The 142,733-nt window shown below is 46.7% G+C and overlaps 1 protein-coding gene, 1 long non-coding RNA gene and 1 other non-coding gene across 3 annotated transcripts; 1 reads left to right on the forward strand and 2 right to left on the reverse strand.

Annotated features, from left to right (window-relative positions):
• Positions 1–4,356: 4,356 nt before the first annotated feature.
• On the reverse strand, positions 4,357–115,281 carry LOC142790713 (uncharacterized). Its single transcript, XM_075885332.1, has 12 exons — positions 115,200–115,281; positions 112,549–112,827; positions 99,143–99,187; positions 85,246–85,314; positions 80,366–80,410; positions 70,219–70,287; positions 57,559–58,214; positions 54,649–54,743; positions 31,970–32,106; positions 22,000–23,053; positions 14,377–14,519; positions 4,357–5,020 (listed from the first exon to the last, which is right to left on the reverse strand). The coding sequence occupies exons 1-7, from the start codon at positions 115,279–115,281 to the stop codon at positions 58,120–58,122; spliced, it is 684 nt and encodes a 227-aa protein (XP_075741447.1). The 3' UTR covers positions 4,357–5,020; positions 14,377–14,519; positions 22,000–23,053; positions 31,970–32,106; positions 54,649–54,743; positions 57,559–58,119.
• Positions 27,419–27,555, reverse strand: LOC142790714 (U4 spliceosomal RNA). Its single transcript, XR_012889721.1, has one exon. It is a non-coding gene; the product is annotated as a U4 spliceosomal RNA (small nuclear RNA).
• On the forward strand, positions 96,108–97,560 carry LOC142790708 (uncharacterized). The gene is made up of 2 exons (XR_012889720.1): positions 96,108–96,521; positions 96,902–97,560. It is a non-coding gene; the product is annotated as an uncharacterized LOC142790708 (long non-coding RNA).
• Positions 115,282–142,733: the final 27,452 nt, after the last annotated feature.

Below are 142,733 nucleotides of genomic sequence, written 5' to 3' on the forward strand. Positions count from 1 at the left end.
CACAAGGCCTGGATGACGAGAGAGATCTTTGCACAATGGCTGCGTGAGTGGGACGAGCGGCTGGGCAAGCAGAACCGCAAGATATGCCTCGTCCTGGATAACTGCGCGGCCCACCACACTACCGTTGTATTAAAAAACATTGAGCTGTGCTTTTTGCCGGCTAACACTACTGCGGTTGTGCAACCCCTCGATCAAGGGGTGATCATGAACTTTAAGTCGGGCTACCGCAAGCGTGTCATCGACCGCATTTTGCTCAATATGAGCATGAAGCGCGAGACAACGATCGACCTGTACATGGCGATCGAGATGTTACAAGCTGCCTGGATTGCCGTCACGGCAAGCACGATCGCCAACTGCTTCCGGCATGCCTCATTTGGCGTCAGCAGCGGAGAGCCCAGCGAAGATCTCGGTGATGTCGCCAGTGAGGGTGCCGCGGGCGACCAGGCCCAGACATCGTGGGACGCTCTCCTTGACGCCGGCGTTGTGCCGTTGTGCCTGACTGCGACACTTTCTGCACGTACGTCGGTGCCGATGCTGACGCGGTGACAACCGAAGAGTTGTCAGATGCGGAAATTGTGCGCGCGGTGACGGGGGTGCATAATGATGACAGTGACGAATGTGTTGACACCCCGGAGCCTAACGAACCCGACGTACCGACGCCCGCGCAAGCGCTGGATGCGACAGACCTGCTGCGCCGCTTCTTTGGTGCTCATGATGACGGTGAGGACGGACTTGAAATAGCGGCTGCCGCTGAAAGAGCAGTCACCCGCTTGACGAAGAGTCGGCAAAAGTCTATCAAGGACTATTTTTCTTCGAAGTGATCTGCCAGCTGGTGTGCTGAACTTGGCGGAAATAAAGTGCATTGTTCTTTATTATTTTGCTAGTTTTTTGCCTTCCGACGGCCGTTTTTCTCTGCGCGGCGGGCTGCTGTGATATTCGGTGGTGAGTACATTCTCTCTTGCTGGCTAATTGTCGGTAGAAATGGATATTGGCTATAACAAACTAATGGTTATAACGAAGTAATTACGACTCCCCCTTCAACTTCGTTATAACTAGGTTTGACTGTATACGGTACCTGTAGTCCTTGTCGAACACCTTCAAGGCTGCTCAGCAGTTCTGAGAAGACGCAAAGAAGTTTATCAAAAGAGACCTTTTTGTGATTGACGCCCTGAAGTCGCTTCCAATGATAGAGGACGCCACTGGTTTGCTAAAGACGACATAATATATGCATGAAACTGCTGATATTCAGCTGCATAAAATAGCGTTTAACTGGCAAAACGTTTGACTCTCACTCTTGCCTTAGGACCACGCGAGATGTTTCCAACACCCCAACTTCAGAGCTGACCCATTGCCCACACAGAGAAGCCATGGCTTGCTTTGGGACGTATGTGACGTATGAACGTATGTCTATTTTTTCAAGCACCACTTCTACACAGACCGTATACTCGCAGAGTAGTGTTGTCAATGGTCAATAGCCCCTGCGACCTGATGGTTCTTTAGCTACAGTCACAGTGCAAGGAAAGCACTAACGTCTCAAGATGACTACAGAAGGCTATGAATGAGACACTCCTCTCTCAGAGGACAAGTGGTGACAGTGGAAGGGCTCGAAAACCTTACTCCATGCATTACACAACCTTCGAATCGCATGATTGTATGCATTGCAATAGACGCAGAGTGCTTTGTGAGCATGCAAGCGCCACTTTACATCAAGCATATAGCGTGGGAAGCAAAGACAAATAAAGGGCTTCTTGAAGTTACAAGCCATACTCATGTCTTTACTCGGCGTCTCTGAACATTCACCAATGCTGTACACGAAGCACAACTTCATGTCTTTTCGCATGTGTTTATGAAAGTCATAGAACCCTGCATGTGTTAAACAAAGATGAAAGCAAACACATTAGATTTGTTATCGGAAAGGCTAAACTGACCCCTAGCCACATCACACCATATTAAGGTTTGAGTTGTGTGCTGTAATGTTCGCAGTTGCAATGGCTGATTTCATCCTACAAGAGTTATTAAGACTTTCAGCTGGACTCTGTTGTATTCTACACAGACAGCAAGGTGGTATTAGAATATATATATTGAATAAGGCCAGGTGGCTTCTTGTGTATGTAGATAACAGTGTCCAAGGCATTTGAAAGAGCATGGAGCTGGAACAGTGAAAGAGCGCCTGAGCTGACGAAAACCCAGCAAGCAATGTCATGAGAATGGTCGCAGCGACACAGCTTATGGGCACAAACTGGTTCATGCCACCAGATTTTTTGGGGCATAACACAGATCCCACAAAGGATTTTGTCCTCGTGGATCTTGATCATGAAAAAAACTGAGGACTGGGACCAGCACATAGTTACCAATGGGCACGTAACAAACGTCCAGGATAAAATTACTTTACTGGGTTTTTAAGCTGGCAATCACTACATAGCACTGTCGCCAGTCCTCAGCAGGAAAACGAGCCCCAGCTGGAGGCAGGTGGTTTGCAGGTGCTATTGAGGTCCAAGACTGTCACAACTAAAACAGTGCACCAAGGTGCTTTCATTCAAAAGACACACTGTATTCATGAGAAGTCACTTCCTAGTCAAAATGGCTCCCTTCGAAAGCTTGACCCCTTTCTCTGCACATGCGGTTTGTTTCCTGTCGGCGGCTGCTTGTACAAAGGAGACATTCCAGTTGACAGAAGGAACTCTCTGATAATCCCAGGCTGGCACCATGTCTCGACACACCTTGTGGATCACTGTCGTGATTGCGTGCGACACTAAGGTAGACACTTTAATGGGGCGCAATTCGTATGACTAGTTTTTGGGTAATTGGAGGAGACAGGTGCATCTGCTCGGTCATGATGTTGCGTTTTACAAACGGCAGACCTTCCAAAAGACCGGCTGGGGTAGTCGGTCTTTTGGAAGGTCTGCCGGTCATGTCCCAACTGTGAAAATTTTGTCAGAGCTTGCAGAGAACTAAGAATTATTGCCAAGCGCCACGATCGTTCAGACACTGGCAACTTCTTTAGAGAAAGCGGCTGCACTTGGGGAGTTAACTCACCACATGCTTCTCATATGAGTCAGGAAGCGGATACTTGGCATCACACGCTACATTTTTGGCTCCATGCTCATTCAGAACTAGTACAATCACCTAATGCATGACTGGCTTGCTACCTTCATTACATAAGCGCTCTCCATCAGCAATGCCAGGCCCTCAGCCCTCCTATCATATGACCCAAAAGATACCCATATTCTCACTCCAGCAGCTTTTCATACAGAAAAACAATTCATCAGTTCACGTAGAAGCGAATGCTAGTAACCTGTACAAGTAGCGCTGGCAACAAGTGAACAGCCTTGCTAACAAGAAACACTGGCACATCACCTTCCTCTCAACTTAGCAGCAATGGCAAAGCCTCACCTACAGAAAGGGGACGTCTTTTTGTTTAGAGGTTAACCAGACTGCCCGCAGTGACTCGCCAGTAGGAGTTGTGACAGAAGTTCGCCCAGTCAAGATGGAATGGTGCGAAAGATAGTGGTCAAGGCAGTCACAAATGAGACTATGAAGACGTTCTCATATCTATGATCTGCAGTGGTGTTCAACTGGAGCCGACACCTCACATGGCAGCAACGGAAGCTGACACTAGTTCTACACACAGAGTGCACAGCTTATAGAAGCGCTGCCCGCTTTGCCACACTGAACAGTGCCGGGGCTCTGTGTGTGTGTGCATGAGAGTGCCTGTGAGCATTTAGTTTTCTGCGTGGCATCATTGTTGAGCAGCGGGGTGCCTTTGGTTGCTAATGGTTCCGGGAACTCCTCGCCATGTGTGGAGTGTCAGCATGGGTGAAGTCGCTGCTCCTCCTCCCCCACCTCCCAGTGCCAGAGTGCGAAGAAGACCCGGAGTTCTCGCTTCAGTTTACCTTTATCTGCCCAAGAATTAGCAACACTTTTTCACGGTAACAAGTGCTCTTTCAACTTGTTTACCTATTGCTGTTTATTCTTATAACCCAGTAACTTGTCAAAAGTTTTGATTTAAAGAAGTTGACAGCATTCAACTTGTTATCTGGCTGACAAGTCGCTCAACTTTTCTGATTACATTAGAATATGTCACAATGAGGCAAGCATGATTAATGATGAGTGAAAAATACTGTCTCACTGATTTTTTAGTCTGCGGTCCAATGTTCAAAAAAGTTTCGCTTGGATGTAATTATCAGCTTTATTTTGATAATTACTTTAACTCTGCGTCTTTTTTACACCACTTCCGAGAAGAATCAGTATCAGTAATGAAAAGGAAGTTAGAAATAGTCTGGGAAATCTAAGCGCCTGGATTCCCTGTGAAAGAACCGGAAGTAGTTGCAAAATACGGTAAAAATATGGGCAGTGTTCACAAAAAAAACTTTCTTCTCAACTTCTAAGAGATTAAAATGAAGTCAAAGAAGTGAACTTAAGGCACTTCCGACTTGAGATCGAAGAAGCACACTCATAACATCTACACTAAATGCAAGAAAGCGAAGAAGGCCATCACAAGAACTTCAGAATATACAGTCTCCAACGCCTTGAGAAAAGAAGGCATGCTGTTGAAGGGCCTGTGCTAAACCCACAATATAGCCTTAGGAACGAGAACAAGCCGAACCGTCCAGATGCAAGCTTGAAGGATGCAATGGTCATTCAAGGATATTATATATAGAATGTGAGATTCCACTATGCCTCCTCAAAGCAAGAAACTTTTTTTTAGATTTTATAACAGCAAACTGCTTGGCAGAAAGTGTTACCTTTGTGACGCATTATTTGTAGATGCTTTTTTTTGCAGACAACAGTAAAAAAGCTGCAAATAAAAAAAAAAGTGGAAACCACGTGACACAAATGCATCTGAGTGTCACCCACAGTTCTTGTGGCAAAAACAAATAAAAAAGTATTAAAAACCATACATTTTGCTCGCAGGCCCATGAACAAATTCATGCCTCTGAATCAGCCTCGCGTTATTCTCTGGGAACATGCTGGAGCTTTGATGGCGTCCGGCCACAATTTCTCTGCATAAACTGCAAGCCTGCACAGAAAAATAAGAAAAGAAAGTTTCTCTTTCACTTGATAATAAAACAGAAGGCTTGGCAACTGCCACATAAGATGTTGGAAGAACGGAAAAATTCATACAAAAGAATGCAATATCTTTCAGTGAGGACAGTACAGGGTACTCGCAGTAATCACGAAGAATGACACAAATCAAACATAACAGCATGTCATGTTTAGCAGAAAACTCATACAAGAGTCATTATGCAGTGTATTAGGCAATACCTGCTGCTATATTTGATGCAAGTGAACTGCCTTGTGCAACAGATTTGTAGAACAATCTATTCCCTTTCGAATCTACTTAAGCCTATCTGCGGTAGTGGCTGTAATATCTTGTCTTGAACTATCCCTTGGGCTTGACGAGAAAACACACCCTGCAAAAAGCAGACACTATTTTGTAGAACAATCTATTCCCTTTCGAATCTACTTAAGCCTATCTGCGGTAGTGGCTGTAATATCTTGTCTTGAACTATCCCTTGGGCTTGACGAGAAAACACACCCTGCAAAAAGCAGACACTATAATATTTCAACCAAATCTTGCAGTCGTGTGTGGTAGAGAGCATCCCAAAATGGAGCAAAAATACAAAGGCCTGCGCCCACTTTCTTCAGAGCTATCGGTGCCATATGCTTGACGTCAAACAGCAGATAGGACGCTCTTTGCAACTTTCACGACCTATAGGTGGCGCGGCTGTTCATCCAACATGGCAGTCATTGAGATGATCGCCCTAAGAGGAACGGTACCAGAAAGTACACCGTTGGCAAAGAGTGCAAAATCTCCGTGTTTCGGTGGCCCTTCGATTTATGTTTTTGAGAAAGTAGAGGAGCACTAACTTAAGGTATGTCCCCACCTTTTTGTAATTTTTTTTTAATTTTGACCATTACGATATTATTTTAAAATGGGCTTATAAAGGATCTTTTTAAATGATGTTCATATGCAGAAAAGGGTGAAAAAAATCAGAATTGGATTTGTTATTGACAAAACATTGCCCAAACTTGGCTTTTACGCGAACAGTCATAACTTGAGAACGGAGCGCCGGAATTATAAAGTTTTTGGCACAAAGGTAGCCAACTCATGGTACTGTGCAATGAACTAGGATCTTTGCCATTTGACTATTGGGAATCAAGTTACAGTAAAAATACCAAGGAAAACAAAAAAATGGTGTTTTTTCCCTGCAATGCTTCAACTAAAGCATTTTTACATAAAAACGTACCAATCGTTTTTATTGATCCTAGTTCATTGCACAGTTTAGTAATAAAGGAACGAACATACAAAGTTTCATTGAAAAAGATTTATTGGTCATGAAGTTACAACTGCTGGTGTAACAAAAGCTGGTGTAACAAAAAAGTGCAAAAAATCAAGTTTTGAGCAACACGAGTTTAAAGTTTTTCAATGCTTGTACAACAGGATGATGGCGCCCTACACAGTTAAAATTCACCAGGCACATAGGTAGGGCCCTCCTTAGATGCCATGAGCTCTTTTTTAGCTTTTTGTTGCTGCCAGTCTTTTCTTCCGGTGTTGTCTTGCTTCGCCAGTCGACCGACGCTGGGCCTTCCTTACACGGTGCTGGTCCCTAGTGTAGCATGCTACGATAGTGTAGTGGCCAGGTTCGATGCCTGCTTCTTTCAAAATAGCCAGTACCCTTCTGTTACCATCATTGAAGTGGCACACAGCATCGTATAAATCAAAAAGTAGGATGGGCAGGCTCACGTGAACGTCTTTGGGAACCCGTAGCCAAATCATACCGTTGAAGCACTCGTTGGCGTTTTGGGTTTTCCCGTGCAGGCACTTCTTCAAAAGCTCATCCGTGCAAAGGTCAGCGTACATAGGCTTCACTTTGTTAAGTACCTCATTAGATAGGCCTCCCTTGTGCTTGTAGTATCCACTTCCCAGTGCGTTCCGTCGGTTAAAACCACACCGACTCTCAGGGCCAAGAGGGCACAAACCATGCCTTGGAGTTTCATCTGTGGAACTGCAATGGAACAGGCTCGCTAATGTGGCTTGCTTCATTGCCTGCAAGTCTCCCACATTTGTTCTGATGGCAATACCATGATAGTTCTGCAGCCTGTCAATTAGAACATCTGTTAATTTTCCTTTCCCTCCAAGTCCGCGAACAGTCTTTTTGAGCTTTCGTAGGCGGCATCCTACACGCTTCTGCACGTGCCCGATACACTCAAGTCTGCGCACACTATTTGGCCCATATATGTCCTTTATGGCCGCATGGCTCTTGGAGTCGCCATCTTCATAGAAGTCTACATATTTCAAACCACGACTTCTTTCTGCACGCTCAAACATCCGGTGGAGACCTACTGCCTCCATACCACCAGCACTACCGGTATAGTTGGCTTGGCACTGAGTATGGTTTGCCTTCCACTCCAGAAATTCAGCACTTGTGGGGCTCAACTTGCTTTTCGAATGACATGCCCTGCATTTGCTTGACATGCCTTCTACATCAATAATTTTCCCAGTATCAATCGATATCAAAGACACGCAGCCATTCAATGAGGAATGCCCTCGCCTTTGCCACGTACCGTCACCTGGCACACCACATTCAGCACTTCGCACAACACAACGCACTTCAGTAGCGGCATTCATCATTGATTTAGATGCAAAATTCTCCGCAGCTTTACAAAGCTTTGCAGATATCTTTTGGTAGGCAGAATGCCAGACGGCGGCATGTTCATGACTTTCGCAAGTGTCACAGCTCCAGAATACCCCTTGCCTAGCTGACGCATTGCGTATACCAGACGCAGGTTGTTCTCAATAGAACTTCCTGTCTTCTTTGATGATTCAAACGAGCGTACATATACGCATGCACCACGCACAACAGCATATGAGAAGGATATTCCATGCTGGGAGCACTCCTCCAGGCTCAGCGAGGTGTTCTTGCATTCCGGGCAGGCGAGCATTGCAAAAACAGATGAAAGAATCTCCATAACAATAATCCTATTACCCTGCAGTAAAGGGTCTGGCATCGGCACTTCACAGTTGTCGTCCAAGTTCGCAAGCTTCGCAGCACTCGCGGATACATCCCCGTCCACATGGCCGACGGTCGGAGCATTCACAGTGTGTCGATTGCCAATGAACTTTTGTTTCAGCCGTCTTTTTACCCTGAACTTCACCATACCTGCTTACAAAAACGTTCAGCCTATATTTGTACTACTGCTACTAAAGATATCACGAGTAAAAAATACAAACTACGCAGAATTAACAGCAGCAGCATGAAGCGCGCGCAAAGTAAACAACAGAGACTCTCGTAGCTTGACGCGTCCCCCTTACGGATATTTAGTGCAATGTTTGAAAAAACAAAGACTTCTAGGTTGTCTTTAAACAAGTTTATAGTTATCAAACCAATACATAACAGAAAAATTACAACATTTGCCACTGATGTTCGCTAACTTATCAGTTTCTGTTAGCACACAACACTAGTTTCGGTTTCGCAACCGTTCACCACATGTTCGAAAATTGGCTATAACTTCGGAACTAAATAAGATAGAAACATAATTCTTTCGGCAAAATATTTTTGAATGATTGGGGATTCTTGGAATATAAAAATTAAAAAATGCGTTTAAAAAAAAAATTCGTATTCAAAGGTGGTGACATACCTTAAGTAAATAAATGCAGTGTAGCACGTTGGGCAAGCAAACATGCACAAAATTGTAAATAAGGCAGTCTACGATCTTAACATTGCTAGCTGTACGTAATCGCGTGCAATGCCTGGTGTCATGTCGGAAAAATATTATCATGGGAGCCTCAGTACAAATTTCTCAGTAATGCCAGCAACATTTTCCGAGATGCGCTTTATCTTACAGTATTGCTTGCATTGCATTCTGTGCGAAGTTTGTACAGCTCAACTAAAATCTCCAATTAGAATAAGCAGACGAAAAAAAAAATTTTTTTAATACCGAAGCACAAGCACCAACTGAGGTATGTCATATTACCGGCAATATTAATTCAGAGTGTTTTCATGAATGAAAGAACAACAAAAGAATATCAAGAGAATGAATTCGGCAAGCAACGAATTCGAAACTAGTGGTAATATGCACTGTGTTTAAGAAGTAACGTGCCTGTTACTACTACTTTATGTTTCGGTGTTTGAGAAGTACAAAAGATAGCATGGTGCGGGGCAGTCCTACAAAAAAAAAAAAAAAACACCATCAGCATGTAAGACCGAACACGAATTGCTGCAGATGTGAAGGTCATGGAGGCACTTCGCCAACTCTTCAGATGTGTAATGATGTGACAGACGTTTTAAAACCAGTCCATTCATTCTATTATAGAGGTGGAAGGCATTCCTAGTTTATTTCTGGTACTCTTTGCCCAGCAACTATGTTGAGCAAAAGAACTAAGCGCTAGAATAGCAAACCTGGAAATTGTTGCACTCGTACACAAAATGGGTGCTGCATACATACACGGGCCTTAGTTATTGCCTGCTACATTTAATTGACTTATATTTGAGGTTTAAGGTCCCAAAACCACCATATGATTGAGAGATGCCGTAGTGGAGGGCTTTGGAAATTTCGACCACTTGGGGTTCTTTAACGTGCACCCAAATCTGAGCACATGGGCCTAGAGCATTTTCACCTCCACTGAAAATCTAGCTGCTGCAGCCGGGATTCAATCCCGTGACCTGAGGGTGCCTGCTAAAATTAACCCTCTTAACCAGTCATAGCTATTTGGGATGCCAATTTGAACAGGTGGCTAACTTTTCCTCACGGTGTACATAGGCTGGGAGCATTGAGGCTCGCAGTGAAATCGGTTGGCTTTTTCTTTTTTTGCAAACTTTTCCTTTAACTTGAGAAACTCAAAGGCTCACAGTAATATTAAGGCCGTTGACAACGTTGCAAAACGATTACAAACGCGGGAAAACAAGCAGCAACATATGCTGTTTGAAGCAGGTCCAAAACTTCAATCATCTCATCAGAACTTCCAGCTGCCACAGCTCAGCGGCACCACGGTACCTGGAAGTTGCAAATCAGTTAAGCCGAAAGGAACTAAGAGCAGTTTTTGAAGCAACCTTGCCAGGTTTAAACATGTGCAACAATTTGGCTATCATTTTTAGGCCGGTAGCACAAAACATACCTCCTGGCTATCTTTTGACTTCACTCCCCCCATTTTCGCGAAACTATAAATATGTGCCGTCAACCTAGTCATGAGGAGGTGCTACAAAAAAAAAAAAAAATGGCAGCCATGGTGCGTTTCTAGCTTAGAAAATTTGATTCTGAACTTTTATAGCACAATCGGTACTGCACTCGACTGAAGAATTGAAGGTGCTCCACACCAAAAGAGCTCCAAACTCGATTGATTGATTGATTGATTCGTGGGGTTTAACGCCCCAAAACCACCATATGATTATGAGAGACGCTCTAGTGGAGGGCTCCGGAAATTTCGACCACCTGGGGTTCTTTAACGTGCACCCAAATCTGAGCACACTAAAGAGCTCCCAACTCAAAAGCACTAAACATCAGTAGGGTCTGGTGATGAGATTTTCTGAATTCTGATAATTCAGCTAAAACTGCTAGTCAGAAAATTGAACTGCCCGTACTCCATCAACCTGAAAAGAACAAGATTGTGCAAGTAGGTGCTATTTTTTTCCTTAAATATCCACAATGGCAATTTTCAGCCGAACGACACCATATTCTTGTTACTGAAACGCTGTTACTGTACTTATTATCGTCATGAACACACCCCCCAACTTGGTCCTCAAAAAAAGAAAAAAATTTTAATCCACCTACTTATTTTATTTGGGTATGATAACTAATGCCATTGACGATCAAAACTATATATATCTATACATTAAATCAAGCCATTATATTACAAAATAATGATGCAATAGAAGTCAAAACATAGTTTAGCAATCATGCTAAACAGTTGCGAGCAGCACGAGCTCGGACGACGTCAATCAAAATTTAAAAATCGTGCCTTTTGCAGCAGAGCGCCATCTGTCAAATGCAGAAGAAACTTCTTTGCTTATAGCGCCATGCAAGCACAGTGGCAAGAAAACAAAGCGCATGGCCTCCGCAATAGCGGGCGTGCGGTGTAGAAACATGCCACCATAAAGTGCATGCCATGCACTCATCATCTCGGAGGCCATGCAACGCGCAACCGCACCGATGGTGTGTTGTGCTCCTGCAATATTTATGCGCCGCCATCCAACACTGTATTTTTGTTGTCAGGTTTGTCATAGCGAACTTAGTTGGATACCTGCTGCGCAGGGCACATTCGGCTGGTCACAGAGGTAACATTAATATTTTGTTTTATTTATTTATTTATTTACTTTACCTTCAAGGCCAAGGGCATTACAGAGGGGAGTATGGGTTCATGTAGGGGGAGCAATACAACAAAGAAATAAAGTACAGCAGCAACAACAACTAAATATATACACTTAAAATCTGTTACATTGTTAATAATGCAGTGCAGAAGCGATCATTATCTTGAATGCCAGCAATTGGTCCGGGAACCTGGTTCCATTGGTTCAATGTACAAGGAATGAATGACTGAAAACAAGTATTAGTGAGGCACGTCATAATGCCTCCTTTGTGAGGGTGGTCAGTGCGGGACGAAACATACGGCGGTGGGGAATTGAGAGCTGGGCGTAGAATAGAGTTGTGGTAATAAATTTTATGGAACAAGGAAAGCCTACTGTGTTTGCGATGGGTAGCCAGATGAGGTAACTGCAAGAAATTTTTCATGAATGTAACACCATCTGTTCTGCTGTAATTGTGAAGAATGAAACGAGCGGCATTGTTCTAGACTAGTTCTAATGATTTAATGAAAGTTTCAGAGCTGGGATCCTAAATTAAAGCTGCATATACCAGTTTTGACCTAACTAATGTTTTGTATAAAAGTGTTTTCAGTGAGACCGGTGCGGAACGAAAGTTGCGGCATAAGTAGCCTAACATGCGATTAGCGCTGTTAAGTAAATTCTCAACATGCAAAGACCAGGTTAGATTATCACAAATATTGACACCTAAGTAACGATAAGTTGTAACGTTTTCGAGCGGCGTGTTATTTAGATAGTAAGCAGGGGAAGAAAGCGTGGACCGCGAAACATGCAAAACCTTGCATTTAGTAGTGTTAAGTTACATTTGCCATTTCAAGCACCCATTGGATATGGCAGCGATATCATTTTCCAATATGTTAGTATCATTAACATTTTTTATTTCACGAGAAATAACACAGTCATCAGCAAATAGGCGGATGTTAGAGGAAACACAATATGGCAAATCATTAATACAAATAAGAAAAAGAAGAGGACCAAGAACGAAACCTTAGGGCACACCAGGTAAAACAGGACTAAGTGAAGATTCATGGTCATTGTACAATACAAACTGTGAAGGGTTAAGAAGAAACTGCTCTAACCAGGCGAAAAGATTGTGATCAAGGTTTAGTTTGCTAAGCTTGAAAAGTGGGAGTTTATGGCTTACCTTATCGAAAGCTTTAGCGAAGTCTAGAAAAATGCAATCGACACGTGAACGACGATCCAAAATGACATGAAGTTGATAGGTAAAGGTTAGCAACTGTCTCACATGAAAATGTTTTGCGAAAACCATGTTATGCACACGAAAAAAAATGAGTTAGAATCAAGAAACCTTGCAAGATGAGAAAACAATACATGTTCTAGAATTTCACATGGGACACTTGTCAATGAGATGGAGCGATAATTATAAGGAGACTCTTTGCTTCCAGATTTGTGCAGAGGAACCACCTTCACGACCTTCCAGTCGAACGGTAATTCACGAGTATCCAGTAACTATTGATAAAGTTTAGACAATATTATTGATGAGTAAGTAAGAGTGCTTTTAAAAAACTTTGTAGTGATTAGATCGCATCCGGGACTACAAGAAGGTTTTAATTATTCAATTATTTTAGCAATGCCGGTTGAATAAATCATAATGGGATCCATTGGTAAATAGTTAGAGGAGGCTTCTCTGGGCAATAAAAATAAAAAAACCGACAAAGTTCCGGTTGAAAATGTCATTTAACACATGAGGACACTCGGCATCAGGGACAACACAACCACTACAATCAACTAGGCGAATAGAATTATCTTTGGTAGGTCTGACAACATGCCGAAATTTCTTTGGGCAAGTGATAAGCATAGAAGGTAAAGTGTGCTGAAGGAATTTAAATTTAGCGCTTTTTAGTGCGCTTATACGAGAGTTAGCAACTTTATGTGAAGTAATATGATTTTCGGAGGGAAACTGCTTCGTTGCCCAATAGAGCCATTTTTTGCGATTGGACAGTTTCTTAAGGTTAATGTTAAACCACGGCGGGTTAAGGTTTGAAGACAGCTTGCGTAAAGGAACGTATTTGTTTATCAGTTCATGAATTTTTAATTTGAACAAATTCCAATTTACATCGGCCGTGCAGTTATCGAATTTGTTCAAGAAAAGGCTAAGAAATCTGGACAGTTCTTTGTTAATGGCATCGAAGTTAGCTTTATTGTAATCCTGAATCAGCTTAGTGATATGAGCCGATTTTGATACCGTAATGTTAATATCTAACGAAAGTAGCAAAGGGTCACCTATGCCAGGTAGGTAAAAAGCATATAACACAAGCTCCGGATGAGTAGTTAGAAAAAGATCAAGAGTATTAGCTCTTTCATGAGTAATTCTTGTTGGTTGAGTTACCATCTGCGACAAGGAAAATATATAACAAAGATCGAGAAATTCCTTGCCCTCGGAAGAATAAGCGAGAGATAAAGGAGGGTCATGAGACCAGCATATACTCGGGAAATTGAAATCGCCTGAGAGCAAAATAGGTGTGGATGGGTGTTGCGTAAAGACATGGTGAAGTGCATCATGTAGCTCGAATACAAAGCTAGACGGATAGGAGGATAGGAGGGCGTACAGTAACACACACCAAATACAAATTTGTGATGGCCAATCTCTACGCATGACCACACGGCTTCTAGTTCTTTTTGAAAATGAGTAGCAGTTCTTAATTGAATATGGAGTTCTTAATTGCAAGCATGACACTACCCCCTTAGTGTTGGGTACGATTCGTCGTGTACAAACTATGGGGGTAAATACAGTATTCAGCGGAATAATCCTTGGTGCATGGTAGTGATAGTGACTATGGCGGCCTCAGGGTCAAGCTGCACATGCTTTGACACGCTGGCGGTGTGATTGCCGGTGATAGACACCCCAGGACCCAAGAATTGCGAAGTTTGGCGCAATATAAGAGGATTTTGTCAAGTACGTGTAAATTCAATTCTGTGAACTCTGACAGAAGGATATATATGTACTAGGATCTGTATGTACAGGAAAGTGAATTAAGGAACAGAATGTTAAAAAAAGTCCAATCACATAAAACAACACAAAATTCCTCCTCACCCAGTATATCTCCTCGTGGGGCGTCAGTGAGCAAGGCCAAGGAATAACAGTCAAGGCCACTGCAGGCATCACCGGATCCAGGTACAAAAGAAGATTTCGCACGTGACACACACGGATGCATGCGTCCCGCACAGTGTCTGGCTCTGCACAGGGACAAACCAAGTGCCACTTCATTGAGTGACACTAATACTACAGCCACTGCACTCAGCTAATAACAGTGCGCAGTTTGTTCCCCAACACCTACACACCACTACTTTCTTTACCTTTCACTCATCAAAAAATTAGAAAACCAAATTAATATGCCTGCAACAAATACTGTGCATTCACAGTTGTGCTCCCGGCAGCGATGATTTCATGACATTGCTTCACCAAATCTCGGAGGAGTGCATGCCGATGCGGCACGTAAAATGCGTTTTCGAGCTACTCCTGCAGCAATAGCCCCTGTGTGAATGATGTGGAAACAGACAAGCACCACATCTGACGGCTTCTAAAAGGAAGGCAGCTGAAAGCATTAACGTTCTTGGAAGACAGCCCTGCGGAAGGGCCAAAACACTTTGCCGCAGTACGACAAAGCTATGTGATGAAGCATAACGAGAGTGCAAAGGAGCCCTGGGGTACATGGGAGTTGTGGGAAGGAGGTTTAGCAGCTTCAATTTCTCATTCTGTTCTTTCTCTTCAACCCGTTCAGGTTCCATTACCTTTCGGCACGGACACCCAGGAGCCAGAATTGATTGTTATACTGAGAATATGGCATGCGGGCAGTGCTGTAAGCTGGTTTATTTCCACATGAAAACATACGGAAGTTGACAATAAAGCAGCTTCTCATTGTTATAACAGATATATTGTTAAACATAGCATCCTTATAAGCGGGTTCAACAGTTATACAATTTTATGCGGCACAGAATAATTTACACTGTTGCTTCTCATCAATTGGTGAAATATGTAGCATAATGACAATATCTTCGAGAGGGGGCAATCCTAAAAAGATCCATAAACTCTACCTTTCCTAAAGTAACAGTGGAACTGTTCAATTCACACGTAACCAGCATAGGGCTCAGACAAGAGATAGGTGACAAAACACTGCAGTACTAGCATAATTTTTCGCCATAGATGGTTTTGGAATGCAAAGCATCTCTCTGTGTAGTGCAGGCACTTTCAGCCGCCCTCTATGTGTCTCTGCATATCTACCCATCTAAGTATCTATCTTGCCACCTACGTCTAGATGCTCTTGTGATCACCCCCTTAACTTGGGGCAAACCAAAATCAGTGTGCAAGGGTCCGATGCTTTGATGAATATGGTATGCTTGTGCAAATGATGGATTTCAGGTTCGAAGCGAATATTTCGAATCGAAATCGAATGGTATGTATCGCATATAAAAACAAAATGAGAATATTTATCATCAGTATTTTTTTAAACTGAAATAGGGGCTCTATGCAAATGCCTTTTTTTTTTTATTCACAGGAAGTCGAAAGAATTTTGAATAGTAGTGAGATTTGAGTTTCAATACGATGTGAGTGATAACCTGTAAAATGTGTAGCATTTTAATATTTATTATAGTTAGAGCACAGAAGTTGTCATAAGAAGCTTCTAAGCCTAATAAAATGATGAATGAATTTGGGGGTAATACGTTCATGCAAAGGGGCCCTGCAACACTTTTTCAAGTAGCCAAAAAATGAATTTCCTAAAAAAGTTTTTGCCTCACTAATTCACCTGCAACAAAAAATTTTTAGAATACATCCAGTATGAGCAGAGGTTTAAAAATTTGTCACACACTGCGATCGCATTCTTTCTACTCTCAACTCGACGAAAAAGCTGGACTCAAGCAGGGAGGGACGGCACGGGGAAAAAAGTACGTCACATGGGCCACATGATCTTGAGTACTTTTTCTCGCTTTTTTTTTTTTTTTTCGATTCACAGCCCACGTACGCGTGGAGAAGTGGATGTCTCCCGCGGCGGCCCCAGTAAGGACCAAGCGCACCATTCTTAAAACAGCCAATGGCTGTTACAAGTGATTTTTGAGCTTGTAGTGTGATTTGCTGAGAGAAGGGAGCAATTTTTAGCTGCTTTGAGAATTTATTGTGAATTGCAGGCCGCGTGCTTCGCTATAATATTTAGCTCGCGTGTTCTCGGTAGCCTCGACTACCGATCGGCACAGTTTTCCGACCATGCTCAATAAGTGTTGCAGGGCCCCTTCAAGTTTGAAGGGAGGCTTCGCGGCAAAGCAGATTCTTCTAGACCTGTGCCTTCACGGCCTATATTGCAGTGAAACCACCTTTACAAACGGTTACATGCAGAATAATTATTATTCACTTGTGCGTTCATAGCAAATACTTAGAAATTTTCAATGTGAGGAAGAAAATGGACACATGCGAAAGCACATTGCCATCCCCAGGCTCGCTCGACTGTTCGTTCCCTGGCTATGCTTTGACTGCTGCTGCTGCTATCTTCCCGGTCGCTGTGAACCTCAATAAACACCCGTAACAAGGCTGGAGAGGTGCTGTGGAGAGATGCAAGACTGGTTTGCGTCGTTGGCAGGCGAGGCATGAGCGGACGTATTTGCAGACGAAGCTGTACATTCCGCGCCAATAATAGCGTAGGCGAAGGCGCGTGTACGTCTTGAACATGCCATCGTGGCCACACTCAGCGTCACTGTGGAAAGCGAAGCAGAGATCGCGACGGAGATGGCGGGGCATGACCAATAGCCATGTGCGGCCATCGGTGTGGTCGTTACGGCGGTATAAAAGACAATCGGGGATAGCGTAATGCTGCACTTGGCGGCGTAGCGCTCGTGGAGCCGGTGTGGTCAGAGGGCTCGACAAAAAGTTTAGAATTGCGGCGATCCAAGGGTCATTTCGTTGCTCCGAGGCCATGTCCAAGATGTCGAGTGGCAAAATATTGTGATTGTGACTAGATGCGTGCGTCTGAAATAAGCTGGAAGCGTGACGAGGGCGTCAGCATCAGAGTGTTGTGCGCCAGAACGGTATACGACCCGGACGTCGTATTCCTGAAGTCGGAGGGCCCACCGAGCAAGGCGGCCTGACGGGCTCTTGAGGTTTGACAACCAACACAGAGCGTGGTGGTCTGTTACGACGTCGAAAGGACGACCGTAAAGATAGGGGCGAAACTTCTGTAGAGCCCATATGATGGCCAGGCACTCTTTTTCGGTTACCATATAATTGGTCTCAGGTTTTGTGAGTGCACGACTGTCATATGCAACCACGTATTCGGCGTTGGCATCGTCACGTTGTGCGAGCACAGCACCAAGGCCGACACCACTAGCATCAGTACAAATTTATGTGCGTGCCCTCGGAGCGAAGCGATGCAAAATTGGTGGAGACTTAAGCAGGCGTCGAAGTGTCTTAAACGCATCGTCACAAGCTTCTGACCAGGTAGTTAATTCATTGTCGCCTTGGAGGAGTGCATTGAGAGGTGCGATGACAGTAGCAAAATTACAAACGAAGCGCCGAAAATATGAGCATGGGCCAATAAAGGTGCGCAGAGCTTTCAGGTTATTAGGCTTCGGGAACTCGGATACGGCACGAAGTTTAGCAGGACCGGGAAGAATGCCTTCTTTGGAGACGACGTGGCCTAGTATAGTTAGTTTTCTAGCGGCGAATAAGCACTTTTTCAAGTTAAGCTGGAGACCGGCATTTTGGACACAGGTCAAAGCTTGATGCAACCATTGTAGATGGGTCGGAAAATCTGGCGCAAAGACGACAATATCATCCAAATAGCAGAGGCAAGTGTGCCACTTCAAGCCGCGCAAGATGCCGTCTATCATGCGTTCAAAGGTGGCGGGCGCGTTACAGAGACCGAATGACATTACAGTGAATTCGTATATTCCATCTGGTGGTACAAACGCGGTTTTAGAGCAGTCAGTCTCAGCCATGGGCACTTGCCAGTAGCCTGAGTGGAGATCCAAGGAAGAAAAAAACTCTGCTCCTTGCAAGCAGTCGAGTGCGTCATCAATTCGTGACAACAGGTACACATCCTTGCGGGTAATCTTGTTAGGCCGGCGATAATCGACGCAAAATCTATTGTGCCATCTTTCTTTCGAACAAGGACCACAGGTGGTGCCCAAGGACTGTTGGAAGGTTGAATGACACCGCGTTTAAGCATGTCATTCACCTGGTCATCGATAAGGCGCCTCTCACTCGCCGATACTCGGTAAGGACGCTTACGAATGGGCGCGTGGCTTCCGGTGTCGATAGTATTTAAAACAGTCCTTGTGTGGCCGAGTGCTCTTGCTTGGCAGTCGAAAGACAAAGAGAAACCGTCGAGCAAGCGAAGAAGTTGGTCTCGTTGTGTCGTCATAAGGTCGCTGGCTATAGCTGGTGTGAAAGATCGCGGTAGTGGCTGAGGAGTTGATGTCTCAAGGGTGGCCATATCAGTGTGGTCGTCCATGGTCTCGAATACCGAAGATGACGCCAGCAGCTCGGCTTTGTCGAGTGTTTCCCGGCGTCCCAAAGTGATTGGCTCGGGCGATGGATTGGTAATGTACATCACAGAGACACCTGAATGAAACTCGAGAACGGCAAATGGCAATGGCAGTGATCGGCAGCGAACTAGAAGTGCAGACGGTGCGAAAAGCAATGAGCCACCGTCTTCAGAGTCGCAAGAGATGGAGACAAGAACAGTAGACTGCGCAGGCAGAATGGTGTAGTCACAAACTGTGATTTTGCGACATGTGTCCTTGTCATCGATGACATCTGTCGAAAATGGGAACAACTCGAGGTCAGCGCGGGCGCAATTGATGATCGCACGTTGTGTAGAGAGGAAATCCCACCCCAATATGATGTCGTGAGAACAAGATGGCAGCACAATAAATTCGACCACATAAAGAGCATCCTGGATGACGACACGAGCTGTGCAGGCACCGGATGGCTCAACGTGCTGCGCGTTGGCTGTACGAAGGGATAGTCCAGAAACAGGCATCGTGACTTTTCCGATATGACGGCAAATGCGGGCATCAATCTCTGAAAGGGCAGCGCCGGTGTCGACAAGGGCTAGCGTCCATGTTCCTACTAAAGCGACTTCAATAACGTTTCTGGGAGAAATTCGAGGCCTTGTGCATTTCGCCGGAACCGCAGTTCTCGCCTCCTGAACTGCGCCACTTAGTTTTCCTGGAGCACAGGGCTTTACCGTCGGTGCATAGGGGAAAGGGAGCGGTGGCGAGGAGAAGACGAGCGGCGAGAGGAGGGTGGGGTCCGGGAGGTAGCATCAGATTCGTAGTCGCCTGAGTAACTGCGGCGGGGTTGACGCTGTGCATACATGACTCATGGTAGACGCACACAGTTGAAGATAGGTGGTGCCTGAAAGCGACAGTAACGGGCCACATGGCCAACTAGACCACAATGAAAACAAATGGGACGGCTGTCTGGAGTGCGCCAAGGGTCCTCGGCTCGTGCGTACTGTACGACTTGGCGAGCGGGCGGTGATACTGGCGGGCGAATAGGCGGACTACGAGGGCTGTAACCTTGCATCACAGGCCTGGAAGCGACCGCGGCTTACGTCAGGGGAGCAGCAGTCGGAGCCTGATGGAGCGAAAGCGAGACCTCTTCGGCGACCTGGTCCCAGATGATGTTTTGGAGAGGGGGCGCCAACGGGGAATTCGACTGGTCGTGAACAAGCTGCATCAGCGAAAGCTTGCGAGCGACCTCTTCACGAACGAAATCCTTAATCTGTAGCAGCAGCGATAAGTTGTCAGGAGCAACAGTCAATCCCAACATTGAAGTCGCCTGTGGATGGCAACGGCGCGTGGCTGTGCGTTGTTTGCGCAGCTCATCAAAACTTTGGCAAAGACTCACAAGTTCAGACACTGTGGACGGGTTCTTTGCCAGCAGCATCTAAAAGGCGTCGTCTTCAATCCCTTTCAAAATATGCCTGATTTTGTCGGCATTGGCCATTGCGACATCAATGCGGCTACACAGGTCGGCAACGTCTTCAATGTAGCTGGTGAGTGTTTCACCATTCGCGGCCACGCAACCGTTGCTCGGCTCGAAGCTTGCGAACAGCGGGGCGCCAGAATACTTCCGTCACATGCGTTATGAAAGCAAGTCACGTCGGGAAGTCGCGTTGGTGGTTTCGATGCCACACGCTGGCCACGCCACTCAAATAAAATGACACGTACCTGAGCTTCGCAGCGTCATCCCAGCGGTTGATCACGCTTACCCATTCGTATTCCGCGAGCCAGTCTTCAACATCCTCCTCTTCTGTACCGCTGAAGATTGGTGGGTCGCGTTGACGCGATGGGCCCGGGCAGACCAATGTGGGCACCCGGACAGCAGGTTGTAGCTGCGGTTAATTTGGTGCTTCATCCGGCATTGCAGGTTGTTGCTGCGGTTGATTTGGTGCTTCATCCGGCAATGCAGAGGCTGGCTTGAGTTTCCGGCTGCGAAGTTCCAGGTTGGCCCGACCCAGCAGCTCCAACACTTGTTACGGGGGTTCACTGAGGTTCACAGCGAACGGGAAGATAGCAGTAGCAGCAGGCAAAGCGTAGCCAGGGAACGAACAGTCGAGCAAGCCTGGCGATGGCAATGTGCTTTTGCAAGTGTCCATCTTCTTCCTCACAATATCAATAATTTAAATTTGAAGCGAAGCGAATTCTAATACTGTACTATTCACAGGAATATTCTAAGCATTCGAATATTTGCACAGGTTAGAATATTGCCTGCTGATCATGACACGATTATTGTTAAAATACTGTTGCATAATACTCTCTGCCAAACAGTGGCACATACCCACAGGCGGGTATGTGCCGCAGGTGACTGATGGTAATTGTCTACTCAGGACAGCGAGAACACACACGGGTAATAATATGAAAATAAAAATATTAAAAGAAAAAATAGAGGTGTGTAAACATTTCAAACGCCAAGTATTTTATGAACAGTATTTGCTATTTGATTGGCTATGAAATTTTTACTATTCGAACTTCTCGAAGACAAATACAGTCAACATCGAATAAACAGTTTGCCTTTCAAACTGTCTATTAGTGTCAGCCAAGCACACTCTAGAATTGTGGCAAAGCTGCCTATCAGGCTCTTCTGCAGTCGCAACTGTATTGAATCAAGATAACACTGGTCCCAACCTTGAGGTAGGAAAGATAGGGGCCCAATTATTGCTGTTTAAGACCCCAAATTTGGGCAACCCTTGGGTGGTGCCAAATATTGTACATAAATACAATTCGTCCTTTGTATTGCCTCCTTTTTCATCAATTTCGTCACAAGAAACACTTTCAAAATATGCCCCAGGGAGGCTCGGCCTTTCAAACTACTTTGGATGCTTAGTATCACCTGTAGGCACTTTGCAAACAGGGAGGCAGGCTTCCAAAACAAAACTGCCTATTAAAAAAAAGGCAAAGTGAGATCGGATCAACATACATAACTCCTCGGTCATTATAAGAATGTACTTAGGAATCATGTCCAACTTTTTCTTGAAATTCCATTTCAAGGTATTTGAAAAATATTTTAAAACATTGTATTGCATTGGCACACATGCTTCACTACTGAAATTCACTTTGCACTTTGGATTTTGCTATTCACATAGCTAAAAAAAAGCATGTGCTTTCAATGCTAAGATACTGAGGAATAAAACAAAGTTGTAAATAACTTTTGCCAACAAACCTTTGCACTTGTAGAACGTCGATCCTTTTAAAGAAACATCCAAATGCCTCTCGATGTAGTACCTTTTGTAGACAACCTTCAAAGCATAGTTCGCAACTGAAACTGTTCGTCACCAGCCAATGAAAAACGTTTTGATATGTCAGGTTCTCGCCCTCAGACAATCTGTGCCTCATTCCAAGCCTCTCCCTCGACAACACTTGTGCAATGAAGACTCCACGAAGATGCTCGTGCAATGAAGACTCCTTGAAGACGCCCAAGTGCTGCAATCAGCATATGTTACTCATCGCTTGACAATCGTCGATGGCAGCACAAATGCACACAGTGACTTCATGTATACCCAGGCAACACTCGGCTTCACATCGACACTGCAGTGGCTCGGAGCTGAGAGTATGTTGAAGTGAATAGGTGCACTCTCGCCTTCAATGTGTACTCAAGAGCAGGTTCATTATTGCTGTGTGCCATACTTCTTCAGAACTGGCCATCAGAGGATCGCCAACCAGTTGCGTACACTGCTCGTGCACAGACATAAACAGAACGAAGGCCAGCCCATACTGAACACTTAAAAATTCACCTCCTCCAGCATCACTTCAAGATCGAGTGCGCCCAAAAAACAACTGACTACCGCACAGGCACTTCCATGCTACCTAATGCTCTCTACCCACCAGCAACTGTTGTCCAAAAGGTAGAGCTGTATGTCCAACACGCATTCTGTGCTATCCCCCCCACGTGTGTAAGAATTTAGCAGGACCTTGCTTTTGGAACTTCATTTGCAAACCAACGACTTCCGTGCCCATGAAGATGCAGATACTGCGATCAAAGGTGTCCTCAAAAGGAGCGTCTGCCAGTGAGCATGGCTCAGTTTTGCGCTTCTCTTGCTGAAGGCCTTCTTAGCAGGCGATGCCAACCGATACTTGCTTCTATGCGGAAGCACACCGTGTGCCTTATCCCTTATGGGCACTAGGGGGTGAAGAATAGCCGCTGTCACTTTCTCCTCTGATGGGCACTAGGGGGTGAAGAATAGCCGCTGTCACTTTCTCCTCTTCAACAACAAATCCTGCACAAAATAAAAAAGGAGTAGAACCGAGCTTCAGTTTTTTGCAGCAGCTTTGGGAACAGAAATTATGCAGTTTTGTAGCAGCTTTGGAGCAGTAAAAGCGAGTTTCGGAGCAGCTCTGGAGCAACAAAAGGTGAGTTTTGGAGCAGATTCCTTGGACCACAACACTGTTAATTCAAATTTATGCTTTCTGGTTAACACATAACATTTCATTGGGTTTTACTAGGCGCTGATCAAGCTACCAGACTTACTCGAAATTCATATATATTAAAGCTTACATCAAAGGTGAAAGTGCAGCAATTCAAAGAAAAAACATGAACAGCGTTCCGGACAGCTGCTAGAACTCAAAGGAAGAAAAAATTAGTGTTAAAATGTTGCAATGTACAAAATGTGATTAAAACACCACATACAACATGAACAGCAACTCAAGACTAGACATGAGCTACTATGTATTAAAACTCGTCTTCATACTAAAGCCATGAGGCTCTATAAAATTGAATGTAAAACACTTATCTTCTGGTCATTGAAATGCCACTACCGACATGAGAACCACGGGTAAATTTAGATGCACTCGATGCGCCATTGCTAGGCAATTAAATGAAAATTTTTTATTACGATAGGAATTATATGGACACTCAATGGGTTCTCGCCGTCGCCACCACGCTTCGCACTACAAGCTGGTACCATTCCCCGCACATTGTACGTTTGACCCGCACTTTAAATTGCACAAGCTGGAGTGATGAGCGCTGCTCAAGCCGAGATTAATGGAGACAGCCAATCTTTGTCGCTCAGAGGGCACACATCCCACCGCGTATTGGAACTGCCGTCGAATACTCAAGCAGGAAGGAGACACAGCACCCATCTTGAACGAGCATGAAAAGAAGCTGGGGAAAAAAAAGGTCGCTCAAGCAGCAGCCATGAGCTTTGATTCTAATGAAGAGTGAGGTTACGATAGCTGGCGCACGCAATGTCAGCAAGCATCATCGCACATTGACTCGTACACCGTGTTGTTATGTGGTGCGGTCTTAACAGGAATGAATTGCGTGATAAGAGCATTTCTCCCTGGAGTGAACGTACTTATTCTAATACACCAGCATTTTGTATAGTTGTGAGTGTCGTGATGTCAGATTCAAGAGAGTTAGCTGTCAGCCTTCGTATAACCATAGGGTCATGAAGTGGACGAAGGCAGCAGTCGCTGTTTTCATGAGTGAACTTTTTATTTGGGCTAACCTGTGCCAGTAGAGTGAAACGTCACTCTACAAGCTATACATGCTGCAGACTGATATCACCGACATAGAGCGTCGCCGTCGATAATCTGCCACCAAATAAAGTGCGGCAGCATTTATACATGTGTTATCGAAAATTCCAGCATTATTGCTAGCCTCCATGTAAGTTCCAGAACAAGCTGTAGTGTACCCATCGTGCGTGTAATCTCATCGGATAATTCTATTGATTATCTAGAAAGTCCCAAGTCATTCGGGCGCGGTTTGCGCAAGGCAGCGTTAGACGCGTAATGGTAAGAAAGGAGTGTGTGCGGCATCACCATTACAACATTACAAATTGTTGCTGTTGCAGTCATCAGTGAGACTGATTTTTAATTTTTCTTTCAGTTTATATGGTAAAAAGCTACCCCACTGTCGCCGAGCAACCACCAAGCACAGCACGCGCTCGGTAGTTGTCTCGGCATTAGTACGGCGAGTATTTTTTATAGCTTGTAAAACACTTTCGCTGTTAAAACATACATAGAGTCGCATAGTGAGGTACGCACACAAATGCCACCTTAACAAGAATCATGAATTGCTTTCACGTGGTGCAAGGCTCATGCATTATCCGAAATACGATGCTTGATATGAATGCGGAATTTTTTATAGACATGATTACGCTCTTTGTGTAGCACACACGTGAACTCAGTGAATGATGGAGCTCTCAAGTAAATTTGAAGTTGCATGTGCAAATTTCTGTTTAGGCGCCGCTTGGCGCAGCACATCAGATTGGCGCAGCATGGGACAATCGGCGCAGCACTTCTATTCCTGGAGCTGCACTCACATATCCAAGGGAAAAGAAAGCTCACAAAAGAAAACGGTGGTAGCTGTTGCAGTTATTCACCAGTTAAACAGTGCATTTCACACCATTCAGAAGAGCTAGACAGAAGTGGCAGGTGCATACGTGCTACAATTGCTACACGAGTGCAGAGTGGGACGTTGTCACTAAGGCATACCATTACCAGGTTTTCTTAGCCGATGACAGAAAAAGCACTTGCAACGATTTTCACTGAAGCCAAGTCTAGAGTTCGCTACTGTATGGTGTTGGTTAGTGGCGCCCCCATCTAACAGTGAAGGGTTTGTGTGAAGTTGGATCGAGGACCATTGTTGCTTTGGTTGAGCAGCAGCTGACTGTGTTGCTGCGCTGCGGACTCCTCTAGAACTAGGGCTATGGCTTGGTTGCCATCTACGAGAACTAACAATACTTCCTTCAGTATGATTCAGTATGAAGCTGTAAGCCTTGGTTAAAGTTGAGACCTGTTGTCTTTGTGCCTTACTTATGATTATCAGGAAAATGTGATGAAAAATTATTTAGACACAAATTCTAACCTCTAATGCGCGACACCGCGTCCAGTCATCAATCAAGTCAATACTAAAGTCAAAGTACAAATCTCCGCAACGACGCCTACAGAGACGTAGACACTACCAGGGAATGACCACATATACCCATATAGTGAATGGGGGGGGGGGGTATCGTCACTGTAGCTCAGTAGATAGACCATCGGACACGTTATTCGAAGGTCCCAGCTTCAGATCCTGCTAGCGGCAAGTTATCTGTTCACCCACTTTTTTTGTTCACATTTACATTACAATTATTGCTAACAGCAGCTATACTTTGGTTGGCATTGTCTGTTAGTCCTGATAAATATTCTGCATAGCAAACACTAGCCCTTATAATTTCCACTTTTTTTTTCATCCATAGCAAAGGTCTCGTTCTGGCAGACTTGATACCTTCAGGTGGTATGGGAGGAAATATTGGTCAGCTGCCATCTCGTAATACAGTCGACGACCGATTCCCTGGATGCCCAAAATTCCGGACATGGCCAAGCCCGATTTCCTGGACTCATTCCCGACACCATTATGTTCCTCATAAAGTCAATGTATTGAAATGTCCGAAATTCTGGACACTTAAACCCTTTGCCATCCGATTTTCCAGACTTTTCACCGCTAGCCGCGGACTACAAATCGCCACCAAACGCCACCAATTTCATTGTATTAGCCTAACACTTTACTCGGCATTGCAGGTGTGGCCAAGTGCGGCCAGCAGCACCGCGCCTACAGCCCCGTGGCTGCCGCACTCTTGAAACCGCACTTTGCTGCAACCTAGCGCATACCAATCTGTTGCCAGCCATAGCCCAGTCAAACCACTGTGTTCGTTCACGTGTTTTTCTGTCAGCTATACGGTAGATTGTGTGCTGCAGCGTGGTATCTTCAGCGTTCACGTTTCCCGAGCGTTCGCATTTGCCTTGAGTTTTTAGCGGTTTGGTGCTGCCTTTTTTCAAGCGAATTCGCCGTTAAAAGCGACCGCACCAACTGCTCCTTCATCTTTGGTCACGTCTTCAAAGCGCACAAATCTACCTCATAGGATTACAATGAAAAAGAAAGCCGCCATCATCAAACAAATTCAAAACGGCCAAGTCACAGGCAGAGGTGGGTAAGGAGTGCAGAATTTCTAAGCAAACTGTTTCGGACTTTATGCAGAACAAGGCAAAGATTTTGGAACTGAGTGCCAAGTCAACCAGGGCTGCAAAGAAGAATCCAGGTCAGGGTGTTTACCCGAAGCTCGAGGAAGTGCTCCTTGTGTGGCTCAATATCACAATCGGCAAGAAAATCCCGGTGTCACGTGACATCCTGAAGCAAACGGCGGAGGTTTTTGGGCGCCAGACGATCGAGAAGGATTTCAAGTTCAGTGATGGATGGCTTTGCAATTGAGGGAGTCACAATGACTTGAAATTCAAGATCTGTAGGGAAAGCGGTACCGTCAACGATTCCGTAGTCTCCAAATATCGGAATGGTAGGCTGCGGTTCTTGCTCCAGTAGTTTTTATCAGACTTTATTTTCAACTGCCACGCAACAGGACTGTTTTAGAAGCTCCTGTCAAAGAAAATGCTTGCATTTGCTGGTGACGCCTGCTACGGCGGAAACAAGAGCAAGAAGTGGCTCCCTGTCTTCGTTCGCAGGAACATGTCAGGCAGCGAGAAGCTTCCGTAGCTTGCGATAGGGAAGTTGGAGCATCAAAGATGTTTCAAGAAGGCAGCAACTCTGCCTGTTCTCTACGAAGCCAACAAGAAGGCAGGGTGACCCAGCAGCTATTCCAAGCGTATGCCCGCAAGCTGGACAGAAGGTTCGAGCAGTAACACCCAAAAGTGCTGCTTTTTGTGAATAAAAAAGTTGTCAACTAAAAATAGTCACTCCTCAGTTGCCACTTCATTGGATGCGACACTGCCTCTGCGCACAACTGCGCGTGGTCACATCAACAACCTAAAGGCTATAAAGATTGAATTTATGCCACCAAGCACCACATCAATCCTGCAGCCGATGGACCAAGGCATGATTTGCAACTTGAAGCATTTTTATAAATCACACATGCTCAGCTGCTTGTTGCTGTGCTCCGACAGTGGGAAAAGCTACGCTGTTGACCTCAGGTCTGAGCATGACATGCTTGCAGACTCATAAAAGGCGGTTACGTAAGAGACTCTTCGTAACTGTTTTCGCCATGCAGGCTTCACATTCTACGCTCGGTGCTAAGAAAGCTGTCTCACCTAAAAAAGACAGCGTGTGCGATGAACTTCTGTTTGGGGACATTGCCTTCGATGATCTGCATGCTGCTGGCGTTTCAATTCTAGCCGGCATAACCTTTGAGGGCTTCGCCGACACTCAGTAGGACTTCGAACTGAGTGGGGGATTGACGGCTGACGAAATCATTTGTCAAGTAACGGGGGATTCTGATGACTCTGACACCGAGTTTGAAGAGGCAGCACCTACACAGCCAACGAGCTCGGAGTGGACGCTAGCACTGATGACGCTGTCATCGTTGTACAGTGGCAGCATGACGTTAACCGAAATCGAGGCAGACATGATTGCGGGCCAGCAGATTGCCCTGCAAAAGATAATCAGAAACGTTTTGGGGGCCAAAGTGTTGACCAATGAGATTACGTGGGCCACATCGAGTTATTTTCACATATCTTTTTTTAACACAAATGGCATTTTTCAAAGCCACCTAAACAACACATTCGCTGGATTGCAATGAAAATCTTGTACCCCTACCATTGCCTTCTCTGTCAGCGAAAAATACCTGTGAAAAAATAGGCAGATACCACGTACAGAAGGAATCTATGATATGCGAAGAACAAATGAGAAATGTTGATATGTCACTTTAATATCAGCACAACGTTACAAGAAGGAGGTAAATAATGCCGTACATGACTTCCGTGTCATAATTGTGATGTTTGATTGTGTTATTGACCTTTGTCATCTATTCACGTCACGCGATACCAAATTTAGTATATTTGGAGCTAGCAAAACGGTCGCGAGCACGCTATGAGCGTGGTATGTTGTCATGTTCTTACATGACACGCGTGTCAGGATAATTATGTTTGAGCCAGTCTTATATTTCGTCATCCATTGAGGTCACGTAACGCCGAATTCGGTATATGTGGAGCTAGCAAAACGGCCGCAAGCATATCATGAAGGGCCAGACATACTCCAATGTAGCGTTCATGCACGTGAACGCTGAGCACAGCGACGCAATGTTAGCAGAACTCAAGCACTCTATAGTCTGACGCTAGGCGCGACCAGCGTCCGTCGGCGCTTCCTGACGACAAATGGCGCGAAATGCGACATGCTCCATCTCGCGCCAATGCGCTTTCTTTTTTTGTGACGGGGGGATGCTGAATGCGCTGAAACGCGCATGGGTCAAATAAATGCAATGCCGCGTGCGCCTGCGAGTATATGGCAGGACCGGCGCCTGGCGTGGCAGGACCGGCGCCTGGCGTGGCAATGCCGTCGTGACAATGCCGTCGTGACGCGACGAATTGAACGCCGGCAAGAACGCGCACTGCGTCACGCCGAAATGTATTGGCGCCTTGACTGTGGCATGTACTCGTGTTTTCACATGACACGCATCTCATGATTATCATCTTTGCACAAGTCACATACCGTCGTCATCCATTGGGGTCACATGATACCAAATTTGGCATATGTGAAGCTAGCGAAACGACTGCGAGCGCATTATCAATGTGGCATGCAGTCATGTTGCTACATGACACGCATGTCGTGATTATCCTGTTTACATGAGTCATTTACCTATGTCGTCCGTTCGCATCACGTAATACTGAGTTTGGTAGTTGTGCAGCTAGCGAACTGGCCGCGAGCGCATCATGAGCGTAGCACGTAATCATGTTGTTACATGACACGCATCTCATGTTTATCATGTTTGCACCAGTATCATACCTTCGTCATCTGTTCCCGTCCCGTAATACCAAATTTGGTTTAAGTGATTCTAGCGAAGCGGCTCCCAGCGCGTCATGAGCGTGGCATGTAGTCATGTTGTTACATGACACGCATCTCATGATTATCATGTTTGCATCAGTGACATACCTTCGTCATCCATTTACGAAATGTAATACCAAATTTGGTATATGTGACCCTATCGAAACGGCCATGAGCGCATCATGAGCGTGGCATGTAGTCATGTTGTTACATGACCTGCATGTCATGATTTTCTTGTTAGGGTCTGTCACTTGTGTTCCCCATGCAATCATGCCATACCATACCGCGGGCGAGCGGGCTGGCGGGCAGTCTGGCGGGCAGGCAGGCAGGCAGAGAAACAGACAGAGAGACAGATGCAGACAGAGAGACAGATGCAGACAGATGCAGACAGAGAGACAGATGCAGACAGATGCAGACAGAGAGACAGATAGACAGATGCAGACAGAGAGACAGATAGACAGATGCAGACAGATAGACAGATAGACAGATGCAGACAGATAGACAGATGCAGACAGATAGACAGATGCAGACAGATGCAGACAGGGAGACAGATGCAGACAGATAGACAGATGCAGACAGACAGATGCAGACAGACAGATGCAGACAGACAGATGCAGACAGACAGACAGATGCAGACAGACAGACAGATGCAGACAGACAGACAGATGCAGACAGATACAGACAGATACAGACAGACAGACAGACACAGACAGACAGACAGATACGCTCAAAGTCGCCGAAGTTCGCTAAGAAATGCTTCGCATTTAAAAGGTGCACTTTTTTGTGCATTCGTTTTCCCGGACTGCCACATTTTTTGGATGTCCTCGCAATCCTTTGAGGGTCGGGCAAATCAGTCGTCTACTGTAAGATCTTAAGCTACCTGATGCAAACAGGCAGAAAGAAAAAAATTGGCCCCGTATCTGCATTAAATCTGCAAATGTCGTCGAAAGAAAATAGTCTTGCGTGTGAAGAGAGTGAACAAGACATTTATTTTATGTTCCGCGTAAGAAAATCGCGTGGACGGTATTCTGGAGGCACTGCGTTAGAATGCCTCGAGCGTGCAGCGGAGGCGAACGAGCGCATCAAAGTACGTCACACGTGAGATAAAAGCGCCATCTGGCAGTTGTCTTAGAAAACAAAACGCGTGGCTTTGAGATAGGTGTGTGCGCCCAACTCAGAGGTTATGAGGTGTAGAACGCAAGGCAACGGGTAGATGCAATCACAATTTCGTTTTAGCAAAGCGCTGGCAATAATCACCTTTCCGTGGAAGCGTTGCATGGTCAGTGCAGCGTGATAAGCGCTACGGTCTTTAAAATTACTTATGTATGCCTTTTCTAGTAAGAGACGCACATGCAGAATGTATACGTGTTGTTATGGGACCCCAGACATGCGCAATAATTGCTTTTTAATGGACAATTGCACAAGCATGAACGGTCAACCTTGAGCAACATAGGTGGGCGCTGCGGACGGGGTCGGCAGTTTCAAGTACCCGATGTCGTTAAGAGTGGATAAACAGACAAATGTACAGACATAGAGACAGGCAGGCAGACAGGCCAAAATTTTTGCATCAAAGGTCCTTAAGAAAGACTATCATATTTAAAAGAACCGTAGCACATCCACGAAGTGAATGATGATTGATGGTGCAAAGCTTCACAGGCTCGCAGCTCAGTCGTCCATCCGTGTGTCAGTCCACTCTCCTATCAATCTAAACCACATGCAATGTGCGCGTGTAGTTGAGATTGCTTCAGCCACCTAGTGATCACTTCATGTACTGCAACAGTGCAGTGCCATTTAATAAACATTGTGAAAGTAAGAGGTGGCTACAATAATGCAGTACGGAGGAGAACTGAGCCACAGTGCAAGAAGCTTCTACATTCGCAGTCATCAACTACTAGTGGCAATAACCCTACTGGGTATAAGTCTACACACACACCCCATAATGTGGACTAGAGAGCATTACTGCCCCTGTAGCTCGCTAGCTATTAAAGCATCCAACCCATTATTCAAAAACCGCAGGCTGGTTGCCTGCCCATGGCAAGTTATCTTTTCGTAACTTGTCTTCCTTCCCATTTGCATTACATATACTACGTCCTCTATACTTTCCTTGCTATCACTGCCTCTTAGTTCTCAATATTGGTGTGTCTAACAAAGAAAATAAAGCCTTGAATTTTACCAATGTACATGGTATGCAATTTAAATATTATTACACTTAGCTCGTGCCAAGGGTAAGGAAAACCTATTTTTTACGTACCAGTTTGTCAATGCTGAAAATTAAAAATGAAAAATTTTGCAACATCAAAAAACTAGTGCACATGAAAGTTGCCCACATTTTTTTCCTCAGAGAAAAATCGCAGAAGTTAGCAAAAAAGAAAACAACACTCACTCTTTTGCAAGCAGAGTCAAGTTGTCAATATCTTGGCCATAAGAATATGTTCCGTCTAATCAGAGGGTAGGCTCAAGTGAGGACATACAGGACTTTCGACGTCATCCGACTCATATTTCGAAGCTGATAAGGCATTTCTGAAAGGAAAGAAAAAGAATGTTTCTTTTTCATTTCAACTAAATGAAAGGCTTCGTAGAGAAGAACTCCACTCCAATCACAACCACACATCGTATCCAGGCTAAAATTTGCCTTTGATGAAATAAACTAAAGAAGGTTCGCTATGGTACAAGGCAGGCAGGTCAAGACTAACTCCTAACAGCACTGAACCGCTAGAAACAAAGCACGCTTTAATGGTCCAGAGTTTATAGTGAGCATATATTAATGTGTCACACATATGCCGAGGAATTACATAAAGTGTTAAGACAAGTGAATTAGTCATGACTATTGCACCCTTCATAATAAGGCAGCGATAACAGACAATAATTCAATTTACAGGAACATGTCACAATTTGAAGGAAGCAACAATCTAGCAATCATGCACCCACATCCAACGGATCCTCAAAAACCTTTGTTTCACATTGCCTCACATTGTTTCACTAGCTAAAGTACATCAGAGATATATGATGAAACAAGCGCCAATAAGTACAAAGACGCAAAAAGGACACAGGATGAGCGCTTTTTGTGGGCGTAAATTCATCATGAACTTACCAACATGCCCAAGTGGCAGTCATTCTAGATACAACTGGATGAACCAGAAAAGTTTTGACAAGTGCCAGTACAGTCAACATCCGATTTCATGGACGCTCGAAATTCTGGACATGCTTGACTTCTTGGACGCATCTGTGGCACCGTCAAGTTCCCCATAAAGCCAGTGTATTTGTCCGAAATTTTGGGTGTTTATAGCTTTTGCCATCTGATTTTCTGGACTTTTTATTGCTAATCGCAGAGTCGCAGTCACTATCGATGCGACCATTTTGGTTTTCGTACTCTCGAAACCGAAAATGCCGCAATCCAGCGTACGCCAATACGTTGCAAGCCGTAGGTTAGTCAAACCTGTGGCCACAGCCACATGGTCAGCATGGTGCTGTGCCTGTGCTCCGAGTGGGAAAAGCTATGCTGTTGAGCTATGGTCTTCTGTAGGCATGTGTGCGGACTCATGGAAGGCTATTATGCATAGAAGGCCGTTACGCAATAGACCTTCTTTAACTGTTTTCACATGAAATACTTGACGCCTATACGGCTGTCTCACATGGAGTAGACAATGTGTGTGAAGAACTTCAACCAGCAGACGTTGCCTTCGACCTACTACATGCTGCCGGTGTTTCTATTCCAGCCAGGATAACCCTAAAGGGCTTTGCCAACGCTGACAAAGACCTCGAGCTGTGTGCGAATTGACCAATAACTAAGCCATTCATCAAGTTATGCAGGAGTCTGACAACCCTGCCATCGGGATCGAAGAGGCACTGTCTACACAGCCAACAAGCTTGGAGTTTCGAGTAATGACACCAAGTACAGGGACAGCACGACTTTAGCTGAAATTGAGGCAGACATCATCGCGGGCAAGTGGAATGCCGTGCAAACAAAAATAAGCTACTTTTTTTCGCCTAAGAGATTACTAATGCAGTGATGAGGCCACATAAATTTTTTTCTTTCTTACATTATACATATAGTTCTTAAATATTTGTATAATGGAAGAAAGAAGTATAAACGATTCTTTTCAGAGCCACCTAAACAATGCATTTGCTGAATTGCAATGAGAATCCTGTACTTCTGCCATGACCGCCTCTGCCAGCAAAACATACCCATTAAAAAAGTGTTTATACTTGCATTCGTTTTTGCGAACTGCCTGATTTTTTTCACGTTCTCGCGATCTTTTGAGGGTCCGGGAAATCGGACATCCACTGTATTATCCTAATTTTCATTGTTATGATGAGGAGAACAAAAGGCTGGAAGGTGCATCATTGACAAAGCTAAGAAAACTGCATAAAGCTGAAGAATATAGTGGTGTGTAAATTGCTTATGGTCCGCCTTCCAAGGCTCTGAACCCAAGTTAACTAAGGCAAAAAAGTGCTGCGCTTGCTCTGAAGATATTTAACCCCTTCTTGTCGTCAGCTTTGATAACTGAAGATGAAACTTTGCATTTGGTCTTTGGCAATGAAACAGCAAATTTCACTGACTTTAATTGTAAATTAGTCGATCAATGTGAATGTGATAACTCCTAGCACAGGCTGCAGGCTGAAAAATGAGTGGCGAGAGCCAGAGTGCAATAATATCAGCTGCAATGTCTGAACGAGTTTGTTAGCTGGCTTCTTTACTGGAGGGACCAAAATGCGCAAACAGGTGCTCTCACAAAGACACCCACATAGTTTTATGGCAATACTACGTATGTCCTGATTGAAGCGCCTCGATACTCCTCGCAAGAACTCGACTTTGGATGCATCCTCTCAAGTGGCATTCTAATCGACTCACTAGAGGCTCGCTTTAGAAGATACAGGTGAGTGGGTGATTGACACGATTTATCATGTTGATAACTCAAGTGTTCGAAGTTTAGGCTAAGATACGCCTACAAAATGCGTCCAATCCTCAGGAGACACTCGAGGGCAAATGCTGAATTGAACAAGCTACGACAGGACACGGCTGCGCTGGTTTCAAGCAACAACAATGATTATCGATATTGTTACGGGAGGGCACACAGAGAAACGAGGTTACAGCTAAGATATATTTGCACGACGCCAAGCCTAAGCCAAGATGACAAGGCAGAGCGTGCCCCACATCCCAGAATCATGTCGTCTTTCTCACTGTGTCTTGATTCTTCAGTGTGATGTAGTCTTGTAACATGACCCCCGGATGCAGAAGCACCGTCTCGGTGCTTTCTATGATATTTCGGAGTGGTAGAGCTTAAGTCGGGAGCCATGAATAAATTCTGTAGACATTAGAGATGACGACTTCAGCGGGGCTATCTCATAGGTAACGTCGGTCACCTGGCGCAAGACGCGGTAGGGTCCCGAGTACTGGGAAAGCAGCTTCTCAGAGAGACCAACATGCCGAGTCGGTGTCCACAGCAATTCAAGGGAACCCGGGGCAAAGGAGACGTCACGATGATGTGTGTCGTAACGTTCCTTCTATTGCACTTGCGATGCTAAGAGGCGCTTCAGAGCAACTTCTCGTGCTTTGTGAGCTCTGGTGATAGTGTCACGGGCGTATTCAGTCGGCGAATCGACAGCTGTAAGAAAAATGGTGTCGAAAGGTGGAGTTGGGTCGCAACCACATAAGAGATGGTGAAAACCCAGCCGTATCGTGGCGCGAGGAATTGTATGCAAATGTGATAAATGGCAATGCAACGTCCCAGTCTAGGTGGTCAGAGGAGACGTACATGGAGAGCATGTCAGTTAAAGTCCGGTTGAATAGTTCAGTAAGCCCATTAGTTTGTGGATGGTAGGCCGTCGTAAATTAATGTTTCGTTTCGCAAGAGCGAAGCAGGTCGTCAATAACTCGGGAGAGGAAATAGCGTCCACGATCTGTGAGGAGTTGGCATGGAGCACAATGATGGAGGATGACATCCTACAGAAGAAAATCAGGCACATTTGTGGCACAGCTGGTTGGCAAAGCTTGCGTGATGGCGTACCAGGTTGTATGATTTGTAGCGACAGCTATCCATTTGTTTCCGGAGGTAGACTGATGGAACGGGCCTAGGAGATCAAGACCAACTCGAGAGAAGGGGTCAGTAGGAATATTAAGTGGCTGGAGGAGTCCGGCAGGACTCATAGGGTTTTTTTTTTTTTTTTTTCGATGTTGGCACTGGTCGCATGGGACGACGTAGCGGTACACGGAGCAATGAAGCCTGTGCCAGTAAAATCGACGCTGCACGTGGTCGTAAGTCCGAGAGAGACCAAGGTGACCGGCGGTGGGGGCGTCATGGAGCTGGGCGATAACACTCGAACGTAGGTGGGAAGGCACCACAAGGAGCAGTTTGCGCCCATTTATGTTGACATTGTAGCGGTACAAGGTGCCCTCTTTAAATACAAACAGTCGAGTAGACGGATGGGGCGTTGGAGAGTTCAGTTTCTCAATAATATCACACAAGACGGGATCTCGGCGCTGTTCATCATGGATGTTGCTCAAAGCAGAGAGAGAGAGCACACATGGCGGCGCTTCATCTAAAGTCTCAGGAGGGTCCACTGGATGGTGGGACAAGCAGTCAGCGTCATGGTGAAAACGGCCAGATTGGTAAGACACTGAGTAGTCATATTCTTGGAGCCGTAGTGCCCAGCGACCAAGATGCCCAGTGGGATCCTTTAACGACGAGAGCCAGCAGAGGGCGTGGTGATCAGTTGTGACAGCAGCCAGGTGCAGGTTTCAGAAAAAATGTCTGAACAGGTCATCATCGCCGGTGACTCAAATTTAGTCCGATGCGCAGCGGCAATCAAAGAAAGGGTGAAAGGCGACAAGAGAGTTGCGATAGGGACGTTCCCAGGACAAACGCTGGGGACAGTAATGAGTCAAGCGGGTGAACAACTCGCAGCTAAAGCTAACAATCGTAACCTCGTTGTAATTGCGGGAGGGTTAAATGACGTCCTGAAAAAAGAATCGTCAGGACTAGCGACGACCTTGGCGAAAGGGGTGGATGACATGCGCACCGTGTCCCCCCAGGTGCAAATTGTAGTATGCACAGTACCGGAAGTACCAGTACGCAACGTCAACCTGCAAAGAGCGGTTGTCGACGCAAACATAGAGATATGGCGAATTAGTCGAGAGAAGGGTTTCGAGGTAGTGGATTTAAACAGGGAAGTGCACAGGTGGGGTGGATTCCAAAGAGACAAGATTCATTTCGATAAGAGGCTTGGACACGAGGTGGGCTGGCGACTGGAAGGACGCGCAGTAGCTTTTTTGGGGGGCTCACGGGCCCTTCGGAGTCCGGGGTAGCTCGTAACAGGGAAAACAACCAGGAGGACGCTTTGACAGGTAGAATTGCGAAAAACCAGAAAAAAGGTAAAAGAAAAAGGAAAAAGGCGCGTGTTGCAATTAGTTACATAAACATGCAGGGTGGCAGAAAGAAGGCAAAATGGTTAGAGATTGAGGAGCAGTTAAACAAAGAACAGATAGGCGTGTATGCGGTTACAGAAACACACCTTAGAGACTTGGAAGAGCCACCACACATTAAAAATTATGTTTGGGAAGGGTGTAACAGGACCATATCGGAAAGGAAAGGTGGGGGTGTAGGAATGCTAATTCACCGCGGAGCCAAATGGGTTAGAGTGAAACAGACGTGTTCAGAGCACCTCTGGGTTCTGGGCACAGTAGGTGGAAAGGAAACGTGGCTAGGGGTAGCCTACTTGTGGACGGGGAATAACTGCAGAGAAAAGAATCAGGAGATAGTGGATTGCATGAGTGCGGATATTAAGGAATTTGGTAATGGGGCCGAAATCATCCTTCTAGGGGACATGAATGCCCACATACATGACCTTGACGGATATTCAGACACCAATGGGAAGTTATTACTAGATCTCTGCGAGCAACAGAGTCTGGAGATAGTTAACACGGGGCCTAAATGTGACGGCCAGATCACATGGGAAGTCGGAAACAAGCAATCAAGTATTGATTATTGTCTCATGACTGAAGGAATTTACCACAAACTGACAGAAATGAGGATAGACGAGGAAGGCATTAACAGCTTGGGTAGTGATCATAAACGAATAACATTACAAATGGGATACGAAACTGAAAATATGAGCATGGAATCAAAGTCTGGCAGCTCGTATTTAAATGACAAACAAATAATAAATATAGCCGCAAGAGTCGAGGAAGAAGTAGGCGAAATACCAGGCAAGGACTGGGAGTATAGTGAGCTGTTACATCTAATGACGAAGGAGATAGGGAAAGAGAAGAAAACTGTTTGCTGGAAAGGAAAAAGGAAGCCAAAAAGTTGGTGGAACAAGGAAATCCGGGAGGCGATCGAGAAGCGACGCGAAGCATCACGGGAGCATAGAAAGGCAAAAAAGGAGAAGCGGCCGCAGGACGAAGTAAAAAAAATATGGGAAATATATTTAGAAAAAAAATCCCATGTACAGAAATTGGTAGAGGCAAAAATTAAAGGTGAAAGTGAACGCTGGATGACAGAGATACTCGAAAAAAAGGAGGCCGCGCCTAGGATTTTTTGGAGCCACATAAAGGCGCTAGGTAGGAAGTCTGTCACAATGCAACAACATATTCTAGATGAAGGAGGAAATCAATTGGAAGGGTACGAAGCGCTAGGTTACATCCAAAAGGTAACAGCCGATTCGTTTCAAAAGAGCGTCCAGGGGATCTCCCCGGTGAGTAAAAGTGTGGCGGAAAAAGCAACAGAGGAAGAGCTAGTACTTGATAATTTCAACTGGAAAAAGGCCGAAGGAAAAATTCCAAAGCGCACTGCCGCGGGTTTAGATGGGATTCCCGTTAGCCTCATTAACGAACTAGGACATAACACTAAAGAAGCATTGTTAAAAGCAGTAGAAAAAGCTTAAAGGACGGACAAATACCGGACAGTTGGCGACAAAGTAGAATGAACTTAATCTATAAAGGCAAGGGAGAAAAGGACAAGATTCGCTCGTATAGACCACTAACCATTACATCGGTACTATACAGGTTGGCGATGCAAGCAGTAAAAATGAAAATAGAAACATGGGCCGAACATAACGATATTTTGGGAGAACTTCAGAACGGATTTCGAGTCGACAGGCAGTTAGACGATAACCTGTTTGTTCTCACTCAGTGTATAGAAATATCTAAAATAGAGAATAGGCCCTTGTACGTGGCTTTTCTAGACATCACTGGGGCATACGACAACGTTAATCAGGAAATTTTGTGGGATATATTGAAAGGAATGGGCATGGGCGACGACTGTATACAGCTTTTGAGGGAGATATACCGAGAAAATACAGTTTGCATAGAGTGGGAAGGAATGCGTAGCAAAGAGAACGTTGAGGTTAGCAGGGGTCTGAGACAGGGATGTCATTGGTCCCCGCTGTTATTCATACTGTACATGGTGAGTATGGAAAAAGCGCTAGAAGGTAGCAACATTGGTTTTAATCTGTCACACAAACAGGGCGGCATGATGATTGAGCAGAAGCTTCCAGGTTTATTTTATGCGGACGATATCGTCTTATTTGCGGACAGTCGAGATGATATACAGCAGCTGGCGAATATATGCGGAAGGGAAGGTGAAGCTCTTGGACTAGGATTCAGTGTAACGAAGTGTGGATTGATGGTATTCAATGATCCCTGTGATCAGACGGTGTCCATACAAGGCCAAGAAATACCGAGGGTAAGTGAATACAAGTACCTTGGAGTATGGGTAAATGAGAGTGATAGATACATGGAGGTACAGGAAAAAGCCTCGGCAGCAAAAGGAAAGAGGAATGCGGCAATAATGAAGCACAGAGCGTTGTGGGGATACAATAGGTATGAGGTGCTTCTGTATGAGGTGCTTCGAGGCTTACTTTTGGGAACTCAGTGGTGTGCATGAGGGCAGAGGTGCAATCGGGAATGGATGTAAATCAAAGGACCGTGGGACACCTCCCGTTGGGTGCTCACGGGAAGACGACAAACGAGGCTGTAAAGGGCGATATGGGGTGGGCAGGTTTTGAGGCGAGGGAAGCGCAGAGCAAAATAAGGTTCGAAGAAAGGCTAAGAAATATGAAGGAGAGTAGATGGGCAGAGAAGGTGTTCCGTTATTTGTATAGGAAGAGCGTGGACACACAGTGGAGAAAAAGAACTAGAAGACTCACTAGTAAATATACGGCTGGTATTGTGAGCCATATGTCAACAAAGAGCGTTAAGGGAAAAGTCAGGGAGGCGGAGAGGATTTACTGGATGGCAGCTATGGAGAAAAAACCGGCTTTGAGTAACTACCGAAAGGGCAAAAATGAAATAAGGAGGGAGGCATTTTACGATAATTCAAGGGGAAGCGCTTTACTGTTTGAAGCGAGATCGGGCTGCCTTAGAACGCGTAGTTATAAAGCAAGATTCAGTAAAGAAGAAGAACAATGCACATGCTGCGGGAAAGATAAGGAAACGGCGAAGCATGTTCTGATTGAATGTGGAGATATCCACCCAGGTGTACGTTTGGGCACGAGCCTACAGGAAGCCTTGGGTTTTAGGGACAACAATGGAAAGCTGAACACACCCGCGATTGAAATAAGTAAGAGACGGTTAGAGTATTGGTGGCAGAAAATTAAAGAGAAAGGACAAAAATAAATATTGGAAAAATAAAATATGGACAGTGTGCCGTAAATGGCAGAGAACTTAAGCTGAAAATTTACCTTTTTTTCCATTAAGATAGAATTTATCGAAGTAGAGGCATTAGGCCAACATAAAAAAAAAGAAAAAAAGATTTTTTTTTTTTTTTTTTTTTTTTTTTTTTTTTTTTTTTTTTTGTCGAGCCTGGTGGCATACTTGTCACCACCCCGTTATAAAGGGGACGCTCATAGCATCCATCCATCCACAGTGAAACGATGACCATGTAAGTAGAACCGAAATTTGCCAACCGCCCAAACTAGAGCAAGGCATTCCCGTTCAGTGATAGAGTAGCTCCGCTCGGCCGCAGAGAGCAGACGGCTGGCATATGAGATAACAAGGGCGCAGCCGCATTGATGCTAGACCAAAACAGCACCGATTCCATGGCTGATGGCATCAGTGCGGACTTCTGTTGGAAAGACATGTCAAAATGGGCCAGAATAGGTGGTGTTGTGAGCAACGCAATGAGATTGGAGAACGCCGAAGCTTGCACAGTGCCCCAAGAGAATGAAACATCCTTCTTCAGCAAGTTCGTAAGAGGTCGGGCCACGTCCGCAAAATTGTTTATAAAATGTCGGAAGTAAGAGCATAGACCTAAAAAGCTTCAGACTTCCTTAGTGCTGGTCAGGACGGGGAAGTTTTGCACAGCTTGAACTTTATCAGGATCAGGGGAAATGCCAGAGGAGTCCACAAGATGGCCTAACATGGTTATTTGCTGGCGTCCGAAGTGGCACTTCGATGAGTTCAGTTGCAGTCCTGCGTTACGAAAAACAGAAAGGATGGAGGAAAGGCGGTCAAGGTATGCTTTAAAGGTCGAGAAAAACAAAATGACGCCGTCGAGGTAACAGACAAATTGACCACTTGAACCCGTGCAAGAGAGTGTCCATCATTCGTTCGAAGGTGGCTGGAGCATTGCATATTCCGAACGGCATGACCTTAAACTAGTAAAGACCATCAGGGGTCACAAAAGCAGTCTTCTTACGATCCATGTCATCGACAGCAATTTGCCAGTACCCTGAGCGAAGGTCGATGGAGGAAAAATACTCAGCACCATGAAGGCAATCCAGGGCGTCGTCAATGCGCGGTAGCAGGTAGACGTCTTTCTTAGTGATCCGGTTCAGATGTCTGTAGCTGACGCAAAATCGCCAGCTGTTGTCCTTTTTCTTTACAAGAACAACCGGGGAAGCCCATGGACTGGAAGATGGCTCAACTATGTCTTTGGTGAGCATCTTCTCGACTTTTTTTTTAATGATCTGACGCTCCGCAGGAGAAACGCGGTACGGTCGTCGATGTACCGGAGATGCATCGCCAATGTTAATACGGTGCTTCACAATGCTGGTTAGACCGAGGGGCAGTCACAGAAGTCGAATACGTCAAAGTACGATTCCAAGACGTGACGGAGCACGTCACTTTGCTGTGGCAAAAGGTCCACCGCGATCATTTTTTCCACATTAGAAGATGGACTCTCTATCGAAGAACAGGCTTGCGTGCAGTTGCGGCGACGCACATCACTGGGGTATAAAGCTGAGGACGCAATCCTCAGAGGGTGTCGGCATGGCGAGCGCTATTCCATACGAAGCACTTGCGGACACAGAGCAAAGTTCAGCAAAGAGATGCAAGCACGGTTTTCCCGTAACGTAATAATAATGTGCGGGAAAGTAACACTGCGAGTCAGAAGGACGAATGTAATGGGCGTGAGCATGTAGTCTCCATCAGGTACAGGTGGCGACGCTGTTACGGCAATGCAGGTAACTGTGTGCGGTGACACAAACGGACACGTTCAGGAGAGTTGAAACGAACTTGGGGCAGACTGGGCGTATCAGGCATACAGGGCAGGTCAAGTTGCACCGTGCTAGCTGAACAGTCAACGAGGGCCGAATGGGCGCACAAAATGTCTAGACCGAAGATAACATCATTGGTGCAGTTGATAACAACAGTGAATAGTGGCAGCGATTAGTGGCAGTGCGTCGTTGACTCCGACCTGGGTGAGCGGGTGGAGACATCTGCTGCGATGGTTTAATTATGGTCGATGATGCCGACACCGCGAGACCGTGCACGGATTAGGGCATTGTGAATGAAGTAAGCGGCAAGAGTGATTTGGAGAAATCGAATCGCATGTTTGGAGGAATCGAATCGGAGGAATCATATAGAATCGCACAAGCACCGCATGAAAGGGGGGTCCAATAGACAACTTCCCGGGAGCATGCCGCATACCTGTTTCTATGCTTAACTCTGCATTGAGTTGATGACTGCATTTTTAGGGGGTTTGTAGATTTGGTGAGGCTGATTAATTTGAACAGTGCAGAAAACAGTAGACGAACTCCAACACATTTTCCGTTGAAGCCTGCTCCCGGGAAATTGTCTATAGGACCCTTCTTTCATGCGGTGCTTGTTATGTCGGAACGACCGGAAGGTGTCTGAACAACCGACTGAGAGAACACACTAACAATGTTCGAAACGGGAAAGATGGTTTTCTTGCTCAGCCCTGCACTGAGTGCAACTGTGTGCCCCTTTTCAAAGACACAGCGACGCTGTACAAGCACAAGGATGAGCGCACCCGAGTCATCGTCGAGGCCGTGCAGATGGCACAACAGGTGTCGTGCATTAGCAAGCCCTCCGTGTCTCTGTCCAAGAAGGAACTATGGTTCCTCAAAGGTTTTGGTGCGCGCAAGTAGTTATATTACCTTTACTTTTCTGTTTTGTTTCCTTATAGACTTTTCTCTGCCTTTTTCTGTCCGAGAAGGAACTAAGGTTTCTTGAAGGTTTTGGTGCGCGCAAGTAGTTACATTACCTTTACTTTTCTGTTTTGTTTCCTTATAGACTTTTCTCTGCCTTTTTCTGTGCTTTCGTTTTTTTGTTGTTTTTTCTCTTACTGATGTTTTGCTCTTTGTGCCATATGGTTTTTGTCACATGGTTACCGTCTCCTCTATATATTTTCGCGCTCTGCGCAATAAAAATTCAGTTGGAAGTTAGCGCTCTTGTCCTTTGTATTCTTCTTGTCTCTGTGTCATCGTTATGGTATCGTGCTAGCTATCGTTATGCCACGATCCTCGGTGAAGAGCACGCTGCCATTTGAATTAAACTCAAGACCACCCATATCGCTCCTGATCTTCGAAACACGTGCATCACAGACTTTTTAGGGCAAAAAATTTTGTGTTTTTACTCGCAACTTTTTAAAAGCTGTGCTTCATTTACTATGAACTACTGGATACAGCGAATGGATGCCGCGTCAGGCTGAGGTTCGTTATAAGCAGGCTAGACTGTAGTTGAATTTGTTGCGTTTTCCCCATGTTCACATTGCATCATCTTGGGCTGGGACTTCCTCTGAACTCATCCTACCGTCATTTACTGTGCGCGTGCTGAACTAGAGTTGACGATGTGTGAACTACTTCTGTGTGATGCACCGTCTGAAAGACCCTGTTTTTAGCCGTTATCATCTCGAGTCATCGTAGCCATGGACACTCACATCCCTCCTCTATCTTGTGATCTTGTGCCACTCATCTGTGAAGGTGTGCCCTCTGTCGACGCCCTTTTTATCCCCTCAGACGCCTTCAGCTTTCTCAAAAGCTTCCTTCTCCCATTCGCAGTTGTCACCATAGAAAACTCACATGGCTCCATCTACATAACGAACTCGCTTCCTCACCTAGACATCTAATTCTGTGGCGAAGTCATCGGACACCTTGAGGATATTGATTCTGTTTCCTCCAGTCACCTACCTGATAGCTTGCTATCATCTCACATAAACACCATTACTACTGCCATCATTCCCACTTCATCTCCCGAGGCTTTTTTAGCATCGATTGACCCTGAATTTCCTGCTGCTCAGTGTTCCCGACTTCTGGCTCTACACGATCGCTTGAACATGTAATTTGACCACAGCCAACCTTCTTTGGGTCGCACGTCTACCATCGTTCACCACATCGACACCGGTAGCCATGCACCTTTGCGCAAGCCCCCGTATCGAGTTTCTCATCCTGAACGCTATGTCACTGATGATCAGGTGGTCGATATGCTTCAACGTGGTGTAATAGAACCCTCAAACAGCCCTTGGGCTTCTCCAGTTTATAGGAGTCTCAATAAGACCACACGAAAGGACGTTTATCCGCTGCCCAGAATTGATGACGCCTTCGATTGCCTGCAAGAAGCAGAGTTTTTTTCTTCTTTAGATTTTCGATATGGCTACTGGCAGGTCCCTACGAATGATGCCGACAGCTCAAAAACTGCGTTTGTAATGCCTGACAGATTGTAGAAGTTCAATGATTGATTTGTGGGGTTTAACGTCCCAAAACCACCATTTGATTATGAGAGACGCCGTAGTGGAGGGCTCCGGAAATTTTGACCACCTGGGGTTCTTTGACGTGCACCCAAATCTGAGTACACGGGCCTACAACATTTCCGCCTCCATCGGAAATGCAGCCGCCGCAGCCGGGAATCGAACCCACGACCTGCGGGTCAGCAGCCGAGTACCTTAGCCACTAGACCACCGCGGCGGGGCTTGTAGAAGTTCAACGTGATGCCGTTCGGCCTGTGTAATGTGCCTGTCAGCTTCGATCGTTTCATGGACAACATCCTCAGAAGCTTTAAATGGAACACATGCTTATGCTATTTGGGTGACGTCATCCTTTTCTCGAATGACAATGACTCCCACCTCAGCTGCCTCGCAAACGTCCTAGCTTGTACAGTAAAACCTCGTTAACTCGGATCTCACAAGACCGGAGAGAATGTTCGAGTTAACTGAATTCGGAATTATCTAACAGACCATGAAAACAAAAAGAAAACGTACACAGCACAGACAAACCTTTATTTCTTAAAAAAGTGCGTTATTTTTGCCTTCCTCGCCGTCGAAATTTCTGACAGAACGATCTTATTTAATCCCATCAGGTGGTGGTGTGCACGTTCACTGTCGCTAGAACAAACTCAGAACTCCTCGAGGATAGCGAGAGCTTCGGGGGACTCCTGCACGGTGAGGCGACGTCGCGTCGGCTCATCACATCTTTTAATATCATAACCTTTCTTTCAACATCATTTGCTGGCTGCTTTGGCCACTTAACTTCTGTGACGGTTGCCATGAAGCGCGACGGCGGCGAGAACGCGCACAAACACAGCCGCAACACGCGAAGTCACAACACAAAGAACCAAGACACTAAGTAGTACACTGCTGTGTCATGGCGCCACCTGTGAGTGGCGCGCGCACTGAGTGCGCTCTAGTGTGTACTCTGTTCAACAGATGTCTGTAACGGCACACACCTGATTGCATGCAGCCAATCGCGTGTGTTCGCGTGTCCGCTGTGTGTCGTTCAATAAACGGCCGCTGGCCGGCTCAGTCTTTGTTGGGTTCCCGCAAGCTCCGGTCAACTCACTTCTACTGCGCGTGTCGAGGGCGTGTGCCGGCGCACGTTGCGCCTCGCGTTCAGTCCTCGGGCCCTCGCTGTCGGACGCCGCTCGCCGACACAACAGAATGGAGACGAGGATGTTCTTCGCCTCGGTTCCTACCACAGCAGAAAGAACCCGTGTCTGACGCGTCTGGCGTCCGCGAGGCCCAGCGCTTTTTGTGTGCAGACTCTGGCAAGCTTTCACCTAGGCCTTCGTCCTTGCTCCGCTTCACACCTCTCTGTACCACCTCTCCTGTCGGCATGGCTCTCTTCGAGCACCTTCTTGTCTTCCTCCAGCTGCCGGGGCCGCACCCGGTTCCGTGGACTCATTGGAAAAAAATGTTTCAGGCCCACCTCGAGGCGGCCGGCGACAGCGACTGGAACGACGCGCGTCGTGCGTCGGCGCTCGTCAGCCTGCTGGGACGGGAAGGACAGCCGAGGTATTTCACGGCAGCCGAACAGGAAGAAGCCCGACACGAAACGAGCAATGCGGCGTCTACTCCAAGCAACGCGGCGCCAACTACGCCGGCGTCTGACCCAAATTCTTCGGCTCCGACCGTTACAAAGTATGACAGTCTCGTCAAGCAGCTCGACCGGCTTTTCGCCGCGTCCACTAATCCGCTAGTTGAACGTCACGAGTTTACTAGTCATCGTCAACTCCCCGGAGAGAGTTTCCTCGACTACGTGACAGTTTTGAAGGAGAAAGCCGTACGATGCAAGTTTGGGCTCACGTACACGGAACGCATCGGCGATCAGATTGTTCACGCCTCGTCCAACTTGCGAGTGAGAGAGAAGCTGCTGGCATACGGCGAAGAGTTGTCCTTGGAGAAAGCGGAAGAAGTCGGTCAGACGCTCGAAGCATTGTCCTTGGCGAACCAAGCATTTGCTCCCAGTCAACCTGAACATGTCGAAGCCGTTGGGCAAGGCACCCAATGTGGCGGTGCGAAGGGAAGGAATGGCCGCGCCAGTCAGGGAGGCCGTGACGTCACGTCACCAGGTCCGGGAGGCCAAGATGGCGATTTTCAGCCGCAGTCGTCGCCTGGGTACCGCGCTCCAGTCCCAAATTGGAAGTCTCCAGGCGACTTCCAACCTCAATTGTGCGACCGCTGCGAAAGCAGACGACACCACTCAAATTTTCGAAATTGTCCAGCCCGAAGTCAATGTTGCAATACATGCAACGCTTGGGGACATTTCGTGTCGATGTGCCGCAAGACTGCCCCTGTACAGCACGTCTCTTCGAGGGGAGCTGTCGACATCGTACCGGAGCAGCAGGCCTCCACTCAGTTGAACTGAACTTCAAGCTCATCAGTGTTATCTTCGGATCGTCCTTTGTTGTCCGTGCTCACAGTTAGCACCTCATCCAGAAAAGACTTAGTCGTCCACGCTGTGGTCGATAATGTTACCCTGAGACTACTGGTGGATACAGGAGCATCTGTATCCTTGATGACTGCAGAAGACTTCCAGCGTCATTTCAGCAAACAACACAGCCTGTCCAAAGCTGTAGTCGACTTGCGAAACTTCTCCAAGCAGCGCATCGGGGTCCTTGGCTCCTTCCAAGCTCCAGTCAAAGTGTTGCAGCGGTCTTGCTCCGTGGTCTTCTATGTCACCGATAAGGGCACATCGCTTTTGGGCCTTGACGCGATTAAGCGACTGGGCAACCAGATTGACGGCGCGTGGTTGACTTGTCGACACGCATCATGTGAAGTGCAGTGTCCCTCCAATGTGCCTTCGGGCTTCGAGCAGCTCTTCAGCGACGAGTTGGGTCTCGTCAAGGTTTTCATTCATCGTATTCAGCGGCGGCCAGGTGTGACTCCAGTTACACCCAATCTGAGACGTCTCCCTCTGGCTCTTCGCGATCAGGTGGCGACCGAGTTGCGACAACTCGATGACTCGGATGTCATCGAACGCTTCCGAGTATCTCGCGGCTCGTCGTCGTCCGCAAGAAAAATGGAAGCATCCGGCTATGTGTAGATCTCAGGGAACCGAATAAGGCAATTATCATCGATGGGTATCCTTTGCCGCGCGTTGAAGAGTTGTTGCAGATGTTTCATGGAGCCACTTGTTTTTCTAAGCTAGACTTAGCGTCAGCTTATCACCAGCTTTTGTTAGAGGAGAGCAGTAGGGACTTAACGACGTTCATCACTCATGATGGCTTGTTCAAGTTTAAGCGTGTCTGTTTCTGTCTGGCGTCCGCGCCTGCAGTTCTTCAAAAAATGATGTCCCAGATTTCAAAAGATTGCAAGAATGTAATTTTCTATCTGGATGATGTCCTTGTGTGGGGTAAGACTCAGTCTGAGCATGACGCGAGCCTAATTGAAGTCTTGACTTGCATAGCCAACAGTGGCATGAAGTTGAATGATAAATGTCTTTTTTCTGTGAAAGAACTTAGCTTCTTGGGACACCGGATTTCAGCTGATGGCATATCGCCGTTAGAAAGTAAAGTAAAGGCTATAGTAAATGCCCCAGCTCCTACAGACATTAAGTCTTTACAGTCATTTTTAAATCTGGCAGGATACTATGCCAAGTTCATTGATCACTATGCACACCTAGTTGAACCGCTTTGTCTCATGCTCAGGCAGGACCAAAAGTTTTGCTGGTCGGAGGATGCCCAACGCAGTTTTAACCAGTTGAAAACGCGCCTGACTTGTTCGCCTGTCATTAAGATGTTTAATCCTGAGCTACCTGCGGTGGTTACAACCGATGGATCTGATGTGGGCATCGGGGCTGTGTTACAGCAGCGGTATGGTCCTAAGCTTGAAACAGTAGCCTTTGCGTCGAGAACCTTGTCAGATACTGAAAGAAAGTACTCTGTGGGTGAACGCAAAGCGCTTGGCTGTCTATTCGCGTGTGAAAGGTGGCATATTTACCTCTGGGGTAGACGTTTCACCCTTAGAACCGACCATCAGGCTGTAGTTGCTTTGTTAGCCGCAGGTGATGCAGGCTGACGGCCTTTAAGGATTTTGCGGTGGTCAGCTAGACTTTTGTATTACAACTTTGACATAGAATATTGCAAGGGCTCAGAAAATGTGGTCGCCGATGCCCTGTCTAGGCTGCCAATTCAGACCTGCCCAGAACTTAGCAAGGATGAAGAAATAGTGTCATTAGTGACATCTGTAGTTGACAAAGAAACCGTCCAACTTGCAACGAATGCAGATGTGACGTTGCAAAAAATCTGTGAATGTTTATCCAAGAGCTGGCCTTTTAAGAAGCATATAAACAATGAGTTAATGGCTTGCTTTCATGTTAGGAATGAACTCTCTTGTGTTGACGGATTACTCAGGCGTGACCGTGTAGTCATTCCTAGTGTTCTGGTACCTACTTTCCTCCAATTAGCACATGAAAATCATCAAGGGATAGTACGTACTAAGCAACTTCTGCGTGAAAGATATTGGTGGCCCCAAATGGATCGTTCTGTAGAAGAACATGTCAAGCATTGTCACATCTGTCAGCTGACAGACAAGTCGGCCAAGTCGCGTGTAGCCCCATTGCAGCCCGTTGAATGACCTGAAGGGCCGTGGCAAAAGTTGGGTATGGACATTGTCGGCCCATTAAATGCATCTTTTCCCAGGTATCTTGTTACCTTAGTCGACTACTATTCAAAATGGCCTGAAGTTCTTGGCACGAATTTTATCTCCACAGAGGATGTCATTAAGCTGTTCAAATCGTCGTTTAGCCGGGAAGGGCTACCAGAGTTCTTAGTAACTGACAATGGTCCACAATTTGTCTGTACAATTTCAGGAATATCTAAAGGACAGAGTTTTTAGTAACTGACAATGGTTCACAATTTCTCTCTGTACAATTTCAGGAATATCTAAAGGAACAGGGCATCCATCATATATTTTCGTCCAATTATTCAAATAGAACGCCTTAACAGGGTTCTAAAGGAACATTTGCAGGTAGCCAGACTTGAAGCTAAAGATGCCTCGAGGAGCATCACACAATTTTTGAGTTTGTATAGGGTCACACCACATGCGGTGACTGGCCTGTCTCCAGCTTTTTTGCTGCACGGTCGACAACCTCGTTCCAAAGTAGACATTAGCAACTTTAGGATTCGTCCTAAAGTATCGGAGTCGCCAAATGGGTTGCCTCATGTCCGGAATCAGGTTGCAGCGAAACAGAATAAGAGCAAAGGATATTTTGACAAAAGGAAAGGTGCGCAGCAAACCCGCATAATGGTCGGCGATTTGGTTAAGGTAAGACTCCATAGGAAAGGCTTTTTCAAGTATAGTAGGCCTCTTACAGTGAAGGCTCAGTTTGCGCCGTCCACTTTTCTCCTCAGTGACGGAAAAGTGTGGAATGCATCCAAGTTAACAGTAATTCCTAGGGATTCTTTCCAGAATGCCGCCCTTTCTACTACACCCAAAAAACTTGTTTACTCTTATTCCAGTTTAGATCTTTGTGGCAGTCAGTCCCCTGGTGCACCTACGTTGCAGGGCTCCACCCCGTTTCTCCATCCATAGGAGTGCTAGTGGAGTAGCCCTCTGCGCTATTCTTGCGCAGCGTAATTCTGGTTTCGATGAGTATGTTGTATCCTATGCTAGTCGCACCCTCACTATAGTGGAAAAGAACTACTCAGTCATGGAAAAAGAATGGCTTGCCATAGTTTGGGCAATCACGAAATTCTGACCTTATGTATATGGCCGCCCATTCGACGTTGTGACTGATCACCACGCATTGTGCTGATTGTCGTTATTAAAAGATCCATGCGGTCACCTAGCTCGCAGGATGCTACATCTTAAGATTACGACATCCGTGTAGTCTATTGGTCAGGCTGCAAGCATTTGGACACCAACGCTTTTTCTCGTTCACCACTTCCCCACAATTATGTTGCAGCAAATGTTTCCAGCTGCAAAGCTTTTCACTTCAGCATGCAGACATGTCCTCTGAGCAACATGAGGATCCACGGATAGCGTCTCTCCTAGAGTACCTGTCTCAGATGTCTCCACGTACTAACAATCACTCACTTCGACGACTTGCCGGCCATTTCACTATCCGTGATGGCCTTCTGCACCGAGCAAACTACTTATCTGATGAGCGCAAATGGTTGCTAGTAATTCTTCACCGCCTATGTTCTGACGTCTGTGCTTCCTTCCACGCGGATCCGCAATGCGCCCACGCTAGTGTGGTGAAGACGTATGCTCACCTAAGAATTCAATACTACTGGCTCGAAATGTACCGCTTACATTCTCTCCATGTATGTTTCCGATGACCACACGAATTGGAACCACATACTGCCATTCGTCACCTACGCTTACAACAGTGCCATTCAATCTTCAACTGGATTCTCCCCGTTCTTCCTTCTTTATGGTCGGGAGCCTTCCCTGTTCTTTGACACTATCCTTCTGTACAACCCAGACCCTTCAGAAACTACGACTTTGGAGAAAGCCGCCACTAATGACAAAGAATGTCGGCAGCTGGCACGTTCGCTTACTACGCACGATCAGGCTCGCCACAAGCACACTCCTGAATGACGCTCATCCCCATCGTCATACGCCCCTGGAACAATCGTGTGACTTTGTGTGCTATTGTCTGGAACTGACCTTTCCTCTAAGTTCATAGCCAAGTACAACGGACCATACTAGGCCTGCGCCAGACATCGCCAGTAAACTAAATTGTTGAGCCTATTCAGCCAACTACAGTTAAACCTGCTTATAACGAACCTCCATATAAAAGATTCCTGGATATAACGAAGTTTTCATATTCCCTGCGGTCGCTTCATAGGAGCACATGTATTTGCGACCTCTATGTAACAAAGTAACTGTGCGAGACAACCTTGATATAATGAATTTTCCCCATGGACAATCTTAGAATTTTGATGCGCATTGTGGCATTTGGGTACGAGCATACATCTTCCGCTGCTGCCCCGCTGCCGTCAAAGCGCGAAGCGGTGGTGGCAGGCACGCGTAAGACGGGCAGGAGGGCCTGCACCTTACGAGCCGTCGGTGCCCCCTTTTCGCCACCGCGGTCGCATGCGCGAGTGTGCCCCCCCCCCCCCCTTTTCAAACCAAAATAAAAAAAACTACTTTTCGCGCATTGCCAGTGCCACGCTTTCATTTAGCGTCACATATGTGGGGCTGCGCTGCATATGAAGGGCGCTTTTTTTTTTTAATAGCGATAGGCAGTTTCGGCTGGGTTTCTGCCGCCTACAACACACACACACACACACACACACACACACACACACACACACACACACACACACACACATGGTGGTTTAAACAACCAAAATACAAGGCAGTGCATCGCTACTGTCATCAGTAACGAGCAATCTACAGATGCTTGTGCACGAGCAGTTATCCTTCGATGGGGAGAATCGCGAGCCTTCCACTTTGACTGGAACGATTGCGTTTGCTCTTTTCACACAGTCCCTTCGCATTGAAACCGCACTGATACTCGGCAAGATAGCAAGCGCATCAGCGATTGTGACCGCCCTTAAAATCCAAGTTCATTACTCGAGCGATTTTCCCCCCTCCCAACGTTGTTTCATGCTCGTTCAAGACAGGTAGTTTACTTTCTGTTTAAGCATTCGATCGCAGTTCTAACACACGGGCGATGTTATGCACTTTCCAGGCGAAAGTGATGGGCTAACTCATGTGATCTCTGCTTTAGCAGCGTTCGCACGCTTTTACCCGCTTGTCAAAGTTACAATGTGCGGAGGCATGTTGTCGATTTGGACTTGTTGCCAATTAGGACTTGTTGCCGAACATGGCGGCCACAGCAAGAACCTGCCGAGAGTGTCCATATAATTGCTATAACAATCGTAATGCAGTTTTTTACTGTAAATGAGTGTTTGGGGTTATTAGCTCTGCCTTCAGTCCCCTTTTTGTTTATATTTTCCCAATTATTTTACAAATTTTTGTACCGAACTTACATATAACGAATTTTTCTGGGAATTTATCAATTTTGTTATATGCAGGTTTACCTGTATAGATTAACAGCACCACAGGCGTGAAGCTGTGCACGAAACTGTGCTGTCCTGCTTGTGCCAGGATGGCTCGTTTTCTGGCAAAACTGTACCTGGATGGCTCCTTTTTCACTGGGGAGTCATTGTAGTGACAAATATTGGCATAGCTAGAGCAACGACGAAGAGGACATTTGTTGTGGCTGGGGCTCGTGCTGCTACTGATGCTAAAACGACTGGCTGCTGTCTCGCTGCTGTTCGGCACATTAAACGGTTGCCTTACCTGGGCCTCTAAATGTATTCTTATACTTCATTGTTCATTAGATAACTATGAAACAACATCCTGCTAGCGCTTCATCAACCTAGCCAAAATAAAGGCTTTCATAATGTGACGTACCTCAGAATATGCTTTGAACGTTTTTTTTTTCTGCAGTTTTCACCATTAAAGTAATGAAAAAAAAATATCTCAGGAAAATTTGAAAAACAAGATTCTCAGTTTGCGTTCACACTTTTCTATTAGATTTTGCTTCACACCCGAAATTTCCGTATTCACACATCTCTGTTTATTACAAAATGTGGTAGGTAATACACGTCGCTATATTTACCGCAAGTCGACTGCCTTGTGCAACACATTTATACAATCAATGCCTCCTACAAAAACTATGCTGGAACATCAGCCGCAAACGTGCTGCCCTACCCTTAAACTTTACCCTCTTCCTTGGGTACGTAAGCGAGCATCTCCGACGGTCACCCCCTGCGAACTCATCAATGCTCTTACAGTCGCCTTTGAGCAGCCGTGATGTCACGTGACAGAGCAGTACGGCAATGTCACGTGACAGAGCAGTACGGTAATGTCACGTGACAGAGCAGTACGGTAATGTCACGTGACTGAGCAGTACGGTAATGTCACGTGACTGAGCAGTACGGTAATGTCACGTGACTGAGCAGTACGGTAATGTCACGTGACTGAGCAGTACGGTAATGTCACGTGACTGAGCAGTACGGTAATGTCACGTGACTGAGCAGTACGGTAATGTCACGTGACTGAGCAGTACGGTAATGTCACGTGACTGAGCAGTACGGTAATGTCACGTGACTGAGCAGTACGGAGGTGAGCGGTCTCGCGCGACGGCAGGTCGCAACAAGCGGCAGAAAGCATGGCCTCCGAGGTTAGGTGCTGACAGGAGGCTCCCAATTGTAAAGAGAGACACGTTCCAGGCATAGTTCTTTTAGGAGGCGTTGATACAATATTCCATTCCCTTTCTTTTCCACTAAAGCACACCTGCGAGCTGCAATATGGAAGGGATGAAACTACCCTTTGGGGTTGGTTAGAAAACAAATCTTGCAGAAAGACGGTGTGCAGAGCTTAGACAGATGCTGCTCATAGCAAATGTTGGTAATAATTTTCCTTTTCCAACATGGTACAGTGCTATACAGGACAAAGAAGCAAGGACAGGCAAGATCTTTTTTTCTGTTGTCGTTTCTTCACCCTATAACTACCAAGGTGCTGTTTGAATGCTCGTCTCACAACTGAATTGATTGCCTGACTACCAGACCACGGCAGTAAGGTAGCAGTGAAAGGATAATTGTGGATATGCATGTCAATCAATGGTTCACAGTTTTGCCAGCATAAAAGTCACTCGTTCTGCAGTCACAGGTGAAAAAGGTAGTGTTTGAGACCCTGTTTTCGAAGTCAATGGAGTTTCCAAGAGAAGGGTGTTTGTTTGAAGCAGCTAAACAATGCCCAATTGGCTTCACCTCATTTCAGCTTTAAAACTGAGTGAAAGAATTCTTTTAGCACTTTTAGTAGAAAAAGAAGACCTTGGAATCTTGCAGTGAATACTACAGATATTAACATGGCCCTTAATAGATGCCAATGACCAACACTCAAATACTCAACTTATTATGCCAATGAGGTGCTCTTTCTTATCCATCATTTTTTTTCTAAACATTTCATAACAATTGCCGACACACCATAATCTTTTTAATCAAGTACCCTTGCAAAAGCATGGGTACACTTGTGAGATCACTTACAAAAGTATTCCCCAAATTTGAAAAATAAAGAAAAAGGACAAGCTTGCAATGCTAAGATAATGAGAAATGAAAGAAGCAGCAAATAAGTTTTGCCAACAAACCTCTGCAGACGTAGAAAAAAAGATTTCTTTGGGAGGCTCATCAAAACACTGCCCAGCATGGTCAGCTTGACTCAGTCGTCGAGAGCGCAGAAATACTGAAAGCAACACAAAAAATCATGGAATGCCTTACAATAAACTTGAGGAGGCTCACTTCATGCAAGAAGCATGTAATAGGATTTTTGACAGTAACAGTTCACCAGGTGTAAACCAGATCCTCCCTATATGATCAGAATGAACACAGCCTACACACAAAAGCATTAGCAACAAAAGAACATGATTAGACAGAATGGGTTGCTTTTCATTATAAAAGTCTGACAATTAAGTATCTGGGGTTTCACGTTCAAAAGTCACCATATAATTAGGAGCGATGCTGCAGTGGAGAGCAGGGCATAGCCATGAGGTACACACTGGGCCCGTGCCACATCCCCCTCCCCCGAAATGTTTTTTCGCCATGGCATAGAGCGCGAAGATTAACTATTTCAAAGGGGTAACTCTCCTAAAATCAAGGATGTGCCTTCCCGGAAAAATTTCTGGCTATTGTACCCATGGTGGAGAGATTTTGAAATTTCGACCACACGGTGTTCTTTGACATGCTGATGCAGGCACCATAGCCTCCACTGAAGCAAGAATGTTGCCAACCCACAACCTTCAGGTTAGCAGCCAAGCAGTTCAACTTCCGGTCCACTGTAACAGATAAGTACTGTGCACAAGTGTAATGTAATGTTTACTGACCTATGCCTCAGGCACCCCCAACTCAGTCAGTATGATTCACAGAGTTCGTACAGGTTTCCGAAGCCAAAATGCAAGGATATTATAGGACTACCCAGGACATGTCACAGGTTCTTCAAGGACTAAAATTAGCACAAAATATTGAAATATATTTACTTCAAAATTTTCAAAATTTACTCAATTTTATTGCACTTATATAGTAGACACATATTGCGATTATAACGAACATATCTAGTTTGCACTATAGCTCCCTATATTTTTCACCAGCTTCACCGCACCCACAATAGGGAAGGAGCCAGCACTGAAGAGTATTACAAGTCTCTCACTTCGTTTGTTCGTGGTTTGATGCGGTAAAACTATTCACCATGCAGTTTTGGTTAGTGAAACCATATTAACTCAGGGCAAATTGCTGTTTTGGAAATGGGCAGTTTGGTCAGGTCGATGTCGATCCTTACGTGCCAGGTTCAAGGATTCTGAATCGGAGATTTCTGGAAAAGAAAGTAAAGGGGGTGTCCACTGATCTCTTTCTCCCCCTTTCTTTCTTCCTCAAAAAGAAAAATGGGGGTGAATATACTTGTATCTTTCAAAACTTCCTGTCTTGATAACACCTAGCGAAATCTATTTCTGTCAAAAGAATGTGCATATGTTTTCCTGGGACCCAAGTGAATGAGCCGGCTGCCGGGAAAGTGCAGGTTGAAGCTTCGCATAAGGTCAACTGAAAACTTAATGCCAAAGTATAGCCAATGTACCCAGATTGAAAGGAACAACATTACTAGATTCTTCGGACAGGAACGCCAAAACGCCTTTAGCGTTTCTTTTTACATCTTTATCAGCTCTACCACTGCGTTAGCCGCGTGCCTTCGGCTAATAATCATTTCAGCACAACTGCGGATTTGCACTCATCGGCTGCGGAAAACGATAGTTCGGTTTTCATTCTGCGTGCGCTGGCTGATCACGTGCCTTCAAAACCATGTCATTTTTTACAATCTATGACCGCATCTGTCATGATTTTCTCCGAAGCATTTGTGGAAAGCAACGCTGCTTCAAATGATGCACTGAACGCACGTGCAGTTTCAAAGTTCTGTCAGTTACGTTGTCACCACAAATGATCATATCAAAAGCAACCGCGGTTCTATCCACACCGGTTGTAACAAACGATAACCGCAGTTGTGTCAGTGCGTGCACTGGCCGCACACGTCCTTCCAAGGCTTCGAGCACGCTGCTCTCGGCCTTTTTCCCACGGTTTCAGACTAAAGTTCATACGACTCGTTGCGGTGAAGAAAAGTGCTTGTAGCATCTGAATTGTGGCCCAATAAATGTTTAGATGAGCACCTCTTAAATTTTTTACAATAAAATGCAGATTGGGCTGCCTTTCTGTCAATGTGGCCACATCCCACAAAAAAATTTCAATTTCCGGGAGATTTTCCTGACAACCGTGTAAAGGTAAGAACTGGTCGAAATTTGAGAGACTTGGCAGGTATGCCAATCTACCACATAAATGAGGCCACAATGTGGATTGGGAGTGCTAAGGTAATTCAAAGATTTTCAAGGACGAGAAAAAAAGACTTCCAAGGGCTTTGAAAATGCATTTTTCAAATTAAAGGGTTTTCAAGAACCTGTACGTACCCTAGCTTCAGAAAAAAACATTTTCCTGACTGCGAAACTGATTCACAATTAGCAGGGTTGTCATTCCACACCTGATAAGAGCAGCACAACAGAAGAACTTTTCCTGAAAACGCAGCACCACACGATAAAACAAAGTTTGTCAATAACAATATCAAAGGAACTGCACTGGAGCGCTTATTTTGAGCCAATTGGTACATAATCGACGAAGTGACAAACAGCATGAAACACGGGGTAGTGAAAGAGACAGACCGAGTACCGACTTACAATCAAGAAAGGTTTCATTCCATACACAGGGGTATACATAGCACAAGCAATGTGAAAGGAGAGACAAGACATGGAACTTTTGTTCATGAAATCTTTGTATGCATCTGAAAAATTGTCAAGAAGCATTCATCTACTTCACAAATACCCAATTCCCTGGTGAGGAGCACTGACGAAGGCACAGTCACGCACCGATATCACCTTTCTTGTCAATGCAAAATGCCTTTTGGAATTCGTGTGCTGTTTTTTTTTTTTATTCACTGGATGATATTAAGTTACACAAGCAGTACTCACCATGTCATGTTCGTTGTTGGCAGACAGCTGCTTCTCGCTCCTCGGGCCAAAATTCATGACGCCCATGGCAGTCCTGCCCATGGAGATGGACGGATGGATGGATATGACTGTACCTTTTAGATCGGGCGGTGGCTAGCGCCACCAAGCCGTAATACTTAATGAACTAAAAACTAGATTTATTTTTTTTCTTTAAAAAGTGAGTTTGAGGATTCGTACTTTGCAGTGAAGGGTTTAATTTTCACTCGTGCCTTGACTTTAGCCACCAATCAGATAACCTCCTTCTAGTTAGTTCTACCCGCTTAAAGTCTATTTTGCCATCATTGATAGAACATTGTCAAGTGTTCGGCAGTTTCTCCTTCCTCTCCACACGCACTGCATACCGTGTCTACCCCTTCGTATCCGGCCCGATATGTCTTTGTTCGCAATACTCCCGTCCTGGCCTCAAACAGTAGAGAACTACCACGAGTATTATCATATATCCTTTCCTTGGCTATTTCCTGCTTAAAAGTTCGATAGATCTCTAGTGCGGACTTCTTAGAAGTAGTGTCCAAAAGTAGTGTCTTAGAAGTAGTGTCCAAAAGTGACACCTGTTTCTCCATGACCGTCCTCAGTGGGCATTTTCGTGAAGATTAGGTCTTCCTCCCTGACCAGAGGTTCTGTAAAAAAACAGGACGCACACATGTTACACCTCACAAAGGAAGCAGTGGCTGCTTTTCATTCATTTCTCAGCTTAACAGCGGGATTTCTCGCCATTTACAAGAAACGCTGGACCAAAATAGCAGGAGCATATATGCTATATGCTACAACTGCTCAATGAAAGGCATGCTACTAAGGAATATCTTGTTTTCTTAGTTGATCGCAAAGAAAGTATTCAAGACTATTTTGAGCGAAGGCAGGATGCTACATTTGCTTGAAGGTAAGTGGTGGCATCTTGACCCAGGCGCCACATCTCATATTCATGACAAGGCAGTAAAAAAAATTTGGACACCGATTCCAGCACCTATTCTGTTGTGAAACTGTATGCTGTCACCTTTCAAGTAAGTGTTGCTAGGTTTCCTAAAAGGGGCTTTGAGCCGCCGACAAACACTTACTTATCAAACGAAGCATGATGTGGAGAGCATACCTTCAGAATACACTAGACATATATTATTGCACAAAATAGTAACAATACAACAAAGCACGGAGAAGCAACGACAGGAAAAAGTGTCTTTCTTGTTTCTTTGCCATTTGTTGTGCCATTAACGCTTCACATTGTGAGGGTGGCCGAGAGAGGGCGTTACGTGACGGCGTCATCATCATCGGGACTTGGCCGAGAGAGGGCACTACGTGACTGCGTCATCATCATCATTGGGACTGGAGTGGTGGGGGTTGCGTGTGTGGGGAAGGGAGAGTTCGGGCTGGTTGGAAGGAGTGGCGGTGGTCTGTACTGGAGGCGACGCCAAGCCCGCTCCATTAGGCCGTCGGCTGCCTTCACCAACTCGGCGAGGTCGTTGTAGGCATGCCCCTCCGCCAAATCTTGCAACTGAGGGTGCATCTGCCTCAGTACGCGCTGCACCTTCTCGGCTTCGGAGATTTCTTCCCCGATGCGGTCGTAAAAAGTAGCGATGGCATATATAAACTCTTTCAAATTTTCTTCCGGGTGCTGCGTGCGCTGTTCGAGCTCCGCCTTCAGGCGACGCTTCGCGTCAATCGACGAGAACTCGGAGCGGAAGGCGGCGGTGAATTGCTCCCACGAGTCGAACCCGCGCACGAACCGCCACCACAACTTCGCGCCACCCTCGAGGGCAGCCGGTACCACGTGTGTCAGTCGCTTATCGGCGGCGACCCCCGTCACGAGGCAGAAGTTCTCCAAACGTTCAAGAAACTCCTCCGGCGACTGCAAGTCTCTAGCACCGGAGTAGCGGGGGAAGTGCGCAGCGGCGAGCCGGGGCGCAGAGTTGTCGGTGGCCCGAGGGACCGCGCCAGTGTTAGCGGCCCCAGTCCATGCTCCCACGTGCGGAGCCGTGGGCAGCGGCGTCGCCATCACTCGATCGCGCACGACCGCCGCGATTCGTTCGCGCTCCATGGCGGAGCCGTCGGTGCCCAGCAACAGCTCTTCAACGAGACCTTGGAGCCTAGGCATGTCGTCCGCTGCTGTTGTCGGGCCTGAAGCCATCCCGGACGAGCCCCCACTTGTCACGCGCTAACCCTAAATCGCCCACCACACACCGCTACGTCTTGCCACTCCTTCCAACCAGCCCGAACTCTCCCTTCCCCACATACGCAACCCCCACCACTCCAGTCCCAATGATGATGATGACGCAGTCACGTAGTGCCCTCTCTCGGCCAAGTCCCGATGATGATGACGCCGTCACGTAACGCCCTCTCTCGGCCACCCTCACAGGTATCGGGCAACCTTCGAGTTTATGAAAATGCCCTTTGGAGTTGCCGGAAGTCCTGCCACGTTTCAGACCCTGATGGACCGACTACTGGAGGGAATTAATCACCAGTTTGCCATGGCGTTTCTTGATGATGTCCTGGTGTATTCGGAGACCCTAGAGGATCATCTTGAGCATGTTCGGGAGGTGTTGAAGCGGATAAGTTCGGCACAGCTGACCATTAACCCAGAGAAGGTGCACGTGTGCTGTCAATACCTTAAGTTCCTTGGCCATGAAATATCCCCCGGGCAGTGTAGGCCCGACAAGGAAAAAGTGCGAGCGGTGCTGGACTATCCTCAACCAACAACACTCAAACAGCTGCAGGCCTTCCTGGGACTAGCAGGCTATTACAGAGGGTTCATACCTCAGTTTTCTATCACTGCACGTCCACTCACAGAACTCCTTAAGAAAAAGCAACGTTGGCGGTGGGAGCTGCAGCAAGAGGAAGCCTTTAGAGCACTTAAGCAGTCCCTGGCCGACGATGTTGTTGTAAACTTGCCGGACCTCAACAGACCATTCGTGGTGGAAACACACGCCAGTGGAGTCGGCATTGCAGCGGTGCTTCTGCAGGCAGCCGAGAGTGATGCTCAACTGCGTCCAATAAGCTTCATTAGCAGGGTACTCACTGAGGCAGAGCAGCGCTATACAGTGCAAGAATGGGAGTGTCTGGCTGTGGTGTGGGCAGTGGACAAGTTCCGACCATACCTTGAATTCACCGAGTTTGAGGTACACTGTGATCACTCCTCACTATCCTGGATGTTCACCACAGACCAGGCCTCACCACGTGTAAAGCGTTGGGTTTTGCGGCTGCAAGGTTTCAACTGCAGAATCAAGCACAGGCGGGGTCTTGCAAATGTGCCAGCCGACGCCTTGAGCAGAGCTCCCCTTCAGCACCAGGAAGTTCCAAGCCCGAGTCTACACGAGACGCTGTTCCCTATGGCTGTTCCAGAGCCCAGCCCACAAATCAGCTTTGAGGCAGCTGCTGTAGCATCTGAAGTGGACGACACTACTGTCTTGAATGATGCAGGGCTCCTCGCCCAGGAACAAGAGCAGGACCCCATACTGTCAAAACTACGAACAGTGATGAAGGGAGGAAAGCTTCCGCCCACTGACAGTGATCAACCCTTGATAAAAGACCTGGCGGAGACGACCGAGATGGAAGAGAGTGGGTTGCTTGTACAGCACCGAGGGAACAGGAAAGTACCTTGGCTACCAAACCATCTCTGCAACTTGGTCCTGCGACTGTCCCATGACCACCCGATTAGCGGCCACTCCGGCTTTTTTAAGACCCTCAAACGCGTTTCTCAGAATTTCGTGTGGCTGGGTATGCGCTCGGACATATCCAAGTATGTGCGATGCTGCCAGGTTTGTCAGCGCACCAAAGCCCACCGGCAGAAGCCAGAAGGGCTGATGAGCAGTCAATGGGCCACTGCCTCTATGGAACAGCTCAGCGTGGACATAATTGGGCCCTTGCCTATGACACCTCGACGCCACAAGTACCTTCTCGTGGTGATTGACAAGTTCACCAAGTTCATTGAACTTTTTCCATTGCGGGCAGCAAACAGCAAAAGTGTGGTGGCCTGCATGATCCAGGTTTTTTGCAGACATGGCACACCTGCCTCCATTTCAAGTGATAGTGGAAAGCCGTTTGTAAGCAGGTTGTGGAAGGGCCTCCTTGAGCATTGGGGCATACAAGACCGACACACTGTTCCGTACCGCCCTGCCGGGCAAATGGTGGAGCGCCACAACGGCATTATCAAGCAGTGCCTTAGGGCTTATTGTTCCAACCACAAAGACTGGGACCAGCACATCCCTGAAATCGCCCTGGCCATGCGCACGGCTGAAAGCGTTGTCACGGGCTACACGCCTGCCTTCCTCTGTTATGGCCGGGAGCTGAGAACCCCATGGACACAGGCTGAGGCCAAAGACGACGCGGAGCCTCCTGCGACAGCATACCGTGCATTTGCTACTGAGGTCTCCAAGTGTCTGCAGGAGGTGCTTGACTTCTCCAGGACACACCAAAACCACATGTGGCGCGCTCAGAAGACTCGCTACGACCAGCACAGGCGGCCACTGACAATACAGGAGGGTGATCTTGTTCTGCTCGAAAGCCACTCCCTCAGCGATGCCACCAAGGGCTTCTCCTCGAAGCTTGCACCCCGACGTTCCGGTCCCTTTCGGGCAGTGAGACGTGTGGGACAGAATGACTTTGTTCTAGTGGACCCCAAAACGGGTTGTCGCCACGGTGTGAGACACGCAGATCAGCTGACACTGTACCATGACGCTGCAGGCGATGTGTAGTGGTGGCTTCACATTTTGAGGGGGGGGGGACCTGTGAGAGTGGCCGAGAGAGGGCGTTACGTGACGGCGTCATCATCATCGGGACTTGGCCGAGAGAGGGCACTACGTGACTGCGTCGTCATCATCATTGGGACTGGAGTGGTGGGGGTTGCGTGTGTGGGGAAGGGAGAGTTCGGGCTGGTTGGAAGGAGTGGCAAGACGTAGCGGTGTGTGGTGGGCGATTTAGGGTTAGCGCGTGACAACATAACACTCTGACGTGGTCATCACAGCAACAAAGACTTCAGTCAGTCCGTTGAAGACGCAACTCGTTATTTCAGCAAACTTTCGCCTAGAAAAGACAAGTCAAACTGCAAGCGATTTTCAAGGCATCTATAGGGTCCTACATAGCTTCTACTCAATGAAAATTAAGAATGTCATAAACCAAGCATACAAAGCTTTAGAAAATTTCATTGAGCTTGTGTCACCAATATACAATAAATGAATAAGTGAATGAAATTCTTTGAATTTATGTCACACTCAAAGATTTCGGTGCGACATTCAAAAATGAAACTTCAACCTTTATTTTCCCTGTTAATATTGGATTTATGACAGAGAAACTTATGGCATCAGAGTTCTCAAAAAGCAGTTTATCAATATAACCGAAGCCATTGTTTCTCTTTAACTACTTTATAAACTCTGCAATTATTTTCACGTCTGCTTGCTAAAATAAATACAGGTTTATCATGAGACTCAAGCAGTAGCAGAAAGAAGTAGGTAAATACCAGTTTGCTTTGCATAACTTCTTTCATTTTTGTGGTGTTTCGGTTTAGTTTTCATGGTTGCCAGATTCGGTTTCATGTAAAGCCTCTCAGGGGGCGCAACCATGTGTACATAAGCGCGGCATTGTACATAATAAAGTAGTTCTTGCTTGGCTACCAGCTGCTGCGTACCTCGTGTCGGCCAGCGCTTCAGCGCCGTGCCCACTGTGTTCTTCGTGCGGCACGTTCGCCGCATGATACATTTTGGCGACAAGGATCATCAATCCACGTGCATCAGGCGTCAAGGTGGGCATTCAGCCTTTTTCATCATGCTGTCGACTCAGCACCCGTGCAAGCTGTCCCACCACTACTGTATTTCCTGCTTACATTCTCACTTTTTGACACTTCGTGCCACTCCAGTCACGAGGCCTACCTATGTGCGCGTCTCTCCTGAACTGCCGTCTCGATGCTCTCTTCGGCAAGCATGTACGCTGCGATACCTCCATCCGAGCTCCTGCAGTGCCTCCTATTTCATGGCGACAATGGGGTACGGTTCTTCAAATTTACATTGATGCCGCTGCTAGGGATGCCATCCCGGAGAAGAAGAAGGCGCTGCTCCTGCACGCCTTGGGCGTCGAGGGACTTAACACTTACCTGCAGGCCGCCGAAGATGAGCTGGGAGCCGTCCGGCCAACTCAGGAGACGTGTTCGAATGTGTACGACGCAGCCCTTGTGCTGCTTAATGAAATCTTTGACCCTCCATCGGACCCGCCGTGTTTGCGCGCCTACTTCAAAGCCCTGCGTCAGGGCTCGGACCAGCCGGCGGTAAAATTTATACAGGAGGTGTGCCGAGTAGCCAAGCTTTGTGATTTCGGCGCGTCGGGCGACATCCTCGCTTTCGACCAGATCGTCTCTGGCATCACGTCGCCGCACCTACAAAGAACTTTCTTCAAGATGGGCAAGGACTACTCCGTACAGAAGGCGCTCGACGTAGCAAGAAAAAAGGAGCGCGTCGACTGCGCGTTGCCAGTTATCTGGAGCGCAAGTCGACGCAGTGTCGTCACGCCCTATTCAAGATGCCAGACCGAATGGGGGCAGTCCTCCCCAAGGTCCGGTGCAAGATGGCGCCGACAGGACTTCTCCTGTGTGCACATCCTCGCCCTGCGCTGCTGCGGACACGTCCTCTCTAGCTTCGCCACCAGCACGCGCGGATGCCTGCCACCGCTGCAGGTAAACGCAGCATTGGGCGAACTTTGCCGCATGCCCTGCCAGGAGCCCAAGGTATTCGCGGTGCAGACGTCGAGGACACTTCGTGCGGGTCTGCCGCACTACTAAGGACCCGACCGGTCATCAAGGCACATCGACGGTGACCAATATAGTTGCTGTCCTGCAAGTGGACGAAACGGTCACCACTGTTGGACTTCTCCATCTAACCGTATAGATCAATGGTTCTGCAGCTCGCTCCTGGAAATAGATGTCATGTCATCTGAGCTCTGAAAATAATCATCAGAGGCGAGACCCTCACTTGTTCTCTCGTCGACTCCTCGGCGGTTCCGGCGAATGCGTCACCGGTGTATCACCCCCTGTTTTCGTCGTACATCGGCAGGGTCCTGAATTACATTCAGCGTGTGAAGTGTCGACCTGGTCTGCAGCCAGTGGCGGCCAAACTGCGTCGTCTTCCCTTCTTGCCGAGGTAACAAGTCGCGGATGAGCTGCAACGACTAGAGTTGAGTGTCATCATTGAGAGGGTGGATGCTTTGGACTGGGTGTCTCCCTTGGTCGTCGTCCTCAAGAAGGACAATTCCATCCGACTGTGCGTCAATCTCCATGAGCCGAACAAGGCTACTGTGGTGGACGGGTTCCCTCTACCCCACATCGAGGAACTCTTACAACAGTTAACAGTATTGCATCCGCATACCATCAGGTTGAGTTAGCGGAGGAGAGTCGTGACCATACTACTTTTCTAACTCATCAAGGGCTTTACAGATTTCGCAGAGTGTGCTTCGAGCTGGCATCTGGGCCAGCTATTTTCCAAAAAATTATGAGCGATGTACTGAGAGGTGCCCAGGTGTTGTCTGTTACTTAGACAACATTTTAGTTTGGGGCGGTAATCGGGAAGAGCACGATGTGCACTTGAAAGGTGCCTTGTCTAAAATAGATCCCTGTGGCATGAAGCTTAATGACAAGTGTGTATTTGGTGCTACTGAAATCGCATTCTTAGGTCATAACATAAGTGCTCGCAGGTTATCGCCGGTTGAGTCTAAGGTCGCTGCCATACTTGATACCCCTGTTCCCACTGATGTTAAAAATCTCCAATCCTTGGCATTGGTTGGATATTACGCAAAGTTTCTACCACATTATGCTGATGTTGTTGAGCCTCTGCACCGCATGCTCCAGCAAGGTGAGTTTTAACTGGTCTGCTGAGGTCAATGCCAGTTTCAACCAGATTAAAAAACTCTTGCTGACCGCCCGGTCATAAATATTTTTGATAATCTTTCGGTGGTGGTTCCAATGTCGGCATCCAATGTCGGCATCAAAGCAGTGCTCCAACAACAAAGAGGAGATCAGCTGCTAGCTGTTGTTTTTGCATCTAGAACATTGTCCTCGGCGGAACGCCAGTATTCAGCAGGAGAGCATGAAGCTCTTGCTTGTCTGCGGTAGAAAAATGACATGTGTATCTTTGGGGTTGGCATTTTACATTAAGAACTGACCACCAGGCTTTAACTACAAGTGTTGAAGATTGGGCGACTTGGTTCGTCGTACTTGAACTGGTATAGCGCATTACGGGGAAGAAGAAACGGCCGAGCAGACCGACACAAGACGACAGAGCGCTAACTTCCAACTGAGCTTTATTGTCAAACTGCATCAAATATGTAGACCGGCGCAAGCATACAAAACCACCCTAACGCAACGACAAGATAACACACAACATCGCACCCTCACATATCACAGATTCATAGGCGGTTAATCTGATTAAGGAAGGCCACTTCATGTTCAGATAAAACCAAAGAAGGGGCGCTAATACACGTGCTGCCAGCTCTTGCTATACAATGCGCTTCTATAATTTCTCGAGTTAATTGTGACGGGTGCTATTTTACCACTTCACATTGATCAAACATGGGGGTACATCCACAATCGCGGCAGTGTATTCCAATGTGGCCCTGGATTGCTTTGTGAACACTATAATGGTGCTCTTTTACTGACCGCTTTTATTGACTCGTGAGTTGCCAGTTGACAATAGCTTACGCTTTTTAGATTTGAATTTAATTTTTTCACCTGACCATGCGTGCTGGCTATTTGAACCTAGAAATGGAAAACCCCTTTTACCCTATGACTCTTCCCATTCCAAGTTAGTTAAGCGCAGCATCACAAATCTTTCTCTCATCAATCCTCTTAGGAAATCGTGTCACCATGTCATGCAGCGCAGCTTTGCAGCTCAAGTTGAAAGGCTTTTGAGTGCTGGGTACCCAGCTATCCTACTAGCATCTATAGCTGAAAAGCTATTAAAACAGATAAAGAAAGGCTACAACTGCGAGGCTCAGCCGGAATCTAACGACCGAAAAAGACCCGTAGTTTTACCCTACGTGCATGACATTTCCCACCGGCTAAAAAAGATAGGGGAGAAATGCAGCGTCAAAGTGGTGTTTTCAGCGCCGGATAAGTTACAGCGGCTTTGCAAAGCATTCAACCCTCTCAAATCACGTACCACTGGTTGCGCAACTAAGCACAAAACTCTGTGCCGTGTGTAGCGGGGGTTGTTTACGTGATTCCATTCTCATGTGGTATGTGGTATTTCAGCCAAACGGGGCGATGCCTTAATGAAAGGCTAAAAGAGCACCATTATAATGTTCACAAAGCAATCCAGGACCACATTGGAATTCACTGCCGCGATTGTGGATGTACCCCCATGTTTGATCAATGTGAAGCGGTAAAAAAGAGCTGGCAGCACGTGTATTAGCGCCCCTTCTTTGGTTTTATCTGAACATGAAGTGGCCTTCCTTAATCAGGATAACCGCCTATGAATCTGTGATATGTGAGGGTGCGATGTTGTGTGTTATCTTGTCGTTGCGTTAGGGTGGTTTTGTATGTTTGCGCGGGTCTACATATTTGATGCAGTTTGACGATAAAGCTCAGTTAGCGCTCTGTCCTTTTGTGTCGTCGGTCTGCTCGGCCGTTTCTTCTTCCCCGTAATGCGCTATACCAGTTCAAGTACAAGCTTTAACTACTTTGTTGTCAGCTGGCGCGGGGCGGGGCGAAGCCCCTGGTAAACTTCGTGATGGTGCGCTTGGCTGTTATAACTTTTCTGTACAATATCGCAAAGGTGCCGATAATTCGTAGCGGACGCATTATTTCGGCTGCCAGTCCAGCTTCCACCAGCACAGGCGCTAGAAGAAGATAATTTCTTTAGTTGCTGCATGCTTAAATAAGGAAGAATTACAGACAGCCACTGCTAATGATGGTACCTTACAGCAGCTTATTCAATACATTGCTGAAGGTGGGCCTCTAAAGAAGCATTTGACTTCAGTACTTGTACCTTACTTTGCAGTGAAAGACGAACTGTCTTATGCAGATGAGCTTATTTTTCATGGGGAATATGTTACAGTTCCAGAAACTTGCCGGGGGCAATTGATTCAGTTAGCCCATGAGAATCATCCAGGCATGATTCGTACAAAGCAGCTGCTTCGTGACAGGTATTGGTGACTGTGCATTGACAAACAAGTGAAAGGTTTGGTTCGGAACAGTTGCATCTGTCAAGCTGCCGACAAATCGGCGAAACCTGTCCTTGCACCGCTACAACCAGTTCTTTTTCCTGAGAAACCGTGGGAGAAGTTACGCATGGACATTATTGGTCCTCTTTCAAATGTTCCCTTAGATTGTAGCTTTGCAGTCACTTTGACTGCCTATTACTCCAAATGGCCTGAGGTTTGTTTTGTTTGAGACGTTGCATCTGATGCAGTCATCATCTTCTTAACTTCAGTCTTCTGCCGTGAAGGGTTTTTAGCATGCTTATTAACAGACCACGACCCCAGTTTAGGTCTCGTCAGTTTGAAACTTTTCTTTACGAACGAGGTATTCAACACCTCTGTTTTTCCAACTACTATTCTGAAGCCGATGGGCAGGTCGAGCAGTTCAACAGGGCCCTGAAAAAGTACATTCAACTAGCCCAACTAAAACACCGTCCTCTAAAGAAAGCAACTACGGAGTACTTTGGTAGTTACCGTTTTTCTGCTCAGGCCACTACGGTATTGTCCTCCGCGATGTTACTTCATAAGCATCAACTTCGCACAGCGGTTGACATAACTGATCTGTTGTTGCCTTCTACTTTGAGGTCATTTTCGGACAATACCATAAGGACAAGAGTTTTTCATGGGCAGAAGTGCATGAAGAATTGTGTCGATCATAAGCGAGGAGCCAAACCTTCAGTCATTTAGGTTGGCCGAAGAATCAAAGTATGTGTTCCAGAGAAACAACACAAGTATAAAGGTCCGTTTACTGTTATGTCGGCAGTAGGATCCTAGACATTTGGACGCAGTGATGGATCGATTTGTAATGCTTCTGAACTTGTGATTGTCCATTCCGAATGGGAACCACTTACAGTCTTGCACCCTTCAATACCTTTGCAAAACCAGTGGCAATACTCTGCCTTGGTTCCACAATGGGCTCCTATCCCTATTCCTGCAGCATCACCATCTTTCCCTGGGGGAAATGGTATTCAGGCAACGGTTTCAAATCCGGCTGTGGTGCCCAGCCACCATCAAGTTTTACCGTGCACCGAGCATGCTTCAGAGTCCTTGGACTCGGGCTTTGTATCAATACTTGACAGACGAGCCCAGTCCCCATGCCAGTATTCTTCCTAACACTAATGAACATTCTTCCAAACCTTCAGGCTTCCATGTTTCGCATCCGGGTTCTCCGTCCCCAGCTACAGCTGAGAGATGCTTAAGCGAGTTGTAGGAATACTCAATGCTCTCAGCTGTGCCTGAGCAGCGCGTAAGCAAGCCAGTAGGCTCATCTTTACACACCGAACTTGCTGCTTTGCAAGGGAGCACTTCAGAGTGCAATGAGCTTCAGCGTTCTAAGCGTTCGCGTAAGAAACCATCCAGGTTTACAGACTTTGTGGCCCAAATTCTATTTTCTTACTCGTACGTTGGAATCTGTAACATACATGTTCATTGTCGTGTGGAAGCTGTGCATTGTTTATTGTATAAAGGTATAAAGGATACACTTTCATGCTGTGATTTTTGTTGTATATTGTCTGCATAAGTGCTTTCAGCCATGGTGCGCAGTGTACAGAGTTATGTTTTTTCTTCTCATGCCGCTTCTCTGTTATTCAATTAGTTACTTTAAGACAAAAGGAGTGGGAATGTTAAGGTTTGAAATACAGAAGTTCTGTGTCATTACATTCTTCTAAAATTGTATAAGGTCATAAAAGTTACTCAGGTTTTGTTAATCATTGTATAAGGATCTTAGAGCCACATGTCCTTTTCTTTCTAGGGGAATGATGTGGTGTTTCGGTTTAGTTTTCATGGTTGCCAGATTCGGTTTCATGTGAAGTGTTTTTGCCCTCAGGGGCACTACCCTGTGTATATATGCGCGGCATTGTAGATTATAAAGAAGTTCCTGCTTGGCTACTGGCTGCTGCGTACCTCATGTCGGCCGGCGCTTCAGCGCTGTGCCCAGTGTTCTCTGCGCGGCGTGTTCGCCACACAATACTACAATTTTCTTTATATTTCTTGAAAAGCACCACCTTCTCAGGCCGCCGGGTTTTCACAGTAAACATGACGTTCGACTGTGACGAGTGATTAGTGCGCGGCCGCAAACGCACTTTTTGGTTCTCCACAAAAAATATACTCATATAATATGAGATCATAAAATGAACACTGAACAACTGAAATGTCTGTCCCCATTCACATTGTTCGTGTATGTGCATTTCTAGACGGGTTGAGGTTGCGGGCAAACCGAACCCAAATTAGTAGCAGGCTGTGTGCTACTTAAGGAGCAAGACAAATGTGTGGAAGCTCGGTCTGTATAGCCTTGGCTCTAGTGCCACAATGAGTTGGCGTAATGCGTAGTGTATCTGCCTCATTATAGGGCATAAATTATTATGATACCTAAGTGTGCCCTGGTCATATAAGTCATAAGTTAGAGGTAATTCGGCAGCTACGAAAAAAGCCACTGAAGTAGGAAAAACTGCCATCACTCACGTTCCAGCAACCGCATCATTGCTGCTCTGCCCGCTGGCTTGAAGCTCTTGCCGAGCGGGCAATCGAACCCTGCAAGAAAGACCACTTGTTAGAATTAAGTGCTTCTTGGAAGAGCCCAAGAAGACCCTCTTGCAAGTACACTCAAACCTCGTTATAACATAACGAGATAAAACGAAATAATGGATACAAACAACAAAGTAAATGAAGTTCCCCTTGAAAGCTCCATTGAGAACCATGCATTTTAAACCTCTTTGTAATCAAGTAAAACTGACCGGTAAATGAATATAACGAACTAAATTAGTCTACAAAAAACTGACCATTGTGTGTTAAGTATATCATTTTCTGCAGAGTTTGACGCTCGTTCGGCGCGGCTCTTTTAAGGCTCCCTCACCAACCTAACAGTCACGCCACGCGCGGCCGAGAGAGTTGTCCTTTTCACACAGCCAGTAGATAGGATTGAAGCGCTCAGCGGGTCACATGACTTAGAAGCAGCGCCGCGGTGCAAAGCGATTTCCCTCTCACTAAAAAACACACGATGGGGAAGCTTCAGAAGACACAATCATTCATAAATCAGAGGACATCCGTCATTAATTGAAGCAATTTGTGATGCCTGTCCGCACACGTTTGGCTTGCAGCGAATCAATCCATTACGCACGCAGTTTGCAAAGCATGGTAGCGCGCACCTAAATCTAGCACCAACACTCTCTAAAAATGACGGCAACAACTGCGTCTTCGCTGCTACCCTCTGCACCAAGAAGGAGCGTATGCAGATAGAAGCAGATCAGCATTAGAGAGAAAGTCAACTCCCCACGACAGCTTTCTTTTCTTTCTTTTTTCTTCTCTCTCCGCGCACAGCCTTGAAAGGAGAAGAGTCTCTACGTGCAGAGACGAAAAAGGCAGAAGCGTGGCACAGGCACCGCCGCGGGATTGGGCATGGTGCTGAGAACATTTTAGGAGCGCGGTATGCTGAAATTACAGTGCGTTTTGTCCCATTGGGATACATATAGCATTGACGGGACCACAGCGCGTGTTCGAATTAAGCGAGATCGAATAATGAGATTCGACTGTGTTTATTTTCCGTCGCACGCGTGGTCGTGTAGTGGTACATCGGGCCACGAGGCAGTTTCCTTCTTTGCATGCTTATAGGTGTGCGCCCATCCGAGCAAACATTGCCACAAGCTGTTATAATGAATATAACGAAATAATGAATACAGTGAAATCTCGGTAGAACAAACCCCACACTAACAAACTTTTCAGATTAACAAACTTTTAAAAATCCTGCGCTGACTGCTAATAGATTCAATGTAAAACTATTTCACTAAGACATACTACAGAATACCGAACTTTTCAGAATAATGAGCCATAATTTAGTTCCACGTTATATTAACAACGCCTCAGTACTACGAACTTATGTACTGAAATCCGTCGCGACCACTGGAGGGATACGCAAGCAGACGACAAAGCGAACGATCGCCCTGCTTTTCGCAAGACGCGCGACGGTGTGCAGGGAAAAAAAAAAGGCGACTTTCCTTTCTTTCTTTCCTTCCTTCCTCTTGTTGAAACGCCGACGCTGCAGGTTTACAAGTGAGCACAGAGGCGAGGACAACACGGGAGGGCAAGGTCAGCGAAACAGAGTGAGAGATGCGGAGCAGGAAGCATGAGCGCAGAAAACCCGAGACAGCGGGAAAGCAGAAAACAAAACGCGAGAAATTTCCTTTTTTTTAGCACCTTTTTTTTTTCTTCGAAAGAGGCGATGACAGCCGTGACGCTTCAGGTTTTTCTTTGGAGGCCTTATTTTTCAGTTGTGTTCATCTCTTTTTGGTGATTACTTATCGGGTTCGCAAAGCAAGCCTGCGTTCGCTCTGCGGTGATACTACAAATGAGTTCATCTCTTCTTGCGATGAAGAAGCGGATGCAGTTTTCGCTAAGCGAGACAATGAATATTCTTCAGCAACAGGAAGGCAAAAAGTAGGCTGTTGTGACCAAAGAACCGAATTGCACCACAGGAATGTGGATGAGCTTGAGGCCTTCGCGCTGCAAAATTTATGCTGCTCGCGTCAAAAAAAAAAAAAATCACAAACTTTTTTGAAGTAAACGTGCATTTTCTGGTGTTTGCTTGTCCATTTTTTTTTTTTTCTCGTAAAAAACAAGTTCAAGGACCCACCGCTGTAAAGGTAAGTCATTCTGGTCGGTGAAAAATAAGTATTTATGATTAATTTTCGAGCTTTCACTATAACGACCTTTCAAAATAACGAACAGATTTCCGCAGTCCCCTGAAGTTCGTCATACCGAAATTTCACTGTATAACGAAATAAGTGCGGCTCCCTTTCAACTTGCTGACCTGTAGGTCGGGGGATCGAATTCCGGCTGCGGCGGCTGCATTTCCGATGGAAGCGGAAATGCTGTAGGCCCGTGTGCTCAGATCTGGGTGCAGGTTGAAGAACCCCAGGTGGTCGAAATTTCCGGAGCCCACCACTACGGCGTCTCTCATAATCATATGGTGGTTTTGGGATGTTAAACCCCACATATCAATCAATAAATCATCAATCCCCTTCAACTTCGTTATAACAAGGTTTGAGCGTAATTGACGCAGTGAATTACAGAAACACAGTTCATACAATGAGATATGCTATTAGTGAAAGTGCAGCATTTTCATATGCGAATACAATCCAAATTTGGCTCTAATTTAGATGTAGAAAAAGGCAATACTCAATGCAGTAGCTATATAATTAGGGTCAGCGAGTATGTAGCAAAAGGTAGAGTAACAACGCAAGCAGAATTGCTCTTTCATGATCACTTATATTCATTTATACAGACAACAGTAGAATTTATTTCATTAACACACAATCAGTATGCGAACAAAATCCACAGACTGGATAAAATAATTAGAGTATTGAATATAAAATACAAAAGAAGCACAATGGGTTACCCGACGACTCCATCCTCCCGAATGCAGGAGGTGAAAGAGCATCACGATCGTGTGCAGCACACCACCGCCATTTTTAGAGTTTTCTTTGCATTTTGCTTTTCTGCGTTTTTGAAGCGAACTGGGTGAAAACTCGTCTGTAAAGCCAAGTCTTTACAGACCGAGGCGGGCCACATCCACGTCGGTACTGTCAGGCCAAGCTGACAGTACCGGGCATTATGGCTCAGCCTGACATCATGGACTATCATGGATCTTCTGGACTGCCCATAGTTGATCTAGATAACACGCGCTTTGTACCATCTTCTGCCAGTAAAACCAATGTTCTTCGGGGTCAGCAAGAGTCGCGGGACAGCCCCCCAGCATGTGTCTAATTCTAATCATGCCATCGTACGTATCACACGTATCACACTCGCCTAGAATTTCACTATCAGGGTGAATTTTATTTAGAAAATACATAGTTGGGCAAGTTCTCGTTTTGCAGTAAATGTAGCGTGACTGCGTGAGCCCTTTTCAACATTATGTGTGGCAGTGGGAATCGCCTATGCCCAAAGTAATAATATTTTGTGATGTCGTATGTGATTAAATGAACTTTATGATCCCCGGAATAGCGGTAGGCGTCGGGTTGGGTCTCACCAGCACTGGAGTCCTCGTACCACGTCATCCGCACCCCTCGTGGAGCTTGACCTGGGTCTCGTCCTTTTGTCCCATATGGGCAAGAAATCATCGGATGTCAGCATTGATAGCCTTGACTTCATCAAAATGCTTGATTGGGCTGGTTGGTGCTCTATTCTCGACTCTTCTATCCAGTCCTGTCGTTTGCGCTGTTAAGCACTTTCTTCGTCAGCATCGACTTCGTTCATAAGTTTAACCACAGTCCTTAAAACCTGGCCCCTGTCAAAGCTCGTGTCGTAACCTGACAGTCCTCCAAGAAAATAGCCTGTCATCGTCTCTTGTGAACCTGGCTGCGCCTAGCAAGTTTTCCAGCACTACACACGTTGAAGTGCTTCTTCAGCATCGTCTTCAACAAAACATAAAAGCTGCTGCGCAAGAACAAAACCTGCAACAACATCGCTAGTCTTCGGTGGCAGTTCGTTTCTATATCGTCATCTCCTAGCCGAACCGTCTGCACAATTCTTCTGTTCATTAGTGGACTGCATGCATGGACAACAGATTTTTCAGAGCAGACGTCACTAAGAACGGCCCCAAAACTACCGTGATTGCGTTCACGTGTTTGCACTAGATGAAATTCGAGAGCTAGTTAGGCTTACTGCCATACCTTCGCGCGATGTATTCCTTGTCAGTGCCTGTTGATTCATCATCACCGTGCTGCGAAGCCGCTACCTCTACGCATAATAAATTGATGTGCTTTTAGCATGCCTGTCAGGCACTTCAGATGCAATTGAACATTTTGGCCCCCGTCGCTTCCGAGAAGTCGGCAGTAGAGCCAGCAGTTTTCACAATGCTTTCCTAGTTTTTGTTTGCTGCACAGTCAGGTATGTTGGGCAGCCCCGGTAAAACTGCAGGTACAGCCACCTGAGTGAGAACACGTTTTTTTTTGGTGTGTGCAACAGGACGTTTCTCTTGTATTTTGAATGATATGTGGTAGAGATTGCTTCTTCCAGGAACTGCTTCGCGCATGTATGGTCAGCAGGCTGAAGCTTCCGTCAGCTTTCGCAATCACCCACCGCCCGTTATCCTAGCGTTCTGGTTTACACGGAGCCTTGAAAAGCGACACACGCTCCGTACAAGTTCGATACCCCGACTTACAATTCAGAAAGAAACACCACTTGCCCCTTTCAAGGCGCAGCCAGTGACAAGGCCACTGATGTGTACTAGGAGTCATAAGCCGCGTCGAAGTACACATGCACTAAAACACAGGCAGGGCTTACGGGCACAGGAAAATGTGTGACTAGATCCCCAAATCCCATGCCTGCAAACCTTTCAGGAATATGTTCTTTCGCGCTCAAATACCTGGCGCCCCATACAGTAGCATCATCTCAACTCGCGTGACAGGAACTACTCGTACCTGAAGGTCATCGGCAAACACAATCTGCCTTTGCTCCCTTCTTGCGCGGAGTAGCAATTGTCGACACCTTGCTTATTCTTACACCGTGATCATGGCTCACATCATATAGCTAAGAAGACATGCCCTGGCGGTGCCCGATCTTACCCTGTAGTAATGTCACCAAGCTGTCCAAAAGGGAGTTTTTGCAAAGGACACATGGAACATACCAGCAGACTGTACATACAGGTTTGCAGTTGAAACAGGCAAGGGACAATTATTTTTCTTGCAGGCAACAACTTTTTGTCAACTTCATCACAATTGACTGTGTAATATTCATGTGTTGAATGAATCAGTGATGTTGCAGCACCTGAACTGACTTTCTGAAGTTCCCTTATGCATTGCATTTACAATAAAATATTGTGAGGAACCGGTTTATTCGGCCAGGCTCGAGCTCAATCACGCCGGTGATGATATTCTTAGATGAAGAAGATGTACAGGTGATGATGATTACAAAGAGAATAAAGAGTCATTCGCTTGTCGCGCTCACACTAATTCCCCCGCGCGGTGAAAGCGGCCGCCTGGTCGCTTGACAGTATTATGAAATGCGTCGCGCATAAGGCTTTAAACGAGATACGTGCACCATCTCTGTTCCTCGGCAACGATGATCAGGACTAGCGCTAAGAGGGGAAACGCGGTAATTGACAGGAGATGTCTGTTCGACCACCGTGTATGGCCCAATGAAGCGACTGATGAATTTGTCGCATAGGCCGGGGACGCGTAGTGGAGTCCATAGAAGAACTTCGTCACCAGGGGAAAAACTCACAACACGGCGAGACGAGTCGTAGCGAGATTTTCGAGTGTCTTGAGAGAGGCCGGTGTTAACACGGGCCTGGTGACGGCAGTGTGCGAGACGAGATAGGAATTCTTCAGAGAAAGGAGCCGTCGAGGGTGCAGGGGCGGAAAGGAAAGAGACATCCAGAGCGAAACTCGGCGAGCGACCATGGACGAGAAAAAATGGAGAAAAGCCGGTAGTGCGTTGAGCAGCCGTATTATAGGCGAATGTCACGAAGGGTAGAATTGCATCCCAGTTCGTGTGGTTGGGGTGAATGTACATGGCGATCATGTCCGATAGGGTCCGATGAAACCGTTCAGTCAATCCGTTGGTCTGCGGGTGGTAGCTAGAAGTGGTCTCGTGAACAGTGTTTGAGGCACGCAAAACTTGCTCGACAATGGAAGATAGGAAGACTTTGCCACGATCACTGAGGAGAATGCGTGGAGCTCCATGACGCAAAAAGATGTGGCGAAGAAAGAAATCGGCGATCTCAGTGGCAGTCCCAGATGGTATAGAAGCTGTTTCTGCGTAGCGGGTAAGGCGGTCGACTGCCGTGACAATCCAGCGATTCCCATTGGATGATATAGGAAGAGGGCCATACAAGTCGATTCCAACGACTTCAAAAGGTGAGGCGGGACAAGGAAGAGGTTGCATTTAAGCCAGCCGGAGCAGTTGTCGGTCGTTTTCGCCATTGGCAATGGACACAGGAGGCGACGTACTTAGCGACGGCTGAAGAGAGGCCAGGCCAAAAACAACGACTTCGTATTTTGTCGTAAGTCTTGTGGTAGCCTAGATGAGCAGCGGTTGGATCATCATGAAAGGCTTCCAGAACTTCGTGCTGCAGAGAACGTGGGATGACGGGTACCCACTTGTTGCCATCGATGTGGTAAACGTAGCGACATAAAGCATCACCGACAAGCTTAAATTGTTTAAGTTGTCGACGGAGTCTGGCGTTTGAAGGAGTAGTAGAGCCGGTCAAGCGGTCAACAATGGTGCGGCAGTATGGGTCGACACGTTGTTGTGAAACAAGGACGGATAGGGTGGCAGGTGATGAACTTAGCGCTGCGATTGGAGAGGTGCTGTTGTTTTGGAGTATCGATGGTGAATTGCTTCCGCTGGGCAAAGGACAGCGCGATAGAGCATCAGCATCTTGATGCTTCTTCCCAGATCTGTAGGTGACATCGAAATCATACTCCTGTAAGCGAAGCGCCCAGCGACCAAGGCGACCCGATAAGTTTTTCAGCGATGAAAGCCAGCATAGGGCATTATGGTCGGTCACGACGGTAAAATGACGGCCGTGAAGATATGGTCGGAATCTTTGCACTGCCCAAACAACAGCAAGGCACTCCTGCTCTGTGATAGTGTAGTTCTTTTCTGGAGCGGTAAGAGCACGACTTGCGTAAGCCACGACGCGTCCGCGTGAGTTTTTGTCACGCTGCAAGAGTACCGCACCGAGACCATGACTACTTGCGTCGGTGTGAAGGATGGTGGGTGCGGTGGAATCGAAGTGGCACAGTACCGGATCCGACGTGAGGGCTTGCTTCAATGCCGTGAAAGCGCTTTCGCAGTCTTCGGACCAAATGAAGGGGACGTTCTTTGCGAGGAGTTGATGGAGCGGAGACGCAAGCTCCGTGAAACCACGTATGAAGCGCCGGAAGTAAGAAGATAACCCAAGAAAGCTGCGCAGGTCCTTCTGACGTAGTGGACGAGGAAAATCGAGGACAGCGGCAAGCTTCTCGGGGTCGGGCCGAATTCCTTCTTTGCTGACAAGGTGGCCGAGAACCTTGATTGTCTTGCTAGCAAAGGTACATTTCTTGGTGTTAAGCTGTAGACCAGCTTTTGCAAGGCATGTGAGGACTTCGTCAAGACGTTGTAGATGCTGCGAGAACGTGGATGAAAACACTACTATGTCATCGAGATAGCACAGACATGTTTTCCATTTCAAACCACGCAATACGCCGTCTATCATGCGTTCGAAGGTGGCGGGCGCATTACAGAGTCCAAAAGGCATCACATTGAACTCGTACAACCCACCTGGCGTTGAAAAGGCGGTCTTCTCTTTATCAGACTCCGACATTGGTATCTGCCAGTAGCCTGACCTAAGGTCGAAGCTGGAAAAATACTCTGCGCCCTGTAATGAATCCAGTGCATCGTCGATCCGAGGGAGGGGATAAACATCCTTGCGCGTTATTTTGTTTAGCGCACGGTAATCGACGCAGAAACGCACTGTCCCATCTTTCTTTTGAACGAGAACAACTGGGGATGACCAGAGACTCGAGGAAGGACGTATGATGTTACGTCGTAGCATGTCTGAGACGTTTTCCTCGATCTTGCGTTCTGCCTGAGACACACGATATGGACGCCGATGTACAATACGAGAGCCGTCAGTCTGGATGCTGTGAGTAGCGGCGGTAGTCATGCTGAAAGCGGGCGAGTTCACGTCAAATATAGAATGGTGTCTATTTAACAGGGCGAGCAAATCTTCAGTTTGATCAGGTGTTAAGTCATTGCTTATTGTCGCCGACACAGGTGTGGCAGAGGCATAGAATGGCAATGATTGCGACTTCGGAACATCGTTGTGGTTGTTGTTCGGAAGAGTAACAATCGCAACAGGCTCACTGTCGACCGCGCAAGATACTGTTGAGCCACAGGGGAGCAGTACACACTCTGACGTTTGATTTATGGCGGTTAGGTACGTACACCCATCGAAGAAACGAATAAGCCCCGGTGTGATCATAATGCCCCTACGTAGGGTATGACCGTAAGGGAGAATTAGTACGTCGCCATCCACAATGTCAGTGCAATTAACACTTTTAATTTCTTCGATGTATGGCCGAAGTACGTAATCTGACGTGGTGACAAGTCCGATGCGTCCACCTTGTTCAAGCGGAGAAGAGTCAGTGGCGTTTAGATGCAGGAGGCGCTGATCACATGATATGAAAGCGGACGCAGAAGACAAGAAATCCCACCCAAGAATGAGAGCGTGGGTGCACTCACGAAATACCGCGAAAACAATGTGATGACGAATGCCTTCTATGCAGACACGAACGGTACACTGTGCAAGTGAACGAATGAGAGCGTTGGTCGCCGCACGTAGAGGTGGGCCGCCAAAAGGTGTGGCGACTTTTCGAAGGCGGGAACAAAAATCAGCACGAATATGTAATCGAAACGGCAGCGCCAGTGTCTACAAGAGCCTCAACACGTACATTTTCTACGCTGAGGTGCGTAGTAAGGTGGTGCACGCACTGGCGGTGATAACGAAGCCACAGGTGTATGGTCTGCTGTTGTAGGCACAGAAACGGTGGGTGCGGCAGAGAGCGCGGCAACTTCGGCGTACGTGCGCGTCTGGCGCACGCAGGGACTGTTGGAACACGTCACATGCGATGCGGAGGCGATCTCTTGTTTAATCAGGTCTCGCAAGCTATCTTTTTCAGGAGGTGAAGTAACTTCCGCAGCACAGGAAGAGCAGCGCCCGTGCAGCTCTTCACGAACGATGTCGCGAATAAGCGCACGCAAGTTGAGGGGTGCAGGCAAAGGAACGTCGGTGGCATCGTAGCAAAGGCGAAGAGACTGAAGCTCATCAAGTCGCTGACAGATGGTTATCACGTCCTGGGTGGTGGCAGGATTTTGCGTGGCGAGGGCGTGAAAGGCGACGGTGTTAATGCCTTTAATAATGTGGCGTATTTGGTCGTTTTGAGACATGCCGGTGTTAACGCGCTTGCACAGTGCAAGGACATCCTCAATATAAGAGGTGTAAGATTCACCCGGCAGCTGCGTGCGTTGAGCGAGTTTCTTCTTTGCTGCCTCAGTGCGAACTGCAGGGGCACCAAATACCTGACGAATTTGCTGCTCGAAAGTGTCCCAGTCGGGAAGATCTGGGTGGTGGTTCCAGAACCAAGTTTTCGCAACATCGGACAAGTAAAATGGGACGCTGCGCAACTTGTGTGGATTGTCCCACCTGTTCAAATCGCTGACGAGGTCGTAGTTCTTGATCCAGTCTTCGACATCATCGCCTCGGATACCGGAAAACACAGGTGGATCACGCAGGCGAGTGTTGTTGGACGGAGCGGGTGGCGGTGGCTGCAGTAGGACGGCGACGTTGGATGGGCCAGGGTTTTCTTGGGCCGCCATGGCAGGGGATTGTACGCGACGACCCGAGCGGAGCTCCAGCGAGAACGGGCGAGAGGACTTGAGGGAACGAAAAGCACAGTCCACCACTTGTAAGGAACCGGTTTATTCGGCCAGGCTCGAGCTCAATCACGCCGGTGATGATATTCTTAGATGAAGATGTACAGGTGATGATGATTACAAAGAGAATAAAGAGTCATTCGCTTGTCGCGCTCACAATATTTACATAAACAAATAAGGTTATTATAACACTTACATGTCTGTGTAGAGGAGTCCTTCACTTCATGGCGCTGAAGGCCTCCTATAAAGATACACAAAAGAAAGAAAAATTTCAGTACATCTATTCGTTCAAATATATCTAGCATATTATTACCACACACGTAATTTAGGTATGTGCATCTGTGCAGCAGGGAACAGGGAGGTGACAGAAGAAGAGCATGTTCAGCTATTGGCAAAGGTATCCGGTGCACATTCATTCTACACCTTCAAGCCGATTGTTACGTCGCCTCTGAATAAAATAAACCCTTCTTTTGGACATAATTGAGTAGTGGAGGTGCTGGGTACAAAACATACGTACCACAGAGCCACAGCTGTTTGAACTTCACCGGAGCCGTCGTCTTGCTGGTCTGCCATTGACAACAGTCGTCATGGCCTAGTGCAAGGGTCAAGAATCAACCGCCTCAACTATGCACAGGCCTACGCCGACTAGGCCTTACTACACGGCGGCATTAGCTTCTTTGCAACAATCAGTATGTATGAAAGACATCAACAAAACTAAAACTCCGTGGCCACGTCATGACTCATTTGCGTCCAAGCAGAATTTCGGCCAACGCATTCAGCTCGGCCCTGCCACTCAGAGGCGGGCAGCCCCAATTCAGCAAGCTGATCGCCGACCCTTCACAACTGAGCGGTCTGCGCATTGGTTCGGCGAGTGTGCTTTACTAGTCTGCTACAACTGTGGCTCTTAAGTCCACACTACCAGGTATTGCAACTACCGGCAGCTACCGAGGTACGACCAATTGCCGAGATATAACCGGTCTAACATTACAAGAGCACAGGCATTCCCAGGAAGTGCATCTAACGAGACCCCAGGACCCCTACGAAACCAATCTCTGGCTTCTGACCGCAGTGTGACACCACCTCGTACCCCGCGCATCAACGGATCACCGTCTCCTCGGCGCACCCACTTCTGGCCTTCTCCGGAAAACTAGTCCGAGTGGCCGTTGAAGGTGATGTCTCTGGACAGTCTTCGATTTCAACAGAAATATCCTCTTTAGCTTCCATGTTTAAAAATAAGGTTTATGTGCTTATCGATGGTGTACCAACAATAGCCTTAGTGGACACAGGTGCTATCGGGTCAGTGATGAGTCTCGTGTTCACCTGCCTCCTTGAACAAAAAGTCATGTTTCGTTAAGACCGTGCTGATACGTTTTGTGGAATGAGTGGGAATGTGTTACAACCTGTTGGTGCGTGCACTATGACTGTTACTTTGGCGTATTAGAAATTTGTTGCAGAGTCTGCTGTTTTCCCTTGTATTACGCATGAAGTCATTCTGGACTGGATTTTCTGAAGATATGTGGTGTCACTGTCGATTCCCACGCAGGACAAATTACAGTAGACTTGTATGTCCCAGTTGCATTCATGAAGATTCCGCACTGTCAGGAAAGTGTCCTTTGCTTGTTCGTAGACACAACTGTGCCGCCATTGTCAGCAAATGTGTCCCTGTTGCCTGTTCCCCTGCAAGTGAGGAAACGTTTGACGCAACCATGGAGCCCATTCATCTCAGTTGCATAAATGAAACGTAGTGTTTAACGTCCTAAAACCACCATATGATTATGAAAGACGCTGTAGTAGAGGACTACGGAAATTTCGGCTACCTGGGGTTCTTTAACATGCGCCCAAATCTAAGCACACGGGCCTTTAACAATTTCACCTCCATCGAAAATGCAGTCACCGCAGCTGGGATTCGATCTCACGACCTGTGGGTCAGCAGCCGAGTACCTTAGCCACTATACCACCGCGGCAGGGCTCTCAGTTGCACAAAGCAGACTGTTTCAATTATCTACTGCATGCTATCCAATGCGCAAGTGCGTACTGGTTTATGGGTGATCAACTGCTCTGATGAACCGACAGTGCTGCCGGAGGGTCCGAAACTTCCAGAGATTGATGAACATCAGGTATTCTCCTTTGGCATCCTTTCAGAGAGCAGTTGATTTCCCAGATTGGACCCATTGCCATAATCTGCACGCCAGGGACACCATTATGGCTATGATCGATAAGCCACTGAGCACCAACGAGCGTAATGAACTGGGGAGTATTCTGCGCAAACACGCCGGTCTCTTCGATTTCGCACAGCTACACACTCCGTCATTCCCTGCTTCTCGTATGAAGCACCGCATCGACAAGACGTCGCTGACAGAAACTATAACGTGTATTGCCTTCGGAACATGCAGTGATCAATGAATAGGTTTGTGAGACGCTCAAGAAAGATGTAATTCAAGAATCATGTAGTTCGTGGGTCGCTCCAGTAAGTCTAGTGAGGAAGAAGGATGGGAAATGGCGATATTACGTTGACTACCGTCATTTTGACGCCATCACCAAAAAAAAAAAGACATATACTTAGTCCCGCGAATCGACACTATTGACTGTCTTTCATCGGGCTCTTACTTTTTGATACCGGCAGATTACAATGCACTAAGAAAACAAGTAGAAAACGGCATTTGCCACACCAGATGGACTTTTTGAATTTAATGCGATGCCATTCGGGTTATGCAACATGCCTGCAACTTTTGAGCGCTTCATGGACAACATTCTACGTGGATTGAAGTGGCAAGTGGGTATGTGTTACAAAGACCATTTAATTTTCAAGTGCACCTTTTGTGAGGATAACACATGCTTCGGTCTCGTGTTTGACTGCCTAAGCAAAGCAGGCTTGGTGCTCAACTCAAAGAAATATCGTTTTGAGAGCGCCAAAGACTCGTCCTTGGATGATTTGTGGACAAAAAAGGCATACGACTGGATCCCGTGAAGACTGCCGCAGTGGAGGCGTTCAAGGAACCTCACTTGATGTAAGAACTGCACAGCTTTTTGGAGCTTTGTTCACACTTCCTTCGATTCATTCCCAGTTTTACAATATTGCGTACCTGCTCACGTGCCTGCTTCAGAAAGGGCCGCAGTTTGACTGGATCCCTGAATGTGAGTCTGCTTTATCCGAGTTGAAGTTTCTTTTGACGTCTCATCCAAATCTTCCACACCTCAATCCTCTGGCTACCAAGGAACTTCACACAGACGCTAGCAGTATTGATGTAGGTGCTGTCCTGATTGAACACTTGGATAACAAAGAACATGTCGTAGCGTATGCAAGTCCCTCGCTAAGCAAGTCCGAGCGTAACTACACCATCACAGGGCAAATGCCTCGCAGTGCAGCACTTCCAGTCCTACCTCTACGGATGCTTCTTTACCATTGTGACAGACCATCATTCTCTCTGCTGGTTGGTCAATCTGCGTGACCCATCTAGTCGGCTTGTGCGTTGGGCACTTCGTCTACAAGAATACGACTTCATGGTTTCCCATAAAAGCGGTCGATGTCACGCTGACGCAGATTGTCTTCCGCGACCACCATTTCCAACAACGGAATGTGAAACGGACAACTTCGACAACTACATCATATCACTGAACCAACTGTTTCCCGATACCTAGACCTTTAGGAATAAGATAAGTTTTGCAATAATTTTGCTGTCTGCTTTGCTGAAATATATACAGCTTTAATTATTATGAGACTCAAGCACTTGTGGAAAGTAGTTGGTAAAAACCAGTTATTGTTCACTTTGCATAAATTCCTTCGTTTTTTTTATATTATTGCGATAGCAATTATATGGACACTTTGGGCTGGATTTTTCCGCCGGCGTTGGCGTTGCCGTCACTCACCATATATGTATAAGTATCTATATATATGAAGATGCAAGAAAGAAAAAAATCCAAAAAAAAGACAAGGCGCGCGGAATCGAACTTGGGTCCTCTGCATCACGAGTGCGAGGCGCTAATCACTGAGCCACAGAGGAGCACGTCCTTCAACATTCAAACAACACTCTATCTATATCTACCACTTACCACTACTGATGGGCATCCCGTGGGAAATTATCGCGTCTTCAGCATTGCTAGCAAGATGGCGCAATGAGCGCACATCGCCACATCGCGCGGTGGCGCACGCTCTCATCTTTTTTGCGTACTTCGCCACGCTTAGAGAAGGGGAGCAATGATGCCCCCTCGTGCGCCCTTATTTCGCAGTGGGGAGAATCGTATGCCTTGGCTGGCCTTGGGCTTTACCTAAAAGGATTTTGTTGTAATTACCGGGTGCACCAAGGTCACTACAATCATTTCGAATCTCAGTTTTCGAAAAGCGCACACTCTGCAGACACAGCGAAGTAACAACTGAGATGCCTGTTTGCGTGCATCTGTACCTGTGAGTAGGATTTTTGCGTAATTTGCGCGGGAGAAAAGTGGGGCACAATTTGATCTGCATTCTATTCTGCGCGTGACCTTTCAAATTGTTGCTATCACGTTCATTGCTTTGCCTTTGCGGCAAAGCTGTGACTTTCTTCTTGGAAAGCACCACCTTTTTAGTGCGACAATTTTTCACAGGAACATGACGTTCTTGCGATGAGTGGTTAGCGAACGGCCACGAACGCGCTGTTTGGTTCTCCGCAAAAAATATTCTCGTAATATAATATTATAAGATGAACACTGAACAACTGAAATGTCACTCCCGATTCACATTGTTTGCGTATGTGCATTTCTAGATGCATTGACGATGTGGGCGAGCCAAACCCGATTTAGCAGCAGAATGTGTGCTACTTATAGAGCAAGAGGAATGTGCAGAAGCTTCAGACTCGCCTTATCCATACCTCTCACTGTAAATATATTAGAAAATGTTTTTCACCACCACCACCGTCTGTGTAGCCTTTTCTAGTACCCGGATGAGTTAGCATCATGCCTAGTGTATCCGCATTATTATAGGGCATGAAATATAGCGATATACAAGTGTCTCCTCGCCAGATAAGTCACACTTGTCTAGTACTAAGAAATTCGGCAGCTACGAGAAATGCCCCTAAAATAGGAGAAACTGCCATCACTCACGTTCTCGCAAGCGCATCTTTGTGTCCATGCCTGGCAAGAGAGTAAACGTTGGAGACAGTCCAGCAGACACTGCAAGAAAGACCACTTGTTAGAAATAGTGCTTTTCTGAAGAGCCCACGAGGACTTTCGTACAAGTAATTAACACAGTGAATTACGAAAATACACTTCATGTAACCAAATGTGCGGGTGCGTGATCATATAGAGGCACAGAGCAGTACTTCACCATTGCGCAGCACTTGCCGCGGAGACAAGCGGCCGCAGTTTTAAGAATCAAAATGCTATGCTTTTAAAATGAGCGTTAAAAGCAGACACCCAAGGTTATTATGAAAGCATCAATAGCCACCACACACAATATAACCAAGACACCCATGGTTATTATGAAAGCGTCAATAACCACCACACACAATTTAACCAATTGAACTACTACTTTGTTGAGTTTTCCCACGACTGTGGTTCCTACACTGCGCCGCGCCTCAAAAGTGCACAAAACCTCGAAGTGACATCATACAAGCCCGATTCGCAGCTCCGCCATAGATCGCACACCAGGCCAATAGTCCTCGCAGTCCTCCTGCACCAAGCTCATAACGTCACTAGCAGAGGCATTTCCCCAATTTTGCTTATGACAACCCCTTCAAAAGCAGCAAGCCCAATATGTTCTTGCTACCTTGTTTCGGGTGTCACCTGATTGTTATCTACAATGCAAAAAGTTTGGTTTTGCCATGGTCCTTTTTCCAGACACCGCATCGTATCATGCCTGTGACGATGACATTTCTAAAAATGTTTGAACTTTGGATCGGCAGCTGACAGCTGTGTGGCCCATTCTGTTGCACACGGTGCATTTTGCAATAACAGGTTGCATATCACCGAGAAAGCTTTGCTTCTCAGTACCGGGCACTTTCGCATGCTTATGAAAATAGAAGAAGTTTTAAAGACGATAGCCTTTCTTGGGGGCTTTCGACCCAAAAATTTTGGTCTGTCTGTGTCTGTACATTTGTCTGTTTGTCCACTCTTAACGGCACCGGTACTTGAAACAGCCGACTCCATCCACAGCGCCCACCAATGCTGCTCAAGGTTTAGCGTTTATACTTGTGCAATTGTCAATTAATAAGCAACTATTGTGCAAGTTTGGGGGCACCATAACACGTATATATTCTGCATGTACATCCTTTACTGGCATGTACATCTTTTACTAGAAAAGGCATACATAAGCAATTTTTAGAACCGTAGCACTTATCACGCAGCGCTGACCATGCAACGCTTGCACGGAACGGGGAGTTTCTAACGCTTTGCTAAGACGCGATGGTGGTGGCACCAACCCGTTGCCTTGCGTTCTAAACCTTATCACCTCTGCGACGGGCGCACACACCCGTCTCGGAGTCACGCGCTTTTTTTTTTAAGAACGCTGCCAGGTGGCGCTCATGTCTCACATGTGACTTGACTTGATGCACTTGATCGCCTCCGCTGCACGCTCCAGGCACTCTAACGCAGTGCCTCCAGAATACCATCCACCGATTTTTTTACGGAGAACATAAAATAAATTGTTCACTCTCTCCACACGCAAGACTATAGTCTTTCGACCACATTTGCAGATTACATGCATATACGGGGCCAAGTTTTTTCTGGTGCTGAACGTCTATAAATTCATCAGCTGCTTAGGTAGAGGTACCCAAGGTGGAGCATTTCCCTTTGCGGAAGCAAGTGACCAACTTCTTATACAATTGGACAAAAACTCCTTGACGCTCAACTCCTTGACGATCAACTAAACTCCTTGACGATCAACTCCTTGACGATCAACTAAACTAGACTATCGAAAGTACGGGGTCTCCGAGAGATCAATCCACCTATCAAAATGTCCTTTAATTCTAGCTACAAACTGTGTAGCTGTCTCTCCGTTCTATGGTTTTGACGCTCGGAAACGCTCACGATACTCTTCTGCCATGAGACGAAAATGCCGCAGAGGAGCTATCTTTACATGAGTATAATCTAGGCAGTAGTCAGAAGACAGTCTTCCATACACTTTCTCCTGTGAGGCACATGCTCAAGGCGATTGCACATTGTAATTTGTCCCAGCCTCGGCTTGTCCTCACGCATTCGAACCTCTTGAGGTACGCGTCAAAGTCGTCTCGGGCAATCTCAAACTGCAGGAGAAATCTCAAACTGCAGGAGAAAGATTTATGGAAGGGTAGCGCACTGCTTGTACTTCAGGTCATTCTCCCGGTGGCGTTCGGTACGCTGGTGCTGCATCTAGCTCGGCAAGCCTTATGCGTAGCGGAAGGCTGCGTTCCTCTGCTTTGGCTAGAGCTTGCTCAGAGGCCACGCGTTTGCCGGTATTTTTTCTCGCTCAACAGCCATCAGGTCGTGTTCTTTCGCCGCTTCATGCTCAGCCGCTCTATCATCTCGCTGACGATTTTCCTGCAGTCTCCTCCACCCTCTCAACTCTGCCTCTGACAAGCTCACTCGCTCCCCAGTTCCCTTAATTTATGCATTTCCATAGCATCTACAATGTGTCTGTGCCACAGAGAACAAGTTCGTCCTGTCCCGCGGATGCCAAAATGTCACGGTGTATTAGCTTCACCGTACGAGGTTCAAGAAATAAGGACAAAGTGGGCGTTTTAAGTAGCACCCACACATCCAAACATTTAATCTATAGAAGATCAACTCTGCTGAGAGTCAAACGGTGAGTCGTGAACGGTTGTCGTCGGGACCCCTCGTGACGACTCACGTACAGGTGAGCTCTGGGGCGGCCCGTGGACTTCTTGATAATTCAGAGCCACAAACTCTGAGGCACTAGGCGTCGGCAGGAACAGGGATTTGTTCTTCGCATCGCTGCCTCTTCCACCGAACGCTACGGTAATTGCTCGAATCTAACGCGCACCTTTTTTCCGGTTAAGCGAGTTCTTAAGTCGCATGCACGTTAGAATCGAGTACAAACAAAAAAATTGCGGTCAATCTATTGCCATCGGCAAATCCAAAATGGCCGCCCCCTACGTGCGTCGGCATGGCGCGTCGGCCATTTCTGCCTACGTGTTTCCCATGTGCGGCACTTCGTACGTGTGCTGAGGAGCTCGTCATCTAGTACTGCATTAGCATCGACGGCGTGGAAGGGCCAACTCTAAAAACTCGAGCGCACCACGATGCCGCTTTTAAAAGAAAAGTCATCGCGTGTGCAGAAACCGACGAAAATCGGGCCACATCACGGTCGCTCGGAGTTCCCGAAACGTGCATGCGGGACCGGCGGAAACAAAAGCAGAAGATTGTCGACAGCAAAGCTTCACGCAAAGGCTTCAGTGGACCACAGCAGGGTCGGTTTCGGCAAATAAAGAGCTGCTCGGCGAGTATGTGCTTGAGCAGCGAGCGGCACAGCGGCCCGTGACGACAGAACTGCTCCAAGTGCGGGCTATGCAATTAGTCTTAGAAAACGGTCTAATGCGGAGCCAGTTTAAAGCGAGCAGGTGCTGGCTAACTAACTTCATGAAAAGAAAAGGCTTTTTCCTCCGAAGGGGAACATGCATATGCGAAAAGTTTTGCGGAGGAGTACGATGAAAAGCTTCACAGTTTTCAGAGGTTCGTCCTAAACTTGCGGCGCAACAACGGCTACCTGCTTGGGCAAATCGGGAATGCCGATCAGACGCCTCTTTACTTCGACATGCCTGGCACCACAACCGTCGAGAAGAAGGGGGCGAAGCAAGTTCGCGTGCTGACATCGGTCCACGGTAAAACTACAGTGACGGCAATGCTCTGTTACACGTCAGATGGGCACAAGCTTCGCCCCTACCTCATATTTAAATAGAAGACGCTCCCGAAAGGAGTCGTTTTTTCGAGTGGTGTGATCGTGCGGGCCAGCGAGAAAAATGGGTGCGCGTTGCAATCGGTGTCTTACGTTTTTTTTTTTTTTTTTTTTTTCGCGGTGGAAATCGGGTGCGCGTTACAATCGAGGGCGCGGTAGATTCGAGTAAATACGGTACTTGCACCATGCGCTGCCCTTCCACTCCTGCCTTTTTATTCTCGGTGCTCCTGCCACGAGAGTTTTCCGCGTCTTTCATGTTTTTCTTTTCTTTTTGTAGTCTGTGTCACAGTGACTCAACAGCATTGTCGTCTATGTCGCTATCACTTCGCCGAAGTCTTTACACTCAAAACATGATACATCTACTGTGTCACAGTCTTTGCAAATCAGCATATTGAATGCATCATCGACGATGTTTTTTAATATGTGCGCTACCTTCTCAAACTCCCCCATGCCATCGTACGCTTTGCGGCAAAGGGCGAGCACATCCTGTATGTAAGACAGCTACGACTCCAATGACGTTTGAGTGCAAGATTCAAGCTCCTTCTTGGTCACTGCCTTCATGCCAGTAGATTTGCCAAACAGTGCATGCATCTTTTTTTTTTGCACGCTTTCCAGCTGCCAATTAACGCTTCGTGATTCTCAAACCACACTTTGGCTGTTCTCTTCAGATAGAATGATATGTTCACCAACATGAGTGTTTCGTCCCAACGATAATTCTTGCTTGTTTTGTTTGCTCATACACCGGCAACCATTCTTGAATGTCGACATTGCAGGTCCCGCAGAACACGCCAGGGTTTTTGAGCTGGGGCAGAGCAACTATCGTTGTTGCCATTGCAGCTGTGGAAGCGGGACTCTGTTGTGCCATCATTGAATAAACTAAGCTTCGGCCGCTGTGTAGCTTCGTTATACTGTCTTCGTACCCAGCACCTCCACCAGAATGTCCTGGGTTGCGAGTAAACAAAAGAAATGTATTTACAGATTGTACACAGAGTACACAGAGTCCTTCAGCCAAGATGGCAGACTGGCAACAACAACATGAGTCCTTTCCATCAAAGTCGTCAAAGTCGTCCTTAGCCCTAACTCCGCCAACAGCGAGACTGCAGGCAGGACCGACGAGCTAGCGCACTTGTGGCGATGTGCTTCTTCGCAAGCAACGAAGCGGTAAGGGACGGCACGATCAGATTACTACGAGTGGGCGCGTGGTCTACAAGCGCGGCGTGTCATCGGAGTTGGCTTTAGCCCTAGCTCTGCTGACAGCGAGACTGCGGGCAGAAACGACGCGCTAGCGCACTCTTGGCGACCGTGCTTCTTCGCAAGGAATGAAGCACATCACTCGCTACCTCCTCTGAACCACGTTTGGGCATTTTACGCATCGACAACAGACCACACAGTGAAGCTCGTCACCCCCCCCCCCCCCCCCAAAGCCAAGGATTGCTCCGAACAGCGGCTAGCAGTTTCGCGCATCGTCACTCGAAAATGCGATGCCAAGCGCAGTGTGCGCCGTGTTTTTGTCATCGTAGTTACACATTTTGGGCATCGTCACCGAACGCCGCCGGCAAGTGCATTACGCGCCGGCTGCACTGTCCACGCGGCCACGCACTCCACCGTCATATGGAGTGCTGTCAATAAGCTTTTGTGATGCGATTTAAACGTGCTTGGAGCCGTGCTTGATATCGCCACGAAGTGTATGAATGTTCGGAGGCAATGAAAGCCCCATAGATTAGAGTTTCCACGACCGGCTGTATGATGATGCGCTTTACTGCTAGAGTGGCAAAAGAGCATGTGTCAATCAGGGGCACAAATTTTTATATGCCCGTTTCGCTTCATTAATTATACTGCTAAAAATTCCTGTGCCACAAGTCTTCTGCCTATAACTTTGTTATTTGGAAAGAAGGCATCGGGCGTCATGGTGTGATCCAGTTTTCTGATGCAACAAACCTCTTTCCAAATAAAGCAATGCTCAGTGATTATTTGTAATCAAGTACTCAATTACACTAATTACAACTTCAGCACAAAAAATATGTGTAATCATTTCAGTACATGGTCTTATTCAATTACGACCTTTCTGTTATGCCTATCACACCACTCCTTCATACAGAGAACTTGGTTTGAAATCTATGCTTGCTCTTTGTAAATCATGAAAAGGAAGTTATGGGAAAAAAAAAAACAACCAAGGAACACTGGTCAGAGACCAGATGCCTGAGAAGTCAAATATCACAAGACAAACCTGAGATCACAATTTTTAGGTGTCAGACGTAAAGAAAAGTTGAAACTTTAAACGCAGTTTTCTCAATACTGCTTTTTTTTTTAACAATATGCTCATCTCCTCCATGAAGTTCAATGAAGAAATAATTTGTCTCTCATAAAGTGTTTGTGGTATCGCCTCAAAATTTTTATGGAAGGATTGTGAGGTCATTTTTAGTGTCTGTGCCAATTTTCATCAATACCCTTTCACCCTTTTTTAGTAAACCAAGACCTTTATTCCAATTGCACAAACCTCACCTTACTCATGAGGATGAGTAGGAGAAAAAAAAAAGGAGTGAAGAGTGCTTTGTTTGGCAAGATTGAGTTGTTTTTTCACAAGGTATGCACCTATGTCTGACAAACTAGCTAGAATTCTGGACAAGCCTCATGCTCAAAGTAGCGCTGCAAAAGTTCAGCAGCCTCTCTAGCTGATCGGTCTGGTGGCACCACTGAACTGGCAGTACTGTCATCACATTCATCGCTGGAAGATTGATCCTCATCTTGCACTTCGGCAATCATTTACTTGACAGTCTCTTCAACATTTTCATCCATTGATTCGTAGTCCTGCAGAGTGAAAGGGGCAGAGGGTACGACCTGACTGAATACTGTCTTAATGTCGGCATTAGCAGGGCTTTCTTCTTCATCAGCTACTGCTTTCTTGCGCTTGAAAGCCAGCATGGTGAAAGCATCTATGTATTGTTGTTGCCTTCACTTGCTCCCAGGCACAAGCCAAAATGTGGACGGCTGCCAATAAATCTAAGCTGTAGCATTTCTCGCTGCCTGCTCTCAGCAGCATATGATGGAGTAATTTTCTGTGGCAATGAACTTTAATGTTCTGAATAATCCCTTGATCTGTTGGCTGGATCAATGCCATTGAATTGGCTGGCAAGAACTCCAGAGTAATGGCTTGGTGTACTTGAACCTGACCGTGGGCTGAGCAATTGTCCACGATGAAGACAACCTTTTTGCCTTGCCTCGTAAATCTAGCGTTTTCCTCCCGAAGCCAGTTTTCCAATATGGCCATGGTCATCCACGCTTTTCCGTTCCCATGTTACATAACGGGAAGGTGTCGAACCAACATCACCTAGACTATTCACAAGGCCCTTTCATACCCCTCTCTCCAGACGGCATACGTCACGCTAGTTGTCCGATGTTATGACCGGCACAGCAAGGAGGTGGCTTGCAAGGGACGCTCATCGGCGTAACGGTCAAACGCTGTCCGCGTCCTGCAGGAACGCGGGAGGCGTCTGTGTGCGCCGCAGGAAATGCACATCAGCATCGCTGGGACACACAGTCGGTGTCTAGCGCGTGCACGGACGGCTATAAAAGGAGCGTGTCGGGAGTGCGCTGTGCTCTCTCTCTGGACTTCGCTGGCCCGCTCGTCTCGAGTGCGCTCTGGGCCCTTGTGATGGAATGGCGCGTCTGAACGCTCTCGGTGCAATGTGCTTCTCTTGCAAATATGTAAATTAAACGCATCTTCTACTTGTTCGTGAGACGCGTCGCAAAAGTCGTCCTTCGCCGGATCCTGGGTGGCAGCCTCAACGTCTCCCCGGACATATCACCGACTGTCCAGTGGCCGAGGACGTGTCGCTCAGGTTGTGGTGTTGGTCACCCCGCGCACTTTTTTACCCCGAACGGCGGACAAGCCACGACAGGTTTGCCTTTCATCGCTACCTGCTTCGCTGCTTAGACTGCGTTAGGCTTGGTGCTGCATCGCACTGCTCCGAGTCTTCGTCCGTTCCCACGTGTCCTATTTTATTGATGTTGTATTTGTGAGTATGTGATTACACATCGATCAGTGCGTAATGGGACGTTGTTGTGTTCCCGGGTGCCGCGGCAATTATGACAGTGCTCCCAAAGTGCGTGTTTTCGCATTCCCCAAGGATGAAGCTCGGAAGAAGTCTTGGATAAAAGCCATTCCGCGAAAGGATTTCACACCAAGCATACACTCCAAGGTGAGAAACTGCTGAAGTTTGTTGTCTTACCGGCTCTATCGCATTACTGGCGTTCTGGCTCTGTTACTGTTGAACCGAGCGACTATCGTGAGTGGTGATGGTAGTTTTGTCGCGCTTCAGGTAGGGCAGTGCGGTAAAATAGAAAAGAAATACTCAGGCTCGTGTCAAAGTTCCTATTAGCCCGTTTCGTATGAAAGTAATGAAGTCACTGTTATGCTTGGCGCAGGTCTGTGAACTCCACTTCCTCGAGGCTGACTTCATCACAAAGATGTCACATTTCAACGCAGCTTTGGGACCAACATTGACAGTCGACAGCGAGAGGGTGCGCCTAGTGTCAGATGCTATACCCTCGGTGTTTCCGAACTGTCCGTCCTACCTGAGCACGAATCGCAATCGCCGAGAATCTCCTGTCTCGAAACGAGCTCGAATGGAAGACGAGGTCTTGAGCAAAGCGATTAAGAACTCTATATGCGCAAAAAAAAGCGAAGAGGAGAGAAATGCTGTGTCCTCTTTCGAACACTTAAGAGGCAAGCTTTCTGCTGTATGCAGTAATGATTTCTGGACCATCAAGGCAAACGATCGTTGGTGATGTTTCTCCGCATCGAAGATAATCCTTCACCACACGTGAGGTTTTCCGTCACTGTGCTTGCTGATCTCTCACTTGCAGTCTCAGAAGGTATGATAGAGCTGGTTTCATTACCTTGCGGAGGCGCAGTTCCAGACGCAGTGCGCGACATCATGACGTTACCGCACTGCTCCAGCAGCTGGAAAACCACATGACTGAGACGCCTGAAGTTGCAAGTCCGTCGAAAACAGCGTCAGTGTTGCAGCATATCGGCTTCTTATTGAATGAACTGTCCAAAGACAGTGACACGACCGAAGAACACAGTGCTTTGTTTCGTTTGCTAAATGAGCAAATAGCTCTCGCACTCGCTGCCCCCATTCGTCGCTACAGTGCTGAAACATTAGTGTTTTCTAGCATTCTGCACTCCATATCTCCGCACGCCTATAACTTTGCCAGATCAGCGTCGAAATTGACTTTACCCCATCCTTCAACCCTGCGCCGCGTTTGTTCCAAGTATGGAGGCGATCCACTGAAGGAGCAAAACATTCGAGAAAGAGTGAAGTGCATGCAGCCGAACGAAAAGACCGTGACGCTAATGGTTGATGAAATTCATATCAAGCCATACTTCGATTATAGAGGGGGCAGCATAGTTGGATCTGCAGCCAATTCTCAAGAGGCAGCGACAACCGCTCATGTTTTCATGCTTCAGTCGCTCTTGTCATCAAACAAAGATGTGCTTCACATTTTTCCTGTTGCTAAAATGACCGCCGAAATTCTACATGAGTTCTGCAAGAAAGTAATTTTAGAAGTGGAATCTATGGGCCTCAGCGTCATTGCTGTAATTACCGACAACAATTCCCACAACCGGAAAATGATGTCGCTTTTCTCAGAGAAGCATGAAGTAAGCATTGTATATCCTCATCCAGCTGACAACAATCAGCCTCTATTTTATGTCGTAGACCCTGTGCACATACTGAAATGTATTAGAGACAACTGGATGAATAAAAAAAACGAAGGAATATGCTTTTAGTTTCCTGAAGTGAACCTGTCAGGAATATTGCCCGACGGGCTGCCCAGAATGAAACCAGCATCATTTGAAGTCGTACGGCAGCTGTATGCACTGGAGCAGACATCGCTTCTCAAGCTTGGCTACAAGCTGAATTCCAAGGCAATCAATCCAACACCTATGGAGAGACAAAATGTAAAGTTGGTGTTAAATGTCATTAATCCGTTTGTATCAAACGCACTTGAGACGCGTGGCGATGCCCTTAAAGCAACATGTGCCAGTTCAACAGCTCTCTTCATAAACATCATATCGACGTGGTGGAAAATCGTCAACGTGAAGACCCCTTCGAAAGGTCGCCGACTGAACGACACCCTTCAAAATCCAGTGAATTCTACGGTAGATCAACAGCTGGTTTTCCTTAGTGGCATGGTAGACTGGCTAGATGCTTGGAGCAGCGTCAACATGAGCCGTGGCTGCTTGACAAGGGAAACACATTCTGCGTTGAGACTCACTTGCTACTCCCTTGTTGAGCTGTCGCGGTACTGTTTAGAAGAACTGAAGTTCAAGTATGTCTTGCTGGGAAAATTTCAAACTGACACTCTTGAAGATCGCTTCGGTCGCTACCGTCAGCTTGCTGGTGCACAATATCATGTTTCCGTGAGGCAGCTTCTGGAGTCTGAAAAGAAAATTCGTCTGCAAAAGCTGCTGATGCTTCAGCAGCCAGACATCAGCAGCAAAAGTGACACAGAAGTATCGCAACATAACTTCTCTGTTCACATCTCAAATGATGAAATTTCCAACCCAAAGCATGACATGGAGGTCGTTGCTTATATCGCTGGATATTGTGCTCATTCAGCTCTGAAGAAGCTGTCATGCTCATTTTACAGCAGCGTGCTCGTCCTGGAGAACAGGAACATAGATGTGGAAGGTAACACAATGATTGACAACTTGTCAAGAGGAAGCTTAAAGTTTCCGCAGCCATGTACTGTGCACATGGTGCTGGTGACAACGCTTGTTGTCGAAAAGCTCACCAAGGGAGAAAATGCAAAGGCGTTCCTCGCGTCGAACAACCAACGTGGCATTGTAAGCTCCATTACCACATCACTGCTAGGAGATGTTGAGCTAGAGACTTGTGAAAATGGCCATACCTCTGAGACTATTGTGCGGCATGTAGTGCGTGTTGCAACAAATGTCGCTCTGAACAACTTTTGTAGACTTCGAAATGACACCATCCAAAGCACCGCACAAAAAAAAAAGGCAGCTGACAGAAAAATCAAAACATTGAACAAGAAATGAGGTAGGATGGTTTTAGCCTTTCGTCCTAATAAAACCACTTCTACAAATGCATTTCTGACTATTACAGATTGATCACTAAAGTGTAAAGGCAGGCGTAAACAAATGCAGACCGCCTAGGAACAAAAAAAGAACAAAAAAAAGAAACACCGGCTTTCAATAAGTGCCCACAGCAGATATAACGAGAACGAGTGCCGACGACGGCCGGGGTGCAGGTGGGCAACTAGCGTGACGTCACGCTCTCCCTGGAGGGGCCTTGTCAATATTCTAGGTGGTGTTGGTCGAACGCCATTGAAACAACGTGGGTGCCTTGATTTTCCTATTACCAACGGCTTCAATTTCTCATCTCCTGCCATGTTTGCACCCACCAGCACAATGATGCGATTTTTACTGCCTTTTCCTTCACTACAGGCTTCGCCTTTGAAGGTGAGCGTCTTTGATGGAAGCGCTTTATAAAAAAGACCCATCTCGTTGACGATGAAGACGTCTCGTGGATCAAAGCTCACCGAAATTTCCTTAAACTGCCCCTGTTGCCAGTTGGTGCAAATGTCCCTGTTGACTGCACCACTCTCACCCGAGATTGCTTTGAAAACTAGGCCATGGCGTGTTTTGAAGCGGCTGAGCCATGGCGATCTCTCGAGCTTTCTGCTCAAGAATTGCCTCGCTTATGGGCAAATTAGAAGTCCGTGCACGCTTGAACGACAGAAAAAGAACTTTTCTAGATGTTTATAAGGCGTCGTTCGCATTCGTTTAGATGTAAAGGTACCGTCCTTAACAGTGCCTTCAATCTTTTTCTGTTTTTCCAGATCCGCGACAGCGTCGATTTTGGGATGTATTTTTTTGCCACCTCCATCTTGGGCAGGCCGCTTCGATCGAGCTCTTGAAGAATTTGTAGCTTTTTATCAAGCGGGTGTGTATGGTGCGGCCACTTCCTTTCGATCAGACTGAATTAACACAGTGATCCACCGCAACTTGCCGACTTTGCTCCTACAGCCACAAGCGAGAATGGATACTGGATTGGCTTGTCTCGATCTCAAGGTGTTGCCATGGTTGTGAGACTACCTGTGGCATGAGGGAGTCTATGCTGTGTTTAGAGTTTGTGCCGTTTAACCGTAGGTGACCAATAAGCACTGTTTCGATTAACCGATGAATTTTACTGTGCAACACATAGAAATCCAGCCATATGAGCCCGTTTAGTTCCGTTAATGAGGCATTTTCGTTTAAGCGAGTTTGGTTTATTGGCAGTCCAATGTACTTTTTTTGCATGATGAGGAACTGAGTCGCTAGCTCATAGGCCCACGCTATCAGTGTTGTTTTGAGAAGCGTCCTGCTCTTAGCGTGGAGGGACCTGAAACTGTTGAACTTTAAGCGCTGCCTTTTGCATGCGTCCCTGTTGATTCATCATTGCCATGCTGTGAAGTCGCTGTCTCTAAGCACAATAAATTTGCCGAACTTTACGCGGTCGTGTCGGGCATTTCAGATGCAATTGAACTTTTGGCCCCCGTCGCTTCAGAGAAGTCAGCAGTAGAGCCAGCCATTTTCACAGAGCTTTTCTTGTTTTCTTGTTTTTTGCTGCACCGTCAGGCACTTTCGGTATTTCTCAAAATTGTCCGCCACCTATTATGTCGCCCTGGTTTACGCGGAGCCTTGAAATGCGACACATGCTCCATACAATTCTGATACACCAACTTGCTATTCGAGACGAAACATCACTCGCCCTTTTCAAAGCGCAGCCAAAGACAAGGCCGCTGATGCATATATGTCGCGTCGAGGTATACGTGCACTGAATTACAAAGCGCGAATCAGCTAAACAAATAAAATACACAGGCAGGGTTCACAATCACAGGGCAACGTGTTACTAAATCACGAAATCCCATGCCCACAAACCTTTGAGAAAGATGTTCTTTGGCATGCAAATAGCTGCCGTCCCATTCAGTAGCGCCATCTCAACTCGCGTGACGGGGACTCGCTCGCTAAATTCCATGCCGACCGGTTGTGCCCTCGCGATCTCCGACGTCAGCATAGCTCTGGCCTGGGCTGGCCCTACGTCAGCTCCTGACACCGACCTTCGACAACAGTGCAGCTCTGACCTACCAAACTTGCCCTACGCCATCTCCCGACGCCGACAAGAGCTCTCGCAAGTGGCGCCCTGTCCTCGGACTCCTGTGACCGTGTTTCCATCTTTCCTATCTCTCCTATCCCCTCGATTTGTCCTCGCTCACTGGCCTAGCGCATCTTTTTATCTCTCTATACCCTTAATCCTATTCTTTTAATCTTTCCTCACCCCCATTCCTTGTGAGCTACTGTTGAGGTGTCGCTCTCTGAAGCTGACAGTTACGGGGCTCACTTTTCTCTTCCTTTCTCTCTAAGAACCACTTGGTAGTCGCGTGATGGAAACTACTCGTAGCTGAAGGTCATCGGCGTACGCAATCTGCCCCCACCCTCTCCTTGTGCGGAGCAGCGAGTGTCAGCACCTAACATATTCTTACACCATGATCATGGCCTGTATCATACAGCTAAGAACACAAGCCCTGGTGGTGCCTTAGTGTGTTGAACACAAGCCCTGGTGTGTTGAAGTCACCAAGCTGTCCAAATGGAAGGGTGCTATTACCAGCTCCAGACTCAAAGAGTTATGGGCAGTCCAACGGGCCCCCGATGCAACAGACTTGGAATTTTTGTTCTGACGTGGCAGCGGCCTGCATCCATCCACCCAGTAATGGACAGGTGGCAAGATCAGACCAATTTCTGTAGCACCAACCCATTCAGGGTGATAGTTTTTGTAAAGGCCACATGTAACATACCAACAGACTGCATATACCACAGCTCACCTAAACAGCTTTGCCATTGAAACAGGCAAAGGACAATCATTTATTTATTCTTGCAGGCAACAACTTTTTATCAACTCCATCACAACTGACTGTGTAATATTTATGCGTCACATGCAACGGTGATGCCGCACCATTTGAAATGACTTTTTAAAATTCTCTTATGCATTATATCTATAATAAAATATTTACTTAAACAAATGAGATTAATATAACACTTACATGTCTGTGTAGAGGACTCCTTCAATTGACGGGGCTGAAGGCCTCCTAGAAAAATACAGACAAAATGAAAAAATTACACCAAGTCTATTCATTCAAATATATCTAGCATATTTCACTGTGCACAGGACTTTTCTCAACATTTTCCCTGTTGCGTGTTAAGTGCTCAAACAGTCATGCACTTCTGCAAGACCAGTAGGTCTATGTTTCACTCGAGAGTAAAATAAACTGAGATAAAGGGAAATTGTAGAAAGATATACAATCTTGTTATAAGAACGAAGCGGCTGTGGTCTCTATTGCCAGCTACTTGCTGTTTTAAGTGGTGTGTCGACCATGGAGATGGCCTCAATGCATTTCTTGTGCCCACCAAAATGGTACAATTCCTACTAAAAGGGCATGAGATCACCTATTATTATTATTATTATTATTATTATTATTATTATTATTATTATTATTATTATTATTATAACTTCATTGCAGAGAAACGAGTTTTATGTAACTGTCTTTGGCATGTGTCCGGAAAGCAAAATTTGTTACTGTTGACACTTGACACACAAAATTTTCAGAGAATATTCAGCTTTGTATACTGATTTCAAACACGTAATTGCATTTTTTTTACACCAGTCCAAGAAAAAAGTTACAACAATTCTTATTTTATGAATTCGGGATGCGACTTGCTTAAAAAGTATTGCATTCGAATAGCTCACGTTCAGCAGGCATGTTCCTGAATGTTCAAACAGTGCAAATATGAAATTTACTGCTTGTTTCTGAATTTGAGCCAAAGTTATTAAGTCTTCTTTTCGCAGTCTCTTAGCTGTGAATTTTTGTTGCTGATTTCTAGAAGATTTCATAATGTTCCGTCCTAAAATACTTTATCATCATTTTTTTCCCACTTGCTGATCCTATAGCATTCAAGGAAGAAAAAAAGACAATGAATGAGTATTGGCGACAAAGTGTTCATTCCAGAATTTAAACCTTGTAAAAATCTTTATTTGAGAAAAACGCATATAACTAAAACTTGCGAAAATAAATATGCCGCCACAAAACTTATAATTAGGATCTTCAGAAAGTCCCAGGAGAGTAATCTGAACCAAGCTCATGCTCGTGCTTCTTCATTGTGGCTGCCTAGAATGCCACTGAAGAACTTTCACTTCGCGCTAGATGCACAACGGTAGTAATCTTTTTGCCAGTCCGCTGGCTGCTTTGGCTTGTTGGCTCTTACTGCAGTTCACGCAAAATAAGTGAACTAGACTCCTTGTTTCCCAGATAGAAATGCATACAAGCTAGCATCTGCCACGGCAGTCTCAACAGCACATTCTTGTATAACAGAGTGCAATGCCTCATTTTTTTGCATTCTGTGTTTTTTCTCTCGCACATCTTCGCATGAGCTTCTTGTCAGACAAGCTCTCATACACAAGGTCCAGCGCATGGCTGACAGCCTCTGGCGAGTTGTACTTGCTTTTTGGCATGGGCCCATTCTTTTCCATGGCCGCATTGTGCATGCACCATGACTCGGGGCCCTGTGGACAATAGCTGTGGTTAGGCTGCTCGCTAGTGGACGTCACATGGTAATATATAGCCCACACAGCCTTGTGCATCTTGTCCACATTCCCAGAATGGGATTTGAGAGCACAGTCATAGTAACTTGTCAATCATGTTATAAGGTCACCCGTAAGATAACCCTTGCCACTCATGCGCTCGCCGGCGTCTCTTTTGTGCTTCTGCACAAAATTTCCAACTGTAGTCCCCATTTTCTTCTGCACACGGTTCGCACAATCTTGTTTCTGAACATTAATGAAGCCATACACTTTGCCTTCGTTGACAGCAAGCACTCTATGACCGGCTGTCACCATCACAAAGCAAGGTTAGACTATGAAGCGAAAGTGAGTGCTGAAATAAAATTGTTGCTGCCTCTACGTCCATTTGGCCAGCTTTGCATGAGGTGTCTTTCTGACATGAATACTTATATTTCCGCTCGGCATACTCTGGGCTGTCGGGTTTTGGGCCACGTTCGCAGCAGAGGGAAAAATTAGACAGCACTACATAGTCAAGCACATATCTTGAAAAAACTTCTGCTACAGAGGCCACTCCAATGTGTGAGGTGTGTCCTCTTGTGTGCCAGCTTTCATAAAAAGAGTGCAATATTTTCAGGGTTGCCGAAATTAAGGTCCTTGTAGACACTCATCACTGTTGCGGCACAACTAGTCATATGAGTCGGCACAAGCTCTCGTTGCTACTGGCTGGAGCTTTGTTTTTAGGAACTGCTGGTAATCTTCATGCGTAGACCTACCAGCTGTACCAACTGCGGGGAAGTGGGTTCTAACAGAGATCGTATGAAGACCTACCAGCATGAAGTATGAAGACCTTGGTGTGAAACGGCCATAGCGGTAAAGATGTCGTTCAGTGTCATCAACTCAATTCCTGTGCTCTGCACAGCAGGTGCCAGGCGAACGTTGATCTCAAACAGGTTGCAATTATTGTTACAGCCAACACGTCGTGAACTCAATTTTGAACCAACTTCCCCGCAGTTTCTCACGAACTCCATTTTGAACGAACTTCCTGGCAGTTTCTGCAGCGAAGCTATAGCTTCACGGCGACACCGTACTCACTTGAGTCACATTCAATAGTCAGCTGTCCCCGGCACACTCGACAAGAAGAACATTTCTGAAATAAGCTGTTTACCAAGTCCAGGTCAACAGTTGTTTACGTCGTGCCGACGAACTTTCGATGCCGCGCTCACTCAGAGAACACTCAATTCGCGATCAGCTGCCGAGACCGAGGAAAGTTTTGCTGCTTTCTGTTGTGCACAACACTTAATGATATTCAGGTTAGGTTAGGTTAATTTGGTTTTTATTGCGCAAAAGCAGCTAAAGCTATGCTGCGCCAGACACAAGACTTTCAGGAATGGACACAGAAAAGATGATATTTTAAAGCTTATTTACCAGGTTACATTCTTTCAGATACATTCTTTCAGAAAGTGGCATAGATGTGTTCAGGCGACGACCTTATTCTTAAAACATATGATAAGGTTAGTATTGCTCTTCGATCACATAGAGGGGGCTCATTGCATTCTACGTATTGACTTTGCACAGGTGATGTTCTGTAAGCACCACTTGACAGACGGAGACCGAGGTTGTGTATAGAGTCAAGACGGCGGATGTATGAGTTTCGTGCCGAGTCGTAGACTACGCATCCGTAGTCTATTGATTGATTGATTTGTGGGGTTTAACGTCCCCAAACCACTATATGATTATGAGAGACGCCGTAGTGGAGGGCTCCGGAAATTTCGACCACCTGGGGTTCTTTAACGTGCACCCAAATTTGAGCACACGGGCCTACAACATTTCCGCCTCCATCGGAAATGCAGCCGCCGCAGCCGGGATTTGAACCCGCGACCTGCGGGTCAGCAGCCGAGTACCTTAGCCACTAGACCACCGCGGCGGGGCGCATCCGTAGTCTAAAATGCTGTGTACAAGAGATCGATAAATGCGTATAAGGCAGAGTCGATCGAAACCTCAGTGTTTATGGGAGAGTACTTTGAGCACGTTGAGTGCTCCGTTTGCCTTAGTTTTCAGTGCGTTTATGTGTGGCAGAAAGTTTAGTTTTCGGTCGAATGTGATTCCTAGAAATTTGTGTTCTTGTTTTACCGGCATGTTGATGTTGTATAGCTTGAGTGCAGGTTCAGGGAACAATCCTCTTTTTTGCGTAAAGAGAACAGCCATGCTTTTTTGGGCTGAAAAGCGGAAACCATTTTGGTCGGCCCATTTCATAAGACGATTTATTGCAATTTGGAGTTGCCTTTCGCAGGATGATAGGCTGGAGGCTCGGCATGCGATTTGGAGATCGTCAACATAGATGGAGTGCATGACTGTACGGGGTATAGCCCTGTTGATGGAGTTCATTTTCACTATAAACAGGGTGGTGCTCAAAATGCAGCCCTGTGGTACACCATTTTCTTGGACAAATATTCGTGATAGTACCGTACCCAAACGTACTTGAAAAGTTCTATTCGATAAAAAATCGTGTAAGCAGTTCAGCATTCTTCCGCGAATCCTTAAGTTAGCTAGATCTCTGAGAATTCCATATCTCCAAGTTGTGTCATATGCTTTCTCCAAGTCTAAGAAGACCAAGAGACATAACTGTTTGTGTAGAAATGCTTGTCCTATTTCTTGTTCCAGCCAAACAATGTGATCAGTGGTGGAACAGCCCTTTTTGTATCCGCACTGGTGTGCATCTATTAGGTGCTCCGATTCCAGAGTGAAAGTAAGTCTAATATTTACGATTCTTTCGCAAGTTTTTGCAAGGCAACTTGTTAATGCAACGGGCCTGTAGCTACTTGGGGTTGTTGGGGGTTTACCAAGTTTTAGGAATGGTATGACTATGGCTTTTTTTCCAATCTTCAGGCATTATGCCAGAGTCCCATATTTTGTTGAAGAATTGGAGAAGTGCCTTCGCGAATGCTTGGGATAGGTGTGCCAACATTGCGTAGTGTATCTGGTCAGACCCTGTTGCTGTTTTTTTACCGGCAGAAAGTACCCTGTTTAATTCGTGCAGCGTAAGCAGAAGGTTATAACTTTCATTTGAGGTACTGCTAGTAGGCAATCTTTGTCTTTCTGCATTTTCTTTGTATTTCAGGAATGTATTGGTGTAATTTGCTGAGCATGATACCTTATAAAAGTGTTCTCCTAATAGGTTGGCCTGGTCTTCTAGTGTTGATTGTGGGTCTGGACTTGTGAGCAGTGGTATTGTGTAGGAGGAGTACTCTCCTTTGAACTTCCTCACCTAGTCCCAGATGTGTTTAGAAGTGACTGAACTGTTAATTGATGATATGTATTTTTGCCATGAATCCTTTTCTGCCTGTCTTCGAATAAATTGGGCTCTGGCTTTTGCATGTTTGAAGTTGATGAGGTTGGTGTAGGTGGGGTATCTTCGTAGAATTCCCCAGGCCTTATTTTGTTGTTTTTTGGCATCAGTACACTCGTTTGTCCACCAAGGGTTGAGTTTCTTGCGTACCATGCCGGATCTCTCAACTAACTAATCATCCTCTTCAAGTCCCACGCCCACGTGCACGCACCGTTACTTTTTCAACATCATTTTTTCCTCGCACAGCAGTTGCCTGGAATGGCCTTTCAGGCGACATTCCTGCCATTACTTGTACTTCTACCTTCACAACCAGTATCAATAATCATCTTTCACTTTACGACAAACGATTGTTTTCTGCTCAATTTTTATGTACCCACCCCTTAAGTAATGCCCCGCAAGGGGTCCTTAAGGAAATAAAATGAAATGAAATGAGATGATTGCGGTATTGCTTTTTCTTCTGCTAAGATTAAAACTTTGACGAACTCTTCGTTTAGTTCCGCAACAGAAAGCTCCGATGAGAAAACTTCATCGAGCTTCGCGTTTTCTGTGAAAACTGGCCAGTTCGCGAGCTGTAATTTCCACCGGCGTGGCCTGCTTGTTAAAGTTGGGTAGGATAGTATGAGTTTTATGATGCCGAGTTGATGATCACTACCATAAGACGTGTTGACCACGTCCCATTTAAAATCATTAAAAATACACGATGAACACATGGCGAGATCTAGGCAACTAAAAGTGCGTGAGGTTGGTGTAAAGTAGGTAAAAGCCCAGGAATTCAGAAGGCAGATGTCATTTGATAAAATGAAATCTTCCACGGCTTGCCCTCTTGCGTAAGTTTTGTCGCTACCCCAAAGGGTTGAATGAGCACTGAAATCCCCAACCAAGATAAATGGTTTTGGCAACTGTTCCACTAGATTTTCTAGGTTTTTGATGGTGAAAAGGGTGTGAGGTGGTATATACATAGAGCAGATGTTGATGGTTTTGTATGATAGGATGGTGACGGCTACGGCCTCGAAAGATGTGTTTATTTGGACATCTCGCGTAGGAGTGCTGCCCTGCACGACTATGGCTACTCCTCCTGAAAGACGGTTGCAATGTTCGCGGTTCTTTCGGGCAACTTTGAAGCCTTTTAGGAAATGGCCGTGTTTTGCACCAAGATTTGTCTCTTGGAGGCAAAAGGCTACTGGTGAGAATTTCTTAACGATGTCCTTTATGCCACCTAAGTTATGAATTAAGCCTCTACAGTTCCAATGTACGATAAAAGCCATGGCGAAATAAAGGTAAGTAAATATACTTCTGGGGATTGATCGGTAGAAAAGATGATAGGTGACAATGCTAAGAAATAGAAATAGAGAGAAATACGATAACAATTACGGTTATCGCTTACTTATTGTGGTTACTGGGACTTTGTCCTTGTCCTGTTTGGTAGGCTCACTTATTGTGGTTACTGGGACTTTGTCCTTGTCCTGTTTGGTACGCTCGAGAGAGCGCTTGTCTTTCGGTGTCGATGACACCGGAGTTTTGTGGTCGATCTCCATTGCCTTGTCTGAGGCGCTGGCAGACCGAGAGTGAGGCGCTGAGAAACTGATCTCAGGCCTTGGCACTCTATTGAGTTTAGGGCCCAGGGAGACCGGAGTCTGCGGGCCCTTTGATGTGCATGGAGCAGCTGGCGCTGCTTCTTTTACGGGGGCGGTTTGAGTCACCACAGGACCACTGGGTGTGGTAGCGGTCGACTCCCGAGGCCTTTGTGATGCTGCCCCCGACTGAGTCACATCGGCGTAACTTCTGTGGAAAAGGTGTGATAGCAGTGTTCGCGCTTCGCTGAATGATATTTTTTCTTTGACGGTCAGAGCGATCACTTCTTTTTCTTTTTTCCAACATGGGCATGACCGGGAATACGCTGGGTGTTCCCAGTCACAGTTAACACAGTGGGGTGAGGATGAGCAGTTTTCTGATTTGTGGTCGTTTGCGCTGCATTTTGCGCATGTTTCTTTGCCTCTGAAAGAGTGCGAGGCGTGTCCGAATCTTTGACATTTGAAACAGCGTCTGGGGTTGGGAATGTAGGGTCTCACGTTTATTTTTAAGTACCCAGCCTTAAGAGAGGTGGGCATTTCACTTGTTCCAAAGGTTAGTATAACATGTTTGGTGGGCACTTCCTGATTATTGCGACGGATTACAATTCTTTGGACATTGATGACGTTTTGGTCTTGGAAACCTTTGAGGAGCTCTTCGTCACTAAGGCCTAAGAAGTCTTCCTCAGAGATTACTCCCCTGCTGGTGTTTAGAGAGCGATGGACCAAAACGGTGACAGCTGTTTCTCCAATGCTGGTTAGTTGGGATAGCTTAGGCACTTGGTCATTTTCGGTTAGCTGCAAAACGAGGTCACCGCTTGACATTTTGGATGCTTTGTATGTGGGTCCTATTTTTTCTTTTAGGCACTTGGCCACCAAAAATAGGGATAATTTTCTTAGAGGTGTGCTGTCACTGTGGATAATGTGGTACTTCGCGAAAGTAACTTTAGTTTCTGTCGAGACGTGATAACTTGCTTCGGTGCGGCCTCTCTTACGAGACCGATCAAGGTCGGCGGATGCTTGTAAAGCCATACAAGTATGAATGTGTTCGGTAACAGCGGCGACCACCCACCACGGAGCCCAACAAGGGGACGCGGTAGGACTTGTTGAAACAAGCCCTCCCGACGCCAGCCGTACGCTGTCACTATAACCCAATGTAATTATCCAAGGTGGGATACCTACACAAGGTTTGATTGATATGTGGGGTTTAACGTACCAAAACAACTATATGATTATGAGAGACGCCGTAATGGAGGGCTCCGGAAATTTAGACCACCTGGGTACCTACACAAGGTTAAGCCTTGCCGCCATGAATATCGGAAGTCAACAGAAGTGAGGAGAGGACAGGAAAGATAAAAGTGCGAGAAAAAGACAAAGATGTACGAGGAGAGAGACAGGAAAAGGCGACTGCCGATTTCCCCTGGATGGGTCAGCCCAGGGGTGCCGTCTACGTGAAGCCGGGGCCAAAGGGGTGTGTTGCCTCTGCCGGGGGGCCTTAAGGGGGGACGCGGGGATCAAATCGCGAAATTCTCGCAAAAAACGAATTTTGGATAAGGACAGATTTGGATTCTGCATCACCATTTCTATCATATCTAAAATTATTTCCGCCGAAAACGATCTCAAAGTAAGCTTAAAAAATGTTTTTCTGACCGCGGATCGCAAAAAGCTGGCTGAAATCTGCGCGAAAATGGCCCATTTTCGAGCGCGATACTTCCGCGCCTTCGCCGCCGCTCGCGGAAAGCTTGGTGTCACTGGAAAGCTTGCTTCACTGCCGTACTTCTCCCAGTGAAACCACGACTCTACGAGCTAAGATAAACGCACAAACAGAAAAAATGCGAAGGCATCCGCGACGCCTTAGACGCGCACCCATTGGTCGCTCCTGTCACGTGGTACTGAGCGCGCTCTGTGAGTGGCTGCTGGGACGCGCTTGCTTGCGCTGGTCGTCTGCTCCGCGCACGCACGTCTGCTACGCACACGCTGGCGCACTATAGTTTGCGAATCCCCTGCCGATACGCCGATACGGTCGCCGATACGCCAACTCTTCTCTAGCGCGAGGCTTAGCGCCCGCAATGGATCGTCGCGTGGACCGGAAGCGCAGGACGAAGTACCGGACGAAGTACGCTTACGGGACGCGTAAACGCAAGCCTCCTGTTGGGAAAACGAAGCAGTCAGCAGCGATTGAATCAGACGAACCGAGTACCGCGTCGCCACCAAGCTACGTGTCGTCGGAAGCCGACACCTGCTCGCTGCCGATGCTCGGCAGTGAGGCCTATGACGCGGGGCCGTCAACTAGCCGCGACGTTGCGGTGCGGCCCGAACGCGAAAGAAGTTTCGTTTTCGCTGTGGCGGGTGACGATGCGGTGCCGGCTGTTCAAAGTGACGGTGAATCGACGCCTGGCAGTGACACTGAAGACCCGGGGCCATCAACTAGCCGTGGCATCACGGTGCGGTGTGAACGCGAGAAAAGTTTCGTTTTCGCGGCGGCGGACGACGACGTGGTGCCAGCTGTCCAGGATGTCGGCGATCGTTTGCCTCAGCGGAAGCGCACTGTTCAAATACACCTGGAACCTCGTTTCGTGTCCTCGGAAGGCGCCGAGAAGCAAGCCAGCAGTGTCCGCGATGCACTTCGCGAGGTGTCGGCAACGGAGCGGAAGTTCGGGTTCGCGCAGCAAACGGAGCAAACATCGGCAACAAAAGAGGATGAGTTCACCCTAATTCAGGTTTCTGCCATGAATTCCCTAATAGGACCTGCACTCTGCCCAAAATGTTGTAAGAAGACTTTGTCAGTGCAGCATGGGACAAAATTGGGCCTGGCAGTAAAACTGGTACTTTTGTGTGCTTCCTGTGGCCCTATTCATTCACCTTGGTCATCCAGTAGAAAATCCGAAGGAAGGGCTTTTGAAGTCAACCTAAGAGCCATGCAAGCAATCAAGTCCATTGGAAAAGGGCCCAATGCCCTGAATGACTTCTGGGCTACAATGAATGTCTCTCATCGGGGCATTCATCAAAAAACCTATCAGGAACACCTAAAAAAAACATTCAAACCAGGAGCAGAGGAAGCTGCACAAAACATCTTTGCAGATGCTGTGCTTGCGGTAAAAGACGTGTACAGTAAGATGCAGCCATCAAGCCCAAACAACATCACAGTTGTGTATGACGGCACGTGGCTTACAAGAGGCCACAGCTCACAGATTGGGGTAGGATGTATTATTGAGTTTTACACGGGGCTTGTGCTGGATTGCACAGTCCTTTTCAACTTCTGTCTTGGGTGTTGTCAACAACCAGCAGAGAGCGACCCCAACTTCGTCACTTGGGCTGAGAAACATCAATGTCAGAAGAATACTGATGTTGGCTCCGGACAGATGGAAGTGGAGGCTGCTCTGACACTTTTCAGGCGCTCTGTCAGCAGGTATGGCCTCCGCTACACCAACATTATATGTGATGGTGACAGCCGAACCTATCTTGCTCTGTGCAAAGATGAGGTGTACGGCTTCATACCACTGACCAAAGAAGACTGCGTGAACCATGTGCAGAAGAGAATGGGCACCACTCTCCGCACACTGGTGACAAGAGCTAAGAAAGGGGAGCCATTGGGTGGGAGAGGTGGACTGACGCAGGAGTTGATTAAAAAACTGACCAGCTACTACGGGTTAGCCTTGCGAAAACACACAAGTGTCCCTGACATGCAAAGGGCCGTGATGGCCACTTTTTATCACGTCACGTCCACCGACGACGAGCCTCACCATGAGCTCTGCCCACCTGGCCCTGATAGCTGGTGCAAACATCGTTCAGCACAGGCCAAAATGGAGCCAGCACCACCTCACAGGTATAACCTGTCGAAACGTGTAGCGGAGGCTCTGCTGCCTGTATACCAACGTCTCTCTGACCCGCAACTGTTGGAGCGATGCAAAGGCAACAAAACTCAGAATGCGGCGAAAAGCTTGCATTCAGTTATTTGGTCACTGACTTCAAAGGACCAACACGCTTCATTGTTCGCAGTGGAGACAACAGTACATGAAGCAGTTGCACGCTACAATTTTGGGAATTTGCGAGCCTACACTGAAATGTGCAAGTCCATGGGCATCAAACCTGCTAGCCTCGCCCTTCAAAGAGCTCAAGAAAAAGACCAGCAAAGGAAACGAAAAGCACGCAGTGCAGAAAAAATGAAAGAGAAAGGATGTAAGAAGACCCTCGCAAGCAAAGACACAAAGTATTACAGTCCTGGGGCATTTTGATGGACCTTTACTGACTGTTCAACTTTAACGCCAGTTTTCTCAGAAATGTGTTTTGACCCGACTGTCCAGCTTGCCACGATGCTTGCATGACTATGGCTTGACGGATTTTCATGTGGTTTTTTGCATTGTGTTCCTCAGTGAATTTTCTATGTCGTGACGTTTTCATATTTGTTAATTACTACCTCAGTATTTTTACTCCTAAGCTAATTTCACATTATGATAACGACCACATTTACAAGCATGTATACAATGTTCTCTGTAAAATAAAAACAGAGTCATAAAAAAATTTGCAGAATGTCACGACATCAACCATCCCTATGGCTAAAATATAAGAGCAACTATAGGCTTCTACCATGTTTTTTTGTCACACCAGGCTTTGGGCAAGTTTGGTAGTACACTGATGGATAAAAAACTTTATAATGCCAGAACTACTGGAGATAGCTGAATGAAACTTTGTCATTTATCATTTAGCGCAGTTTCCAGTAAGCATGCCAAATTTCATTGCTCTACGACAAAAACTAAAGAATTTCACTTTCGATCCCCACCTCCCCCCTTAAAGGTCCAATCACCCAGCGTCGGCTCAACCCCCAGGATCCCCTTTTCCCCGGACACGGCAAAGCCACGCACGGCTAGGCGTGGGAGGGAGCCGAACCCCCCCCCCCCCCCCGTTACTACACACCAAACACTTACTTGCGCAGGCGCCCCCGCGGGCAACGATATTCAGTCAGCTGTGGTAATAAAATATAGCATCTATCCTTACACGGTCCGCTCGATCACGCATACCTGCAGTAAGGGAGGCAGCGGTTGCAATCGCCGTCACGCTTTCTGCGGCTGCGAGGTCTTCCGCAGCAACAGCGTTGTCCGAAGTCAGAGTCACAAGGGGCGACATTGTTTCCTGGCTGATCATTGAAGTATTATAGTTGAGCCCGCTTATAACGAAACTAAGCATGACGCGGCATCCGTTTGTTGTATCCCTAAGTTTGTAGTAAATGAAACACAGCTTTTAAAAAACGTTGCGAGTGAAAACACAAACGTTTTTTGGCTGAAAAAGTTCGTGATGCACGTGTTTCGAAGAGCAGAAGTGATAAGGACGGTCTCGAATTCATTCACAATGGCAGTGTGCTCGTTCACTGAGGTCCGTGCCATAAGCTGCACGAGGCCCTGGCTCCAAAGTTGCGTGTTCTCACAATCCGATTCCTCCAAATCCCTCTCTCCACGTACTTCATTCACGATGCCCCAATCCATGCACGGTTCCGCAGTGTCGGCATCATCATCGGCCGTAATTAAACAATCGCAACAGATGTCCAACCCGCTCTCCCAGGTCGGAGTCGACGACGCACTGCCACAAATCGCCACAAATCGCGGGTGGAGACGGGCAAAGGGGTTGTGTTCAAGAGAAAAGAGGAGAGCAGACTTGTGAGAGAAGGGCAAGAAGTTGCGATAAAGAGAGAGGAGGATGCGGCGGGAGGGTGACCTTGAAAATCAAAACACACGAGAAGGAGGCAGGTTGGGTAGCTTGCTTGAAAGAGAAGGAGGCAGGTTGGGTAGCTTGCTTGAAAGGTCCACGAAACTCGCACGTAGAAAAACTTGGAAAAAGTGCCTGCGCGTGCAGAAGTTAAAATAAAGCATGGCCGCCTGGATTGTGGTGCTCAGCAGTGTTCGAAGAATCGGCGGTCGTGCGTGGCCTCAAGAACTTCAATATTTCGCGATTTGCTCCGCACAAATTAACAGCAGTTTTCGCGCTTCCACACGCGAACGGAAGGCATGGTGAGTCGAGTGCGAAGTGAGGGAGAACAAGTCCTGAACACGAAACGAATTGCAAATTCGCTGTAACCGATCAGCGTCACTGATCTTGTTCCTAGTGGTACTTCAAACACTTTGTGGATGAAACCTTATCGAATTTTCTATGCACCCACAACGTGGCCTTAAGGGAACAGGTGCAGTAGTGTGTGTGCCTTTTGTACCGATGAACCGGCTTTCAACCACGGAGCCGTTACGATATTCACATATTCTGACGCCCATTGGCAATGGACGCTTGTATGATGCATTATTACTGCAATATTTCATGTTGCATTGTGAAGCATGTATACAGGATGCGTGTGTTTCTGAAGTACAAAAGCTACTTTCACTGCATTTCCAAGCAGAGGAAGTTCTTTTCAATGTTTTAACAAGCTAAGGTATAGCCGTGTGGCAGAACATCCGCTTGCCACGCAAACGACTCGGGTTCAATCCCCAGTTTAGCCCAAACAACCCTGGTTCGGTCTCCACTCTGCTCCAAAACTTTTTATCTTCATTTTTTTATTTGCATTGTTGTGGATTTTTCGGTCAGGCATAAGATTTTTCGCTCACAACCAATGACGCCGACACATATGCCAGAATTTCTGCAAAACAAGCTCTTTAACGCTGTCACGTTAAAATGTGTTCTGTCAAGTAGGAGCTTTGCTTACCAAGAGATAAGCAGTGAAACACGATTCCCAGTACAAAACCAATATTATTAGAGGCAGTTGTTCTATTTCAGCAGTATTACAATTTGAAGAATTTCATTTAATGAGAGTCTACTGTATATCTCCATGCGTAGAAAACATTTTTCATCTCTCAGCTCACCCATTGGCTGTTTGCTCCCTCTTTATTTTCTTGTGATGTTCCTTTCTGTTCTGTCACACAACACACACAAAATAGCACCCGAACTAGCTAGACCAACTTGGTTTTGAAAGAGCACGACTTGTGAAAAAAAAATGCACACCTCTGGTGTCCGTTGCAGCAAGTTCCCTGCAAGATAGCGTGGGAGAGAGCTCCTCTTGCAGGGTTGCACGACTGGCCTCGTCCAGCTCAGAAACGGCTTGATGGGGAGGTGTCCTACGGAGGAACCTCGAGCACCCTGAAGGTCCCGCCTGTTCGCCTATGTGGCTTGGCCTGCGGCCGAGGTAACCCTGCGGCACGGGTGCACCTTCGTAGCCCAGGCTGCAGCTGGGGGAACTGCCACCAGTGGTTGACAGTGAGGGACCTAAGAAACCGTTGGTGTCTGCATGCAAAGGGTGGAATGAAGCGTTTGATGTATGCAGTCTTATCAATGCGGCCACTGCAATTTTACATACATGAAGTATAAAAACAAGCTGCTCAATAAGTTGCCCTTTTGTAGTGTTGTGTGGTTTTCGTGTTGTATCTCGATATTGACATAACGGTGGCGACCAGTGAACCACGCAAACATGAGTGCTGGGCAGCCACCCAAATTAAAAGGTGCGGATGGTATCTGGCCAACGTATCGTGTTCGCCTGGAGGTTTACTTTGAAAGGCATAACATCACAGATACTGTCGAGCCCACATATAACGGCCCCACTTAAAACAAACTTTTGCTTAAAACAAACAATATCCGCGTGACCATAAAAATATACATTGGTTCAATGGCACAAAATCGCACTTACAACGAACGTCTCCCAGCGCCACTGATCGGTTGCAGCGAACGGAGTCAGCGGTGTGCCGACTTCCCAAGAAAGCAATTTCGACCAACGATCAGGCATCGGCGACGTGCCCATACATTCTTATTGTGAAACGCCGATTCTGCCTCCGCGCCCCTCTAGTTGCTGCTCTCCCCAACCGCGTTTTGTTACGCACCCCTCCGTCCTTTGTCCCCCCACTACTTTGAGCACCCTGCATCGCCGGACGAGGCCTGTGTTTTCACACTGCCACCAATCTTGGGAAGACCAGTCCGCCACGTACCCCATTTTTGATGGCTGGTACTGTCGTTGACATTGCCGGCCTGGAGTGACCAGACCATTTGCCGAAATTGTCGGCTACTGACTGTATCCGATAGTCTGCGTCTAGTGCACGTGCGTACGCTACCCCACAGATTCTGACAATTTGCTATCCGTTCCGTGTTTAGGATTTGTCCTCGCTCCCTTCACACTCGACTCAGCATTCCCTTCGCACGCGAGCGGAAGCGCAAAAATGGCTGTCCATTTGTGCGAAATGAATCGAAAAATATCGAAGATCGTGAGGCTACGCAAACCCGCCGGCGCAACAAGACGATTTTTTTTATCACAGCCGCCGATTCTTCGAACGCCACCGTGCGCACCGAATGTGCCGGCCATGCTTTGATGGCTGCGCACACTGGCACTCTTTTAAAGTTTCTCTACAGGCGAGTTTCGCGGACCTTTCAAGCGAACTACCCAACCTGCCTCCTTCCCGTGTCTTGGTTTTCAAGGTCGCCCGCCCACCGCATCCTCCTCTCTCTTTATCGCACGGAGGAAGGAATTTTCATTCCCCCGTGCTTAATCGCAACTCCTTGCCCTTCTCTCGCAAGTCTGCTCTCCTCTCTTGATCACAACCCCTTCACCTGTCTCCACTGCTCTGCGACGCCCGCCACGCTGGCTCGAATTAGTTTCGTTTTCCAAATGGAAACGCGCCCAGAGCTGTTCTACGCGTGTGGTCATGATGGCCGGCGGGAGGACTAGCACACTTTTTCGTGCTGCTCAACAAAACGTCCAAAGTATGACCGCTAAGCTAGAGCGTAATCTGCGTGTTAGGTGCCGCGTTGCGAAGCGCTTGCTCATAGCTGTTGACCACCTGGCAGCCAACTTGCCGCTTCAGGCGTCCCGGTATTCAGCTGTGGAGATGGTGAATATTTAGTGCGACTACATGTGCGCGTAACTATTTTCGCGAAGCCGACTTCGTCGATTGTCAGGCCCGATGCCAAGCCTGAAGCTTCCGAACAGGAGCACTACAGCGGCGATTTGTGGCAGCGCGTCGTCGACTCCGACCTGGGAGAGCTGATGGGACATGTGTTACAATTATTTGATTACGGCCGATGATGATGCTGACACTGCGGAACCGTGCTCGAATTGGGGCATTGTGAATGAAGTACGTGGCGAGAGCGATTTGGAGGAATCGGATTGCGAGAACGACGAAGCTTTGGAGCCAGTGCCTCATGCAGCTTATGCCACGGGCCTCGGCGAACGAGCAGCCTGCCGTTTTAAATGAACTCGATGATTTGATTGATTGATTGATTTGTGGGGTTTAACGTCCCAAAACCACTATATGATTATGAGAGACGCCGTAGTGGAGGGCTCCGGAAATTTCGACCACCTGGGGTTCTTTAACGTGCGCCCAAATCTGAGCACACGGGCCTACAACATTTCCGCCTCCATCGGAAATGCAGCCGCCGCAGCTAAATGAACTCGAGACCGCCCTTGTCATTTCTGCTCTTCGAAACACGTGCATCATGGACTTTTTGTGGCAAAAAAAGTTTGTTTTTCACTCGCAACTTTTTTAAAAGCCGTGTTTCATTTACTACGAACTTCGGGATACAGCGAACCGATGCCGCGTCACGCTCAGGTTCGTTATAAGCCGGCTCGACTATATAACATAGAAATGGGCACTCCTAATATCATCACTCACAGACAGCATAGTGAGAGTGGTGCAGGGCTGTTGTCACCTGAAAAAAGTCAACGAGCTCAGCTACAATGAAGTCGTCGGACATTTTGGAGAACATTACACCCTTCCAGTCAACGAGACTACTGCAAGCTATGCATTCCTCATGCAAGCACAAAAAGCCGGTGAGACTATTCAGCATTTCATTGCTGAAATTAGACGGCTGGCGGAGAAGTGCGATTTCCGGGCATGGTTGGAGCGAATGCTGAGAGACTGAATTTTGTGTGGCGTGCACGATGAAGATGTTAGGTGACACTTATTTGATGCAATGAAAGCTCAAGCTAGAACAGGCAGAATGCTTTGCCATTTCGGTACAGGAAACTGCTGAGGATGCTCGACTGATGCATTTTACGGAGCAAGGTGCGGTAAATTTTGCACACCAACGGAACTGGACTGGTTGATTTCGGCCAAAGCCGGATACGCGTTGCCGATGTGGACGGTGTGGCAGCAAAAATTATGTCGACGATGAATGCAAACATCTGCATGCGGTGTGCCACAGGTGTACCAAACGAGGCCCCCTGAGTCGAATGTGTCATTCAGCAACATCTAATCACCGACAGCAGAGGCCACATGCGAATGCACATTGGAAAGGGCTGTACGCAACGACAGCTGAAGACTGCATGTCCTCGGTCGATACCGAGGCCTTGTATGCCATAGGGGTCGTCCTTCTCGAAGAATCAAGTATCTGAAAGATTAAACCTATTTATGGAGTCATCAGCAGGGACAACGTTCCTCTAACAATGCTAGTGGACACCGGGCCACCTGTAAGCATCATTTCAGCAGCTATGTTTCTGAAGTATGAAATGAAGTGGAGGCAGTTGCGAAAAACACAGCTAAAACTGTCCTGCCTCTTGGGTGAACTTCCCCTGCTGGGACAACTAAGCATGATGGCCAGATGCGATGGGAAGAATATGCAAGGCACGGTCACAGTGGTCAACAGTCCGAAAACATCGTTATGTGGCCGAGACACGATAAAAACTTTCAACAAAATCAGAGTTCCCACGCTCACTAACGTCGTCGCAAGTGTGCAACCTATGATGTTCAACAGAGCCAGCACGAAACTAGAGGCCCTACTTAGCCAATAAGCTGACTTTTTGTTCAAGGTCTTAGATTTTGCAAGAGACCACTGGTGACCTTTCAACAAAAAGAAAACGCCGTTTCCTGTGTGTTTATTGCGACAATCAACACATGAGGTTCGCACACAATATTTCGCTGTAAATTTACAGAATCTTCAAGGATTTCAAGGATGCTGAAATAAAGAATTCAAGCAGTGTAAACTTAATGTTACTTTTGCGCATAACTTATGAAATCAGCTCTGCTTTTACACTGACATCTTTTTCAAGAACAGCTATCTCCGCCTCTTTTTATTTAGATGTTATGCGAAACCTGTTCACCTTGACAAAAGACATGCCATGTCGTTTTTTGCATTGGAGTCTTTCAAAGCCCGATCTACTACCTCCAGCAAGCACTTCAGAGTTTTTTGGAGCCCTGCCATCTCAAGTTGCGTGCTCTGTACCTCGAGCTCTTTCCTTCTGAAAGCTATCCGCTGTGCTACAATATGCTTCTGTTCTCCTGTGTGCAACGCACATCTAGGCATATCTTGGAGCACTGATGACTTCACTTCTTTCAACAGAGGAACGGTAAGCAGCCTACTGTGGGTTTGTCACAGCCTCATAGATAACTACCTGAGAGATATACAAGAGTTCTGCCATAATTTCTGCTATAATCAGCTTGTTCACACTGAAACCTCGTTCTACTAAAGGCTGTTCATAACTAGGCAAGAGAAGGACCTTCAGCATTTCCCATAAGATTGAGAACAGATCATGCATGCTTCCTTAGCGCACAAAAGTAGCATTTAGGCATTCATGGTCTCTTTCCAAGTTCTTTAGTTTATGCAGTTTTTCTTGGTAGAAGTGAACATCTCTTCTGTGCTCAGAAAGAAGCTTGTTGTCAACGAAACTGTTAAGAACAACTTTCACCTCCAGCCGACATTCAGGCCATCCATCATGAGCTGCACAATTTTGCTCAGAGAAAAAGACGCAAGTGCTTTTGTGAACTTCTGCAAGAGGTCATCTATTGTGCTGTGACCGCAGAATGTCGAAGTCAGATATCTGGTTGTTACCTCACAGTTGTTCCACGATCTGACGTGAAACATCAAGTTGCTTCCTTTGCAGGTATTCGTTCAAGGTTCCAACAAAAAGTACTACACTATGCTCAAACATTTGCCTTATTTGTCGTACTTGTGAAGTTAAAGAGCGAAACGGGTCTTAGAAGGCCAAAAATCGCAAAAAGTCCACTTTTTGAAGCTAACATTTTCAAAATATGCACCTATTTTCGCACTTATCTGAGAAGTTTCTAGCTTCTCACATCATTATTTCTGGCGCAAAATCAATTCATAACATCCCTGTGAGATGAATGTGAGCGCAAATTGACGCTAAAATCACGCTTTTTCCGTGCCAAACTGTTGCCGTTACGCACGAGCTATCGTGTTCATCTTGGTCTCGTTTGGAAGGGTCGCTTTTCATCTTCAATTTCCCGCCACCGCTGGCTCACCTTGCTCATTAGTTTTTTAGCGAAAACGTGTCATCGAGAAGCACTAGCGCATGATTCAATTGGCTGCTTGGGGCACGTGAGGCATCCGATTGGCCAAGGAGCGCTTTCGGCGTCTGCTTCACCATCGTGACACGCACAGACATGCGCCATTTTGTCATGGTGCTACTGACTGCTTGCGGAAGTAAAGAAGTTCCGTGCTACAGTAATTGGTGAAGCGGGTTTGGCGGTGGTTCGTTCGCTGTGAACTTCTGAAAGATCCCCGCTATGGCTCAGGTCAACGAGGATAACGAACTCGACGCGGTCAACGACGGTCGCCCAGTCACCGGTGTAGGCCTAACTCACATATGCGCCCATTGGTTGCCGACAACGTTACTGAGAACAGCTGTGTTTTGCAGCCTCATCAGCTAGAGAACGGCAAGTAAAAAAGCAGAAGTGAAGCTACCAGAGATATCAGTCTTCGTAGTGACAGAACGAAAGTGCAGTCTTATCGCTAAACCCGCCGATGTTGTGGTTCCCCCCGCTTGACGAAAGGACCTTGAACTGCGCGACGGGTCATCAGAGTGGAGTACGCCGCGCGTTGACCAACAACAGAAAGTCAATACGTTCGAAGTGAACATGCTCGCGGTCCACAGGTAGAATGCTTTTAACAACGTGTTCGCAACGTTGTCGCAATCTCCGCTCGAAAATGCAGCAGTCTTACGTGAAAAGGAAACTAACACCTCGGCACTTGTGTAGCCTCAAAATCGATGAGCGAAGGAGCAACTTTGGTTCGCGACACTTACGGGTAACTTATTCTGGACAAGCCGGAAAACATCGTTGCATTATTCGACAGATTGTGGGTGACGCACGCACATTTGTCGGACATCGCGGTCAGTACAGTCACCGAACTGATAAGCGGCCTCGCGGCAGACAAGCACACGGCCACAACTTGCTACAGGACTAGAAGAAACGACACGCTCGTACAAACAACCAGTCCTATTACATTCCCGCGGTGCATATTAACTGACTAAAGGTATGTGTGCCATGATTTTTTGTTCTTCAAAACGGCGAAATTAAGATTTAACAGCATTATTCTCGAAGCACCGATTTTGACCACTTTCTTTTGCTTGTTCGGTAAAAGTGGACCTAGGACAGCTAGAGCTGTAATTGTTTTTGCACAATGTAGCTAAATGTGCACAAAAAAAAAAACATTGCTGGGAGCCTATATTTAATGGGCAGCTACGTTTTTTATTTTATTATAAAAAAGTTTCTGTATTTGGTTACATGCAATGAACTTTACTGTGCTGTAATTCGAGAAGTACTTGTTCAATTTTCGATCAGCTTGCAGCATTGCACTCCTTAGGCTTTCTAGCATTCATTTATATGTCAATGGCTGTGTAATTATAAGCGCATACATTTTTACAGTTAAAATGTTACAATTGTTTGTTTTCTTCATTTTCTCAAAATGGCAATTTTGTACACACCGCATAAAAATTACTGCAATATATCCGAAAATATTACAGATAGCAGAATATTTTATTTTGCAGCATGAAGCTATATGTTTGGAGCACACAACATAGGAAGCAGATTTTGATTCCTCTCGATGCAAATTTTTCAAACTAGTCTTTTGTATGCCCACGCAATGGCCACCTTCAGGGCTGTGAAGTTTAGTGTACTGTAAAGTAAGAAATTATGACCCATTCAAAAAAGTGCTTCTTATGTTGCATGTCTTATGCTTTCTACTGTCAATCCCTATGTTATTTATAAATTTTTGACAGGTGGTTATTTTTCTATTCTGGTAAGAATATAAATTGTTATCTTGATTATTTATTCAACTAATAAAGCTACAGAAAAAATAACTACATTTTTTAAATCCGGAGAACAAGCTAAGTAGGCATGCCAACTTCTGTCACACTTGGTTCAAAAATAAAAGAGAGCCCTAAGAACCTTGGTCCCCCCTTAAAAATGAACCAGACCATTGCACACGATAAAAAAGCATTTATTCTCAGAACAAGTGAAACTCCGCAAAATTTCACTATCTGAAAACATCATTTTAAATAAACTCAAAATGAATGCACTAGAGCAACAGATGTGACCATGTAATTTTCATCATCCACTATTTTTCTGCTTCGACCCCGGAGTCATTCTTCCTGTAGTCTCCATCAAGTGTCGCAGTTCGAGAGGAAGTTGCTGTGATTTCATGATGACAAGTCACCTCGAAGGTCAGGTTTGCCACTTGCATAAAACTTTCGACAGATGAGATGACCTCACCTGCTAAGGTTTTGTATTGGAGCTTTGTGCCTTTCTGATGGCTCTTCAAGGCAAATTACCCTGTTGTTGCGATGCCAAACATCTTCTACAATACAGTGGAACCATGATTATACAACTTTCAGGGGACCAAGTAAAACAGTCATATAACCCAGGCGTCATGTAATCGAAAAAGAAACCCGCCCGCATTTTCCTACGGGGGGAACTCCAGTAAATGCGTTACAAAGTGAACATTGCGCAATTGGGTATAGTTACAAAGTGAACATTGCGCAATTGGGTATAGTTTGTGAATGTTTAACCGTTATTACACCTTTATTGTTCTTATTCATTGAATGAAGGAGAGTGGTATGACGCTAATGTTGGGTTTGCCCCACTACTGAGTGAAGGTAATGTTGCTTCCATCACATCTACTCGAGTCAAGAAAAGCATCAAGTCAAGCGAAAGCCAAGTAAAGACTCCCTTGCTTGAGTGAATTCCAAATGCACGATCCAGTGCCTAGACATACAGGGTGGCCAGCGAACGGTTTTGCAGGGCAAGCGGTTGATTTTTTACTAGCAGACACTGCCTGCATTGGCCTTGTGAGAGGAGAGAGGGGGAGGGAAGCGACAGTTTTGCGGGTGTCTTCCTAGGCCGGCACAAAATGTGTGCATGCGGCACGACACGCGAGCACGCGCACTGGGGGTGTGGACGGCGCAGTTGCCAAAGCGCGACATTGTGCAATTAAGAAATCATCCGCATTTAAAACTAAGCTTATAGGCAGCGACACTCAGCCTTGCCCAAAAAACTGGTGCAGACTGCCTGAACAGGCCCACGGCATGATCATGTGCCGATGCAAGGAAGGTATATTAAGTCATTCTTGCCAGGTGGCAGCTAATGGCAGCATTGCTTAGTTCGAAGAGGTAAAAGGAAGTCCTTATTCTCAACCTTGCAAAAAAATAGACTCTGACGCGTATATTTATATGATAAACAGTCGAAAATCGCCTGCGCAAATCGCCTGCCCATCAGAAGAGTGAGACACAATGTCATCACTATCACACAATGGTGACAGACTACAAGCTTGTCTAGAATGCTTTCGTGCGCAACTTGAGCTGTGTGCGTTGTAATTTGTTGCCCTGTGAGGTACTACTAGCGGTTTCCCCCTTTTATGAACGTTGACGTCGAGCGAAACTAATTTTGCATCATGAAGACAGCTATGTCACACTCTTATGCGTGTACAAGCCTGAGACTGTGAGTGTGAAAAAGACAACATATCAGTTGTATGTTGAGTAGGCAAAGTTCCTACGAACCCAAAACGTGAAAATATCAGCTTTTTGGCTGGCTGAAGCTACTCTGAGTCGCTGGACCTCAACCAGGTAACGACCCCAGATACGTACGCATGTGATCAGGGCTCATGTAGCATGAACTTCCAGAAGAATAAATTTTCCACCCTAAGAAGACATCCTGTCTCACTCGCTACTTTTCCAATCATGAACCTAGGGGAATACAAGTTCATATTTTGCACTCGTGAATATCAGAGTCAATGTTTGATTCAATTGAAGGTGTTTTTTTTTTTTTCCTTTCGGATGAAATCTGAGGGTTGTAAGATTTGAAGTTCCCATGAAACTCGGCTTTTGAATACTTTATTTCTATGGGGGATATTGTCGGGACTACACCGATTCGTCGTAAAGTGCCGGTCGTCGCCAGACCGGGGGACGTATAATCGACATTCGACTGTATTGTGATCTTGGTTGGATAAGGATCACTTGATTCCGATCGCACTAAGTTGCGATATACCGTACGATGAAGCCACGCAAGCTGGAACCAGAACTTTCCACCTGAAATTTTTTTTAAAGAAAATATACCGTGTACTGGGTGAAATTGCACACACAAGCCTGACAGACAAAATACCACTCCCTAGTGTGCCCAGTGCAGGAGTCGTGATGGCACAGGGAGCGATGCCTGCCATCGTCAAGCGCTGTGCTATGAGGCCATGCCAGTCAATGGACAATCTTCAACGAGTCTCCTCTTTTCCCCCTGATTATGAATGAGATTCCCCCCCCCCCCCCAAAAAAAACAGAGCAGAAATGAGTCTTCCATGTAGGAGCACAATATTAAAAAATTTAGACATGATGCGCCACTGATTCCGCGTGCACAACTTCTACGGCACTCGCTACAATGGATGGCAGCACTACCTTTATAGCTGTGGACATGGCCTAGCTCGAGAGTGCACAAAGATGGCAGACTATAGCCAATTTAGAAACCATGGCGCGACCAAGCGATATGACTTGGATTATATTTAATTTCCGATAGATAGACTGTCACGGCTGTGATATTTCATGAACGCCGTTTTGTCAACACAGCTTGTTTTCATTGTCATTCTTGAGCGAAAGGGGCGCTTGAAATGAGCTAGAGATTGTTACACAGCATTTCCAAGGATTACAAGGAGTTCAGGGCATTCAACAAGTTTCAAGGGCCCTGGAACTAATATTGTCAATATCAATGATATTGAAGAATTTCAAGGGGCTGTGCGAACCCTGAGCAGAGCAAGCAAAAGTAAATCGACTACAGAAAGGAGGCTTAGAAAAAATGTAGAGTGGGTGTCACCGAGATGGCTTTACCAAAAAAAAAAAATAATAAACAGTGAAACCTCATCACGGTTCATTAAACAGTGTGTTATATGACTATCGATGCATATGAAGTGTTTAGTTCTTAAACAAAACTTATTGTAAATAGAAAAGGCTTCTTTGTCCCTCTCAAGGGTAGAACAGTGTACATAGGTTTGGGAGTAGTCCTAGGAGCAGGCAAATGTGCCTTTTGTAGCAAGCTTTGAGGAGCCACAATGGCCTTTTTGAGCAGTCAGAGAGAACATTCAGAGCATATGTCGCCCCATTTCACAGCACATAATAAGCAACATTTGTCGAATGCTTCATTTTTTTTTTTAACACTAAGGTGAATTGTGCAATACAGTAGAACCTCGTTACAACGGACTCGGGTACAACGAACATTCGGATACTACGTACCAATTCGCGGCGTTGTGCTGATCTCCCTATTTTTTCCATTGATTGAGCTCGGGTACAACGGACATTAGGATATATTTGACTAAATTGTGACGCCAGCAAGGTGGTCAGGCCTTCATTACAGCGGACTTTTCTATCACGGACATCCGAGATTCAATTGTTTCCGATTTCAGGCATCGCTAGGCATAGTTGCGGCACGGGAAAATCACGCCGGCGGTGTCAACACAAGCGGCGGCCATTTCAGGGAGGCCGCACTTGGCTTGGATTGATCTGGCTGCCGGGGCTGACTTCGACTTCTGTTACATTTAGCGAGCCATAATTTGCAATGATTGCAATGTCAAAATAACATAAAGATAAAAGATAAAAAAATCTTAGTTAGACTCGTAACGGACAATAGTGACCACTTGCATAAAACTGTGGTCAAAGTGAAAAATAAATAGAAAGCATGCGCTTGGCAGCGGCCCCTCTCGGTATAAAAGGTTTAGTGGCGCTTATGCTCGGCCCGGTGCAGGCGCTGCTGGCGCCCTGGCGCCATGTACTTCGCTTTGTTCAATTGGGACAGTTGGGGCTGTTTGGCCTCATGGTTTGTCATTGTGTATCCTGTTGGCCTCTGTGCATTGCGGACGTGATCGTGGTGTGATGGAACCGATGGAGCCGAACGCATCAGTCAACGCCGTGCGTCACAAAGCGACGAAGCGCAAGCAGATTTCCCTTAAAGACAAGCTTGATATCATCGAGCAAGTTGAGAAGGGAAAGAAGAGCAGGTGGACGTCGCCGTGGCCTACGGCTTGTTGAAGCAGACGGTTAGCACTATCATCAACGCCAAAGAGGCAGTCTTGGCGAAGAAAGTCTCAGGTGACTTGCAACCCAAGAGGTTCCGGCTCCGCAAAGCTTCATACCCTAACGTTGAAGAGGCCCTGCTGATGTGGCTTCGTGACGCCCGTTCGCGAAATATACCCATTAACAGACTGCTGCTATGAAAACGCGCGGAGCAACTTGCCGTTGTTCTTAACCAAGAACAGTTCCAGTGCAGCGAAGGCTGGCTGAGCAGATTTAAATCTAGGCATGCCATCCCGTTTAAGTGCCTTTCTGGAGAGTCTGCCAGCGTCGACGACACTGTTGTAGCCGACTGGATAGCAGATGTTCTACCTGCACACCTTGAAGGCTACGCACCGCGGGATGTATTCCATGCCGATGAAAGCGGCATTTTCTATAAGTTAAAACCAGGCAAGACTTTTTGTTTTGGCGATGACACATGCCACCGCGGCAAGAAATCTAAGGAGCGCATTAGCGTTCTTTTTTGCTGCAATATGGACGGGAGCGAGAAAGAAAAACTCCTGGTGATAGGGAAGTCGAGAAGACCACGGTGCATGCGCAATATGCACGTTCCCGTGGACTGGCACTCCAACAAAAGTGCTTGGATGACAAAAGATATTTTTAACAAATGGCTACTCGATTTTGACAGCAAGACGGTGAAGCAGGAAAGGAATGTGATACTATTCCTGGACAATTGCTCAAGCCATATGCAGCTTCCCGGGCTTCATGCAACGAAGGTGGCGTACTTTCCACCGAACACAACGTCAAAAGCTCAGCCGATTGACCAAGGTATTGTGCACTCAGTGAAGTCACGGTACCGCTTGCGCCTTGCTGAGCGTTTGCTTTTTGACATGCAGCAGAAGCAGGACTCAGTGATCGACCTGAAATTTGCCGTGCAGGTGCTGTCAACTGTATGGGCGCAGATTCAGCCAGGAATCGTAAAGAATTGCTTTAGGAAAGCAGGTTTCCGAGTTGACAGCGACTGCACAGACTGCTTGCCACAGGAAGACCAACCAGATCCTGGTGTGTGGTCAGCTGTGGAGGAGGCCTTTGGGAGCCAGCAGTTTTCGGATTACGTCACTGCAGATGATGACCTGGTCAGCTCAGAGCAGCTGATAGATGAAGAGATTGTAGCCCAAATTCGCCAAGTGCCTAATGCTGAGCAAGAAGAAGAACAAAATGAAGAAGGCAACTCAGGGATTGTCACAGAGGAGGTCACAACTTCTCAGGCATTGGACTACATTCAAGGGCTCAAAAACTATTTTGAACAACAGGCCACGACTTCAGAAGAAATGAACACACTTGTCATGATGGAGACACGTATAGTGTCTAAAGCTGTCCGCCACACAGTACAGGCAAAGCTGACCAGCTTCTTTCAAAACATTTGATAAATCCATTATTTGACTATGTTTGTGACTTTCAATTCTCTCCTGTTATAACAGACTCATTACGTGTTTACGTAAATGTCTGTTGTAACAGTACATGGATTGTACAGACTCCTTTTCCAACAGACCAAATCCTCTTCGCTATGAAGGTCTGTTGTAACGAGGTTATACTGTAACTTTATTATTGCTACAGCAATATCAACACACTCAACGGATTTCAGCAGTCGCTGCTACACCCCATGTCAAGCCAAAACTGATAACATGCCATCACCCATCGTGTACACTACCCACAGAGAAATGCCCTCGTGCAGGGACGATGAACGCAGCTGAAACAAAGATATTACTAGCTGGCCCATCTTTAATGCTCAAAGGGCACATGTAAACACCCCGCTTGGGAGGATTGCTGTCCAAGCAGAGAGGAAACAACCTGCCAGTCTTGAACAAACACGAAAAGACGAAAGGGAAGGGGTGAACTTTGCTTCTAAAGGCACTGGCGTGCGTCCTAGTTCAGCAGCCATCAGTGGGCAGCTCAAACACACTTCGAAGTAGATTGTGCGAAAAGTGTTGCTCTTTCTGAAGTGGCTGTACTCTCGGTAACCAGCATTTAGTTGAGTTACGTGTGATATATTCTAAGGGAGCTAGGTGCCAGTCTCAGTTCATATGACCCAATTTGTTGCTATTGCACTCTTTTCTTACCACTTGCTGTGCAACTATGACTTGTTCACCTACGTATACAGCTGCCCATTTCTTTAACAAGACGGCTCAAGCACCAACCTCCGAGTTGATCAGCCCCGTATAACGGAGCACAGCGGCAAAATGAGAAGTCCTGTGCCCCTGTCTGTTTGGCTGTTTCAGGAAACTGACCCCACTCCACTTCTTTTGAGCAATGCCATCGACATTTTTCGTTTCTTTTCTGAACGCTGAACGCTTTTCTTTTCGCTGGGCGCTTCGCTTGCAGGAGTATGATTTCGATGTCGCCTACAGATCTGGGAAGAAGCATCAAAATGCTGATGCTCTATCGCGCTGTCCTTTGCCCAGCGGAAGCAATTCACCATCGATACTCCGAAACGACAGCACCTCTCCAATCGCAGCGCTAAGTTCATCAGCTGCCACCCAATCCGTCCTTGTTTCACAGCAACGTGTCGACCCATACTGCCGCACTATTGTTGACCGCTTGACCGACTCTACTACTCCTCCAAACGCCAGACTCCGTCGACAACTTAAACAATTTAAGGGGGGACGCGGCTCTTGAAAACTAAAAAATCGCGAAAAAGTCGGTTTTTGAAAAACCACATTTTTGGGTTGTATGTCTCATAAGCTACCTATTCTGTAATTATCAGCACCTAATTCAACCGCAAAGTGCAAAAAAAATACTATTTTCGAGGCTGCCGCGGCGTCCAAAACAGGCGCAAATCCCGAAATCAAACCAAACTTCGCGCGCGCGCCATTCCCGGACCATGCGGTCGTCCCGCGCCATCTTGGTGTTGTTTTGACCGTGAATTCTTTCTCTATCGTTCGCCGCCTTGCAAAATGGCGTCGGCAGCACAGTCGAGACGCTACTGGCGTTTTCCCGCGATGCGATGCGGAGCGCTGATTGGCTAGAGCAGCGCATTCAAATCTCGCGGGAGAAAGCGTGCCCGCCATTGGCTGCTGTGCAGCAGCGGGGGCGGTCGCTCCTCTAGATGGCGCGTCCAGCGCGCTCGCTTCGTTGTTGCTCTCTGCTCCGTCCGCCTCGACAGACGTCTGCTTACGAGCCGCTCTTCGCCTTGTGCTATCTTTTTGATCATTTTCTCTCGTTTTTTTTTTCTTTTTGCACTAGTTCTGTGCCTTTCGTCTTTGTTGTTGCGGGCGATGCCAGCAACGAAGCCGAAGTCAGTGCGGAAGTCCGGTGCGCGGAGGCGTGCTATGCGGCTTGTACGATCATCGAAATTCCGCTATTCTGCTGCGGGTGCCGACTGCGTAGACGCTTGCAGCGACGGAACTGTGTTGTCGGCTGTCGCCAGTCGAGAATCCGACACATCGAGTGTGGCTGGAGCCACAAATGCACTGAGTGTTTCCGAGATCGCCGGGCTCGACACGTGCTTCGAATCGATGCCATCCAGTGTGACACCGAGTGCTTCTGATATCGCCGGACCCAGCACTTCGTCTGAATCGGTGCCGCCATCGAGCGTGAGTGGACCGTCGCTTCATCTGCGGACGCGTTTCCTAACGAAGGAAGAAATCGATGCGAATGCGAAACGTCGTGACGCCGTTCGCGCTGAACTCGAGTCTACGCCGGCGACGCAGAAGAAATTTCAACTGATGCAGCCGGCTCTTGCACCTGCAGTGACAAGTGAGGGCGAACATTTTTCGCTCGTTCAAATGAACATCTTTAACGTCGTGCTCAGCCGCACAGTGTGCAAAGAATGTTTGAAAGGTGCTATGACTGTCCGAGAGAGCACCAAGCTTGGACTTGCAACAAAACTTGAAGTCGTGTGCGCCTCTTGTGGCACCGTCAATAAATTATGGACATCACCCCGCAAAAAGGACACTAAGGCCTTCGATGTAAATGTCCGCACCATAATGGCTATAAAGCAAATAGGCAAGGGGCAAACAGCTCTTAATGACTTTTGGGCTGCCATGAACGTCTCTTACAGAGGTCTTCACCACAAGACGTTTCAAAAGCACTTGAAAGAGACGTTCAGGAAGCCAGAGGCCACCGCTTTGGAAAAGTTTTATGCTGATTCTGCCACAGCAGTGATCAAAACATATATAGAAATGGACCCCAGCTTCTGCAAGGACATCACCGTAGTGTACGATGGCACATGGCATAAGCGGGGTCACACATCACACATCGGAGTGGGATCGGTAATTGACTTCTTTACAGGTCTCATCTTGGATGCTGTAGTTCTTTCAAACCACTGCCTTGGATGCCAAACAGGACCCAAACCTGGAGATGCAGCATACGAAAGCTGGCAGAAGCACCACATTTGCCAGAAAAACACAGACGCAAAATCGGGAAGCATGGAAGTGGAGGCAGGCTTGACTCTCTTTGGGCGGTCTGTATCCAAGCATGGCCTGCGGTACACCACTCTTGTGTCCGACGGAGACAGCCGTACCTTCGCTGCCCTCACAGAAGAGAATGTGTACGGGCTAGTGCCAATTGTAAAAGAAGAATGTCTGAACCATGTTTAGAAAAGGATTGGAAGTGCTCTTCGAAACATTGTGCAGAAAAGTGATAAGCCACTGAGTGGGAAGGGGAAGCTCACTAAATAATGATGATGTTTGATGTTTTATGGCGCAAGGGCCGTTTCACGGCCAAAGAGCGCCAGTTCATCATGCTAAAAAAAAATGGACAATGATTGTGATAAGCGGCTGTATAAGGGCCATAAAATTCCTCGCGGTAAGGCGGGTAAAAACATACAAGTAATAAAATCATGACCATGCCGTGAAAGGTGTGTGTGGTGTGAATAGATGACAAAAGTTGGTGATAATAAAAGACGATGGTGGATATGTATGGCATTAGCACAAGTGCCTCACTCGTTCATACCCTTGCGTCCAAGGGCCGTGAGGCAAGTGCTTTCTTGTGTAACCACCGCAGCAAAAACCTCTCTGGAGAGGTCATGCTACGGGATGCCTGGGTATATGATATGGAAACTATGAATTTCTTTAAAAAACGCTAACAATGATTTGTGACTAAAAAGCGGTTCCCTACCGACGAACATTGCAGGGTGTAAAGGTATATGTTGTCGGTAGGGTAATGGAAAGTGTTGTTCTCTTACAGTGTCCAATTGTTTGCACTCAAAATGTGAAGGACTGTCAATGGTTCACCACATCTGTCACACAATGGTGGATCGCCACCAGACAAAAGGTGTGTGTGTGTCATGTATGTGTGTCATATCCTGAGTCTCGTTAGTATTACCTCTGTATGACGCGATTTCGATACGGGCAGCCAATGACCAAGGTGTGGCTTAATAACGTGTAGTTTGTTTTGTGTATGTGTATCCCACTTGCTCTGCCAGTATACTCTGAGGTTTCGTTTAAGAGACGGCTTAAGATCGAGGGCCGGGATTGATATGGGTGTAGGGGCAGTGTTTTTGTGGGCGGATGCAGCGAGCTGATCCGCCTTCACGTTGCCTTGAATCTCACGGTGCCCTGGCACCCAGCACACTACAACATGTTGTTTGAGTGTGTAGAGTGTGCACAAAATGGAGTAAAGTGAGATGAGGACCGGGTTTTTTTGTTTTTTAAGACTGTGCAGAGCCGTTACCACACTAAGGGAGTCTGTATAAATTACTGCTTTTTGTATGTGTAATTTTTTGATGTGTTTAGCTGCCACAAGTATCGCGTAAGCTTCCGCTGTGAAGATACTTGTGCCTGGATGTAGAGGGCCAGCATCCGAGAAGGATGGGCCGACAACAGCGTAGGACACAGAGGAGTTGGACTTGGAGGCATCTGTAAAGAACTCAGGACGTGTGTATTTGTGTTGAAGTTCCAGGAAGTACAGTCGCCGACCGATTTTTCGGACCTGGCGGGGACCCAAAAAAAGTACGAAAAATCGAACAGTCCGAAAAATTCGTTTTCGCCAAAAATCTGAAGTTTATTGCATCAGGCAGGTTTAAAAAAGTCCTTGATGCTGCCTTGCCTCAAACTACGCTTGGAGCCAATTTGGTTTGCCCGTATTTGCGCCAAGGTGACATCGTCGCCGTAAACGCTCAACAAAATTGTCACCGCGTTGGCGATCTCCGCCGCCGACGGCTGCGGGCGGTCGTCATCCGGCGACATCTAGCTGCGAACGTCCACTCTCTATTAGCTTGATTATGGCAGCTTTCTTCTCCATCGTCAGGGTCGTATACTTCCCACGCTTCTTCACACCACCTGGCTCCCGCGATGGCACTGATGGTGGAGCCATGGCACCGAGAACACAAAATTCGATGCCGCAGATAGCCGCTGCGAAGCACACAACGTCGCGACGCTACGCGAGACAACACGTGCAGAATGGCGACTGAAAAAAGCTGCAACGACGATAAAAGAATCCTTCTTTCGCCTCCTCCCCGTGCGATGTGACGACGATAGTGCTGACCGAAGACGAAAAAACGGCATCCATCACCGCGTCTTTTAAAAAGCAAACACGGCCTCTGAAACTTAAAATATGGCGTGCGCATTCCAATCTCGGAGGCAGAAAAGGCATCTGAAGACCAAGCTTAGCCAAGCCGACGGAAAATCCAACATGGCGGCGTTCACAATGGTTTGGGGCGTGGCACAAAACGAGCGATTTAGTCCGAAAAATCGAACTTTCAGGGGCAAATTCGTCCGAAAAATAGGTCGAAACAATGCATTAGCTCTATGGGATCCCTGACAGTGCATTTATGAAGTCCGGAATATCCAACAAGTCCGAATTTTTGGAGTCCGAAAAATCGGTCGGCGACTGTATGTTTGGATATGGGCAATAGGCGCATGTTTTGTAACTTCAAGAAAGGACACATCACAGTCTATAGTCTGCCATTGCCACGGTGGCGGGTATGCTACAGGAGCCATTAAACTATGTTCAAGTGAGACTCCAGTTTCCTCAGCTAGACTTTTCAGGCGAACTGAGAAGGGCTGCCTCATCGAAGGCCTGTTTTGAAACAGAATGGAGCTCGACAAATCATTAATAGTGGAGTATGAGGGGTGCTTCTTATCTGCTTTCACCTTAAGGAAATAAACAAAGGACATGTAAGTTCTCTGCAGATGAAGCGACCACTCATTTGACTCAACATAAAGGCTTTCTACGGGGCTGGTGCGAAAAGCACCCGTAGAAAGGCGGATGCCCAAATGGTGCACGGGGTCCAGCATCTTCAAAGCACTTTGAGTCGCAGACTGATAAACAATGGCCCCATAATCTAAGCGGGTGCGAATGAGGCTTCGATACAGAGTCATGAGACATTGCCTGTCACTACCCCACGTAATACGTGACAACACTTTTAAAACATTCATGGCTTTTAAACATTTTGTTTTTAGATACTTGATGTGCGGTACGAAGGTCAACTTGTTGTCCAAGATTAATCTTAAGAATTTATGCTCCGCATTGACAGACAGACGTTGACCGTTCAATTCAATGTCAGGTTCTGAGTGCATGCCTCTCTTTCGGGAGAACAAGACACACGTGCTCTTTTGTGGGTTCAGTCGGAATCCGTTTTCCTCTGCCCATTTGGAGACCTTGTTTAAACCTAACTGAACCTGTCGCTCGCACATTACCAGGTTGCAAGATCTAAAGCCAAGCTGGACGTCGTCGACATATGTACAATAAAACACATTGCGAGGGATGGACAAGTGCAAGGAATTCATCTTGATGAGAAAAAGTGTGCAGCTAAGTACACCACCTTGTGGCACGCCTGTTTCCTGGACGAATGTTTGGGAAAGAGCCGTGCCCACTCGGACACGGAATGTCCGGTTTGACAGGTAACTTTCGATTATGTGAAACATTCTTCCGCGCACGCCAAGGTGGGACAGGTCTCTTAGAATTCCGAAACGCCATGTAGTATCATAAGCCTTTTCGATATCGAGGAACACAGAGAGAAAATATTGTTTATGGACGAAGGCGTCCCTGATCTGTGCCTCGATACGAACAAGGTGGTCTGTGGTGGATCTACTTTCTCGAAACCCGCACTGAAATGGGTCGAGCAAATTGTTTGTTTCAAGGAAATGTACAAGTCTGCAGTTTATCATTTTTTCGAAGATTTTGCACAAGCAGCTTGTGAGTGCAATAGGCCTATAACTCGAAGGTAAAGAAGGGTCCTTGCCCTCTTTCAAAATGGGAATTATAATAGCCTCTTTCCAGGAGTTAGGGATAGTGCCAGAAAACCAGATAGCATTGTACAAACAAAGTAAGGTTTTTCTTGTTTCGATCGGTAGGTTTTTTAACATTTCATATACGACACGGTCAGAACCTGGGGCAGAAGTACTGCAGGAGTTTAGAGACATTCGCAGCTCAGCTAGACTGAACGCTTGATTATATGCCTCGTATCTAGTGCATTTGTGTTCGAGTTTCTGCTTTTCTATTCTTGTTCTGTATTTTTGGAAAGTGTCAGTATAGTGGGACGAGCTGGATACCCGTTCAAAATGTGCCCCAAGGAAGTTTGCCTGATCTTCCAAGGTATCACCTTGAGTGTTTACGAGTGGAAGTGTGTGTACTTGTTTCCCTGCTATCCTACCGACCATGTTCCAGACTTTGGTCTCTTGTGTGTAAGAATTGATCCCTGACAAAAACTTCTGCCAGCTTTCTCTTCTGGCCTGCCGACGCGTTCTCCTGCCTTGAGACTTTATTTTCTTGAAGGTTTCAAGATTTTCGGCTGTCGGTGAGTTCCGAAGCAGCCTCCAAGCTCTGTTTTGCTGTTTGCGCGCGTTTCGGCATTCAGAGTTCCACCATGGCACACATCGTTTTCCAGGGTGTCCATTTGTTTGTGGGATGCATTTTGTTGCAGCAAAAATCAAAAACGCTGTGAAGTATTTCACAGCAACATCAATGTTCAAAGTACAGATGTCATTCCAACCTAGACAAGCGATAGTATGAAACTGTTCCCAGTCGGCTCTGTTTATGAGCCACTTGGGAACACGTGGTGGACACTCAGTTACTGTCGTTGTGCTCAAAACTACGGGGAAGTGGTCACTTCCGTACAGATTACTGACAACTTTCCACTGGAGTAGAGGCACAAGAGATGGAGATACTATGCTCAAGTCTATGGAGGAGTAGGTGTTATTAGCAAGGTTATAATAGGTTGGTTCTTTTCGATTCAGGAGACACGCGCTCGACGAGAGAAGGAACTGTTGGATCAGTCGACCTCGCGCGTCATACCGAGAATCACCCCATAGCCTGCTATGCGCATTGAAGTCTCCAAGGAGAACATAGGGCTCCGGAAGTTCATCAATTAAAGAGTATAAATCACGTTTTTGCAGCTGATAGCTAGGAGGAATGTAAATACTGCAGATTGTGATCAGTTTATTGAAAAGAACCGCTCGAACAGCCACTGCCTCAAGGGATGTTTGGAGTTGTAAGTGTGTGCATGCAATTCCTTGATTTACTATGATGGCAACACCTCCGGATGATGTCATGGCATCATCTCGGTCCTTTCGAAAAATAACGTATTTACGAAGAAAATTTGTGTGTTTTGAATTTAGGTGTGTTTCTTGTACACACAGCACTTTTGGCGAGTGTTCGTGTAGGAGTTCTTGGATGTCGTCAAGGTTTCTGAGGAGGCCCCTGACGTTCCATTGTATAATTTGAGTGTTCATGGTGAATGTAAAATAATGCTGTGTGTACGAAAAGCGAGTGGCTGTTTAGACGGGGAGTTTGAGTTCACTTAACAGGGCCGTCATCAGGCCCTGTTATTTGCTTTTTTGTTTTCTTGGCGCGCTCCAAGGAGCCACGCCGCTGTTTCGGCACGACGTATCCATTGCCTCCTCGGAGGCACTGGATGCCCGCACGTGCGGGCTGTTAGTTTGGATTTTGGGCCTCGCCTGGTGAGGGGAGGCCTTGAGACCCGAAGACTCTGGAGTCTACGGTCTCTGTTTGGGAGTAGGTGGAGTAGACTCAACTACTGCCGCCTTGGGGGCAGGCGCCACAGCCAATGGCTCGCTCTGCGCAGGCCGAAGGAGTGGCGAGGGCTGGTGCGACACTGCCCCCTGGCGCGCCGCATCAGCATATGTGGGGCCATAAAATGGCGAGACTCTTTTTCTTGCTTCTTTAAATGTAATGTTTTCTTTTATCTTTAAAGTGATGATCTCTTTCTTTTTTCCAGAAAGAACAGGAACGTGAGTACGCAGCATGATTACCGCCACAGTTCACACAGTGTGCAGGTGCTTTGCAGTTGTCGGACGCATGGCCCACGACTCCACACAGAGCACAAGTTTTCCGGCCACGACAGCTTTGCGAGCCGTGGCCATATCTCTGACATTGGAAGCAACGGCGGGGGTGGGGAATATATGGTCTCACGGATGTCTTTGTGTACCCAGTCTGAATAGTTTCCGGCAAATCGCTCGAAGCAAAGGTCAGTACTAAGTGTTTGGTTGGGATTTCCTTTTGATCTCTTCTGATCTTAATACGCTGTACGTTTGTCACGTTCTGGCTCTTCCATCCTTCCAGAAGTTCAGCTTCGGTCAGCTCAAGCAAATCTGCGTCCGATATGACCCCGCGAGATGAGTTCATGGACATGTGTGGCGTAATACTGATGGGTGTGTCTCCAAACGTTGTGATGGTGTTCAGTTTATCGAATTGGTCTTTGTCACGTATTTCAAGGAGTAAATCTCCACTGGCCATTTTGGTAACCTTGTACCCGGCACCGAGAGTTTCGGTTAAGCATCTAGAAACTACGAAGGGAGATACAGTTCTGGCTTGCTTGTTAGTTTTTTCGCAGTGTGTAACGTGGAAATGAGGAAACATTTGTCTTGGCCGGATGAAAAAATTGATGTCTTCGGTGCGTACCCGCTTTGAGGAGGCACGATCACTGAGTAAAGGGAATGCTTTATGCATGCTAATTGTATGTTGTTCAGCAGCGTTGGCGGCCACCCACCACGGAGCCCAACGAGGGGACGCTACAAGTTTGCGGATGCTGAAACCTGCAGACGCCAGCCGTACAACGCCACTATAACCCAATGCGCCTAGACCAAGGTAGGCTATTTGCACAGGGTTAACCCTTGCCGCCAGGAAAATTGGAAGTAAACAGAAGAGAGAAGTAGACAGGAAAGCTAAAAAAGTAAGAAAGACGAAGATGTAGGAAGAGAGAGATAGGAAAAGGCGACTGCCGATTTCCCCTGGGTGGGTCAGCCCAGGGGTGCCGTCTACGTGAAGCTGGGGCCAAAGGGGTGTGTTGCCTCTGCCGGGGGGCCTTAAAGGTCCAATCACCCAGCGTCAGCTCAACCCCCAGGATCCCCTTTTCCCCGGGCACGGCAAAGCCACGCACGGCTAGGCGTGGGAGGGAGTAGAAACTCCCCCGTTAGCTCGGGTCCGTGGTGTCGCTACACACCAAACGCCTACTTTCGCAGGCGCCCCTGCGGGGGGGAAGCTCACTAAAGCCCTCATTGAAAAGCTGACAGGATATTATGGTTGGGCCCTGAGAAACAATTCAACTGACCTAACAGCCATGCAGCGTGCAGTGATGGCAACATATCACCACGTCACATCGACTGACTAGGACCCTCACCATGAACTTTGCCCAGAGGGGGCTCAATCGTGGTGCCGCCATAGAGCTGCAGAGGCAAAGCGTGAGCCACAGCCAAAACATAAACACAGCCTACCGGACTATGTCGCTGCAGCTATGCCGCCCATCTACGAAAGACTGTCACAAAAGTCGCTTTTCAGCGCTGCCTGGGAGCGAAGACGCAAAATGCATCAGAATCATTCCACTCCATTCTGTGGTCTCTGATGCCGAAGGAACAACACTCATCCTTGATCGCGGTAGCAACAGCACTGCATGAAGCAGTGCTGCGCTACAATGCCGGCTTCTGCAAAGCAACCCAAGTGATATCGGACTCCATTGGACTTCAACCAGGTCATCTGGCCATCCAGCGAGCTCGTGAAAAAGACGCTTTACGCCTAAAAAAGAATTCTAAAAGACACCAAGAGAAGATGGAGGCCAGGCAAAAGAAGAAAAGAGTGCGCCAGGACACTTCTAGCTACTGTGCTGGAGCTTTTTGAAGAAAACACGTGTTTTGCACTTTCTCGGCCTGTTTTCTCAGAACGGATTTTTTTGCTAGTTGTGGTGCTGAGGAAAGCAAGAACTCGAAAACCGTTCATCAGATTTGTGTGCCGTTTTTTTTATTCTGTTCCTGAATGACCTTGCAAGGGCGTAACAAGCTCCTTTTTTCAAAATTGGTGCTGTTAATTTATAATAAACAATTAATTTTTGATGAATCTGGTCATTACTGGTTACATCAAATTCAAAGTTGCGTGAAAATTTTGGGGGGGGGGGGGGGGGGGAATTAAAAAAAACGGCTTTGTAGCGCCCTGGGATAGCTATCAAAGAATGACCACAATGAATGTCAGCTTTCTACTATGTCCTGGGATTTTTCACGACTCTTCCTCAGGCACCCATGTGAAGCACCCAGTGAAACCTCAATACCTCTAGAACTAAGAAACACAGCTTCGTGAAACTTAGCAGTTGTGCTAGTTTTATTGTAGTTGAACAACCCCGGAAAGTTTCATCCAGATATCTTAAAAAATAAAAAAGTTCGGTCTCCAGGGTAGCCTCCCCCCTTAAGCTTGTCGGTGATGCTTTATGTCGCTACATTTATCACATCGATGGACACTGGTGACAAGTGGGTACCCGTCATCCCACGTTCTCTGCAACGTGAAGTTCTAAAAGCCTTTCATGATGATCCAACCGCTGCTCATCTAGGCTACCACAAGACTTACGACAAAATTCGAAGTCGTTGTTTTTGGCTTGGCCTCTCTTCAGCCGTCGCTAACTACGTCGCCTCCTGTGTCCATTGCCAACGGTGAAAACGACCGACAACTGCTCCGGCTGGCTTAATGCAACCTCTTCCTTGTCCCACCTCACCTTTTGAAGTCGTTGGAATCGACTTGTATGGCCCTCTCCCTATATCATCCAATGGGAATCGCTGGATTGTCACGGCAGTCGACCACCTTACCCGCTACGCAGAAACAGCTTCTATACCATCTGGGACTGCCACTGAGATCGCAGATTTCTTTCTTCGCCACATCTTTTTGCGTCATGGAGCTCCACGCATTCTCCTCAGTGATCGTGGCAAAGTCTTCCTATCTTCCATTGTCGAGCAAGTTTTGCGTGCCTCGAACACTGTTCACAAGACCACTTCTAGCTACCACCCGCAGACCAACGGATTGACTGAACGGTTTCATCGGACCCTATCGGGCATGATCGCCATGTACATTCACCCCAACCACACGAACTGTGATGCAATTCTACCCTTCGTGACATTCGCCTATAATACGGGTGCTGAACGCACTACCGGCTTTTCTCTATTTTTTTTCTCGTCCATGGTCGCTCGCCAAGTTTCGCTCTGGATGTCTCTTTCCTTTCGGCCCCTGCACCCTCGACGGCTCCTTTCTCTGAAGAATTCCTATCTCGTCTCGCACACTGCCGTCACCAGGCCCGTGTTAACACCGGCCTCTCTCAAGACACTCGAAAATCTCACCACGACTCGTCTCGCCGTGTTGTGAGTTTTTCACCTGAGCGCCAGTCCTGATCATCGTTGCCAAGAAACAGAGATAGTGCACGTATCTCCTTTAAAGCCTTATGCGCGATGCATTTCATAATACTGTCAAGCGACCAGGCAGCCGCTTTCACCGCGTGGGGAATTTAGTGTGAGCGCGACAAGCGAATGACTCTTTATTCTCTTTGTAATCATCATCACCTGTACATCTTTTTCATCTAAAAATATCACCAGCGTGATTTACCTCGAGCCTGGCCGAATAAACCGGTTTCTCACAATATTACTAAGTATTAAGAAATTGGAATGTAACGATTGTTCAGCTGTGAAGGGACTAACTTTCACTTAGAAACAGGCCATATTTCGAGCTGCAATAAAGCCTGCAGCTGACAATATGCAGCTCGAATCAGGCTTATTGTCTGCTTTGTTGCTTGGAGGTGTGCTCCATGTCGGCGAGTTACAAATCTGCTCATTGGTCCCACTGCAACTCGTATTACTAACTTATATTACTAAGAATTACAAAATTGGAATGCGACGATTGTTCAGCTGTGAAGGGACTAACTTTCAGTTAGAAACAGGCCGTATTTCAGCTGGTTCAAGCTGCAATAAAGCCTGCAGCTGACAATATGCAGCTCGAATTAGGCTTATTGCCTGCTTTGTTGCTTGAAGGTGTGCTTCATGTCGGCGAGCTACAAGTTGGCTGACTTCGCGCTTTTTCCGCGCCAAACTGTTGCTGTTAGACACGAGCTATCGTGTTCATCTTGGTCTCGTTTGGAAGGGTCGTTTTTCATCTTTAATTTCCCGCCACCGCTGGCTCACCTTGCTCATTAGTTCTTTAGTGATAACGCGTCATCAAAAGCACTAGCGCGTGATTCAATTGGCTGCTTGGGGCACGTGAGGCATCCGATTGGCCAAGGGGCGCTTTCGGCGTCTGCTTCACCATCGTGAGGCGCACAGACATGCGCGATTTTGTCTTGGTGCTACTGACTGCTTGCGGAAGTAAAGAAGTTCCGTGCTACAGTAATTTGTGAAGCGGGTTTGGCGGTGGTTCGTTCGCTGTGAACTTCAGAAAGATCCCCGCTATGGCTCAGGACAACGAGGATAACGAACTCGACGCGGTAAACGGCGGTCGCCCAATCACCGGTGTAGGCCTAACGCACGTACGAGCCCGTTGGTTGCCGACAACGTTACTGAGAACACTTGTGTTTTGCAGCGTCATCAGTTAAAGGACGGCAAGTAAAAAGCAGAAGTGAAGCTACCAGAGATATCAATCTTTGTAGTGACAGAACGGAAGTGCAGTCTTGTCGCTAAACCCGCCTGACGAAAGGACCTTGAACTGCGCGACAGGTCGTCAGAGCGGAGTATGCCGCGCGTCGACCAACAACAGAAAGTCAATCCGTTCGCAGTGATCATGCTCGCGGTCCTCTCAATGAAGGCTACTGGCAACAGGTAGGCTGCTTTTAACGTGTTCGCAACGTTGTCGCAATCTCCGCTCGAAAATGCGGCAGTCTTGCGTGAAAAGGAAACTAACACCTCGGCACTTGTGTAGCCTCAAAATTGATGAGCGAGGGAGCAACTTTGGTTCGCGACACTTACTCTGGACAAGCGGGAAAACATCGTTGCGTTATTCGACAGATCGTGGATGACGCACGCAAATTTGTCGCACATCGCTGTCAGTACAGTCACCGAACTGATAAGCGGCCTCGCGGCAGACAAGCACACGGCGACAACTTGCTACAGGACTAGAAGAAACGACACGCTCGTACAAACAATCAGTCCTATTACATTCCCGGTATATATTAACCGACTAAAAGTATGTGTGCCATGATTTTTTTCCTTAAAACTGCGAAATAGGGTTTTAATAGCATTATTCTCGAAGCACAGATTTTGACCACTTTCTTTTGCTTGTTCGGTAAAAATGGACCTAGGACAGCTCGAGCTGTAATTGTTTTTGCACAATGTAGCTAAATGTGCACAAAAAACATTGCTGGGAGCCTATTTTTAATGGGCAGCTACATTTTTTTTTATTTTAATATAAAAATTTCTGTATTCGGTTACATGCAATGAACTTTACTGTGCTGTAATTCGAGAAGTACTCGTTCAATTTTCGATCAACTTGCAGCCTTGCACTCCTTAGGCTTTCTAGCATTCATTTATATGTCAATGGCTGTGTAGTTACAAGCGCATACATTTTTACAGTTAAAAATGTTACAATTCTTTGTTTTCTTTATTTTCTCAAAATGGCGATTTTGTACACCCTGCATGAAAATTACTGCAATATATCTGAAACTATTACAGATATCAGAATATTTTATTTTGCAGATGAAGCTATATGTTTGGAGCACACAACATAGGAAGCAGATTTTGATTTCTCTTGATGCAAATTTTTCAAACTAGTCTTTTGTATGCCCACACAATGGCCACATTCAGGGCTGTGAAGTTTAGTGTACTGTAAAGTAAGAAATATAGACCCATTCGAAAAAGTGCTTCTTATGTTGCATGTCTTATGCTTTCTACTGTCAATCCCTATGTTATTTATAAATTTTTGACAGGTGGTTATTTTTCCATTCTGGCAAGAATATAAATTGTTATCTTGATTGTTTATTTAACTAATGAAGCTACAGAAAAAATAACTACATTTTTAGAAACCAGAGAACAAACTAAGTAAGCATGCCAACTTCTGTCACACTTGGTTCAAAAATAAATGAGAGAGCCCTAAGAACCTTGGTCCCCCCTTAAAAATGAACCAGACCGTTGCACACGATAAAAAAGCATTTATTCTCAGAACAAGTGAAACTCCGCAAAATTTCACCATCTGAAAACATCATTTTAATTATATTCGAAATGAATGCACTAGAGCAACAGATGTGACCATGTAACTTTCATCATCCACTATACTTCTGCTTCGACCCCGGAGTCCTTCTTTCTGTAGTCTCCATCAAGTGTCAGAGTTCGAGAGAAAGTTGCTGTGATTTCACGATGACAAGTCACAAGTCACCTCGAAGGTCAGGTTTGCCACTTGCATAAAACTTGCGACAGATGAGACGACCTCACCTGCTAAATTGTTGTATCGGAGCTTTGTGCCTTTCTGATGGCTCTTCAAGGCAAATTACCCAATTGTTGCGATACCAAACATCTTCTACAATACAGTGGAACCCTCATTACACAACTTTCAAGAGACCAAGTAGAACAGTCATATAACCCAGGCGTCATGTAATCGAAAAAGAAACCCGCCCGCATTTTCTTACGGGGGGAACTCCAGTAAATGCGCTACAAAGTGGAGGGGGGGATCGCGTGAACATTGCGCAATTGGGTATAGTTTGTGAATGTTTAAAGGGGGACGCGGCTTTGGGATCGCGAAAAATGGCAAAAAAATCAATTTTTTGAAACTCAAGCTTTCAGTTTCTGGAACCCTTTTTCTATCTGGTTCCAAAATATCTACACTGAAAACCGCACAGAAGTGCTTCGGAAAATTCGTTTCACCCACCTAGGTAGCAAAACTTTTTTTGGAAATGGCAAGAAAACGGCGATTTTCAAAAAATTATAGCTTCGCGATGTTTGGGCCGGGAGCAGACTTCTTGGGCTCACAGGAAAGAGCATTTCTCAGTGTTTAACTTTCCTGCCTCACCTGGCTCCTTCCTTCAACAACAAGCGAGCCAAAAGCAAATGTTTGAAGGTCGTTTTGAGGCCCTTGATTGGCTGTGGCCGCCATGTTGCCTAAGCTCGCCTCGCCATTGGCCCGATGCTCGCTCCGGGAGATTGTCGTCTGCTGCTTGTGCGTCGCGAGGACATGGCTCTCGAAAATCGCCACTTCGTGACGTGTTCACGGCTTGATAATCACTTAAGATATAACTACGCTTTAGTTACGAGCACCAAGCGGATGCGCGATCATGTTACTACGAGCGGGAGCGCAGTCTACGAGCGCCGCGCGTCATCGGAGTCGTCTTTAGCCCTAACTCCGCCGACAGCGAGACTGCGGGCAGGAACGACGCGCTAGCGCATTCGTGCCGACGTGCTTCTTTGCAAGCAATGAAGCTGAAAGCGGCGGCACAATCTGATTGCTACGAGTGGCCGCACCGGATGCACGATCAGATTACTACGAGCGGGCGCGCGGCGGTCTACAAGTGCGGCGCGTCATCGGAGTCGGCTTTAGGCCTAACTCCTCTGACAGCGAGACTGCGAGCAGGAGCGGCGCGCAAGCGCACTCTTGGCGACGTGCTTCTTTGCAAGTAATGTACCACATCACTCGCTAGCTCCTCTGAATCACGTACGGGCATTTTACGCATCGGCAGCGGACAACACAGTCAAACTCGTCAGCCCTCCCCCCCCCTTCACTGCCACGGATTGCTCGGAACAGCAGCTAGCAGTTTCGCGCGTCGTCATTCGAAAATGCGATGCCAATGCAGTGCGTCCCGATTTTTTGTCTTCGTAGTTACACATTTCGCACATCGTCATCGAACGCCGCCGGCAAGTGCCTTACGCGCCGGCTGCACTGTCCGCGCGGCCGCGCACCCCACGGTCATATGGAGTGCTGTCAATAAGCTTTTGTGATGCGATTCAGACGTGCTTGGAGCCGTGCTTGATATCGCCACGAACGTCTATGAATGTTCCGAGGTTAATGAATTGCTGTAGATTAGAGTTTCCGCGACCGGCTGTACGATGATGCGTTTCACAGCTAGAGCGGCAAAAGAGCACGTATGAATCAGGGGAAAGAATTTTTATATGCCCGTTTTACGTCATTAAATATACTGCTAAAAATTCCTGTGCCACCAGTTTTCTGCCCATAACTGTTATTTGGAAAGAAGGCATAGGCTGTCATGGTGTGATCCATTTTTCTGATGCAATAAACCTCTCTCTAAATAAAGAAATGTTCAGTGGATACTTATAATCAAGAACGTAATTACACTAATTACAACTTCGGCACAAGAATATGTGTAATCAATTCAGTATATGGTCTCATTCAATTACAATCTTTTCTGTCATGCCTATCACACCACTCCTTCATACAAAGAACTTGGTTTGAAATCCATACTTGTTCTTTGTAAAACATGAAAAGGAAATTATGGGGGAAAAAAAAAGGGCAACCAAGGCACACTGGTCAGAGACCAGATACCTGAAAAGTCAAATATCACAAGACAAACCTAGGATCACAATCTTTAGGTGTTTTAGAGACGTAAAAAAAAGTTGAAACTTTAAATGCAGTTTTCTCACTACTGTTTTTTTGGCATTACACTCAGATAGTGGAGCAGATATCTGGGCAACCACTGTACGGATTTTGATTCCGTTTATTTTTGTAATGCTCCTTGAACTGTGCTTCAGGGGGCTGCGATCCTAGTTTTTCATTGTACTCCTTAAAGAAT

Source organism: Rhipicephalus microplus, unplaced genomic scaffold (genome assembly GCF_043290135.1).
Source record: "Rhipicephalus microplus isolate Deutch F79 unplaced genomic scaffold, USDA_Rmic scaffold_121, whole genome shotgun sequence".
Taxonomy (NCBI): domain Eukaryota; kingdom Metazoa; phylum Arthropoda; class Arachnida; order Ixodida; family Ixodidae; genus Rhipicephalus; species Rhipicephalus microplus.

Excerpts from the sequence above, each read along its gene's own strand:
- LOC142790713 (XM_075885332.1), bottom strand. The coding sequence starts at position 115,281 with ATGTCCGACGACTTCATTGTAGCTGAGCTCGTTGACTTTTTTCAGGTG. Across the intron at positions 80,411-85,245 it reads AAAGATGCGCTTGCGAGAAC|GAGGCCTTCAGCGCCATGAA; the intron begins GTGAGTGATGGC and ends GTATCTTTATAG. Across the intron at positions 70,288-80,365 it reads GGACTCCTCTACACAGACAT|GGTTCGATTGCCCGCTCGGC; the intron begins GTAAGTGTTATA and ends TCTTTCTTGCAG.